General features: G+C 47.0%; 3 protein-coding genes across 5 annotated transcripts; 1 reads left to right on the top strand and 2 right to left on the bottom strand.

The window, feature by feature from the left end:
• Window positions 1-6248: 6248 nt before the first annotated feature.
• Window positions 6249-17428, bottom strand: LOC144166874 (iris-like). The gene is made up of 3 exons (XM_077696328.1): window positions 17223-17428; window positions 12295-12590; window positions 6249-7153 (listed from the first exon to the last, which is right to left on the bottom strand). The coding sequence occupies exons 1-3, from the start codon at window positions 17426-17428 to the stop codon at window positions 6249-6251; spliced, it is 1407 nt and encodes a 468-aa protein (XP_077552454.1).
• A 14701-nt stretch (window positions 17429-32129) lies between these two features.
• LOC144166876 (uncharacterized) lies at window positions 32130-59172 on the bottom strand. Its single transcript, XM_077696332.1, has 8 exons — window positions 59020-59172; window positions 51697-51746; window positions 49006-49090; window positions 45761-45789; window positions 43318-43372; window positions 39847-39890; window positions 37127-37217; window positions 32130-32295 (listed from the first exon to the last, which is right to left on the bottom strand). Exons 1-8 carry the CDS (start codon window positions 59063-59065, stop codon window positions 32183-32185), a joined length of 513 nt encoding a protein of 170 aa, XP_077552458.1. The 5' UTR covers window positions 59066-59172; the 3' UTR covers window positions 32130-32182.
• Window positions 59173-69685: 10513 nt separating this feature from the next.
• Window positions 69686-104358, top strand: LOC144166875 (uncharacterized). 3 transcript variants are annotated; one of them, XM_077696330.1, is made up of 9 exons: window positions 69686-69919; window positions 70864-70903; window positions 71549-71662; window positions 74490-74605; window positions 77413-77526; window positions 86095-86205; window positions 95554-95667; window positions 99469-99582; window positions 102118-104358. In XM_077696330.1, the coding sequence occupies exons 3-9, from the start codon at window positions 71586-71588 to the stop codon at window positions 102186-102188; spliced, it is 717 nt and encodes a 238-aa protein (XP_077552456.1). In that variant the 5' UTR covers window positions 69686-69919; window positions 70864-70903; window positions 71549-71585; the 3' UTR covers window positions 102189-104358. The 3 variants fall into 3 exon arrangements, with proteins under 3 accessions (XP_077552456.1, XP_077552457.1, XP_077552455.1); XM_077696331.1 differs by lacking the exon at window positions 70864-70903 and having other exon boundaries at window positions 69687-69919; XM_077696329.1 differs by lacking the exons at window positions 69686-69919; window positions 70864-70903; window positions 74490-74605.
• Window positions 104359-113741: the final 9383 nt, after the last annotated feature.

The raw sequence follows: 113741 nt of genomic DNA, 5'->3' as shown, positions 1-113741 counted from the left end.
CAGCTGGGATAAATCGTTTCAGTTGCGTGAGCAATACACCGTGCATGTCAGCAAAAAGTACGGCTTTCAATCCATGGAGAGCAACAGAAGAACAGGTAGGACAGAAGATTCAGTCTAAAAGGGGACAAGTCAGCCGAGTAGGTGGCGCCGCACGCTGTGTTGCCACATTCGCACCGCTGTCGGCGCAGAGTTTCTAAATAAAGTCAAGTCAAAGCATGCCAGATCCCCCCCCCCCCCCTCATTTCGCTCTGCTCTACGCACCCGTAAGAGCGACTGGACTTGTGTCGTCACCGCTTGTACGCGTTCTTCAATGAAGTGTGTAGCGAATACAGGGTCATGTGATAGGCAAAAACGTATGGAATAGGCACTTCAGCGACAAATTGTCGTGCTCGTAGGTGGCGATATTTCGTTTCAAGATACGTACAATGGGCGCACTTCCGGTGCGGTGCAAAACATCAATTAAACTTGCTGATATGGCGCCCCACCTTTAAACCAACCAGAAATATACCAATGAACGATTGTTTCTTGGATCTTTTCGGTGTGAGCCTCCGTCAGAGCACTGGTTCTTATGTTTCATGTCTTCAATTTACGTGAAGCAGTCAACCTCGAACCACGCAACTATATTGTCGTGACTTGAAACAAAACACTGTGTCCGGTTTTCCCCCCAGCCATGTAATGAAGGCCGTTTTGGCAGCGTTTTGTTTTTGTTTTTACAATTTTCAAGGAATAATTTTGAATTTCTGAGCCATAGTAGCTCGCACAGCGAGAAAGCTTGACAGCTGCACCTACGTTGGTCAAATTTAAAATACGCAGGTTTTAAATTGCAATTCAGGATAGCTTCGAATAATTTAGCGTTATGTGCAAGCAAACAGTTTTCTTTTAAAGAACAGAGCCAGCGAAATTTTAAATCAAAATTCGCATTGCGACAGGCTACATGCCTAGCCCCTTCCGCGAGCACCGCGTGGCCGCTGAACGGCTCGGCGGCGCCATCGCACCCGTTTTAAACCACCATTACTTATTACTGACTGAATTCCATGAGGCCAATTTTTTTAGAGATTGCAGAGTCATCTCTCCTGTCACTTGCTGTAGCATAAGTTTCCATATACGTGGAATAGGGCGTTAGTTGAAGCCGCTTTCATGCGCGATTATCCCCGCAACTACGAAGGCGCTCCGAAGCGGGAACCGGGGGAGCCGTCACTAGAATTCCTGTATATCGCGTAGCGCAAGAGTTGCGCGTCTGATTGCCACATGCCTTGGGTTCCAGTTCGACAGGCAAGCCCGCTTTCAGTGATGCGCAGAAGACCCCGTATTCAGTCAGTTCTGCTCAACTGAGCATCATTGGTTGCGGAAGCGGCGGCAGCCGCGGCCGCTCAGCTGTTAAGCAGCTGACCATCCATGCAGCCGACTATCGTGCGCCAGGTTTCATCCACGCCCCTCCTCGCCACTCATCCTCGCCGATGCCGCTGGCGCGGCGGCCCGGCGGCAGCTCCTACATGCGAGACGGGTGGCTTGCCCGCATGACCTGGAACTCAAGATGGCGGATGGACGTGCATCTCTGCTCCCCTAGGGGAGCTATTGAGCTATATACAGGAACTCTAGCCGTCACCGATGCGGGGCGCCACCACCGAAAGTGGCGGCCCTAACTGGAAACTCCGCTTTCACGCGCCCGCCCATTGACGCCGCCCGATTCGGCAGGCCGGACGTAGTTTCCATCGAGCGGCCGTGCCACAACTGTGCCTCTGGGACGCGAGGTTTGACAACCCTGTTACAGTATTACCAAGCACGCACTGCGTTTTCTTTTTCTCTACATCTTAGACTCTTCACCAGTGTGATTTGTTCCCTCTGTACCACTGTACCTTAGCTCCCAATTGTTCTTCAGTTTCTCTCTGTCTTGTGTGAGGATATTATTTTGGTTGCGGGTTGTATAAAGGTGGTCTCGTTCACAGAGTTTCTTTCTTGTAGGTATTATTGCTAAGAACTTGGAATAATTGGCGTCCACGGCAAGACGAGACTATTTGGTTGTGCATACCCTTAAATCCGACATTGACACAGCAGAGCTAATTGAATTGGGGAAACGCTTAGGTTTAAGTGGCGACGAGCTTACAGAGGAGTATTGGAGGAGCAACATCTCTGGCCCGAGGAAACAGCTCTAGTATTCGAGGCGGCCAAAGAGCTAGTGACATATAAAGGAACGTGCCGCAATAGAAGAGGTGCGAGCAGAAATTGAAAAACGAACATCGGTGCTTTGTCTACACCTTGCTGAAATTGAGACGACGCGAAAGGCGGCAAGTCAATCTTAGATAGTGGGGAAAGCTCTGATCAAGAACAAGTTTTCTCACTGTCGAACTTCAGCGCAAGCCCACCTCTGACCCCTTCTGAAGAGTCTCGAGATGCCGACGAACCGTGTGAGCATGACTTAAGCAGGAAACATCAGGAGGCCCTTCAATTAGAGGACGATCAAGAAACTTCACCTAAAATACAAGTAGCGGTATCGCACTTGACTGTTCCCAGAAAAAAGACCCCAATTGGAGGAAAAGAGATCGCGCGCCTCCATAATTGAGAACGAGGAGACCAGGTACTCTAAGAACGCACTACTCTATTCGGACAAAGGGCGAATTTCTATAGTTCATATCACAAGCTAGCTGCAGCACTGTGGAGGCTACATTGTTGTCCCCCTCAGGGCGCCTAACTCACCGCGAAGGAACCGACAAAAGGCGCCGGGGCCTTGCGGTGCCACTTGCCGAGAGGGGAGAAGGGAGTGTCCTTTCAGGACCCCCTTCACGGCGGATTAGGCGCCCTCAGTGGGCGCACTATTGATGACAATGTAGCCTCCACAGTGCTGCAGCTAGCTTGTGATATGAACTATAAGTCTAAGCAAAATCGCATTAGTATCGCAAAAAGCGCTAGGCCACAACTCCGCGGTTGGTCGCAAAATTCAAAACTACTAAAATAAATTTTTCTCGACATGTACCATGGTCACAGTCTGGCAGAGAGTTTGCATATCCACGCGAAGCGTGTGATGTAAGGAAAAAGCCTACTGAATATTCTGCTGGACGTTTGTACGCAAGAGGAAGATAGTGGCACCGCACCAGGTGTCGGAACAGGGAGAAATCATCTGCCTGATTGCCTTTTTAGTCGATTCCTCGTCCGTGATTTCAATTGAATGTCGTGTGTAAATATACTTGATCTCTTGACTCATTATGTAGTTTGGTCAGTTTTTTTGCGGACTCGTGTTCTCTCTTGAGGACAGCTCAAGTGCTTTTATGAGTACTAGCTATTCTGTGACTGTTCAGCTCACGGACTGGGTGCATGGTGTGGTGTACCGTGAGGAGACATTTTTCAGTTGAAAAATGCCTAAGCGTGGGGATATGTGATGCGAAGAAATCGCGTCAGGAAAAGGACCACCATAAAAAACTCTGGCCCTGGTATTTCTTTTTCTTGGAGAGCCTTTCAGTTTGATCATATGCAAATGTCGTTTCAAATCGCGCGCCATAAGCCGCAAAGGGTTCGCACAACATCCGACAGATGGCGATTAGTGTACTGGCCAGTAGGAAGACGCATTGAAACATCCCCCTCGCGAGGGCCACGATCAAATGCAGAACATTTCCGGGGGCGCACGACGTTAAGTAGTTTGCGTTACGTTATTGTTGTTGCACTTGTGGCAACTGCTGACGAGCGAGCGCTCGTCAGCAGTAATTTGAATGAGTCAAGGATATAAGGCGCGTCCGTAGCCTCTCATTCTATGTCGGCTTTGTGGCGCAGTGGTTAGAGCAACAGGTACATAGCGTTGCGCCCGCAGGGTCGAGGGATCGAAACCTGGCGCCGGACAGTATTTGTTTGTTTTATATATAGTAGGGAGGGGTGTGGTGTGGACTACGGACGCCAACGCGGGTGACATCGTGAGTTACTGAAATGCTCTGCATTTAAAAGACACGCCGGTTGAAGACAACGCCAACGAAGAATACGCAAGGCATGCAGCGCCAGGTTTTTCACCTGGCTGCCGCGCCGAGTGATCGAGACCACGGCACGAGCTCGCGCCGGCCACTCGGAAGCAGCCAGCGACGGCGGCAGGTGGCACAGGCGAGTCTGTGAAGAACACAAAGGAAGTCGGAATGTGGATGTGAACGGGATGCACGGTGGTCGGGCAGCCAGACCCGTGCTGTGCACAAAGAGATCCTCCACAGCCGAAATTCTCGGGACCTCTTCGCCACAAGCGAGGCGGGTCGTGAGACATCAGTAGAAGACCGCGACGCCCCCAGAGAGCTGCATCCGCTACTATCCGACGGCAGCTCGGAGCGCGCTCTACCACCGCGGCCCCGACACTTCACCTAAACATTCCAGCGCTACTTCGGATCTGTGCCCGCAACCACCACGTAGTGTCCTATTCCTTCGTTCTCCGACTGTGACTTTTCCGCCCGTTTGAACTAATTGCCGTTTTATATGTCGCATTGTCGCAGCTCCAAATTTTCCTTTACTTGGTCTCTGCCGTTTGAGTAATTTTGATTTAGGTTTCGGGCTACAGAAACATGGTCGCATTCCCTTGGTTTCTTGTGTTTATTATTGTCCCCGAGCCTGACCACTCAAACCGCAATACATTTCCATCACCCCGATTAGGCTTTTGTTACCGAAAACACGAGGTATGGCATAACCCCGCCGATTAATAAATTGCTATGTGCCTCAGGGCGTGAGAATCATGAAGAAAGACCTCGGTGCAAAAGCCAATAAAGGCCGCTATTCCTATGCGTGTTCGGTGTAAGCCAATATGCTTTATGGGTACGCGGGAGTATTATATTCCGACCTCTCTAAGTGCTTGTGATCTCATCATGGAGCAAGAGGGCTTCAAAAACAGATCGTTTCCACAGACAGAAAGCGAATTCACTCGACAATGTACGAAACAGCGTAGCGAGTACTTAGCTTGAGAGAATCCCTACTTCACCAACATGTACCAATACTTTATTTTCAGTACCTACCTTATGGATGTTGTATACGCTGCTGCATTGAAGTACGGTCGCATACAAGTACTCTAAGTAAAGTACAAATAGAGTACAATAGAGTAGAGTACAATACTCTGAGCTATAAATAACTGTCCTGTACAGGCGAAGATATAGGCACAGGCTTTGGAAGCTGACCGTTATTTGCCTGACAGTCTACGGAAACACAGCGGTCTCCCTTCGCTTCTTTTCCAGTGCGATTTGACGGAGTGCTAAAAACTAAGCACTATTGTGCACCGATAATTTCAAGCATCAGAACACAGCGCACTTTCTTGTCCCATCCGTAGAGCTGGGGCAAAAATCACCTCCCCATTAGAGCGCGTAGCAGCAGCATGTTGATTTCGGGCATCGCACGTACACGAGCAGGCTTCGGCTTCAAAGCACTTTTGAGAATGCAAACCGGTGCAGAGATCGCCTCCTTGAAAGTGCTGCAACTTTTAGGCGTACAGAATTTTCCTCTCGCGAATTTTTCAGCTGAAATCATATGATAAAGTATTTTGTTAAACAGATATGGTGGGTATGAATCAGTCGCCTTGGTCCGGGCAGCCGCCGATGGGCTTGATGGTGTCGGCCCCCACTTCTCGGGTTCTTTGAGACTGGCTAAAATACCTAGGCACTCTCATGTGTAACTTGGAACAGAAAGTTCGGCAAGTGTTTCCTCTTGCCTCCAGCATCAGTCAAATCTCTAGTAGTTTCTACAACCTCTTTTGATTACTTGCTTTGGAGTATAGTACACGAGGAACTCTCGGTGGTTAGCCATTAACACGTGGCTCATGGAAGGACGTGTACTATAAGAGCCAATGCTGAAAAAGGCAACGCTGCAGGGTATCAAGAGGGTATTCGTACTAATAGCATTCTGCAGAAGTTGCTACGGCTGCGCCATCCACACAGAAATAATTTTTCAGAGCAAACACATTTTTGCGACTGCAACGTATGTCGCAGTTAATCTGGAAAATTTGTTTCAAATGTTCGACTGTTCTATGACTGTACACCCACTGTATATACCAGAAAAATAATTTTTCACGATTAGAGCCTTCAGAGGCAATCTCAGAAATTGTTTTATATTCCCTCCTATTCCTGCTGGCATACATAGCAAGCTGGAAGGGAGACATTTTTTCCAATAACGGGGATGAAAATGTCATGAATGCGGTGTGTATCCCCGCATGGTATCTAAACGTAGCAACTTAATTTTATATCAGAATATTCACCCTGCATTGTTCTTAACCGCTAAATCGCAACAGAGGTCTTGGCTGCGCGTTAGTGAACATGCGTGATCGAACCGAGGAGGAGGACGGTGTCCGGATTGCGGCTGACGACGAGAAAGAGGAATGGTCTATCCACCGTGACCGTCTTCACGGGTGCCCCGGCAAAAGCTTTAACGACGTTCTCAGCGGCCTCTTGTGCTTCTGCAGTTTTCGCGCCCCTGTGTCCTACTCGAAAAACGGCTACGTGCTTGGCCGCCGACACCCTCAATCCCCTGAGTGGACCCACGCTGCTGAGGTCGGACGTATTGCTGAATACGCTCACAGCGCCAAGCCGCTGCAAGTGACGCTTGAGGTCAGTGACGCAATGCACGGTCACCCTGGGAAGGATCACCTCCACGAGCTTGTTGTGCTCCAGCCTCCTGAGGCAGGTGAGTATCTTGGCCGCCGTCAGCTTCTTCTCCAGGGCTGCCAGGCTCGACGTCGGCGCCGGCAGGAAGATGGCGAGGGAACGACGAGGGTCCTGGTACGGGATTTCCAGGACAGTCGCATTAAATCCCTCGAAATCCGCGAACTCGCCGACGCGAAAGGTGCCCGTCAGGCACACCGTGGGCACGATCTCTTCGACAGCAGTGGCCTCGGCAGATTCGTCGTGGAAGGGGCCCGTCGATCTGTGAGCGTTGCCTACAGAGAACCACCGGGATCCGAAAGCGAAAACACTGGCGAGGACGAGCATCGCATCGGCGTCGACGCAGTCTCCGCCGAAGACGTCTTCGTCGAAAGTGAAGCCGCTCAAGGCCCGCAGAAGACCGTTGAGTGCAAGGCGGCACTGAGAAGGGCTGCGAGCGAAGTCCCGCTTTTGAACCGAAACGTCGATACTCGACAGCGGTTCCAGGAAGTAGCCGGACAGTTTCACCCGCGAGTCGTAATACAGGCCGGAGTGGGCAGTCACGGTCAGGCCTGTGGGAGAGAATTAATATAAAGATTGCCTCAGAATGTCAGGAGTCGGCAACTCGTGTTTTACTGTATCCCTGGTGTTAACAAGTTAGACCGAAAATATCAAAATGAATCAAATTTTCAAATAAAAAATGAAGGAAGCTCACAGTAACGCGTAAGACGTGAAGGTTGCGAAGCTGTACGCAACCTTCACGGCCATCACGAAGGTTTGAGTCCATGATTGCAGCCGATTTGCTTCTTCTTCCCAGCCGCAACGACCTTCACTCCATAATTGTTGCTATTACTATGAGCTTTCATTTTTTTTTTTGGAAGTGATAATCAAGGGACATCAACTTCGAGGGGCTTAGTTACGAGTCGCGAGGGCCATGATTACGGCGAACGCTGAAGTTTTTTTGTTTTTTTTTGCCACTCTATTAAATATCTCACTGAGGTGGTATGCTTGGCTTGACAAGCGTGCGCAGATGACACGGGGCGGTTTGCGCGAGGCACGGACACGAGCGCTAGCCATTTTCCGGGCGGTCTCAGCGAGGCCCGCGCTAGCGTCCCCATGCTCGGCAATTTCTTGGTATTTCTAACTGCGGGCAGGCGAAATTACGATTTGCTAAATAGCGTCGCTGTTAAAAAAGCCTTCTTTTGTTCTGAACGGAAGCTTTAAAGTCGGTCACCAATAGATAGTGAAAAACGGGTTCCCTTCGGGATTTCTAGAGAGGCGCCTGTGTCTAACGCATATTTGTAACAGCGCTTAGCTCGGTGTCATTCTGATCTTCATCCGTACATCACGGAAAGTAAGACGCAATTTTCTTCTTAATCACCCAGTATGTTAGAAGCTTGACCTACATTATTGCGTGCTCCTTGTTTCTAAACTTATCAGGAGCGGATTGTCGAGCCCTGTCTAACACTTATCTGGTCATTATGACCGCTCCTTGGGTGATCACGTGCTAAGGATCACCGGCTTGACGGAATCCAATTTTTTATTGAACTATTCTTCCGCAAACTTTGTGGCACATCCATACCTGAACCTCACTGCCGCATTCGTGGAACCGACAAGATTGGCGGACAGCTTAACGGCAACTGTTCTTGTTGCAACGCCGTCTTCATCGATTCTTTTGCAATTCGAGTAAGACGAAGATTTTTTTGCATGTATGTCAAAGATACACTCTTTATACACCGAGAAAACTGAGCGCTCGCATATGGGTTCGCTGCCGGCCGGAGATAGCTTCAAACATATTTCGACACTTAACATAAATTTTTACTAGGCAATCTCACTGCTTTCGATTAACTTGAAACTGACTAGAGCTGTTGCCCTGCAAAGCCTTACCTGGTTCCGCGGGCTGCCGTGCCTGGTCGCAAACATTTACCACATGAAAAGGCGTCAAAACCATGTTTTAGTCGCAAACAACACGCAACATTAGTAGGTATACAACCTTTTTTGTACAGACGGGTCGTAGGCGGAATTCGGAAGGTCAAGCTGGCGCTATATATTTCTTATTCTGTGGCGTTTGCACCGTTTACTTTACCTCACACGTGCAAGCGTAGCTGTCAACGCCACAAGATGTGCGCAAACGTGTCCAGCTTTATTTGGTCTCGTAAAGCGCCGCTGTTTTGTGTAACGTAAACTATGGGCGTACGCGGCTTCCAATCTTTGATCCCGCCTTTCCAACCGGAATATGATTAAAAAAACACCTCACGAGGCGAAAATTCTACGAAAAAGTATAGTATACGCCCTAGAAAGTGCTCTACGCTAAATAAGAGAGTGTTTTCTTAGGAATACTTATCAAATAGTTCTTTACTGCTGCAGCATGTGCGACTGTCCTTCTTTGCTTTTCTTTCTTCGCATTCAACGGTTGCCAGACTGCCCAACATTCCAACAGAAGCTCCAGATCTGTTATGGTGGCTTGATGGAACCCACAGGATACGCGCGACGTCGCTGTAAAGCATCGAAACCGTAAGCCATAAATATTTAGCTTTCAAACCAGGCAAGCGGACGTAGTTGAAGCGGGATTTTATTATTAGGGGTAGTCTTCTTGGGCTAGCTAAGTTCGAAAAAATGTAGGGTGTATGTAAGTCTGTCTGTCTCTGTCCCTTGATTCCTCCGCCCGCCAAAAATTCAAATGAATTCTTGAACGAAAAGATTATGTAGGCAAAGCGTTTCTAAACTACTGAATCTGCGGTGGCTATGTTCATACTTCCCAGAATTGTTGAGCTAAATCAAACATTAGGCATATTGGAGGCAAAAAAGCAATACATGATTACTTTTATTGTTGTTTTAATTAAAAACACCTGGCTGCAGAAATCTAGTAATGGTAAATAAAAAATTGGCAATGACAAAAAATTGGCTGCAATCCACGCTGGGAAGGTGGTTGTACAACAAAGCTTTAAACAACACCCACAACAATTGCCCATGCGACGTCTCCTGGATTCACACACGTGGCTCTATGAAGAGTGGAACCAGAGATTCGTCTTGCCGTTACCTGGAATTCGCGGGCCGGAAATCCCGAACGCAGCAGCGTCGGCCACAGCCTAGCTCGAGCGGTGCCTTTCCAAGGAGCGCCTTGCGAAGGTTCAGGATGACGGGGTTCAGAGATGACGCTGCGGCGTCATCTCTCTCACTGCCTCCCCCTCACTCTTGTTTCATGTTTCGCCTCAAAAATGTGTCCTCTCCTTCCCCATCTGCTGAATCAAAACCAGCATCTCGACCGCTAGTTTCACGTACGTAGAAGCTCCACGTACCTTCACGGGTGACCAGTGCGCATGGTCAGAACTCAGAGGGCCTTCGTGAGTCTCACGGACGTGCGTAAGATACGAATTTTCACTTTGCGATGTTCAAGTTCTTTTCGTATGTACAGTTAACCAACATCGCGGCTCCCTGCCCTCCCGATTCCCAGCGAAAACTGCATCGTCGCTAATCCCTCAGTGAGATATCTTTTTCTAAGCCGTTGATTTCGCTTTCAATTTGCCCATTCTTAACCTCCCCTAAAGTTTAAATCATCGAACAGATTTTGTTTTTCAGATAGAAGGGCGATTTTTCAGCTGTTAAGCCTGACGAAGTAGCGTTTCTCATCGTCATAGCAGCGGGCTCGCGAGATCACGAGCAGCATCTGTGTCTGCTAGTAGATGTCGCTAGTAGTAGTGCGCGGCTTTATATAAACTGAAGCGCGTGCATCCAAAGGTCCTACGCGCGTAGTGCGTCGCGTGCGTGTAACTAAAAGGGTTTCAGAATACATGCGCGTGGGCTACGTATACTTTTGACGTTTGCGTACGTGAACTCTACACGTACGTGAAAAAACTTCTTCTATCTCCTCGTCTCCCCGTGTGCGCGTAGCTTAGTCGCAAAGACGACGGGCTGTCGCTCCGCTTCTCTTGAGGCAAAGGTTCCATCTTGGCGGTGCATGTAGTTTTATTTAGCCTGGTTGGGAGTTTCTTGTGGCGCACGCTACGACGAAACTGTTTGCTGGTAGATGTAAAAAGCTTTGCTTTGAAATAGTTTGACCTCAAAATGCCGACGCCGCGTGCGGCGACTCCTCGTGGCAATGTTCAAGGTTCAAGAGTACCAGAATGTTCCAGTAGATGGCGCGAGCAGACGAACGCAGCGAAATTGAATTGTCTTGAGCGATCCTCTTCTTGGTTTGTCGTGGGAGTAGCAAAACGCCAGGACAAGGGCATGAGAGGTGGGCGGGTGAGAGATTGCAGGAAGTTACGCAGTATGGGCGGCAGAAGGCTATCATCTTCCGGCCACATTTGCAGCGAAGGGAGGAGATACATGGGAAACTTTTAAAGTGAAGCTTTCAGCCTCTCACTGGTGTCAGTAGTCCCGACAAACCACACTGCAGGAAAGCCAGCATTTTGTGACGATGACAATGATTGAGGGCGAAGTGAACAAAAAAACGAATCCCGTGGTGGGAATCGAAGTTGCGCCCCTGGCGTTATTAAGCTGACGTCTATGCGATTACAACCATTCGGTCACGGTATAAGCGGTTTGGTTTTCGAGAGGGATGCATGGTCGTGGAAAATTAGAGTGAAAACTCTTTCCCCCTTCCATGTACGGTGGAGATGGTTGAACGCGAAGCTTTCTTTCGAAATGAAAAGCCTAAACTGCCTGCGACTGAGTTTTAAAAATAAACGAGTCAAAGTCCAAGCTGTCTGCGAGTCAAATTCCAAATTTACGCGGCAGCCGAGAAATCTCTAACGAGGAAGTTCGCGTTGCACCATCGTTGTTGTTAGACGGAAGGCTGAATGATTTTTGTTTACGCCTTGACACAACTTCGTAACTTTTATGTTGGTACCTTAAAAAACCCATGTTCCGCATATCCACGGGACATACTAGCGGATAACGTCACGCGCCGATCATCACAAGCAGTTGCGTTCGATTTCCCTCTTTGCAACGCCTTTTTTAGCTCACAACGTGCGTTTTTGGAATCCAACCACTGGTAACAAGTCCAGCTTTACTGCTTAAATAGAGCAGCCCTTGTTTACAAAAGCAAGGCTGCTTTCGTTCTGCACACGGGTATATTTAGAGCACGTTTAAATTACCGTTGTTGAAATGTGTGTAGCAGGTGGCACGGGGTTCCTTATCAGGCGGCGCTTCATAATCTTTTTGAAAGTTTCAACACCCTGTCCCTCGGAGAAGAAACTGTAGACGTAGACCTACTACTAAGCCCTTATTTATTACAATACTCTCAGGGCCTCGAGGGCGTTGAGGACCTCGAGGGACATATGTTGATGTTATGTAAAAAATAAAGCTCTATTACCAATTAATATTACAAATCCATAAAGTAGTTACCGTACGTCTCATTTCCTTCTGGTGAGTTATATCGGCCCTCAAAATGAACAAGATATTTGTACACATCCACATCATCTAAGTTAGAGCTTAGGGCCTGCTGAAAATGACTTTTTATTTATTTATTTATTTATTTATTTATTTATTTATTTATTTATTTATTTATTTATTTATTGGCTGATCGAATGATTGGTTGACTCAGTGGTTGATTCATTGATTGATTGACGGATTTATTTAATGATTGATTGATTGATTGATTGATTGATTGATTGATTGATTGATTGATTGATTGATTGATTGATTGATTGATTGATTGATTGATTGATTGATTGATTGATTGATTGATTGATTGATTGAGTTAGCTTACCCGAGTGCGTGTGGTGGGTCTTGCGGTAGTCCCGGCAGAACATGCGGCTGGCATGGTTGTCCAGTATGTGCACGATGGAGCCGTCATCGTCCGTGTGGATGACGTTGGCAATTTGCCGTCTTGTTTCTCCGGAGGCACCGTGGTACATGATGACCAGTGCGCAGGCCAGGTACCACGGGGAGAGAATCACGTTGCCCTTCTCCTCGTCTTGGCGCATTCTCAGGTACACGTCGATGGGGAACTGAAGCAAAGGTCCGGCCACGTGGGGAGCCATTACGAACGCGCTGCGGAGGTAGCTGCAGAGAGAGGGAGAGAGAGAAACTTCGCTTGGGTAATGCCCATTTACGCTACCGTTTCGAATGTGGCGGCTGGGCAGTCAGTATCTGGTTCCCGCTACGAGGAGACGAAGCTTTGGCCATTAAGGTTAAGGCTTGCCTGGGCATAGTCCAAACGTGTTTACGCACGTCGATTATTGTTATACGGCCGCTTTGGGTTTTCTTCGACGCCCTAGAACTCCATGTACCTGCCCTGTGTAAATTCCAAAAACTCGTTTTGGTTCCGCATCGCTTCGAATATTCAAGTAGCATGACCGTGAAAGGTATTTCATGTTATTTGGGTGTGACAGCTCATTTAGTTACTCCAGTAGGCGAGAGCGGCCTCAGAGCTCCGTCAACTATAAGAGTATATCTCCTGTCGCAGGTAAAAAAATCATGGTGTTGAACCATAACCGAATCGAACCGAAAACCGTAACTGAACCGGTCTTTTTGCGGAACTGCGCCCGAACCCGAATTGTTATTTTTTGAGCAAGCTGAACCCGAACCGGAACTAAACCGAAAAAAGAAATAAAGGTTACCGGTTCATGCCGAAACGGTTCGATCCTCCATTATTGATATTGCACAGTCAATGCAATTCAGGCCTTTTTTTTTCTTTCACGTACCATCAACTCCGTACTCACTCGCGCACGTTCCCCTCCAGAGAATTGAACACTATCACGCTCTATGCAAGAACAGGAGAAATGAATTGGCACCAATGTAGCAATGCTCTGTTGCTGCTGGAAGCGAGAGCGTACTGCAAGCTGACCAAATGAAATGTCATTCTCGGCAGCTTTGAGGGGATGTAAAACGATGCCCTTCCCTAGCTGCGACTTTATTGGAGCAGTCAGGCTACAGGAGTGTTTCACTGCGCAACAGCGAAGCCCACACCCGATGTGTGCAAACTTTTTGATTTCATAATTTGTTTAAAGGTTCGACACCTGCAAATTGTTAATACTTGACAAGCTTGACTGCAGGAGCTGCTGAGTGGCTAAGCCGTTTGCTGCTGACCACAAGTGGCCGCGATCTCCCTTCCCCACGACCGTTTTTCTGAAGTAGATGTGAATCGAGAACGTTAGTGTATCAAGATTTTGGGCCACTTTTAATATCACCAGCTGGTTAAAATAGGTCTGCCGGCGTGCAACGTAAGCTGCGCCTCGGAGTAGAGTATAGCACGGGGCATTAAATGCGCCAGTTTTTTAAATATGTTTACACGGAAACAACAAAAAAGAAAAGGCGAATCACGTTGTTTTAAAATATTATGCAAAAAGTAAGTAAAACCGATTACTTTTTGCATAATATTTTAAAACAACGTGATTCGCCTTTTCTTTTTTGTTTTCCGTGTAAACATGTTTAAAAAAAGGAAGTAAAACCGAATAACCCGCCGCGGTGGCTCAGTGGCTAAGGCGTTGCGCTGCTGAGAAAAAGGTCGCGGGTTCGATTCCCGGCCGCGGCGGCCGCTTTTCTGATGGAGGCGAGAAGCAAAAACGCCCGTGTGTACGAGATTTCGGGGCCCGTTAAAGATCCCCAGGTGGTCAAAATTAATCCGGAGCCCTCCACTACGGCGCGCCTCATCGCCTTCATTGCGTCGGCGTGTTAAACCCTACAATCAATCAATCCAAGTAAAACCAAGTAAGTAAAAAAACAAGCACCAAAACGTGGATATTGCTCTATACATTTCTTTGCCCTGCCTTTCGCAACCAAACGTGTCATCGAGGCGAAGCAAGTGAGTTCCGTGGTCAGTTTTGAGGACAGTACAGTGGACAAGTTCAGTTTTTTTACAGATACAAATAACCGCAGATATGTTAGGGGAAACTGTTAAGGTGCACACTTAACTCCTTGGCAAGAAACTGCAGCCCTCGACCTTAACTTGGAAGCGGAAACAGTAATAAAGCAGATGACACATGCAGAAAGGCAGGCTGGTACCTAACACTTCCCCATTCGCCCAGCGATCATCTTTTCTGCTTGTTATGCGGGTTTGTCTTATTGAGATCTGCTTTTTTTCGAAGATGCACTTGTACTGATAGCCCAACTCGCTACATTACTTCTACTGCTACTCGTTCCGTAGGGGAGTACCGCTGTGGATGAATTCGTCAAAAAAGTCCCATCTCATGCCCTGCGCGTCAAATTTCCCTTTCATTTTGTAACAGCGTAATCTGTTATAAGATTCTGCAATGTAGCACACGGAACGATGGCCGGGGGTCAAGCGGTACGATGACATACTAATTGCAATGCACACATCTGGTATAGCTATCCGGAAAGCAATTGCAGTGGTCAGAGCAATACTGCAGTGACTGAGCATTAACTAAAGCTTACTTTTATCAAAATTGTGGCCAACACATTCTCTAAGGTGACAGCTAACAAATTATTTAGGGTGACCAAATAATCTAATTCATTGGTAGTATGTATGTGCCCATTGTAGGATTTTTCTGTTTTGTTAGAAATATAAAAAGTGTGCGCCATTGGTATTAGGCGCTGGTATTTGAACGCGCCAGTGCGCAGGCCTAAATTAAAGGCTTAAAGGTTAGCGTGATAGACGATTCCATAGCGGCGATTGCGATTTAAACAAAAAAAAGGAAAGGGCAGAAAATATATCTCACCGTCATATCTCTTGGCGGTGGTTTTATGAATAGTCGCTAGGACAACATAAAGTCTGGGCGAGAATGTAGGTGGTAAATCGTCGCCACTTCATGTTTTTCTAATATCTCGTAATTGTTTAAAGGTTGCTTTGCAATTGCGCCACTGCTTTTGGGGAACAGCAGCATTTTGAATTTTTGTTTGTATTTTGATTTGACTGTCGTTTCAAACTACCACATGTTTTTTTTTTTTTTTAACTTGCGTGATAAGTCAACTCATCGAGCCGATTCGCGAACCGGCTCAAGCTCCCGAACCGCTTCGCGAACCGGTTTCGTACGGGATTTTGTCGAACCGGAACTGAACCGGAACGAAATGATTTCGCCTGAACCAAAGGCGTAACCGAACCGGTACTTTTTTCGGTTCGACACACGGGAAAAAATATCTCCTAATGCACGTCCCGCAATTCAACAATGAATCAATTATAGCCCTCTATATCGAAGGGACTTACGATAGCGTATACCGGCCCAGCCATATGAAAAATTGAATCCAAACCAATTGTGGCGAACATACGCATAGACACAAACGATTTTTCCTTTCTGAACTGGACCGCCGCCGGAGCAATCCACCCGCTATGATCCCAACTGCTGCCGAAACTGAACAAGAGAACGCCACAAGGCACAGTCTTACGGCATACGATATATTTAGCATGGCCCTAATGAAGGAGCCCAAAAAACAGCGGGATCTAAGACATCAGACACCCAGTAGAAAGACAGGATATCACCATCGCGAGCACAAGTTCTGAAGTGAAAATGAAAAAACCCCAGCTGAAACCAATCGACGTGGTATTGATACATAAACTGAACAAAAGCACTATTGAACCGACCAAATTTTGCCGCTCCCCCTCTCATCCCTTGGATGGATATCTTCTGTGGCAGTCACTGGCAGCGTGCTACAAATGTCCTCAAAGTACGTAGGGTCGATTTCAAACAACGATTTTGCTTAACAGAGAATCTTTCCCTGCGCGTCCTTACCGTAACTACAGATATTTTGCTGGTTATTAATCAGCTTGGAGGAGTAAAGCCTGGGAACTATTTCGTCTAGTTTTCAAGAAAAGTATTGGTATATGAAAACTATGAGAAAATTGTTATGTTGTTTTGACAAATTTGTGGCCTTTTCGAGTGCAAGAGATTTCGGAGTAGTCTTCGTTCTGTTAGGCAACCCTTATACGTCGGCGACTTTTGCCGGACATAAATCACTTTAAAATAGTTCGAAATAGCTTCACTTTAAGTTTCACTGTAAGCATAAATAACAAAATTCGACGAACGTTTTCTCATGTTTACGCTCCCTCAGTCATAGGCGCAGTCTGGACATGCGTCCTGAAAACTTTTAAATCCCAAATTTCGTTTGCTGCGACATAAAATTGACCACCACTTTTGCTCAGGCTATGTGTAGTTTTGACCCTATGATACTGTTGATGTGGCTTTTTCATAAGGTGCTTTGGGATTCCATGGTTAACCTCTCCGCTAGTGCCGGCAGTTCTACCACCATTATGTGGCAGGAAATCAAAAAGCCGTTAATTTGGGTAACAAGTATCCTGCAAGACGCCTCGCTATACTCTAAACGCACAGGACATAGTGCGCATTGGGTCGCGTAGCCATGCCCATACTTCGTACACAGCGATAGAAACGACTACGTCTCAACGTGATAGCAGACAGGTGGGCGAATGAGTACGACTGCAAACGATTACGGGCTCTCCTTCGGCGGGAGACGTCATTGTTAAAAAGCTCTTTAACAGTGGCCGGTGAAGGGAGAACTAGTGGTACCCGCTGACAAGACACGTAAAAATTCTCAGCGTTTTCGTCCACATCGGTACGCTTTTCTGGTGATTTTTTGCCTCGAATATATTACTGCATTTACACATGGCTTCATTCTGAATTCAGCGATGCATAGAATACCAGGACGGCCAATAAATGCGCTGATTATGGGTGACTCGCACAGTACTAGAGTAAGGATAATGTGTGCGCATATACGGAGACGCACCGTTCAATTTCGCTGATCGGCGTGGGTGGCGCGGTAACCATGATCTGCCGGAAGGAACTTGCAGAGCATGTCGAGTCCTGCTCCGAGCTGGACGTGTACCTGGCGCTTGCAGAGGAAGAGCTTGAGTTGTTGGGAAACCATTGCCGGCTGGGCTGGTCTTCTGGGTCCGAAGGCCTGCGGTCCGAAACGCTCGAGGCAAGGCTCATGGCGGGCTGCTCAGTCACCACTACGCGCTGCTTCTTCTTCGCAGCACGGGGCCCCAAGCACCGCGAGAGGCTTGGCGACGTTGATGATAGTCAGGATAAGAAGACGAGGAGAATGACGCTGTGTGTGCAGTGCGTGAACTAGGTTACTGCTGTGATGACCGACATTTTGTGAAGTGATCACTCTTTTTATTGCGGAAGTATCACTTCACCCGCAATTACGGTTCTTGTCATCTGTCCTGCCGCCTCCCAACAATAGTGGTGGAAGCAGATTACTGCTTCCGCCGTGTGGGACATAGTGTCTGGAATAGTGTCTCGAAAAATAGACAACCCCCGCGGGGTTTTTCTAGTAATATACTTTGAAGTTCCGCAAAAGCTTGAAAACTTGGCTCTCAACGTACCATAAGCGGCTAAGATCCCTGAACCTTGCCTACCTAACCTCACTTACCTCAAAGGGAACATGAAAGCCAAATATCTTTTCTTCGCTAATTACAATCCTTTCTATCAATGAGAATGAGACCTTTTTTACAAACTTGAACCAAATGATCCCGGTATTGGGAAACATATGAAGCAGTGGCCACCCACCGTGCACTTCCTGCAGGGCTCTTTTTGACGTCACAGGATCTTGTTTGGGGATTCGACTGCCGATGAACGAAGCCACCAATCACAAGCATCACTGCGCGATTGTAGTCGTACAACTATTTTTCTGGTCTATGCATGTAGCTTCACACATAACATGCAGTTAACAGTGGTAACCACGTATTTATCTTACCCATTACGTCGCTCGTCGTGTTGCTCAAAATTGGGATATTGTTAATTATACTTTTTTTATTCCAGTTGAAACATAGTCTTTTGTGGCGGTATCTTTACTGTTGTCTCTATTGCATCACTGCTGGCGTCCGGCAGCGCGAAATTTTAAATGTGGTTTAATATTTTTGCGTCTTCTTTTTTCGTGACGTTACAAACCACTTTTCATGGGGGGAATTAAGATGAGTGAGTCACCAAAGGCTTGTGTTCGCAATACAAAGTCAGTCTTTTTTTATGTCCGCCGGCCTTCGTTGCTACCCAGTGCGCTTAGGCCCACCTTTTTTTGTGAATTAGTTGCTACAATTTTCTTCTTTGCTTTTTATTTCGTCTCTTTTTCGTGTACCTTCGGAAAGGGCTCCCTTAGATGCGTTTCCACCTACTTTACGCAAATTCCGGAAATTTTGCGTCAGTTTAGGCTTGAATAATAGGCCTATCACCAGGTTTAATTAAATTTGTGCATCGCACCGGAACTGCCCGGCCTCCAGTAACTTAAAAATTAAATGCCGCGATCCCCACACGCCAAAGTTATCAGTCCGATACATCCTTACATACCCACTTTAGGAATTCACCGATAACTTTGTTCAGAGGTGCGATCCATGCATGCAGCCTCCTTGAGAGGCCGGTGCCTTCGTTGCATCGTTGCTCACGGATTAACTCGAATATCGTCCATTGCGATTAATTCGTACGGACCCCAGCGGTTTCCGGAGTGAGCTGTGGTGTGTGCGTGGGTGTGCGTGTGTGGCTTTATAAGTGTCAGTACACACACACGGTTAACCATCAAATACCATATTCTATTGCTATTAAAATCCAGTCACCTCCCTAATAGACCAAATATAGAGTTTCTTTGGAAAAATTAAGTAATGGTAAGTACGTAGTTTGCACAAATGGCTGCGTGCAACAATTTCTTGCTGCATCGTTACTAAAATTAAAAGTAAAAAGCAAAACAAAAAAAGGATTTGCGTTGCCAAGTGGGCTTCTCAGCATTTTTATTGTGGCTTCCTCTTCAGGCAAAAGAAGGTAAAGTGGTATCGAGAGGTGACTTGGCGATAACGCTGGAAAAACTATTTTTATCTCATCATTTGTAGTCTAATATAATAAATGAAAACTCTAATTCACCAAAATATACCGAAACCATTTTTTTTTGCGTCTGTCTGATCAGAAAACTTGTTCTGCACACAGGTGAATTGTAGAATGGGATGCTTGGCTGGCACGTATTCGTGCCTCCGATACTGACAGCAGCCGGCTTTGCAGCTCCATCCGGCTGGCATACGACTGCTTTATAGATGGTGTTCACTGAAGCGTTCGGGGGGCGAATTTCGCGCTTGGCAACACTGTACGCAGCCATGTCGGTGCCCATATGTCTTTACCGCTGTGCCTGTGAACGCACACTTCGTTCCCTTCTCGCAAAAAAGAAGAGACGCCCTGATGTCCGTCGTCTGCGCCGTCACCACCGATTCTCGGCCATGGAGCCTACAGATATGAATAATCGCAGTGACATTGTGCCATGATTGTGTGCTCGCCCTTGAGAAGTCCGCATGACCACGGGAGGATGGAGGCGCGGTAGCAAAAAAATTAGCCCGCATTTCCCCGAGGGGGAGAATGTGAAAGTGCGAATGCACGGTTGTCGGCCCGCTTGCGGCGCTTGCGCTCGGCCCCCGCAGCCCACCGCCTCGCCGCCTTCTCTTCCATCTCTTCCATCGGGTTTGTAGTATCACGTGTACACCACGCAGTTATCAAGCCGCTATAACGCCGCTGAGTCGCCAACGCACGCCGCTGACGACGTAGTTTGAATGCGTTAAAGATATAAGGCGCGTCTAACACTGATATCACCGTCGCGTCCGTAGCTTGGTCGGTAGAGCGTCGCGCTGCGGCCGCAAAGTCCTCGGATCGAAACCAGGCGCCGGATGCTGTTTCTTTTTCAAATATAGAGGAGCACTGCGGACGCCAACGCCGCCGCCGGCGGTGGATGGTTTGGGGTCGCTTATAAAGTGTATTCACTTAAAAAAAGCACGCACAGCGCACGAAATACCTGCGCTGCAGGATAGTTGCACAGGGTGCCTCGCTGCCAGCGCCGGACGCGCGTGAATCGAGGCACCCTTAGTTGCGCGAGAGACTAGCGGCATCTATCGGCCAGTAACCAAAGTGACGGCACTCGCCCAGACCTGAGCAATCTGTGGCCGGCAACAAATCACGGCAGCTTGAAATTAGCTGATCTGTGGCGACAACTTCACTCGTGTCCTGTGACAGGTATGCTGTAGGAGGCGCCGCTAAATAGTATTTGGCGTTGACGTAATGCTTTGGAGTTTGGTGAGACACAATGCTTCTGCTGCTGCACGCCCAGACGATGCCGCACAACTGCACTTACACGGCGCTCACCTTGCGGAGTCGCTCGTAGGAAAGTGGGGGTTGAATTGCACCACAAGTTTGTCACACTGGTGAACGGAACAGCTACTCTTTTCACGTGATACACGTTAACGCGGCACACCCAGGAGTCGCAGCCGCCAGGGCTGCGAACGGCACGGGCATGCGACCGTGCCTTGGCACCGGGGACGCGCGGGCACAAGCATGGAGGCGCACACACGTGGTTGCCGTTATTCGCGCCACGCCAGTGAATACAACCTACAGAGAACACCTAATAAGCCGTAGCAGTCAGTTTCTCATACAAATATGGTTTGCTACGGACTAATTGTAAATGCACATTTCAGGACAGTAGGTGCTCGCCATTTGTAGCTCTTCCCGTGCAGAGGCTTGTTTAGTGCGAAAGTAAATGGTAGATATCCGGTAGTAGTTGTCTCCTGCAGAGGGATCACGTGGGTACCGATGTAGAGGATGGGTTGTATTGTATCATGTTCTCACAACGCGCGGTGTCTATGCAATGTTTGGATAAGTCTTACTAACTTAGACCAGGCACTTAGAAGAACACTGGGGTTGTGGAACATTTTTTTGCGATTTTCATGCGGTAATTTTCATCTATTGAGGTTTGCGGTGCAGAAGAGGAAACGGCAGGTTAGGGTTAATGGTGCGAGTAAACACTTGTTGGCAGCATCATGTGCTTGCTAGTTCTATCATCACCGGCCATGTGCCCCGGTCCAGTGAAACCGAGAAATACGATAACAGTTCATCCAAAACTGGAACATCAGAAGCCTCCTGGCAAAGTAGCCATATTCACCGGTGCTTGCGTCGACGCAACCGAAACAGCGATTGTCTGGGCCTGGCCAGAGCTGCCGACTCTGAGTGGAGCGGGAAAGATCGCCGACACGTACGGGCTGGTGAAGGGAGACCAAATGTGTGACTCTTTAGCACCCTGCACATGCACGTTACTGCAATGTGAGCTGAAGCGCAAAACGAAATTCCCGCATGGACTAAAAAACGTAATCGTGCAGGTTTAAGAAAGGATGAAAGCAGTCAACTTATTTGAGGAACTACATGGGATCATAACTAGTGAAATATTTTTATTTACACGCAAGTCGGTAGGGACGGACTTCTTTCCATCAGATTAGGCTTTTCTAATGACGAGTCTTCTATAACCGCATTGTGAACCATCTAGCAAGCAAAGCTGTTTTAAAGGCGGCGATGTATCGGAATTCAACGGCGTTCAGTCACCCGTAAATGTTTCTCCGGCATCCTGTTACTTCAAAATTAAGTTTAATTTCAGCTTTACCCTCATTTTGGGTGAACTACGTGAAAATTCCTTCACATTTCAGTTCGAAGTGATCTTCCAACACATTGAACACGCGCCAAAGGATACATAAAGGTTCTTTTCCTTTAAATAGCTCCCTTCTCCCTCCCTCTCTCTTACCCATCGCTATCTCTCAAGTAGCTATAAGTTTGGTTCTGAAGACGCAACGTACATGCCCTGCAAATACGTGCCTCCTGTTTACTCCTATTTTTTCTTCTATTTCAGTTCACTAGACAGCCAGGTGGAGAAATAATCCGCATGTCCTAATATCATAAGCACTCAAGGCCAACTGCAACGAAATTCTCGTACCCTAAATGCACTGCCTTCCGCTAGCATTACTTCAAAAGGTGCTGCGCGCAAAATTTGGAGGTCCAAATTTGAGGCGATGCATCTTTATGGAAGTTTTAAAGTACAATTTCCAACAACTAAACTGGAAAAAAAGGTCGCCATTACGGCCGGCCAGAAGTGACGTTTCAGTCGGGCATCAAGTGGGCGCGGCCAGGGGATTCTCCTACGGCTGCCTGCGAGAAGACGGCGCCCATTCGATGTGTTTCAGGTCGTCCGTTTCTTCAAAAACTTAAACCTTGCGCGAAAAGGGGTTCAGACGTTCGTTCACATTATTTTTGCGCCGTGAGCGGCTGAGACGCGCCTATAGTTTTCCGATAAGAGGTTAAACGAGGTATCGCGAAGGGTGGTAGTGAAGCTGGGATCAAGGAAATCGGGACAGAAAAAGCAGTGATTAGCGCTAGATGGCACCGGCACAGGGCATATCGGCTATACTGCTGGAATCCTCCTCCGTTTGTTAGAGAAGAAAGAAAACAGCTATCGCCCTGCAGGAAAATGCCCAAACATGCCGCGCCTAGCGTGTAAGAAGTCGGTTTCAGCGCGCATTATCAATATTAAAACCCAAAATTTTATTTTTTTCTTTACACTGCCAGTTTTCTTCATTTTAGCAGGGTTCAGGCTTTGAATCTTGAGATCCTGATGCCCACGTATATAAACAGGCATGCAGCGACAAAAGCACTGCACTGGCTTTTCTGGCATCGTGAAACCGTGACCTTTCGCGAGACTCAATGCTTCTAACCTTGTTATTATCCATTCTGCCAAGTATGGCCATTTTTCTAATCTCTGAGTGAAATTTTACTGCGATGCAGTGTACCTCTATCCAGCCAAGGAAAGTATTGTGTCCGCATCAGTAGAAAACCCCGGGCCCAGGCTAGTACTTCCTACACTCAGGGTACACAAACAAACTACTGGCACAACCAGGGATCGAACATGGGCCCCAATGGAGAAGCAGAGTGACAGCCCGTCGTATTGCCGACTAAGCTAGGCCCACACGTGGAGATGAGGACGGTGGTTTGTATTACGCGTCTGGGAACGCGGAGGTCGTTTTTTGGAGGCGGCACACGAAACAAGATTAAGGGGGAAGCATTGAGAGACATGACGCCGTAGTCGTGCGTGCCGCCCTCCTACTGACCCGTCGAAAGACCCTTCTCTTCATTTTGTTCCAGCCGACGCTGCGGCGCTCGGGACGCCGCCACCGTGAAAGCCAGGTTATCGCTGGCAGAGTTTGTGGTTTAACTTTTTGTAGAGCCACGTGTGTGAACTGAAGTGACGCTGCATGGGTAATTGTTGGGGGTGTCGTTTATAGCTTCGCAGACTAACCACCAAGCGTAGACTGGAGCTAATATTTTTTATCTACTCTGTAAACCAGAATATAGGCGGTACGTTTTTCATGACAATATCAAACTAAATCACCCCTCGCCTCGTGTAGCGGTCTTTAGCCGAATGTGCGTCGTTCGCTGGGAACCTGTGGTGTGTATGTTTGTCAACTTGCATACGGCCGTATCCAAAGCCAATACCGGGCATTTCTTTGTTGTTGCTGTGTTCTTTTTGTGCTTAGGCATCCGACCCGTCCCAACATCTCCATTTGTATCAACGCCACGTCTGATTTGTTTGGTATTTGAATTTTTGCCTTCTTTAAGGATGATTAGCAGCAAGCGCGGGCACTTTCAGCTGCATTTAAGATAAAAGTTACTGACTTTGCTGATGCGCACAGCAGCGTGGCCGCTCAACGCCAGTTTGGCGTTTCCTAAAAATGCATGCGGCGCTGGAGGGCACAAAAAAGAAAGTTCCTCAAGTTCAAACTGTGCAAAACGCAGTTTTGTGGGCGTAGTGCGTTTATCCACAACTCGAGGACACTATCGCGGACTTCCTACGGGAACATCGTTCACGATAGCTACTGGTGGCCCTAAATGCTACATCAGTAATTCTCTCTACGGCACCGAAGGCGACGCACTCTGGGAGGCAGGCAGCGACAAGTGATCGTCTTCTGATTACAGCATACTTCCGCCGAATGAGACTGCGGCTCCGATGTTGGGTGAGTGGTGCCGTTCCGAGAATAAATGCATTTCGACAATTTTCGGTTGTTTACTTTTTAACCTTACCTTAAGGGATCTACCTATATTCTAAGCCGACCTATATTTCGATTCACACGGTTTTGGCGGAGTTGTTTGAGGTCAATCGATACCATGCAGTGCGCCGCGTGCTGTACTTGTTCGCGCGCCGACCCGCCGCGACAACACTTACAACAGCGTGTTGCCTCTCGACAGCCGTACTCGCCCCACTTGCGCTCTCGAAGACTCGACCAGCCGCGACTAAGCACTGCGCCGCACAGCTACCTGCCGTATTCGTCCGCCCCCCGACCGGCCTCAACAACGGCGAGTCGGCCGTTCTCACGTCAGCCGTTCTCGCTTCCGCAGTCAGAAGAGCCGGCCGGCCGCGAGCCTGGAGTGCATTGCACAGTTGCGTACTCGTTCACGCGCCCGACGCGCCGACCGACCGCGTCAAGAGCGTATATCGTTGTGATGAGTGGCTCGGAGGGGGCACGGTGAAAGTAGTGAAAGAAGATTTCACATCGCGGGAGACACCAAGTGGCCGCTGGCAAAAAGACGCCACGAAGAAGAAGAAGACGAGGGCGTGGTGCGAGCAAGCGCTGCGAACCCGGGAAGTGCAGGGCGACCGAGACAGGGCACGGTTGGACTGGGCATTCCCACGTCAGACGTCCGGTCGACGTGCCGTCCGCTACGAGACCGTCGCCATCGGTGACCAGGCGAGCTTCCGTCTGGGTGCGGCTCGGGCACGAGTGATCGCAAGGCTCTGCCACGTAATCACGTTCCGGCTCGAGCCGGGGTTCCTGCTGCTGCGAGGCCGACGTTCGTGGTGCGTCAGCGGCTCCATGCTCCTGCTCGGACCGCCGGGTTGCTAAGTCCTGGCCACGACTTCCGGGCCGGGTGTGCTTGGTCGCGGAGGTGTTCCGGAGCGTCCCACACCAGCTCGTTGGTGACCTGTCCGTGAAGCGGCCGGCCAAGTTTGCGAGCCTCACCCTCGACGACCACTTCGCCCCAACGAGACATACCTGTGAGCCGTGCTCAACGCAACTGTTTTGCGGGTCTAGCGACAGCCACTACCGTGGAAAGCTAACCGAACCCGTTTTGCGAACATTTCTTTTTTTTTAGTGACCTTCATCTCCTTGAGTAGCTAAATATGTTGTAAATACATTCCGTCCTGTGTGTGCGTCCGGCATTCTTCTCATTGGGTTCTGCACGATCCTAGCGTAACAAAAGTGGCGAGCCTGCCAGGATCCGCCCATTAACAACCGCAGAACTGAGTTGGATGCCGAGCGCATATTCGTGACGTGAGTGTACTAACAAGATGGATGTGGAGAAATTATTGGAGATAGGGACGCAGCTAGGACTCTCGGGGTCGGAACTACGGGCGTGGATCGACACGCAACGTGAAGAGCAGCGTGCTCAGAGGGCGGCTGAGAGAGAGAGGCTTAAGGAAGCTGCAGAACGAGAAAGAGAGGAAAGGCGAGAAGCCGACGAAAGAGCTAGAGAAGCCGCCGAGAGGGCAAAAGAAGCTGCTGAGAGGGAAAAAGAAGCTGCGGAGAATGAGATGCGAATCCTCGAGCTGAAGATCCGTCTTCAAGAAGGATCGCGAAACACCGCAAATGCCACTGCCGACAGTGAAACTAGCCCCAATGTATCAGTGATGAATCCGCAAAAGCTCCTACCCCTATTTGACGAAAGGCGCGATGATCTTCACGCGTATCTTCAGCGCTTCGAGCGCGTGGCAGCCGGACAGGGGTGGGTCCAGGACAAATAGGCCGTTGCACTCAGTATGTACTTGTCCGGAGAAGCACTCACCGTAATTGGGAGGATGACTGCGGAGGAATCACTGGACTACAGCAAAGTCAAAAAGGCATTACTGCAACGGTTCAGATTCACTGCCCAAGGATACCAAGGAAAGTTCCGCAAAGCCCGGGCAGAAGACGGCGAAACGGGAAAACAGTTTGCAGCCAGGCTGTCGAGCTACTTCGACCATTTGGTGGAATTGACCAACATTTCTAAAACCTACGAAGGTCTCCGCGATTTGGTACTGTCGGAGCAATTTTACAGTTCTTGCCACCCCAAACTCGTCGTTTTCCTCAAGGAACGCGAATGTGTCACCCTGAATGCCTTGGCAGACGTCACGGACCATTTCCTGGAGGCGCAAAACCTTGCGAACTTAGGGAAGGTTCCTGCTGTCGTGCGAGATGATCCCAAGGTGGCAACAAATACCCAAAAAAGGGCACCGCAGAAGTGCTTTCTATGTGATCGTCCCGGACACCGCGCACAGGACTGTCCTACTGTGGCCAGAGTAAAGACCACCTGCTCTGAGTGTGGCAGATCAGGTCACAGTGCCGATAACTGTCGAAGGGGATCAGGAGGTAAAGACACGGTAGCTGCGTGTGTCATTTACGAGCCTCCAAGGAGAGCCGCCAAAACCAAGTCCTACAAAGCCCAGTCGTCGGACGCGAGAGCAAGTGGTCCCAGCTCGCAGGACGCCAGCGACAGGGATTCGCCGTTCCTGGTGAAGGAGATGCGAGTCGTTTCAGGACGAGTGCTCGGTAAAGCCGCTAGAGTCCTCAGAGACACCGGGAGCAACACCGCCGTCGTCCGCCGTGATTTGGTCGACGACGACTGTTTCACCGGGAAGACACGCCGTGTTGTCCTTCTAGACGGGTCCACGAAGGAACTACCGGAGGCGAAAATCCAAGTGGAGACGCCGTATTTTGTAGGAGAGATTAGCGCTCTCTGCATGGCCTGTCCCCTTTACGACCTTGTTCTTGGCAACATTCCAGGCGTCAGGAACCCTCACGATCCACATCTTGACTGGGAGTACGGAGTTATTGGCGACAGTGAAACGGGTACGAGCAGCCTAGGGCGAACGCTGCCTTCGGAACCGCACTACCTGTTTTCCGCCGTGGCAAGCGCTGAAGCCCTGCAGGACATACGCTTAAGAGCGCCATTACTCCGGCACCGTAACCTCAACCGTGTAAAACTAGCCCAGGAACAGCGCGAAGACCCCACTTTGAGGTCTATTTACCGGAAAGTTGGAAAGGAGTCTCGCTCTGCAAGAGGCCACCACTACACTTTCCTCGAAAGTGAGGACCTCTTGTACCGGGTCTGTCGCCTTTCAAATGGAAATGAGTTCAAGCAAATAGTAATGCCCCAGAACTTCAGAGAGTCAGTCCTTCGAGCCGCGCATGAGCGCCTCATGCCTCGACACGCCGGCATCCGGAAGACGACTTATCGGATTTTAGAAGAATTCTACTGGCCGGATTTGGGACGAGATGTGAAGCGTTTCGTGCGATCATGCAACGTCTGCAACCGGAAAACGCCTGAACTGCAAGTTGCTGCGGCATTTCTGCTCAACGCTCCCAATGCCGCAACTTGCTTGCAGCACACTGGTATTGCAACGGAAACGCGTAATCAACTTCCCGACAACCCAGGAGGTGATGCAAGCAGGCAAGATACACGGTGTAGACTTCGACACCTGGATACGCAACCTTGTTTCTGGTGGCATAGTCTATGCACCTACCAGAGAAGCCGACGACACAAGGTTTCCCACAAGTGAACAGGAGTCCAGCAGTGTCGTGTTGTGCGGGCGCGTGTGTAACTTGACGGTGACATAACGTCGTTCATCGTAGTTTATTGTTAAGTGACGGCATCCTGCGAGTGATTCCATTGTTATCAGTGCCACTTTTTTTTGCCCTGCCTAGGGATTAGTAGAATAGTTGTTTGGTCCCCTAACAACTTTCTTAAGGTGGGGGTGATGTGATGAGTGGCTCGGAGGGGGCACGGTGAAAGTAGTCAAAGATGATTTCACATCGCGGGAGACACCAAGTGGCCGCTGGCAAAAAGACGCCACGAAGAAGAGGAAGACGAGGGCGTGGTGCGAGCAAGCGCTGCGAACCCGGGAAGTGCAGGGCCACCGAGACAGGGCACGGTTGGACTGGGCATTCCCACGTCAGACGTCCGGTCGACGTGCCGTCCGCTACGAGACCGTCGCCATCGGTGACCAGGCGAGCTTCCGTCTGGGTGCGGCTCGGGCACGAGTGATCGCAAGGCTCTGCCACGTCGTCACGTTCCGGCTCGAGCCGGGGTTCCTGCTGCTGCGAGGCCGACGTTCGTGGTGCGTCAGCGGCTCCATGCTCCTGCTCGGACCGCCGGGTTGCTAAGTCCTGGCCACGACTTCCGGGCCGGGTGTGCTTGGTCGCGGAGGTGTTCCGGAGCGTCCCACACCAGCTCGTTGGTGACCTGTCCGTGAAGCGGCCGGCCAAGTTTGCGAGCCTCACCCTCGACGACCACTTCGCCCCAACGAGACATACCTGTGAGCCGTGCTCAACGCAACTGTTTTGCGGGTCTAGCGACAGCCACTACCGTGGAAAGCTAACCGAACCGGTTTTGCGAACATTTCTTTTTTTTGAGTGACCTTCATCTCCTTGAGTGGCTAAATATGCTGTAAATACATTCCGTCCTGTGTGTGCGTGCGGCATTCTTCTCATTGGGTTCTGCACGATCCTAGCGTAACAATCGTCTTGCGTCGGCCGCACTCGCGTCTCGCGTGCTTGTAGAGTCGACAGAGAGCCTTCTGCAGCCATCGCAACCATGAAATCAGCTGGTATGCAAGTACATAATCGCTCGCCGAAGGCATATCACTTCGCCTCGACCGGGGGCCAGCCTCAGCACTTTTCAGGTTTTGGGAGAAGGGGGGAGGAGGAGGGGCTTTTTGTGTCGGCAACCCAGAGCGTCTTCCTCTTTTCGCATTTCGGAAGTACGGCAAACCAATTGTTCATGCAAGATGCACGAATGGCGGTACTCGCTCGCGTGGGGCCGCCCGTAAAAGTGCTACAGTTAAACCTGGATATAGCGATGTTTACAAAAGTTCACAATTTTTTGTTACAAGCAGGTTTCCAGTTCATACTAGATGGAACGAAGCACAAACGAAACCAAAATGGTAGACAACAGTGATGGTGAACTGATCTTAAAGGATTTATTCCACTGTGAAAAGCTCCGTTATAGGAGCGTGCAACTTTCTCGCGAACTTAGTAACTATACGGCACCGCAAAGAAGCAAGGTCACTTACACCCGTATTCACAAACGTAACTTAAGCATCACTTTTGCTTTTGACTCTTTTCGGTGTCTGAAAACCGTTTCGAGGACCACACGTATGCTGGAAGGGCAACTTGATGCTCTTTGCCGAAGTTAAAATTGTCGAGATGGTGATAGCGAGGATACTGTACCGGGCAGCGACGTTCTTATTTCTTCCAGGGGGAGATAGAATTTTCAAAATTGCGAGCTTGCCTGGAAAAAACAGAAGTTTTCGTTTTCTGCCTGCAGACCTCATAACCGACGAAAGGACTCCACAGATGGCAGTGGAGACGCGTGACTACATATACCGACAGGCAGGCAAAGCACCTAAACGACACCGAACTCGCATAGGAAGCGCGGCGCGGGCGAAGTTCGCTTAAAGGGGCCCTGAAAGGCGTTTTGAGCAACGTCATCTGTGCCCAGTATTACTCTTTTACGCGCAGCGGAAAGGTCACATTTTGGTTGCAAAGTTTGTCACTTTTTTCTCACCCTTCGTGTTTTTGGACGCCGCCATCTTCACATGTCTACGTCATTGATTCCCAGATGTTCGCCATGAGCTAGACATCCTCCTATTTGGCGGCTTTTTCACGCACTTCCGGCAAAGAGATCAGTCGTCTGCTCAGCGTCGGCTCATCGGCTGATCTGCCAGCGGAGTGCCGGACTACTTGGACATTTTACGACAAACGAAACAAGTGTAAACAAACGTTTAACCGCTTGTATTGAATGCAACACGGCGATAACACGACATGGATATTCTCTTACCTGAGTACGTTCCATAAAGAAAGCGTGGAAGCTCCGTGGCACTTCTTTCGTGCAATCCCAGAGAACGCCCTGAGCCGAATGCCCGGGTTTGACGCATACATTTTATTCAACTTCAAACAATCCAGTGATGCGTTTCGAACGAACGCAACGTCAGAACATGCGTTGCAAGTCAACCGCGATTGACAGACGATGGGTGGCCTCCTCCTGCCCGTCGTAAATTCGGCACTCACCTCGAGCGCGGTTTGCGGGGACGAACAGAAGCCACTTAACTCTGGCGCACAAGCCGAGATGGCGTTTAGCCACGCATACTGCACATACCCCATGCGAGGTTGAGTCGTACGTCGCTCGAGAAAGATAATCCGGACCATGGGAAGCACTATCCACCCCCAGAAGCACAACGTTGCATTGCATCGCGAAACAAAGGCGTCCACAACACACATACCATCGCCTCCTGTAATGTCAAACGCATCTCGCACTTCCCAATGGGAGTGAGTGGTACGCCTGCAGTACCCACATGTCGCGAGGTGGGGCCCCGAGCTGAACCGGGATCACGCAATCGTAACTGACTTCTGGAGCGGTTTGTGCCTTGTTGCCAAGGCAACCGATGTTTGAGATTGTCAAAGAAATGGCGGTCGCTCCAGGGCTAGAAAGCTAAGAGCCGCGGCGGAGCATGTTTTGCAATGTTTTGCCAACGTTGCTGCTCTCCACCACGCGTCGCCCAAAGCTGAACTGGTCACATGATTGAAGCGTTTTGTGCACGGGTTTTGTATCGGTTTAAAATATCTTTTTCGCATGCCGCCGGCAGGAATTACCACCGCCGCAAAATAAAACCCGGCACCAGCGGGGCCACATCTGATACGGCGCTTTTTGGATAAACAGTGCGCTGTGCATCAAAGGGAACGAGCGCGTGATCCTCCCCGTGCGGCTGCGAGTTCGCCGCCGATAAAAAAGTCACGAAAGGGCAAGGCCAGGTCGCTGCACACATGCGGCCAGATTTTTCGTTCGCTTTTCCAGCCTTGAGCGGAGTTCGGGATTCATGGTGTCAACAAAGCTTGCTCGTAGCAGACGGCAGTCGGAGGAGCGTAATAGCGGAAGTACGTCACCGCTGCGGAGCGCAGCATCATGGGAGGGAAGGCTCACGCGCCGTCAACAGCGGAGAGTAAGTGGAAAGGAGGAGGAAACGCGGCGCGACGATAATGCGTGGTTTTTCATTTACGATTTCTCAGCTAATACTCATCGCTTTAACAAAATTCTTGCGGGAGGAGATTGCTAATAGATTGCTTTATTTGGTTACATGTACATCCATGCATCGGCGGAAGGTATTTCAGGACCCCTTTAGTTGGTGCATTTCACCAGCCAATTTTTTAGAAAACGTGCAAAAAACAACAGCTCACCAGCGCAGTGAATTCGTTACATCAACGTTAACTGTAGCAACGACTTCGCCACATAGAGGTCGGGAACACATGGGTTTCAATGGGGAGGACAATGGGGAATTAAAAAAACTTCGTTAAATTCATGGATTCATTACATAGAGGTTGGTTCGTTATTCGTTGCATTCAGGTTTAACTGTACCAATGAGAGGCGACGGCCGCCCAGGAGTCGTGACTGGAAGATCACATCGGAAATTCGCCGCATTGGAGACCAATTGTGGCGATCCTACGTTAAGAGGTGCGCCAGGTGAAGTGACTGCTTTAGAACTGTTCTAATAAAAATACTGCGCGCGTGTGGAGGTTAAAGTTTGGTCACAAAAGAATTTAGTGGTGTATACCACACGTTGGTATAGAATTTGGGGGAGGTAAATTGGGGTTGCAGTCAGCCTTTAAGTTTGGAGGCACTCCATCGGTACGTCAACCTACGCGGTGTTTGGGATTATTCAGAGCTGCATAAGGCCCCGTTTAACCTTATTATCGCTAACGGAAAGGCGTGAGGTCACACTAGCGCCGCGGTGCGCGGATTCATCGAGAGAGGCAGTTCAGGCATTAAAAAAATTTTATTCAGTGGTTTGAAGCTTTTTTGGACTTTTCAATAGGTTCATGAAAAGAGGTCAACAATAGAAGCACAGCCGTGGCACGTGTAATTGGAGTTCGATATGATCCGAATGACGCTGTTGGGTCCACATTCGACATTCGGGTTTCTGATGACACCTGTAGAAAGCAACCCCAGGTATAGAAATTTTATATATTACGGTGCTCGTACACAGTCAAATAAGAGCAGAATCTGTGGCTTCGCGCAACACTTTAATTCGACCGCCAGCAAACCAAAAGAGGGGGGTTGAGGGGCGAAGATTGATTGATTGATTGATTGATTGATTGATTGATTGATTGATTGATTGATTGATTGATTGATTGATTGATTGATTGATTGATTGATTGATTGATTGATTGATTGTAGGGTTTAATGCGCCGACGCAACGCAGACGATGAGGCGGGCCGTAGTGGAGGACTCCGGATTAAGTTTGACCACCTGGGGATCTTTAAAGGGACACTGAAGTGATATGTAAACATTGCGGGATTACTTGCGCAAATTGTAGTCCGGAGTCCCCAGACCATGTTTCGACCACCCTGGGCGCGTTTACGCGATTTTATTTAGTAGAAAAATTAATTCGAAAATGCTGTCCTCCTCTCTTTACGCTCGCCCATTTTCTGCGGCGTTTTCGTGTGACGTCGAGAGGAGCCGAGCTCGCAATTGGCTGCGCTACTGCACGGCTCCCCTGCCTTCAGAAAGTCAGTCGGCCCACCGTTTCGTCCGCCGGCCGCCGACGGGTCGTCGCAATTCGTTCGCTCAGTTGAAACGAAGCCAGGACACGTTTGTGAATGGTAGAATCTGCCTTTCTTTACTTGGTTAGTTTGTACACTGTATCTAACTCCAAGTCAAGGTCGCTTCACACAAGCGCACATGCGACGCTTCGCTGACTGGTACGCCAGTAGGAAAATATAAGGCCTCTTGAAGGCGGGAGAAGAGTCAGCGAAGTCAATGTAGGTACTAAGGAAATAAAATCAACGGATATTTTTACTGTACAGCGTAAAACTAGGGTGCGGGAAGCACTTTTTTGCGCTGGGCGAACAAGCACAGCGGTCAGCAGCACGACTACGCATCTGCGAACGCTTTTCCGTCTACGAAATGCAATTGCTAGATGTGAGCTATTGTGGAAACTCGGGCGACGCTTACTGCACGAGCGCAATACAACAAATAGTCACCTAAGGTGCTTGAAATGCCAAAACTAAATAAAAGTGTAAACTGGTTGTACAATATATACCCTATATTACCAATACCAGCGGAGCCCGCTCCGTGGCCGAGTGGTTTTGGGCGCTAGATATGCCACCGCAAGTGTTTTGCAAGTCAGGAGTTCGAGTCCCCGTGGGTACATGCCTTTTTTTTTCTGTAAGTTAACGCTTTCGTTTTCCGCCGAAGTTTTCTATATTGACTTCACCTTTTTTTTTTGGCCGCAACGTTCATGGCTCCACGAACTAACTCACAAAGCGCGCGCAGGCTGGCACTGGCGCGCTAGCGAGTTCTCGTTGGCGTGCTGTTGCCATAAGCACCGACTGCTTGCAGGCAGTGGGCACAGGCCAGAATGAACAGACCCTTGGCCTGGTGCGAACACGCTTTTTACGATACAGGCATGAGGGAGGCAAGCTCCAAATATGGGGGAAAAGCGCATGACATTTGGGCGTCTGCGGGTACGCGGAGGGCGTTCATGCACTGCGTAGGTTTCGGCTAGTGAATGCTACGATTCCAATGCGTCCTAGGAGGCTTATCTTTATGCATTTTTACAACTCACAACATGGCAGAAGCGCCGTACGATGATTACTGAGTTATTGAGAATGCCCTTCCAACAACGCCAACGGTTGTGTTTTACAGAACCGAAACCGAAACCGAAACTTGTTTGGTTGCTCAACTTGGGCATCGTCCAATCACGGTGCCCGCTCCTCCTAACGTCACAGCTTTAGTTGGTGCGGCCGCCGCAAACCGCGCATGGTAGTTTTTCTTCTTTTGCGCTTTGTAAAATAATTACCGATTTGTCAATCGTAAAAACGATGAAAAGTGTGCTAATTTGAGCCAGTCTACGCAGTGCAAGCAAAAATGGGAGCTTGACAAATTCACTTCAGTGTCCCTTTAACGTGCGCCAAAATCTCGTGCACACGGGCGTTTTTGCCGCCTCCATCAGAAAAGCGGCTGCCGCGGCCGGGAATCGAACCCACATGCTAGTGCTGTCAGTAGCACAACGCCTTAGCTACTGAGCCACCACGGCGAGTGGGGGGGGAGGGGGGGGGGCATAGAGTTTCATACAAATAACTAGAGGGGAAACTGGCGCTAGTGTCAACGCGAACATGGCAGCGGCGCTTACGCTTCAATGGGAATGATGGGTAGTTTTGGAACCGGATTGCGTAGGATCAAAACGGGCTTATGGCTGCGCAAATTGTGTTTTTTGACAAAAAAGCTCTTACTGCCCGGTTTTCCGTTTACAAATTACATGGCGAACAAAAAAGTTAGTGACGAAAAACCGGTTTTGTACGAAATAAAACGGCGCGTTAAATAAAAAAACAGACGCGGAGTCGAGAAGGTTTGTGGAGCAGGTTTGCCATTTTCTGCCAACTACAGCAGGACGCGGACTTCTTTAAAAACTACTTGTAAAAGTTTCGGCGCTGGTGGTTTGTAATAGTAAGAGAATTTTTATGCTCATAAGAAAAAAGAAACCGATTACCTTTTGAGAAGTTATATAGTGACATACATCAAGCTGCGTTCCTATCAGCCGCCGGTGCTGCTGTTCTACGCAGTAGGAGCCGGCGTTCGCACGGAAGGTTTGGCTGTTCCAAGCGATTCGCAACCGTTGTCAGCTTCGACAATACATTGCTGTGCCGAATGAGAGCGCCGCAACTCCTAATTAGCAGACAACTTCGCCGCACAGAGCGTCGTCATTTGTGTTTTCGTGCTCGCTGTGCGGCAATGCATTGATAACCCACCCAATTCGCAACTATGGTTGTAAACATTCCACTCAGGGCGGCGTCAGTGCACGCGAGGCATGCAGTTCAAGCAGAAACGTATTTTTGATAGCTTCTTCCAACACACCGCATAGGCAAATGCGTTCATGCAAATCCAAAACGAAAACGAAACTGCCTGCAATCCATAGTAAGTTTCAGGAGCCATCAAGCGCCAATCCGAATCCACAATTACCCATCACGCCCATTGAGGCGTACGATCGCAGCGCCAGTTTCCCCTCTAGTTATATTGTAAGAAACTCTATGGGGGGGGGGGGGGCTGGCGAAGAGAACCTAACAAAGTTAGATGACCCCGAAGGCAAAATACAAAACCGGCTCAATAAAAAAAAACGGTTGGTCTCAATTACAAAATGCCCATTTTATGATAAACTACCAAGAAGTCAAAGTCTTTTTGTTGAGCGAGAGATAGTTAAACGCAAAGTTGTTGAGCGTGTCAAATGGCGCAATCGGATAGATGTAGCAGTTTTAACGCCAAGGACCCAGATTCGATTAGGATCACGGGAAATGGTCATTTCTTGATGCGCTTGATGTGCCTTCGGTTATCACCATCAACGTTTTGTATTATCATTTGTGTAACGTTGGCTTTCTTGCAGAGTGTTTTAATGCGGCATCGAACGCCACCCCTGAAGAATAGAAAGCGTCGCTTTAATAAATATATCAGTTATTAAAGAAAACATTTCAAACAGTGGTGACCTAAGCCACCGCCCAGAAAGATGAGTGGGAAATTATCATGAGTGGGTCCTTTAAGTTTCTTTCAGTGTTGGACCCTATTATGTCCCTCCTGCCGATATGATGTCATTATGGCCTGACGTTGGGCTGTATTTCGATATTTATTTCGTCTTTTGATAATACTACGTTTTTATTTGCTCCAGTTGAGCTTGGTGAGTTACCAGAGGCTATTTGAAAATGACGAACGCTGCATTTTGTCGTTATGGCCCCTTAACGTTTCTTAGCCCTAACGCTAAGACTAGCGGCGTTTCAAGCAGCGTATAACTCAGTGTACGTCAAGTGCAAATTCAGGTTGGCGAGTTTAGTTCTCCTGGCGTAACGTTAAACCGCGACCCTGAAGCCGGTCGTGCGTTAAACCGAACGTCAGGTCGGCTGAGAACACGCCGCTGTGCGCCCAATTTTACGCAACGCTCATTTTCCCGGTGTCGCGTTCGCGGCCACTCGAAGCATGACATTGCAGATCTTCCCATATCCATGTTTACGACCAATGGACACGCTCATTTTATTTATTTTTTGACGCATGGAATGTGGAACGTGTCTCAGCCAAGTTACATTTATAATCTTGGCAAACAAACTGCGCATAAAAATCAGGCTAAGGGAGAAGGTGACGAACACGGGCGCAGTCACAGTGACTCTTCGCCGCCCTCTTCAGTAGTGTGTGGGATGCGTGCGTGTGACAAGCATAGATCTAAGGAAGCAATGCGTTTTTTCTTAGTCCAAGTTTAAAGCTTTGTCTAAGTCCACAAGTCACGAAGAGGTTTTCTTCTGCGCGGTAAACCGTACATGAAAAGCCACAAAACGTATGTACTTAGCAAGGCTTCTTGGTGGGCAAGTTGTTACATTTTCGAATGAAGCAGCGTAAAGCACGGGACAGAGTGAAAATACGACGCTTGTGTACTCATTTCTTCCACTTTGTCCCGTGCTTCGCGCTCTTTCGGTTGAAGAATATGTACGTAGCTCCCTAGTCAAACTATACTACCTTACTATCCTCGAACTATCCTATCCTATTATCCTACCAGCAAAAAATTATAGCCGTCTGCTTAAGATGCCTGCTACAGATACTGTAGAGTATAGGTTCGGTATGCCAAGAACTTTCGAAAAAAAAACAGCATCCCCTTTTGGTTCTTTTGCTTCGATATGTGTTCATGCAAACACTCACATTCATGGGTACCCCAGCACTAGCTGAATAGAGCGGTACAAATAATACACATTCTGGTATACACCCCTCACACAGGGATAAACTTACATGCGGGGCGAAATCTTGCGCATGGACATTGCACGCATATCAGTCCCGTTGGCTTGTAGCCGCAAATTTCTTCTGTGGTGCAGTTTGGGCCCTTAAAAAGAATTAAGTGGTAGTAGTACAGAGCTTTATTTGTAGCTACAAAGGCTAGTTAGTTCGGGAGGTGGGGAGACTGGAGGTCGGGTCCTACCGATGACGAGAGTAGCTCTCTTAACTGAATTTCCCGGACTTAAGTGCGGTCAGAGCTGCCCAATACTCTCGCCGAATGCACTTCGCCAGTTAAAATGGGATGTAGTTTGAGCGGACATTACCCCCTGCAATGCACCTGGGTGTCTAGGACACCATAGGCATGGGCGAGGGGGACGAATATGAAGAGGGACACCCAAGGTGGACACTGTGGCTGCATGGAACATTGTTGGTCTAAACGAGACGCCATAGGAGTTCCTCAGCCTCAGAGAAGAGAGGTACGGCAGGGGAGAACCATGCGGTGGAAGAGCGGTAGTGGGATGTAATCTCTTGAACATAAAGGATCCGAACACAAGATGAGAGCCCCATGGGGAGGACCGAGGTCCGCACTGAATCCACCAGTGAACTTTCGAGTGGCCCGGTGCGCGATTTTGTTGCCCCCCACGCTTGTTTAGACTGCGGTCCAGATCAACTGAGAGCGACGTAAGAGCATTTTGTGGGACCATTTCGAGGGCTCGAGGGGATATGAATCCTATGGAGAAATTCCAAACAGCCGTTTCCGAATGCTACATACAAAAGAACGGGGATGACTTCAGAGTTTGTGCATGGGCTATAACCGCCTCTTCCGCTGCCGCCAGGAAGGTGGTCAGCAGAGTGAGAGTAGAAGGGGAAGTGTTGCTGCCGGGGATGGCCGAAACTGCGTAAGGCCCGTAAGGCCTACTTCAGTTTGCGTAGAGGCGGCTAGTTCGAAACAATAATGCTCGAGGTTAAATACTACTTTGAAATCAGTCCACACGCTTCTTCCTCACTCTTTTTGATAACATTTGCTGGTTATTATACATTATTATAGTATTTTAAGGATTTGATGGCCTAAGGCGTAAATTTCAATGGATATATGGCGCGAACAAGTTTTTGCTATCGTTGTGGTCATGCACACCTGTTGGGAAATAAAGAATAAGCAGGTTTATGTAGCATTCTGTAAACTACGTTCAATTGAGTTCATCTAAGTTCTATTTTCTTAAATGGTCCCAGCAGTGAGTATAACATCAGGGGTGGCTGAAGAAAAACCCGTTCGAGAAGGAGAATTGCTTCGAGGCCAGGGAATACATTTACTCGAAATAAAAGAAACAAATATCGTTTATCCACTGGTTTATCTCAATCCCTCAGATTGAATACAAACCTAGACATATCTTGCTTTCCCGCTAGCTTGACGTTGGTGTGAACCTGTTACAATCACGTGCATTTACGTTCAAGTGTCACGCGGCACGCTCTATAATAAATATTTTACGCTTGCAATGCACACTTTTGTGAATTTTCTGAAATGGGCACAGTGCCCCTCAAAACTTCTATTCCTGGCCAATCCCCGAAGTGGGGATGTGCAAGAAGAAAGGAACAAGATCGAGGACAAGTTTTGTCCTACACTCGCAACGTACGGATGTAGCACAGTTGGTAGGGCACTGGGCTGTGAATTGTACGGACCAGGGTTTAAACCCCATTAGATCGCACATGTGTGTTCATTTACTCTTTACAGCTTCCTACATTTTTTTCGCCGGTCAACTACAACGGAACGTTCTCGAAATCTGGGGCACTTAAGCCTTTTGACATGAAAACTTCGAAATTCTGAACACCTCACACAGTTTACTAGGTTCATTTTTAGTCAGCTAGAGTTATCAGCGGTCCCGTACTCATCTGCCACTCCGGAGAAGCCTGGTTCGATACATACGCGACACAAAAGTTCCCTAATTTCCTTTTTATCTCGATTGGTTGCATTGTTCATACGGGAACCGATGAAATACGTTACGTCATTGCAAGGATTTAGTTACTTGACTTTTATACTTTCCACAGCCCGTAATCTTGGGTGTCACGGACATTAAAATTTTGACCAAAATGGTTAACTAATGCATTCGAATTAAGCCACCACTGGTACTCATGAGATACGGAATGCATGCTGCTCTCGCTGCTTGTCTGCCACAAAAACCTCACTAAGAATTTCTTCAATGTATATTAGATAACCGATTACCAATGCATCCGGCAGGAAAATGTCTAAAGTCTGTCAGGCCGTTTAGTGATCCTTAGAACATTCCTAAATATCTTGCACAGATTGTTTTGCTTCAGCATTTTAATGAGACCGGACTCGGTTGAAGAAGTTAAATTTCCTGCAGATCATAAAAATTAGTATCGATCTCGCTATTATAACTGGTTATTCATAGAATCATGTGAACAATTTCACAGCACTTAGGAATCGATGAAGCTTCAGTCATAGACAGGCAAACTACAATTGCCCTGAGAGTTTTTGGTGGAGTGCCACAGTGCCACTATCAATAGGTTTACACTAATGAGCGATGTATTCTGGTGAGACCCCAATGGTCAAGGTCCATACAACTTTACTGTAATCAGTATCTTTCTTTCAAGCAAATCTGTACAACCCAATTTTTTATTTGCCTAAGCGGCAAGTGCCACAAAAAGAGCTTCAATTGAAAAACATGGGTTAGCAACGGAAGCGCGTGTTCAGTCATCGCAGATTCGTAGTTATTTACCTTATCTCCTCCACAGATGGCCGAAGCAACAACCGGTGGAATGCCTGAAAATGAGCATATGGCGGGTAAGCGGGAATGCAGTCGTTGACAAATATTTACCCAAATCCCGAAGACGCAGCCTATGAAACAGCGCTGGTATTAACGAGGGGAGGGTTTCCCAATTTCGATTGAGACCTCACCCCTCCGAATAGAATGAATACTTTATTCCCACCCGGCAGGCGCCTAGCCATCAGCGCCTGAAGCTCGTCTCATGCATGCACTACTCATGCACTACCCCAAAATACAGGAAAGCTTTGTTTTGTTTACTAGACAATGGTGGTTTCTGTTACAACAGTAACGTAACTCTCAAACAAGAGTTAAACGAGAAATATATCGTTTGAGCTTTGTTCTTACTGTTAGGCAAACAAGCCAATGACATTTTAATCATCGATGACGATCGTAGTGTAATACCTGGTCGTGGGTATGCTCCTGTCACCTCACCCAGGGGTTACCCCACCCTCAGCACGACAACCCCAAACTGATCCCAATTTTCCAACAAACCTTAAGATTCACACGAATCAAAACACAGCCTACCTCCTACAACCCTTCTCCATTTTAACGTCCGGCCCTCCTGCTCAACTAAATGTTTGTGTCTCGTCCTACTTTCCTTTAATGGGCCCCGGGGGAATGAATACGTAGCATTCGGTTGCGACAACTTTTTTCGCTTGGTAAGACCATCGTGTAGAGTTGAGGTGGCCGAGAATCAACTAACCACTAAGATGACCCGCTCAACATATAAGTATAAAGTGGAAATGATGCGCGCCAATATTCGAAGGAACCGTCATCACCGTCTGCTGCATTTTCCAGATTTACCGTCTATGAAACGGTAAACTTGCGAGTCATATGAAGGCGTGTTTTCTTTGTTTGTATTCTTTTGAAATAGCCGGCAAGAAAAGATGTGTATCTTTTTTAGGTCAGACATTTAAAGCCTTTAATGCTGCAGAGAAGCGAGCCCAGAGGAGCCAACAGATCAGCGACCTTGGTTTGGGAAGGAGGAAGACTGAAGGTAAGTGAAGGCACGTAATCGCACAAGAACGCGCAAGGACACTCAGTGTCACAGGAGCAATGCCACTAAAAGGCGCGGAAACGCACACACTACGCGCGAACGGAAATTTCTTTCAACGAAACTCCCATAGGTTATAATTGAAGCGGCAGTCAAGAATACAGGTCAGCAAGTCCAGTGTATACCGATGTAGCAGCGGAAGCCGAGTGCCATGGTCCGAGTACGTTGCTGAGTTTCAAACGTGTATAAGTACGCAGTCGCTAATATTTTAGAACGGGGATTACGCGCAAGCTTCCTTGGCATGCCTTGCTCGTACATTTCACATGGAGTTCTCCAGAAAAGTAGAAAACGCGTGAACTGGTCGGATTTTTTCTGTTTTGTTTCTAAGGTACGTACTTAGCGACCTTGAGGGCCTCGTTTTTCCTTGTTTTGCGTATAACGCCTCCTACCTCCAGCACCGCTTCGCGATTGCTTTTGCGTAACTTCCTGGGCGTGCGGTTTTCCTCGCTGTCTCAAAGCATCCTTCCACTCCGATGTTCGGTTCCCTCTCCCGTATCGACGGGAAACGACTTATTAAAGCGATTTTACACACGCCTTACGTACGCTTGCGCATGCATACTGATGAAGTTCTCGCATCTGCCGAATGCTCTCCAGTGCGTGCGCAAACCCCTGATGAGCTTCAACGCAAGTTAACAAAGATGGACGAAACATGAAGGGCGCCGCAGTAAGATGAAATCAGCCCAGAACTGATACAGGCATTCAGGTTGTGGAAACCCTGCTAACGTCAAGCACGTAGGTTAAACTTCGATCATATCGACCGTCGATGCAAACATACATTTCAATTTGCCTCATTCTACACCCGCGTGCACATAACCTAACATTCATTCTACCGTCACAACCTACCCGACCGGAACAATCTCCCTGCCGCCGCATTACATAGCACAACTTCTCTCTGTCGATTAATCGTGATGTAACATGAAACGTTCTTAGCTTAGCTGTGCATTATTTTGGGATCACGGAATGTCAAGTCTAAAAGGATGATGTCGCAAAACGACGTAAGCAGGATATGACAATAACGAAGCACTCTTCGTCGGCTCTTGATCGGCAGGATATGACAATAACAAGTAGAGATGGACAGGTGGAAAACATGACAACAAAGACAAGACGCCAGTGAGATCCAACCATATAAAATAGAGAGAATGTTTCACTTTCCACAGAAGTTTGCGGCAGCTGGGTAAACTTTTTTTTCTCAGGCTAACCTGTTTCCTTTTTTTTTCTTCGCCTGCTTATGTTTTTGTCACACTTAAGTTTTAGCTACTTTTTCTGTTCCTGTTTCGTTTCCGGGAATGTAGATTGCATAATATTGTCTGCACTGTCTGCATCGTACCATTTTCCGAACGCTGTTGGAGGCCAATTGAATCTGGCAATTAGGATAGACACCTCCTTTCCTACGTTTTTTTTTTTCTTTTTAAATTAAGATATTTCAACCAACTCGCCAGTTCAATTTGTTCCTAATTCTGGTAAACAGTACTTTGTAACTAATATAATTTAAAGTGCAATTTGTTTGTCCAAGTATGCTTTTAATTGTTCGGTTTAGTTGACTGAATGCTTTATAACCGTTGTAAATAATTTTGGGCAATCCCCCTTTTTAGGAATGTAGCTGGTGTGAAGGGAGCCACCACAGGACCCTGCTAATTACAATGTGGGGTTAGGTATTTTAATTGGTATTTTTATTTTTATGTCTTATTATCGATTGAGTGATTTATATCATATTAGTGAAGGCGTTATAAATTTGATCCGCTGTTTAATCACGCGTCGCCGATCACCTGTGTGGATATGTGGTACTTTCTCGTAAGGGCAACGGCACACCCCATTTTTCGCAAATAACATACATGCTAGATGTAGCAACGCGGGAATGGGAGTTCGCGTGTCAGAACAAAAACTTGGGATACTTACGGCAATAATAAATCAGTTATATAGTGAACAAAGCTATTGACTATTTCTAAAATTACCCGAATTGAAGTCAAGCCTATGAGAGTCTTTCTTTGCTATACGCCTTAAGCGATGAGAGGGGTAAATAAATTTTAAGTCATTATTTGCTATAAAGAGGGAACAAAACCACGAAGAAAAGCTCTATAAACCAAAGGTCCTTGTACTGCCTACTTCAATCAGGACTACCGCTAAATAATGCAATTTTATATTGAAAGACCACCTTCCCGGGAATCTTGCCTAAGTTTTATTCACACTTCGAAGCACCCCAAATACTTAAAAATTCAAGCATAAATTTTTTGTTTTTTCTTACGCTCTATGTATCTGATATCGCTCTGGAATTCTTTGGTATTTCGCAATCTAACATCTCTTTGGTGCTCGTACATAACGTAGTTCTGTTAAGAATACAAAAACGAACTTTTATAGGAGCTATAACTTACATTCAAAAGGCGACGCCGGGCAATCCTTCGGGCGGCATGTGAGGTTTTGTCGGCACTTTGGGAGCAAATACCAGCGAAGATACAAGGCCATCAGAGTGTTGGTACAATAGTGGTGTACACATCCAGATAAAATAGCTATTTTCTCACAGATGATAAATTCAGAAGCATTCAACGTACACAATATTAAACCCCCTTTTCATGAAACAAATCGTAGTTAACGTCAAATCGAGAAAATGAAACTCCGGCTTTTAATAAAATCAAGACAAGCGTATTGCCCTTGCTTGTCGGCTGAGTGTTATTGTTGTTGCGTATGACTTTGTGGGAATTACGTTCAGAGTGTAGCGTCTTGTATTTCAAAAAGAGTAAGAATGTACTGCCGCGTAAAAGTACCAAAACATCGGCAAGGTCTAAAGCAAGCCGGTTCGTTTGAATTATGTTTCAGCCCTCCGCGAGAGCATGCCCCATAGCTTACGTTGATTCCAATACCATTAGGTTCGTATGTTTTGTACCTACATTCTTTTTTTACATAAAACTGAATCAGCGCAACAGGGTTGCGTAACTTATATTCTTCTAAAGTCAAGTTGTTAGCGGGTGGCCTTACCGGCCAGCGACCGTGTGCACACCTCTTGCGTGTTGGACAGCATTCTAGGTGTTAAACAGTTTGTATGAGAACACATTAAACGATACCGGCATGAATAGATCCATCTGTTGGCTATGTAATTTAACTTATTTTAAGTTCAGAGAACTTTAGGCGTTCGCCTTGTTGTCGTAGATGGCTCGCTGGAACCAAGTAGAGCAACAAGGCGTTCCGTTGCTCTCGTGAACCGCTGGCGCTTGTCTTACATCTCCCCGTTAATTAGCGCAAAGAAATCCACAGGTACATTTTAGGCAGAATATGCATAATTAAACGGAAGCGCCCGCGTTCATTTAGTTAGGGACGCTCGTTGGTTTGGTTTTTACGATAGTAAACGAAAAAAAGCGGCCACGCACGAACAAAATGGCGCGTTCGAAATGACGCAGTGAGGCTCAACGGGCAAGAAGAAAATGTCGCGTTCGTAATGCCGTAGAAAGGCTCCAACCACGCAAGAAAAAAATGACGCGTTCGAAATGACTTAGAGATGCTCCAGCAGTGCATGAACAAAATTCGGCGTTAGAAATGACCCAAAACTGCTCCAGCATACCAAATTAAAGCAAGCACAAAAGGAACAGAACTCGCGCTGGCGCAGTTTCAGGCATGGGGCGCGCGAGCACTGCGATGGCCGGAAATTCGAATTGCATTCATGGGGTGGTAGCAGTGAGCGGATAACGGCTTTACAGCACATTATGGCGAATCACTGCTCTGCACTTCGGACAGCTTTCATATTGAGTGGAGCGGCTTTAATTTTTCTACACTGGCCAGCAATTCGCTTGTTTAGAGACAACTACATTCATTTCGGACTGACTAAAAATACAGATGTGCACCGCAAATACAACTGTAATGTAAACTAAGTTAGATCCAAGATGTTATCGCGAGTGAAGTACAGTTCAGAGTGGCCCGCAGTCAACGAGCTGCTGGTGAAGCCCCGTATTTCTACAAGAGGGTTCTCATCTTGAAGTCTGTGTGCACCACAAAAGTTGAAAATAAATGTTGCGACTTGGCGCGTCAACATGCGTCAGCACTCCCCCATTGCTGGCATCCAAAACACTTTTTGCGAGAAATTACGACTGAATAGATCGTTTATAGAAACATTAACTATGAACTGCACGTACACCTTGCTCGATTTCGATCTTCCCCGCAAACGCAGAAATACTTTCGCGCGTGCGAAATTTTCTGTAAATTGACGTAAGCTAGGGAACGACGAATGGTGCCTCAGAAATTAAAATGGCCATGAAGGCAAAATACAAGTTTCTTCAATTCAAAAGACTGCTATATAGAAATAATCATGACCGAAACTTGAAACAAATATTCCAGATAATAAACCAAACTTGCGCAGCAGTGCCTACTCCCTGCCACTTCCCCCATTTTTCGATGACATGACACAATCTTGTTTGCGCGGTTGGCAGCCACCGACCGCACACAGGAAGACAATCCCAGAACACAAGCCGAGAACCTTGACTGGATTATTGTAGTGAGGCCTCTAGTTCAATTTGACCGTTTATTAGGAACTAACGGACCATAGACACACTGATTGACGTCACTGTAGTTTATACTACATCACTTCAGCGCAAAGTTTGACATTTTTTCAATATTTCTCGAATTTTTTTCCTGTTAAAGGATCATCTTTTGTGGCTCAACTGGAGTGAGTGAGTTACCAAGGGCCAGTTCTGTCAAAATTAAACAAAGTTTATATTTTGTCTTCACGGTCGCTTAAACGTTGCATGATATATTTTCATGACAAAAGACTAAATATATTTTAATCCACACACCGTAATATTAAATAAAAAAAGTCTAGATGCCTCTTACCGAGCAGGAGTCTTCCATCACAGAAATGCCTGAAAACCGATCATACAAAAAGGAAACCGTGAATTTCAGCATGATTAGATGCAGTAATGCAGTTAGTTACATTATGATGCCAACACAGAAGTGGAGGGTCCATCTTTTTGGGTGTACGAAGCAGCGTAAGCAACCCCAACAAGAACAGTGCTTTTATTATCCTCGTATTCTACTACCGTACTTTTTTCTATTCTAATCTTAGCCTAAAACAGCCTCTTTCTCCTGTCCAATATCTTCTAACACAATTTCTATAGCGCTGCCGACTGCGCTCTGGCTCAGCGCTTCACGCAAAACTAGAATGCCGTCCGATGACATGCGAATAATTAACACTAGCCAGCACCGCCCGGACCGTCTGCCGTTATGGTGTAGGCGTACCTTAATAATGCCAAGGACAGTGGTTTGAGGGGGCTCTTTCCGCGATTATATTTGTCACCTGTAGTGTATTACAATTTCGATGCTTAGGTTAATTTGTGCTGTGTTAAATGATTTATTTGTGTTCGTTAGCTCATGTTATGTTAGGTTAAGTTAGTTAGGGGACCCTACTATACGTTAGGTAGAGCAACGTAGTGCCAGACGTGTTATGTTTTAACAAAACCCCGGGTTACGTCGATATAGATGAGTGCTTATAGCACCGTCGGACGGCACTCTAGACACATCTTTGTTCTAAGCAACATACTTGAAAAGCCCAATAATTGTGATCCATTAAGTTTACTCAAATTCCTCCTTTACCCACGGCTCCAGAGTTGTATTACAATTGCGCAGGAGGCAAATGCGTCAGATGGACCGATCTCGAAGAATCATATGCGAATACTGTAGCCCTACACTGTCTCATTCCTACATTCATATTTGTACGCAAAAGGCACGATGTGCAGTTAGTGAGAAGCTGTGTTGCAGTAGTTGATTCCACTCCCTCGTCATTTTTAGAATGATCTTCCGTAGCAGTCTGTCCGAAATCTGCCGTAGGCAGAACAGATAATGGGCAATCATGACACATCTTTCTGGCCATATTGCCTCTGCACACTACGTAGTATATGCAGTTTGAAAAGTTTTATTTTTTAACTCCCAGAGTAACAAAATTTTTAAATCAGTCAAATTATTACTAACTGCTGCATTGAAGCTATAAGTGACGTACCCAGTGGATATATCTCGTAAAGTTTCATAGGGCAATAACATTTTCGCACATCCAACGCTTTATATCGGTTTGACTGATTATCCTATACAATTGTCACATAACATCACTCGGCTAACAGTAACAATTGAAAAGTGATTAACAACTACTATTAATTTTTTACACTTAATAGCAACCCATGGCCCCCTATCACTTCGCGAAAGAAAAATAATTTGCATAAGAAAAAGGTGGTTGTTTTTAAACAGAGACTTGGATAAATTTCACACTGTTGCTTGGTTCCTTATCAGTGAAAGCGTCTACTTCTTTTGCTATGTTTCATTTTTTCTCCGTGTAACGCCGAGGAAAGATGCGCAGCTCAACCTTTCAGAGGGGCCTCCATGCTTACTACTATTACACATAGCGAACAATCCCTTCTGGAAAAAGTTGGCGTTAGAACTGAGAAATTTGCCCGAGGTGAGCACCATTGAAACCAACCAACATTACAAAATGTAAAACTAATAAACAGGCCTAATTCTTCGTAAGCACAGGCTGGCACTCCTTAGAAGTAGCGGGAAGCAGTGACTCGCCCCCAGCTGTGTTTTTCAAGCCACTCACTATGCTTGTTTCGATCTCGCGCAGGAGCGTTCGTTAAAAAGGCGCTGTAGGCTGCTCCCTCTACCCATCCAGCAGACATAAAACTTGTCAAGTAACCCTAAAGCAATTGAAAACAAAGGACAATGAATGTTGAAGAGTGAAGTACGCATCTAAAGCATCTATACCTTTCGACGTTTTATTTCTAATTTATCTCTTTTTCATCTTTAATAATCCTGAAAGAAACATCTTCCTGCATCTGAAATGTCTCCCTCCTGGACTGATTTTTTTCTGGGAGGCTGAAATTGTAAAGCCTTCATAAAATAAATGACATCATCGTATGACAAACACTGCCTCAGAATACATTCCGGATGGATAAAAAGAGGCAAAATTGCCGCCTAACCAACCGTTGTCGGGGCTGCATGGTTACGTCTCAGGCAGTTACGTTGCCGTTATGACATCTACATGTGAACTTGCATTCAAACTTCCGTTAACCGCAAATGAGAATCCTCGGAACTGATGTGTCATAGGAGGCTGTGTAAAATACCCGTAAACTCAAACCACATGTACACAAAAGACCGCAGCAATGTATACGCATGTGCGCTTAATATAAGTAAGCTCGGACTGAGTCTACAGCACTCAGTCCTTTAACGCGCCCATGCGCTGTGATTGAGCTTAGCTGTATGGAATAGGTTTTCGCTCAGATAGTCCTTCATCGGCTTACATTAGTACCTTGGACGGAAACCGTAAAGGCAATAACTCTACGAATCGCGTACCAACACATCACGCAAAAGGTGTTTATTGCACTTTCACCGCATAAACGCTTCTAGGTAGAAATGCCTCCTTGTGATCACGCCGCCATTGTTAATGTAAAATGACGGAGTCGCCTCGTGGAAACCCCGCGAATGCTCCCCATCCACTCTCCAGTTGGTCGCACACTTACTTTTCGTGTTGCTCCAAGCCTACAAAGGCCCCGCATGACCAGTAAATCAAAGCCACATAGCAACAATGTTGATCGGCTTATCCGGAGAGTATTAGTGTACGCTCTTGCATATTTAGCCACTCCCCCTGGACGTCGAAGTACGCGTTTACTGTACGCTGACCGCGACAAGGGGCAAAAATGCCCGTATCGAGATTGGGCGCACAGTTCGGTGAAGCCCAGGCAGCCAAACTTAAATCTGGAACCCTCGACTACGGCGCGCCGTATTGCCTAAGTGTTGCTTCGGCGTATTAAACCTTAAAAGTTGTGGACTCATTTGGTCAAACAAACAATTTTCGTGTTTTTGATACACAAACCCACTTCACAACGCGGCGCACTGAAGCACACCAAAACTGTATCTTGCCCCATTCTGTCTACCACAGCCCCGTACACAAACAGCTAACAAGAAACTCGTGCAGCTTTTGTGTGGACGCCCTTTCAAACGGAGTATTCAGTCGCAATGCCCGTAACGTTGTTGACTTCTCGTCGCGATGCGTGCGGTACTGTCTAGGTGCACAAGGGTTCATCTAAGCTCACAGTATTTTTTTCCTCCATCACAGTTGGCGATTGATGACAGGTTGTAATGGGGCACGCAGCGTTGTCCATTCGAGCAGTCCGCGTCCTGCAGGGAAGGATGGTGTCAAACTTTTTGCGGAATTTCATGAAGGAGTAACTCAAACAAATTAAAATTACCCGCAACAAAACCCTTAGTGTCGCTTACTATTAAAAGAACAAGACGTGTATTTAACAAAACCGGATTGGGGGCATTATTCAAGCATTTAAACTGTCTAGCATCGATTCACCGTCTTCTGATCGCGCAAACGTTTTCCCGTCCAGGTCACGCTGAGACGGTGGGTGTGACCAGTTCTGTACTTTCTGCAAAATGCGCTCTAAAAAATCATGATCCATTGGACTCTGAGAAAATGCATTACCAGCTTTAGATGCAAAGCAAATCATGCTAGGGGCTGTGTCCCTCCATCCCTTGTTGTCGTTGTTCGCCTTTAGCACGCTACTGCGCATGCGCGTCTCTTCAGCCCCGTCAAAGTTTGGGCTAACGTCAGGGCAGTCCAATATAAAAAGAAATAGTTAGGCGGCGCCCGGTTTCGACCCCACGACTCTCTAGCCGCAACGGGAGGTACGTGGCGCTCTTCCCACTGCGCTACAAACCGAGACGGGAGCATGTGCTACCAACGCGCCGGATGTCCTTCACTCATTCAACCTACGTCAAGAAGCTAATGATACAACGAAGGCACGCGAAGCTGAACGTCAAGGGAAACGACGAACAGAAAAATAATGGGAACTTCAGTCGACCCCATGGCTGCTTCGCATACTACTCAGGGTTCCCCTACGGGAAGATGGTGTAATTTTTTTTGTACACATCTTGCGGGTGGTAGTGGTTGGGTGCAAGACAGCAAATTTTAATAGCAGAGCTGTGGCACGTCGACCCTTTTCGTAAGTCGCCTGATTATCGTGTGTCACGCAGAGGTACAGGAGCAGGTTCCCAGACGTGCTGGTGGCCTTAAAGAAACCGGTTCCCAGACCCCCCCATAGAAGGCGCAGTGGTGATATCGCCGCACTGCCGATGGCTCTGGGTTCTTCTACCAGAGCGAACGTGACGAACAGGCCATCCACGACCCTTCAGAGACGGAATCAAGTGTCTCAGGGACAAAGCTGTGTCAGCGAAATTGGGCACTGTTCTGCACAAACGCGTCAAGGCGTCAGCTTAACAGTACACTCCAGTGAGCGTGGACTGTGGTCATTGTGCAGTGGCACCCTCCTGTGTGACACTCTTGCGTGAGTGTTTAACTGCGTTGTGCGATAACTGTGAACACTTGGAAGCGTACCCACTTATATGCGTTTGTCTTTAACTGCTTTGTTTTGTTTTATTTGGCCAGAGCACTCGCAGTGCCAACCTGTGGCAAACGGCATGACCAATCAATCATCATCATCAACAAAGAATCATTGGGGGGTTCCTCTCCTTCCCGCTTGAGGAGGGAGAGCAAGGGAGCCTTCCACCGCTGACGTTTAGATGCCGATTCATTAGCGCGAACGGTGCAATTTGCGAGCCGACGACGGTGCCGTTCCCGGTAGAGCGCCCCTTCATGTTCTGATCTTCACAAGTGAACCACAGGAGTATAACTTATACTTCTTTTGAGCATTGATAACGGACATCTCTATGACAGTCAGACACATATTTTCGGCACGGTCTTCGCCGGTGGTGTCTGCCGCCCGCCGCCGCCGATTAAAATCAAGTCTGAGTTCTCATCATCCCTCTGGGTAGGCACGCTGATCCCCAGTACGACGAAAGCAGAGTGGTCAATTTAATAAGGCAGAGTGCCTATTTGCCTGGTTTAGGCAAGCGCAGAGCCGGAAGTCAAAGCATGGACTTGAACAAACAAGGAAACACAAAAAAACGCACACACAGAAACGCCTCCAGGTTTGAACGTCTCCCCAATCATGTTTATAACGGCTTGCGACTTTGGCAGTGACCGCATGCTAGTAAAAAACACACACAGAGACACACACAATAAACTCAATGTTAAAATAAAGTGGTACTTCCTACCACCGCGTGTAGGCAGAACTACCTACCATATGTTCCATTTCTGCGTGGCTACACCCACTGACTGGCTACACCAAAATTCTCGCGCATTACAGGAAAACTCAGCATCGTCTCCCACCACCACACTGGCGCCTCTGCAGAAAGGACGCTACAACTTGGCGGCGGCTGCAAACGAATACCTACCCACATCCCACCCGCCTCCACGTCATCTTCCCCACCCAACACCCTTCCCTCTGTGCTCACTGTCCCCAGCCAGGCACCCTCTACCATATACTATGCTGCCGTAACAGTTATTGTAGTGGACGCGAACACTATATTGAAAACAAAATCAGAGATGCAATTTAATGCCTTATAACATAAACACTGGTTTGTTTACTATCAAAACCTGTGCTGGTTTATAATATTCATATGCTTTTAATACCCTCGATATTTATTCACACATCTATTCACTACATAGGTGATGTGTGAGGCGCTTAAACTTCGGAAAATCGCAACAGGGTCCAGGAAGACAACAAAACAGGACCTTGCGCTCCGTCCTGTCTTGTTGTGTTCTTAGTCCCTATTACTACAGTCCCAAGTTTAACCGAATCACACATCAGTGATGCAGCAGCAACTAGCCACCCCTTCTACTGATGCCCTCTTTACCTACTTCAGTTTTATACACTTACCTTCGAGCAGAGCAGAGGTCCGCTTTGGCCTAAAGACCCATGGTTGTAGGCTGGATGTAAAACACGAGAAAACGTCTTAATGAACACCAGAAATAGTAGGCAAATTTGCTACTATTGTTCACGTTGATTTACAGTGCAACTGCATCTCCACAACGCAAAACTTGTAGAGATTTTTGTACCAGCCCAGAAACACTTAGGAAACCATTTTTCACAGAGCAACATGAGGCCGCGCTCAAAAATCCAAACGTTCCCCTCTTGCATCTCCCTATATAATGAAGTGAAACAGCTAGTGTAAAGATGGAATTTTTATGGCTCTTGTTCGGGCTTTTCCTACCCCTTAATGTTTCCGGAGAAGCAGCTTTCGGTTTCGTAGCAACAATTGACACTTATATTTCAAATTCTTTGGTGAAGCCCGGTACCTTTCTGTCTAATTTTTTGTGTGTGTTTCTATCTCCGCAGCACGGTGTAAGAATATTCTTACACCGTGGTTCGCAGCAATGCCTGCATGAATATTTGCTTTGTCATAGCCAGTCTTTGGAAGGCTTAAAACGATTCAGTAAATTTAATTTTGTTCGTTTCTGTCCGTTAGTTTTCCTGTTATTTTCTTTTTCTCACATGTCCTTGATTCAAATTTGGAAACGTCCCACGCGATGACGTTGCAACATACTCCTCAGGATGGTTGTCTGGACCACGGAGAAACACGTAGAATATCTTTAAAAGACTCATTCCGGGTCGACGTCTGCCCCAAACCCGACAACTATATTCTCGAATTCTGCTCGGTTTATGGTCTTCGCAATCCCACTCCTTTCCAATCTTGCACCCCACGCTGCGCCATCTGTGGCCTTACCACAAGACAGGCGACAAAACATGCAAGCAGCAGTATCGCACCCCATACCTTCTGCAGTGACGCCGCTGGGATCAAGAACGTTCTACCAACACAGCCCCGGACGATCCTTTCACGGCAAGGATAGGGATACCCGTGGCATTCTGCAGCCCACGGAACCGTTCCACCTCCTCCTCGCGTCTCACGGGCCCCACCGCATCCCAAGGAACTCAGCGCCGCTCCCGCTCCAAACGACGATCAACAACCAAGTGGGGCCTCGGACCGCTCGAAGGCTCTCCGACGCCTAAGCCTACTGGACGCCAACGCAGCCCCACTACAGAACGGCGGCAAAGCCTGTCTAAGCCTCGCCATCTCAGCGCCTCTTCCGCTCGCCAGCAGAGCCGGTCCGGTCGACGCCAGTTCACGTCTCCGGCATCAGGCACTACAAGCTCCGGTGCGCCTCCTTAGTTATCAAGCTCCTTAGTGCCCCTCCTTAGTTATCAAGATATCCTGACTCACTACGAGGACACTAGACGCGCCACGCCCGCACGTCTCACTCACTCGACACCAAGCGACCGTATTACGGGTAATTCAGACGAACACCCTCCCTTCCCCAGCACTCTATAGCAGAATGTACCCAACCTTATACAGCCCGCTCTGTCCTTGCTGCGGAAACTGCGACAACATGCAGCACATGCTATGTCAGTGGCCCACTATGCAGGCCAACAACTTTATTTGCGACGAATCAGGCTGGGAGGCCGCGCTGCTCAGCCCCAACAAAGACATCCAGACGGCTCTTGTGGCTCTGGCGGTCCGTGCGGGTCCTCCGGTGCTTCAGCGAGACACGATACCGCATTCACTTCATTCATAAACGGCCCGGCCACAGACGCCGCCGTCGGGTCCAAGCTGGACTTGGCTGTTGACAGCCTGAGAAATTATCGGGCCACTAAATAAAATCCCCCCCTCTCTCTCTCTCCCGTCGGCAACATTTGCCGCTTCAAATAACCAACATTGTGAAGGGATAATTCCATTTTAATGAAAACTTTGTTTACGTAGTAAACCCTTTCCTATGGAAAGCCTAGTTCAAGTGGAATGCGTCAAAAAGGTGACGGTGTCCACCACGACAGAAACGGCGATCAATTTGACAGAAGAATAAAATCAAGCCCCTCCATTCCAAATGAAAATCGATTCCCATTCAGGTGTCTCTTGAACTACCGGGCTTACTACTCTGCACAGTGGGCCACTGTCCCTTCTGGCAATACTGGGCCCTCTCTCTGAACAAGATTACTTCGAAATCGCCAGCTGTTGCAGGATTTTGTGTACTTACAACCAGACTATTTGGCTACCACCAACAAAAAATCCTACGGCAGAGCTTGAATCTTCAGGTGCGACAATGCGATATAGCGTTTATTTTAAATATGGTGGTGGTATTTGTGGTAGTTGTTTTTGTTGTGAGTGATCAGCCGAGGTTAGCCTGGCTGGATATTCCGGCAATTCACCCGCCCGAGCTCATCCTTATTTTAGGGTCCTTTCACCAGGGTGTGCCAGTTCTGTCTCCCGTAGAAAGTTTAGTAGGAAGCGCCACACATCTCTACGAAGACGATGTGGTCAAGAAAGTTGTGTGGAGAACGAGGTCGCGGGTTCGATTCCCGACCGCGGCGGCCGCTTTTCTGATGGAGGCGAAAAGCAAAAACTCCCGTGTGTACGAGATTTCGGCGCACGTTAAAGATCCCCAGGTGGTCAAAATTAATCCGGAGCCCTCCACTGCGGCGCGCCTCATCGCCTGCGTTGCGTCGGCGCGTTAAACCCCACAATCAATCAAGAAAGTTGTGTGGGACTGGAAACTTTTGAATTCCTGAGAGCATTGCGGTCCGTTCGACATCATGCTCGTAGGAACACATTGCATAGTGGTGTGCCTTCCCTATCACTGCACGTGACGAACATAGAGGCGATCGCACGAAGCTCGCCTTGAATAGCCATGTTGTCGTGTTCGCTGAGCCCGTTTGGATGCGGTACGGTAGAGTGGCCCCCGATCTCGTAAGTCCCGTTGCGATGCAAGGCTGATGATAGGGAGCTCCCAATGACTGTAATTCGACTACTGCTCGCCTGAAGTCGTTCCAGTGATCGCCGGAGACTTTAACATTCGGTGAAATGACAGCGCACTTCGTGCCCCCTGATCAGCGGTCTCATTGCCCTTGACGCCAACATGGGATGCGATCCATTGAAACCGAATATTAAAACGCTTCCTGATGACTTCTTGCATCAGCCGTAACGAACGCTGACAGACCGTTTTCGTTGGGACCCCCGTGGGGACTCCCGTTGTAGATGTACAACTTCCTGTGCTTCCTTGGATTAAGTTTGCTCAAAACAGCCGTGATGGCAATGTACTCGGATTCTGTGGAGGACACTACATGATCCAGGCGTGCCGCCCAGGCAACCTGGGCATCAGGAATGACCTACGTCGCTGCACTATCCCAACTGTGCGGATTGAGTGAGCCGTACGCAACATGTGAAGGGGGTTTGCGTAAGGGTTTTCTAGGTGTTCAAACACCAAAAATCTGGCTGCTTCCTCTGGCGTCGGGTTTCTCTTGACTCTCAAGTGAGGAACCTATAGCTGACACTGAAGGCTCCAATATCACCATGGCGGCATTAAGGTGTGAATTTTCCCCGGCCACTGATGACACAGTATACTCAGAGTGTTAGGAGCAGTGTGCGCAGGAGAGGCCGTCCAGCACTGGTTTATTCTAGACGCATTATCTGCGTCAGTAACCTCTGCGACACTATTAAGCGGAGTCTAGCAGGCTGTATCTCCCGTATGGCCTTCTCGTTCGACGCTCCCTGAGGAACTCTAATTTCTGTCCTCAGCCCTTTCCTGCGAAACGTTTGGTGGCGCTCATACTGGGATTCTGAACGGGAGGTCAGAGGCAACTGGTATAGAATATGACTGAAAATCAGTGCTGAGTGCAGCCTAATCATGGACGCCCAGTGATTCCCCCCTTAGCTCCAGCCATCCTCCTCAAAATGTTCACATGGGGAAGCAGAGCCGTAATATTCATTTCCACCGCCCGTAACCGATAGAATATGCTCTGTAAGGTGACACCAAGGAACCGCACACGAGTAGCTTGAAGAATAGACAGGCTGCCCAACAGACAGGTAAAAGGAGGTAACAGGACTTCTCTGCCGAGAGCATCAGTCCGACCGATGACCGGTATTTCTGAATGGTGTGAAAACTATGTTGAGCCAGCACTACCAGACGCTTATGCCGATATCCGGACAACCCGATGTAAGAAACGTCAGCGTACACAGACACATTAGCTCGTTGTCGAACGTATTCTAGTGCCTCAGGTAGCCCACCCGTGGCCACATTGAAAATAACAGGGAACAGAACACTACCATGGGTACCCCACGTTATACGCTGCTTTTTTCCCTTAGCGCACTCCCCCACGGTACTTGCCTGTACATGTCAGTGAGAAAGCCGTGAACGAAGCGAAGGAGGTTTCATTGCATGCAGCCTGTCTACTATCGCTGGTCTCAGGACGCAAGCAGAAGCCTTCGAAACGTCGAAAAACAGAGCTATATCGAGAGTCCATGCACTTGGGTGTGTTCCACATGGCTGATAAAGTCCAGAACGCCATCCTGAGCGCTTACGCGTCACCGAAAACCAGTTATCCAGGATTTTAGTTGTTTGTAATCAGGTCCTGGTTGTCAGGACCTGGTGGTAGTCAGAAGCTTCTGCACATTGTCTACGTAAGGTACTTAACGCGCTCCGGAATTCGCGGAGCGTGCATGGGTCATCTAACGCTGAGGAAGACAAAGAGGGTAACGGCGAAAGGCGAAGAGAGTCCCCCATACATGGTCGAAGTGTATGCATCCGCTAATTCCCCAGCCAACTGGGAGATTGTCGCATTCTTCCGTATTGCAATGCAGCAAATGACCTTACAGGACGTGACTTTCCATACAACAAATTCACGATGCTCCAAATTCGAGGCACTGATTTAAATACGCTTAATGAAGAGCAAAGCGCAGCCCATCGGGAATGCCTTAATATGATCGTATAGCGCCACATAGCGGAGTTTACTCTCTTGAAGGTGGTCTTCACTGTTGTATAATTCTGTCTTTGGTTAAGCTGCCGGTCGGATCTTCGCTTACGACCGAAGAGGTTCTTCAACTTCAAATCTAGTGCTGGAAAGTGGAATAGCAGCCGACATATTGTTGTTGCCTTCCCTTTACTCTCTGACATATCCTTGAACAGGTCGTCTCATAGGACACTCAGCTCTTCTGTATACCGGTCTCAATTGACAACACGGGCAATTTTCACTTCGCTATGGTGAAAGCCAGCAGCAATAATGAAGATAGGAAAGGGGTCGCCGCCCATACGGTGGGGCACTGGACAACACTGCATCTGTGTATCACTGGTATGGAGAGGGGTATCAACAGTGCTTGCCATCGCAGGCGATCGGAAAAATGTAGAAGCCCCATCACTCGCCTATTCGCCACACACAGGTTCAAACAGTCAATGACGTCGACAAGATGTTTTCCCTTGCATCCGTATTTTCTGCCGTCCTACAAACAGTGATGGGCATTAAAATCCCCAGTAATGATCCTAGGGGCGGGTGAGCGATTCCACAGCTGTTCCAAGAGAATTATGTAGTCGATTTTTCTTCCTGGGGACACATAAACTGATGCAAAGTTAAGCCTGTGCTTTCCCATTTGAATTCTCGCAGCAACCACTTCCGCTACGTCCGATCAAAGATCCCTAACCGGCAAAGATACATGAGTGACTTCGACCCGGTGTACAGTGCGACACTGCCACGCGGAAATGTTTGGAGACTCGGGTTTTTATGACCAACCTTGCCAGGTATTAATCTTCTACCCTGTAAGCCAGTTTCTGACAAAGCCATGATAGGCATCAGGGTGTCCGTAACAAATACATCAATTTCGGCCAGATGAAATGCTATACCAGCACAGTTTTACTAAAGATTAGGGGCACTTTTCTTCGTAGTTTATCTTCAGCTACGGCTTAAGGACGCCATATTGTTGTAGCAGGAACGAAACCAACGATCCTACAATGAATGTCTATAGGCCGAGTGCTGTCTCAAGGTTGATTTTGGTCGTGCCGGGGCATGGACGCAAGATACGACCGCCAGGCTGCGAAAAGGGAGCGTGTATATTCAACTATGTCTGAGGTTTTTGCCTCTTCCTGTGTATTATGGCGCTCTTTCAAGGCTTCAGAGTACTGAGTTCTTCTACGCTGCCTTGTTTCTACATTCTGAGGTAGCCCTTTGGCAGATACAGACTCACTGGGCGGAACTAGTGGCGTCGGTAATCCTGAGCATGTTGAATCTCGTCCACGGTACCTTGCATTTGCAGGTTCTAAAGGTGGTAACTTGGGGAATTTTTCATCCGGCGGCTTCGCAGCTTCTGGAGGGAGTTCCAGCTCAGAAATGAACGCTTTCTGTCGATGTAATGCACTCACTCTAAACGGGGATCCACTATACCTTGCCGCATGGTCACAACCACAATTTTAACACGAAACCTTTTCTTTGAAGTTTACAAAATCTTGTGTACCTCCACCACGCTTGCAGCACTCTTCACCTCTGCAGAATTGGACAATGTCACCGTAGCGCTGGCACTTAAAGCTGCGCGAGGGGGACTCCGTATATTCGGCAACTTCGTGCCTCGTGAAGGCGAGGTTGATCTACGGACTTTCGGAGTTCGGACTCAGCACAATCGCGTTGGTCAGGAAACTTTCCACTTATCGGGAAAAGAATGGTCTCGACGCACGACGCGCCTCACAATGCACAATGCGCCTGCGGCCTTAGGTAGGTTAGGAGCTCTTCTTCCGTGGGCTACTTGAGGACGCCTCTAAAAGCGCACGTGGTCTGCTCGAAAGAGTGCGGTAGCCGGGCACATACAGCAACACCACCAAAACGGTCGCATCACAAAACGGCGTTCGCTTCTTCTTCAAAGGTCACGTCAAGTAGTAAGGCGTCTTCAGCGGTGAACCGACTGTGGTTGCGTGCTTTGCCCAGCAAAGCTAGCAGCAGAGAAAAGGTCAATTAAGCTTTCACGCCTCAGGCGCAGTGGCTAGGACGTTGCGGCCTTCCGCCCAATATCGGGCGTTCGATCCCAGCCGTAGAACCTGTTTTTTAGATGGTGGCGAGAAGCAAAAACGCCCGTGTGTCGCGCTTTCGGCGCAAGTCAAAGATCCACGGTGGTCAAAATTAACCGGCGCCTTCCCCAACGGTACTCCTCACAGTCCAAACCCCCTTCGGCGTGCTTATACCCCCCGAAGTTGACGAAGAAATAAGCAAGGCATGATCACCTTTTACGTCAATTAAGGCGGTCATAATTTCAGCACTAACAACCAAAAAAGTGATGCTGTCTCTTTGGGCTATTGTTGCTTTTTTTCCTTGTCCACTCGGTTTGCGGCGGTAGTATGAACATGCTTAGATAATTTTCAACATGAGCAACTTCATTTCAATGAAAATATATCTCACCTAAGGGGATGATTATTGCCAGTCCGAATGTCCAAAAAAGAGCCATCTCTAGGCGACAAGAATTACCGTCTTTGTGTCACGTCGCTTTTGCGAGAAGTTCTATAAGTACTACCTGCGCATTTGCGCCATTTCCTATTACTTGCAACAGGAAGCGAAGCCGTTCCATTTATAAAACAGTAGCATCCGCTCGAAAGAGGAAAGAACTGCACGAAAACATTTATCCGAACTGTGCACGTGCCATAAAATGAATACTGGGACAAAAATATCCTTCATTCTAAAAGCGAAGTAGAAAAAGCGGCCTGAAAATATGTTTAGGCACAGGAATAGAACGGCTCACTGCGAAAAAGCGATCCGGGTGGCGTTTTCGCAAGCAGGGTCTTCAGTCGTTTGGTATTTTTGTACCAAATGATGGCGCACGTGTACTGACAAGTTTTTGGAAACCCGGAAGTTACTTTGTATTAAGGATAGCAAGTGTATTTCAGTATGTTGCTGCAATTACCGGAGCCAGCAGAAATTAGCAGGTAGCGGAAGATTTCACGAATGTGAAGACGTCTTGCTAGTACACATATACGCTAGCAACGTTTTGCCTTTAATTTACTGAATCATTAAGTATGTTTGAAAGAAGTGCAGTAGTCACCTATTATTCTGAAACACAAGTGCGAATGGTGAAAAATTTTGCGAAACTTGTGTAAGGCAGGGACCACCTTCAGCCTGTTTATATAGGACGCATAAACAATCACACACGCAACTGTAAACTGCGCCTGCACTATAAGCGCATATCTAGTTAAAGACAGGTTTTACATACAGAAAAATCTTCCAATGATCGGAATTTAAAAGAACGCTGTGAAAACAGCGACTCCGCTATTTGCACGCATAGAAGAGATGGTGGCTTAGTCGACCTTGACGTCTCACGAAGGCTTAGAAAATTATGGTATTGTCTCAATTAATCCTAACTGAGGAACGCTAAGATGGGGGATAGTTGGTTTTTGTTTATGTTTACTCGCTGCTTATTCGCATGCGACGATGCACACAGGGACCATGCATAAGCGCAGCACAAACAGTTAGACATCCATTCAGGAAAATGAACTAAGCCAATGATTCTTACGTTAATTTTATCAGATGAATACCGATAGGTTTTTAAATAATTCCAGCTACTGTTCGAGGTAGCTACCTTCAGAATATTTCTTTCAATTTCAGTCTTGTCATGCTTTGATGAGACGCACCTTCAGGTGCTCCGAAGAGGGGCTGTCGGGGAGCGGGGGGGGGGGGGGGAGGAGTGATGCCCCATTCTTCCTGTTCTCCAAACAGGAGCTTAGACCTCCTCAAGCAACTCCATTCTGCTCACGTCCGCTGCCAAGGATGAGTAGCGCCAGAGTCTATTGATGCTTTAATAGTCGCGAAACTACGGTAGAAGGTTGATATATGGACAAAAGCTTCCGCTAGGGGTGTCACCATCTGTAAGGGGGCCACCAGCCACCGAATTATATGCCCACCGCTGCTCTAGTTTCGACGCTATTATGTGCGCGGTTCTTCCTCTTACTTGTCTTAATCGTCATAGAAGGCATCAATGCCACCAAGTAAAATAAGTCCAAACGGGATCGGGGTCGACGATGAATGAGCTTGAGAGCTGTTTACTTAGGAGCGCAAGCATACTGTTTAGTTAAGAGTGAGAGCAAGCCTTATAAACGGAAGCACGTTTAAAATGTTCTCACAGCTCGCGATAACACATTCCGTTATTACCTACCTCACAGTCGAATCATTTGCATCCATACGAGGGCGTGTAAGTGGTAGCTCGCAGGTATTGGAAGACGATGGTCATCACGCTCCACGCTTCCTGGCTCACCGATGCGGGCAGCTTCTGCCAGACCGACTCGAGAACTTGTTTGTGTTTGCGCCGGGCCAAAGAACTACTATGCTTAGGAGATACAACCCTTAAAGAACTCTGGCGATAGGCAAGCTTTTTGTCCTTGTAGTGTGGAAAATATGGCGAGATGCCTCAACGAGATAAATCACTTCTGTCCTTGTAGTGTGAAAAATATGGCGAGATGCCTCAACGGGATAAATCACTTGTATACAGGAAAAGGGCGGCCACATTGGTTGTTGTTGTTGTTCCTCTTCTAGAGGGACATACCCACGTTGGGGATTGGCCAAAAAACGGGGTGGCTTTCTGGGGCTAAAACGCCCTCCTCATAGCCCTATATAACCAGCCTGTAGGAATTGGGCAAACGGTTACCGAATTATATATTATATCTAGAGAAGAATCAGTGAATGATGCCATTTTTGGGAGAAAATGCTAAAATATTTGACCGGGTTAGCAGGAGATGCGTCTGGTCTACGATATATACGCGTGAATGGCCGCAATAATCCCTCTATGGCAAAACCCCAGGGATGTGGTCCCGAACAAAAGGAGCACAGGCATCGACCGAGGAAGGCCAATGCGTTGAAGTGGTGCGGCTAGATACGGTTTCCGAATGAAAGAAAAACCCGGCAGTGCAGGAAAAAGTGTTAAATTGTTTCAATTTCACCGCAAGTAGAACAAAGACCGGAGGAGAGGAGACCAGCGCGATGCAAATAAAAATTAAGCTGCGCTATTCTGCATCTGATGCTGGTTAAAGTGACCTCACACTGGCGGGACTCGCAAAATCTCGCATTGAAAGTGTGGGCAAGATGGGCATAGTCGTCCAAGCCTATGATAGTACCTTCCTGTGTCATCCCTAGCCGTAGATATCTGCGGAACCTTGCTCGAACCAGGAGAAATAGGGTAGGGCTGAGGTCCACCGTAGCGCCATCTAAAGCTGAACCGGCCAAAGAGTCAGCCGTTTCATTGATCCATAGCCCTCTGTGCCCTGGGACCCAGATGAGTCGGATGTCGCGTAAATGGGGAGGCCGAAGGCAGTTGAAGTTACGAATAAGTAATGAATTTTTAGGAGATGTTAGCGCGGTACAAACCGACAGGCAATCAGAAATAATAGCAACATTTAAATATCATGGAGGTAATATTTTTCAGGCCATAACTACTGCAAAAATCTAAGCTTCGAATATGGGAGTAAAATCAGTAGACGATAAGAAAATGACTAATTGAGTTGCGGGCTGGAAATTTCCCACGTCCGCCCTCTCCGCACGTTGCGATGCATCCGTTGCCCCTACCACATGTGAGCGCATGTTCCCCAGATGCTCGTCCAGCAAACCCATTAGTATCCGTGTGGATAGCAGTATGGCGTTATGGGGAAATACGTTATCGAGGGACATAGGAGCAGGTACGACTTCAGGTAACATCGGAAGAATTTTCTATTGTGCTCGTACATCGTCATCTGCACCCCAAGTATTCAAGTCAAGTGAATAGTGGATAAGGAAGTTTCATTCGAAACATTAGGATTGAATGATCACCCAGATATGCAGTTGTAGCGGATTCAGGCTTGTGCGCGCCCCTCGCTTGTTTAACGGAACGGGGGGGGGTTCCGATGCGCAGTGGTCTGTTTACGCAGCTGAGCGCTTTCTCGCCCGCACGCTATGGTATTAAGAGAGCTTGCTAAGTAAACACGACATTCACATGCCCAACATTGGATCGATCACTTTTTTCTCGTTATTTTCGCGGTGCACCAGTCTCGCTACACGTTTCCCAGTGTTTAACGTTCGGAATATTAGCAATTACATAATTATTTTTCAGGTACTTCAGGGCGGCTTCGAAAATACTCGGAACGGCACCGTGCAGGAGCTTCACTTTGTCTCGCTGAAGCGACGAGACGTTCCCGCTCACGACGTGTTCATAGTGTCTAACGGCATCGAAATGCTTTTGACGAACACGCACATTGTTGCAGTTAAGGCTCAAACCGCCAGCTTACAACTTCGGCAAAGCCCATTTTCACTTCTCTCGAAGCTCGGCGTTAGTCGCTAAACAAGAGCGACCCCTTTTTGTTTGTGCTTCTGTATGCGGAGCGGCTGCACGTCACACAGCACGGCGTCGGCATTGTTGATATGAAGTTCCATGTCGGCGACCTTGTGCACGGTGCAGTGGCACATGAAATTCGGGTGACACGGCGGACAGACACTGTTGCGGGGAATGCCACGCGCACGACACACAGTCTTCGGGCTGCCGCAGCAGACGTGGCGGCTGTGGTGGACCAAGCGGCAGCAATAGCCCTCTTACGACAGCCTGCACCACGTAGCAGGCATTTATGGCAGTATAAGCTCTCCATAGAGTGACGACGAAGATTTAGGGACTCTTGTAGCGCCACCCTGCCCTTCCCACTTCTTTGTCCGGGCTACGTAAGCGGAAGTGCCGCCATGTTGCGGACTGCCGGCGTGCCCTCCGCTACACCGCCGCAGACTCCGCGATGGCGCGAAGCGCGCTGCCGCAGCCCGCCAGCTTACGCATTAGATTGAGCTGCGCGGTCATTTTTATTAGCAAGCTATGCGTGTCCTCTAGGAGCAGAAAGACGAGGCGTATGAGGGTTGCTAAAAATACATGTAGGGCGTGGAAGGGCAGTAATATGAGAGTAGAGCCGGTGGAGCGATTTTTTTTAGGGCACAGGGTAAGCCCTAAATTTCCCATGCATTTTTAGCCATTTTTTGGTGTCTATTCCCTGGCATCTAACACAAATATCAGCATGATGAATAGACCGCTTTCCTGAAATTCTTGCTCTCTTTTAACTGCGCCATAACTATTAAAATTCGACTAAAAGTGCCTTTTTATTGATTTTTTTTTCCGCCAGTATTTAATCTTGGTTTTATTTGCTTATTAAAATTAGGTAACAAACACCGTTACGTGCATGTTTTCAATCCTGACAGAGTAGTTCTGACAACTAATGAATACGACAGGAAAAAAAAAGAACTAGTTATCCTGAAAGATGTAGTAAAAAATGGCAGCCATGTTACAGAAAGATTGAAGATAATTGAGTTTAAAGCAACGAAAGAGTTTCACGTGGAAAACGATATTTTTGGCCACAAACACTATTCAGATCATTTATTTAGTAAGAACCAGCCTCGCCATCACCGTCGATGTCATTTTTTCGATTTCCGCCTGTCGTTCCTCTTGTCTTGCCTCTCTTGTGAGCAGCAGTGCAGCTCTGACGGCCAATTACCTTCGCTTATGGTCAACCTTCTTCAACCCTTTCATGGTGGTGTTGCGCCCAGGGTTCAATTCGAATGATTTCAAAATGTTGGCTCGTGGGATGCTACAGTCATTGAATGAAAGAACAGCGCCAATTTAAATAGAGTAATTTTTTGTCAGCTCGACTCCAAAGCACAATTGTGGAAAAAAACGAGCACAGCGTCTTCGGATTGCCTTAGCTAAAAAATTAGCAATGCAACGGTTGCCAGACAATTTCTTAATATAGCTGATTTCAGACAAGCATTTTGTTCTGGAGAAGGAAATTTCTTGAAGGTCGTCAACGTTCAGCCCTGATTTGAGGAGCACCCACAGGGGAGGAACCCTTGTCGTGCACACCTTGTACGGGCCAGCGTTCCGAAGTTACGTTACTGACTTAGCCATATGCCGGAAACGCCGCCCGAACGCCTTTCTGCGCAACACCGTACAACAGACCGTGAAGTTTCAATTTCACCTCTTGGTCCTGCGAATCGATGAACAGGCAGCTTAGTCCCTTATTTTGCGGTTCTCCGGTTGCAAGCATCTTTTTCGTCGCTTCGGGGCTTTTAAACATAACCGCCCAACTGCGGTTTATCTGCTATGCCCTCACGACAACTTCCTCGGAAAACATACCAGACATGACCATCGTATCTCTCAAATCTTCGACTCGAAAAAATCAAGCTCGCACGTCCCCATGTAGAAAAACTGTATTCGAAACGATCCGTCTGGTTTGAAGAGAGGTCAAAATAATTCTTGTACTCTTGTTTATCGCTAACTTCTATCCTGTTTCCCAGGCTAGGCTGCGCCAGAACTGCCGCCCCCTAGGGATCTCATGATCCTACATCCTTTCACTGTGGTAGCCGGAAGTACAATCGACCGGATTGAGCTATCATCGTATTCCGGGCGCACAGCATCACCTTTGGGATCGTAGAGCGGGCGTTGGCTTCAGACTTGTCCGTGGATTCTAGAGCGTGATAATGCGGTCTGCTTTGGAAAAAATGGGAAAGCCTGCGGATGAAATGATCCGGACTTGCCAGTCATGGAGAACTTTCAGCGGCATGTTCAGAAATAAATGTGAGGTGATGACATATGGAGCGGAAGCGTGGCGCCTTACTGAACTATTTAAAACCAAACTTAGGTCGTCTTAGGGGCCATCGAACGAATAATGACCGCAGTAACAGTTACAGACAGGCAACCAGCTTCGGAGACCAGAGAATAAACTAGAGTAGAAGATAGATCCGGGCCAGGCATTACGGCAAACTCAATACGAGAAGCACTGCACACATTGGCCATTTAAAGAAAATTTTATCCCTTCGCCTTTCCAAACCCTTTTCTACCCTCTCAGCTCACCTAAAATAAACTAGGCCCCGTGGTAGACGGACGTCTAGCGCTCTAGCAGAAGGTTGCACATTCAAAATCGAGGCAGATGATTTAACAGATCGCCCAAAGTATTCCGAGCACTGCTAGAACATTGGTTCCACTTTACATTGTGGTCCCTTCTCCTCCACTTCGGACATGGGCTATCTCCAGAATAAACATTATTTACTTTAATGATACACATGACCAACACCATGTCTTGTGAACCGTCAGGACCTGGAGTTCACACTCTGTTATCAAGCACTGCTATCGCAAGAACTGGGGAAACTTTACTACACACACTAATATTAACCGAAGTCTCCGTGGGCAAAAATCTGTCAATAAAGGCTGATTAGGTGGAGCAAGCGGAGAGTGGGGTTTTAATCGCGTGCGTAGGAACTAGAAAGGAAATGGTTCGCCCGCCCCATGCAAAATAAATATAAAAATCCCAGGCCATCTCCACTAGAAAACTGGGGAGGGGCGAAGCATACAGTGTAAAAGTCTGTTCGAAGATCGTAACTCTCTCTCTTGCCACATGGCGGTCGCTTACTTCTGCTACAACACAATTACGGACACGGAGGGAAGTGAAATTCGAAACGGAGATCTGCAAATTTTAAAGTTAAACGATTACGGAGTGAAATAGAAGCAAGCAAGCAAGCAAGCAAGCGCGAGCGAAAAACGAGAGTCCCGGTGGGTTCTTTTAGTAAGCATTGTTTCCCATGAAGAGGAAACGTTCTAGCGTGAGGCGTTTGAAAACATCTGTCCCGTGTTTTGGTTCCGTGAGTGCATGAGAGTACGACGACGAGCAACAACGACGACATGACGACATGAGACGCCGACAGTCCAAGTCCCTAAGGTGCTTCACCCATAAAAGAGGAATACCAATTATTTTGTCCTTGGAAGGACAAAATAAGGAAACTCGCAGGCAAAGACTGGACTCGAGCGGCTCGTGCAGGAGCGGTTAGAGATCGACGGGAGATGCCATCGTCCTGCAGTGGTCTAGTGGACTAGCTACTGCTGCGGATGATGATGCCACATCCGGGTCTCCAAAGAAAGGAGGGGTGCCATCAGCTCTGCTCTTTCAGTAGCCTTGCACTACTAGTGGAAGCTGCGCCATTTTTTTTTTAAACTACACTCCAGTACACTGCCTGTGAAGGCGTGCATGCAGGAGAAAGGGTTGTTTGTCGCTGTTTCTACAACTGCAGTTTTTGCCAAAAACGGGACACTCTTGTGCATGCTTTCAATGAGTATTTGGAGGCCATCTTTTTGGCGCCATGCGTTTCAGAGAACCTTTTCGAAAGATCTGCCCGTTTCACCGCAAATCATGTGATATCTTTTTGTACCTAGCGGCGACAGTGTCCTCTGTGTTCTAATCGGGGCTCTAGGACTACATTCTATTTGCCGGTCGAGGATGCCGGTGCGCCACGCTCACCCTCATGCCCTTACTCTGAACAAATACTTCGGACAGCGTATCAGTTCGCTCTCTGAAGTCCATAACTTGTAAGGACCTGATTGTAAAAGGTTACCAGTGCTGGAAGGCCTATGTACGTTTCATGTTTACTTTATGTTTTTCCGTCTGCCGAAGCTGGGACGACCCTGTTGTATATGCCATTGACGTGACATGTCTTTATGTAAATAAAGTAATAAAAAAGCTGTTTCTTGCTGTCATTGGAACACTTGGCTGCTGCTGTGGCTACCGGGATAAAATGCCGCACGAACATAATTTATTTTTTCTTTACAGCGGCTGCCATTTTGATATCATCCTGCTCCCGCTAACGTCTACGACTACGGTTGCATTTTGCGTTGGATATGGGGCACCTAAAAGTTTCGTTCTTACACTAAAGGTCGGCCAGACCTCAGGACATGATCAATACGAAGTGTACGAAGTGCTACACACGCTGGTCATTTTAATAAACGTTTTTCTACTATATACCTTTTCTACAATGTTAGCGCCCATAGACTAAAGGAGGCCTCTGATAGACCGAAACCGAGGCGAAAATTGCTAACGCATAAAATCCAGACTAATCCCACCCCACAAAGCATCCCCAGCACTGTCTTGAACGTATGTATGTACTCTAAATTACGCTCTCCTCTCCTGTATGGCCAATGGGCCACCTTCGTTATCAGTATATTTAATGCGCACACGCACACACTCACAGACACAGCCAGTTTTACTCATCGTTACGGCCCGGAGATTATACTACAAATTGTTTTCTCTTTCAAGCAACACCCATTACACATTGTCTCCACGTGCAAAAACAGCTGGATGAGTGCCGAAAGCGGTAACATTTCTAACGTTGTGCGCGTGCGAACTATAACAAAATATTGTTTACAAGTTGTGTGCGCACAAACAAATATTATTTCGAACTCGGCGTGGCAACTAAAAAAGAAAGTGCTAGCATACAGCATGCGAATACGAACATCTTGCCATAGTTTAGAAAAGAAAATTAAGTTTCTAAAAAATTAGGTTACGAAATAAAAAATTACTGGTAGATAGACCTGCTAAGGCTCGAACCCAAGCTGTCACCGATAGTGTTCAGTACTCTAAATTGAGGCCACAGAGCCCGAACGGAAAGCGCGTTTTAGCAGGCGCTCAAAAAAATAACGCGTGCAGTGACATCACACATGTCACGTGGGTGCTCTGTGCAGCGAAGTTTTGTGTATGGCCGGTAAATGCACGGAGGAAGAAAAATGTTAGGACGGAGCTTGACGTCAGGCGGCCCAGCTTTGGCAAGCCAACCTCCTCTGACGCCGCATTCTCCTCTCCTCGGGCTCCTCCCGCGCAATTCATTATGGAAGATGCACCACTCTCCGGCTCCGGCTGGCTACCGGTAGAGGTGGAGGCGAGTGGCGTCGCCGAAGGCGCCGTACGAGATTTTTCGCCAGCGTTGCGCTCCCCCCCCCCCCCCCCCCCCCTCGTATCGTGCAGGTACTGTCGCTGTTCAAAGCGACACGATACGTAGATCCCACGCTCAGGGAGCACCTTCACGAGCCGCGAGCCGAATTTGACGCTTACCGCTGGAACCACGACCGGATTTGCTCGAACGCGCCGCTGTAAACATTCACAAGCACGGAGCGGCCTACGGGTGCGTGGTGTTTGCCAGGTGTGCTTTGACGAATGCGTTTCGAATTTTGCTGGGAGTTATCGCGCCACCTTCCCTTTACATCATAGCGCTGTAACGAGTGTCCCGTCAGCTGAGAGGTGGTGCGAAAAGCTTTGGTTTCGCTCGCGTGTGCATTTGCATACATTCGCCTTATCGGTGCTCCAACATGGTGGCACGTTGTACGTGCCACAATTGTCGTGACGACGTCTGTTTTGCTTTGCTGTCTCGTTAAGTGCATTAGAAAACAAAAGGTGCAGAACCACTGATGTTGGGTGCGGCCCGCGGGCGCGGGAAGAGAAATTCATTTTCCGCCTCGCGTCACAAGCAGAACGCGGGCTGGTTGTCGGAGCACTGCTCAATCCGTGCGATAGTTATATGGGTAACGAACGCTAAATTACGCTTGGGCGGTGAAAAGATAAAATGACCAGAACCAAGGAAGTGAGCTATGTTTTGTGAAATAAAATGTGAGGCACTGATGTCGTACTCTGACATTTCCTCTTTTGCACTGCGGCGGAACACGCAGTGGAACACTTGCGGCGGAACACTTTTGACTGCGGCGCACTTCAAGGGATCCCAGAGCTCAATAAATAAATATGTTGTCTGGCTCTCCCGTCCGAACACTTTGCCTGCACGATTAGCCCGCTGCGCGATAGGGTTGCAGGCAGCGCTGCGCGCAACGCCCGGACGGGGACTCGTCGCCGAAACCCGAATACCCGGACGGCCCGGCAACCAAACGGAACGACGCAGCATAGCACGTGTAGGCGGGCGGCCGCGTGAGGCGCAAAGAACTACCGCTTGCCTATCACGTGAGGTGGGGCATCTCCCATCAGTTTTTCCTTTTTATTATTTATGATTAGGTTTCGCGATAGTCACGCGATGCTCCCTCCTAAACTTTTCTTTCCTCCATGGGTAAATGAAAGGCGCACTCACGTGCGCTCTCATCCAGCGGCCGTGACCTTGCATACGGAAGCTGGCGGCGGTGTCGAAGGTTGGGAGGCCAGAAAAGAGCCCCCCGGGCTTGTTGCTGCCTGCGAAGGCTTCGGACGACAACCGCGCCTCGTGGTTGTTGTATGTGCATGGAATACGGAATTTATGTGCGCGTTGGTGACGCCGCGACGACGATGTTCTGCTGCTGCCGCCGACGGCCGTCATTTCGGTCTCCGTTGCGGAAATAACGTCTTGAATAGTGGTGCACTGTTTGTTCGGGAAGCGCGGTCGAGCCGTAGCCGGATAACGCTGTTGTCGGCTACTAGCGCTACCAGCGACAATTCTTTCTCGTGTTTTTGCCGGAGACCTGGAGTAGACCATAACGGCTGCGAAGCGACCAGGGACGAGCGACAGCAAAACTCCAGGGGTGAGTGTTTTCGTGTGATGAGGCCGGGTAGAGGGGTTTTCGGAGGCAGGTTTTCGGAGGCCTTCCCCAGTGCGTGCACCCGGTGCCGCACAGATGGGATGCCGCTTCGAACACAGCACCTTTTCTAGAAAGGAACAACTAGTGCGGGCGCTACGATATTGGATAAAGCGTGGTGATTTCTGGATGAGTTATGATGGCCCAAGCGTATATATTAGGTAGCGCGTGGAGGCTTGGAGTAGCGTTGGCCGATAATATTTTATGCGCTCGGGTTGGCTAACGGTACCTTTGTGGTGCAGATAAATGCGTTTGAATTGCTTTCGGGCTGTGCCGTAGTGTCGCTAGCATTCGGTCAATTAAATAGGGGCGCAGTTGGCGGCAATGCCTGTACCCATGGAGGAAAGGAAAGGTTACGAGAGGCCCTGATGTCAAATTTGTGAAGCCGAGTCCCGCCATGACTTGAGCCCACTGAGCCCAGCACCCTCTCCCATCATAATTTGCTGTATCCGGTTTGATTTGACTAACATGGCGTCGCCCTGCCCTTCCGCTTCGAAGCGAAAACAGCTTCGTCGCTAATTCCTCGGTGCGATTTCATGTTCTAAGCTGCTGATTTCGCCTTCAATTTGCCCATTCTAACCCTCTCCCAATGTTTCAATCGAAAAACTGCCTTCGTTTTTGAGATAGAAGGACGATTTTTCAGCTCTTAAGCCTGGCAAAGTAGCGTTTGTCGTCATCATAGCAACAGGCTCGTGGGATGGCGAACGCAGACCACGGGAGCATTGTTTGGGGTCGTACAGCACTGCGGTCTTTGCGCGCTACGTCTCAGCAGCGATAAATTTCACTTCACTTCACAACGAAGAAACACAAAGTGAGCAAAGAACGAACTGTGGCTCTCGCCAACGCTGATCGAAGGGGACTAATACTTTTCCGTGCCATGACTCATGCAGGGACGGCTGCGCACACCGCGTGTGAATGGTGACGATACTGGTGAGTGCGAGAGAATGCGAGTGGTGACAGCGAGGGGTAAGCGTGACAACGAGTGAGTACGAGTGCGTGAAGAAAAAAAATACACCATCTTCCAGTAGGGGAACCCTGAGTATTATGCGAAATCCCACTCGGGCCAGGCAGGATGAGGCCCAATGTACGAAACCTGTATTATAGGCAAGTGTTTTACCGACCTTGCGTTGACGCATAGCTAAAGCCGATTGTGGACTAATCAGTAACATAGAAACTGGCGGGTAACCGTCATAACGTTTTGGTATGGCCGGCATGTTGTATGCCAGCAGTCGCAGATCGCATCGCGAGCAAAGCGGTGGTGATTAATTTTGCGATTTAATTCAGTGCTACCTGACCACGTACTGTGCATGTCCTGAATTTTTGGCCTGCTGACTGCTGTAGGCTCTGGCTTTATGGTCAGGTTACTGTCCATAACGTAGGTTGAGAGCTGCGTTCCCGAGTAAACATTACTATAATAGCAAGACAAACCATATGCACACTCGTGTTTTTGCGGCAGTGTCCGCTTTTCTCCTTCCAAGTATGCCGTAAGGCACATTTAAACTAGGCCATGCAACTGAGAAAAATCTGCAGTAAGAGTTTTGCTCAAAAATCTTTAAATTTCTCCCAACTGTCCAGTTGAAGAAAGAAACGACGACGGCAACTGGAGACAACCATGCTTCATGTACTCACCATCTCTGTTTTTGGCTTGGTCTACCTCACTTCGACGGCCCACTGCACTGAAGTTAAACGGTAAGCATTTTTATACTTACGCGTGCATTTGAGGTAAACGGCCGGGATTACTTCCCTGGAGGCTTTCCTCACCTCTTCTGGATCAAAGTGAGCCGGGATGACAGTAACCCGTTATTGAAAAACTGATCTTTCCCGCCATTTGTTATTCCCAAAATCGGCATGCAATAACTTTCTCGCCTATACACAAGGGTTTCTTCCTTCATACTGTAGCATATTTAACAAAACGAAAGCCATCCTTCCCGAGGTGAAAATTCAGCCCGTGGGGTAATAGTAGGTTAACACTGTCCGTTCATATGTCATTTGGTAATGCTCTTGTGTCCTTGCAGAACGCTATGTAGTCCTTCTCGTATCGTAATACAGGCTTCTCTGCTTCGTGGTGTGCCGCACCGGTCGTTGGGCTCCCCATCATGGTACCCCAGTGTTCCCAGAAGCACTCTGTTAACTTCAATTCACTACATTGCACCCACTTTCTCTAGCAACACTGCTTTGGCTGTGTGCACGTTGGAGTTACACACTAGACATTTTGATTTCGAGGTATTTTAGCGACCAGGTTTCACATGCTGTCTTTGCCGGCATTCTCTCTAATACTTATTTTCTTCTACCATTTTTTTTTCACTATGCAACAGCAATGATGTGCCCTCTGTTCCGTTCCCCATTCGGAGTTAGGAGCGCCTTTGGTGTTGACATCGAAGCGCCCACAATTTGTATGCCACTCGGAAACTTCCTTTCAATTCCGACCAGCTTTGCTGCAGAGTTTACATTGGGGCCCTTTCATCATTATCCCCATCAACTGGTTGCTTATGCCCACAGCAGGGCCAAGGCCTCTGCTACTGACATCCATCCGTTCTTGCTTTCCGCCGCTCTAGTCCAGTGTTGGCCACAGAATTTTCATATTTCGTTCCTCCATCGTGTTATGGGCCTTACCCTTCTTCTAGTCCCCTCTCTTGGCATCCACTCTGTTGCTCTAATTGACCACCGATTGTCGGTTTTTCTCACTACATGGCAATCCTGGCCCTTTGTTTTTTCTTTACTTGCACTATTCTATTTTCTACTCGAGTTTTTTCCCTGATCCAGGAAGCTCGCTTCCTGTCTCTAAGTGTTACTCCTATTATTATTTTTTCCATTGTCAGTTGAGCTCATCTATGTTAACAAATGACATTCGTGCATACAAAAAGGCAGTGATCGAGAGAAGCAAGCTTGAAAACAAGTAAGAGGAAGCTAGCGATTGCCAAAAGCAGAATGTACGCACTTAGAGACCATCAGGGCAACATTACGCACAACATGGACAATATAATAATTGCAGCGCAACCATTCTACACCAGACCGTATGCCAGCGACGTCAGACTAGGAGAAACTACTGTGAATACAAGGTTAACTCGCGGAGTCCCACTAGTAAATAAAGAGGAAGTAGAAAAGGCTTTCAAGAGAATTAAAAGAGGAAAAGCAGCTGGTGACGACGGCGTAACCGTGTATTTTCCGAACGAGGGACTGTATATTGCACTTTGAAAGCTTGTTGCGCTATTTTCGGAAAGCATAAAGACTCAAAAAGTGCCCATAGCCCCCGAAAAACGCCAACATTATTCTGCTTCATAAAAAGGATGGAAGAATTACAAATCTATCAGCCTACTCTCAGTTGTTCACAAGCTGTTTACAAAAGTTTTAGTTAGCCGCATAGGTGACTGCCTGGATTGCCAACCACCAAGAGAGCAGGCTGGGTTTAGGAAAGGGCATTTAACCATGGATCACACGATGTCGTCAATTAGGGATAAAAAAAAATCCGCAGAATAAACTAAACCCATTTACATGGCATTTACACGCCACTTCCGCGTTAAAATATTTAAACAACCAGCGAATATAAGAGATCTGCATAAACAATCTGGGCGGCGTGTACAAGGTATGCACGGGGAAGATAACAGTTCATAAGCAAAGCGATAAATTCCCGATCTGAAAGGGAGTACGACAGGGAGATATCAGTTCGACAAAACTGTTCACAGCATGTCTGAAGGGAGTATTAGAAAGCTCGAGAGGGAAAACACAGGATTAAGAATAAACGGAGAATACTTGAGTCATTTCAGGTTTGCAGATGACATTGTCTTGCTAAGTAAGACTGCAGAACACCTGCAAAAATGCTTGACGAACTACAATCAAAAAGTACGGCCGTGGGGGTAAAAATAAATATAAATAAAACTAAAGTAATAACAAATATGTATGCCGAAAGCGCACTATTCAGCTTAGAAAACGAAACGTTTTATTACTACCACGGACAGATGGTTAGTGCTGACCCTACCAACGAGAGACAAATCCGGAGCAGAATAGGTATGGGCTGGGGAAAATTGGCAACCTCTTCCAAAGAATGCAACGTAAGCCACATCTATCTCTTAATCGCTCCAAAAAATATACAACCCGTGCATACTACCGGCGATGAAATTTGTAGCTGAAACTTGGAACCTTACTAAACGAAAGGCGCCTTTACTTGCATAGATAGTTTGGAGCGCTGCGTAATCTGGTTTACTATATGGTTCAGCTTTTCCTTTAGGCTGCCTAACTGAGACCCGATCTTGACCATTGGAGTTCAGAACATCACCTCCCGCGTCCTTCAACGACGCAAAGCTACTTCCATGTCCTTGTATGATCTGATGGCACCCTTTGATTGGGAAATCCGCAGTTCTTGGGCCCCTGCCCCAGTGCTCTAGCTACATACACTCTCACTGTACGCATTAAGCACACAAAAGAGTACCACGGGAATATCGCACACTACACGTTACCTCACGTTGTTTAACTTTGGCGGCTCTTAAGGCATTCCTCCGTTTACCCCTCACTGGTTTAGGAGTGCCCCCTCCTGCACATCCGACGTTGCAAATGAGTACTGCAAGTACATCAAAAGCTCAAGAAATAGGAAAGCCGAATGTGAAGATGGTGCAGTTGTGTGCCACATGACCTCCAGTAAGTATACTTATATAAATATACTCCGACGATAGCAGCACCCTACAAGATTAACTTTATACAATCGCAATATGGTGGAATAATGCGTTATGCCCCTTACCTTATTGAAATGCAAACTAATCGCATTTTCTCGTAAACGTACCATCACCCACCACACTTACATTAATAATTATGTTCCCAGAAGCCGCGTGACACCGTACGAATACTTAGGCGTTCACATATGAAACCATCATTCTCATGGGTACTACATATTGACACTACCTGTTACAAAACACCGAGGTCTTTTTGGTACCTACGGCTCAACCTGAAATCCACGGCCACAGAAAAATAAAACTTGCTTCTCCAACATTATTCTGGAAAAAACGTAAATACGCTTCATCAATCTTGCATTCATCACAAGAATATTTGACCACTAACTTGGAAGCTTTACAAAAACGGGCGGCGGCCTTTCTCACCTACCGAAACTCCCCCGGTACCCGAGTCCCAGATCAAAAACTCTTACTTTCCCTTCCGTCGAATCGCGCCGTCATATCGCCCGTTTATATCTCCTTCATCACCCGAAGTCAAGCAACAAATTATTAAAACGACCCCGCCGTACTTCAGAGTGACTAAATCACACCCACCCAATAGCAACCATACCCGGTCGAACATCACCATTTTCAAGTTCATTTTCCCCCTGATGCAATACAGCCCTTTGGAATTCGCTACCCGATAAATAGCATCATTCACCCACTGCGCATGGTTTCGAGAAAAAAACTGAACGCCAATTATCACAACTACTGACATCAATGCTGATTCATGGGCTTGCTAGTTTGAATTTCTGCAATTCGTCTTATCTCTCACTCTTTTTTCCAGCTCCTTTGTTTCTTTTTATGTGTGTATGCGGTATTGCTGTTCTCTTATTTCCCTTTTTTGTTAATTGTGTTAACCGTTGCATGTGAGCCATTGCTATGTTCTTGACGCACAGTTGCATTTCTCTTGTGCTGATTCATTGTTTCCACAAATTATTTGCACCCCACCTCAAATAAAGCCTACTGCCCCTTGAGAAACAAATAAAATAAGTGCAAAGAATAACTTGCTTTGCAGAAAAGACACTGCTGTACTGCACCATGGGTAGTCGGGGACAAGGCCGACTTAGGGTGTTTATCTCACACCGTGGTGGAAGAAATTTTAAAATAAATTATGCAAGTTTTAGCCTTAGGGAATTTAAAGTCTACATTGAAGGGGATATTCTTCCCGAAATTGATTTTATTTGAAACATGTCAGGGACATGAACTGTTTTACCGTTTTCCGAGAGTTGATAGCTGTAATTGGTTCCTAAGATCAGCAATATTCTGGTCTGCAACTTTACTAATGCGAAAATAATATAGGAACCCGAATCTGCAAAAAATCATCATTGGTGTACTTGTTGCAGCTGTCCCGCCAAGAAAGTTTCGGAGCTGGAAAGAGTAGTTAAAATGACATGTTTGGTCCAAAGAGAATTCCAACCCTACTTTGCGGAGTAGCAGCCTGGTCCTCTACCGAGTGTGGTATATACAGCGTGGTGCGACGATAATTGGAACAATTTGAAACTTTTCCTGAGTGAACCGCCGCTGTGTTCGCGCTCACACTTCACACGAAGGACGAATTTTGTGGCCTATTTTGTTTCGCACCGGGAACAACCACGGTACTTCCCTGTTCACCCTGAAAATAAATAAATAACGATTTTCGCCTATGGGAAAATGGCGGCTGTTTCGGACGTGCGAGCCAGCGCAAGCTGATCTTGAAATGACGGCACCCCCTGGGGTATTCAGAGCAGAAACGCACGTTTGGGATTCAGGGTAGGAAGGAGCCAAATGGTGCAGCAGACGATCAGAAAATGCACCTAAGAAGGAGCCAAGCGAGTTATCAGACGATCAGAAAACCCGATTTAACATTTTTTGATCGCCTGCCACACCATTTGGCTCCTTCCTACCGTGAATCCCAAACGTGCGTTTCGCTCCGGATACCCCAGGTGGCGCCGTCGTTCCAAGATAAACTTGCGCTGGGTCGCACGTCCGAATCAGCCGCCATTTTCCCATAGGCGAAAATCGTTTTCATTTATTTTCACAATAGCCAGGTAAGTACCGTCGTTGTTCCCGGTGTCATACAAAATAGACCACAATATGCGACCTTCGTGTGAAGTTTGCGCTCGAATAGAGCGGCGGTTTGTTCAGGCAAAAATTTTAAATTGTTACAATTAACGTAGCACCACCCTGTACACGCGTTACCAGCATAGAACAAAATTTGTTGTTCCCTTCTTTGAGGCTATACACACTTGAAGGATTGGTCAGCAATCTGGACGCTTAAGGGGCAATGCGGCCGCTGCACAAAATTCACAACATTTTGATTTGGAAACGTAAATATACGTTGTAAGTTAGTGCGCGACGTATCAGACCTGAACGTTACTTCACATGAGTAGAACAGGTGCACACTAGCAGCGCAGAATTCTGATTGACCTGTGCTATGCTAGAGAGGCCTTTCTGACGACGTTCTCGCTGTAAGACGAAGAAACAAAAGCGATGAAAGAAACGCGTACACAGTGTAGCAGATAATCCAGTCGAAGTAATTTACGTCAAAAGACAAAGAAAGGAAAGCGAAGTAATAGATGCAAATAGATTGCAGCAGTAATAGAGCTGTTAATACGTATCTCCATGCTTTTGCCTTCAAAGCATCCAAGCAGAATAACGGGCCCCGAGGAATTTTGTTTATCTTTCATTAGCTCATTCTGTGCCCAAATTCGAATTCCTAATGCTGATCCTCTATTTTTCGCCTCCCTCGCTGTGCAGCAACGTGCAGTAACGCGGCAGATTGTGAAGACGCGTGTCGCCCCTGGGCCAACACAGACATCTACGTTCAGCCACAATGTGTCAGCAGCTCCTGTCGCTGTGGGGTGTCCGATCGTAAGTCTGAACTTCACGCGCTCATATTACTGTACGCCTGGCTACAAGCACAGGTGTAGGGCAAACTGAGCCTACGTAAAAAATTGTAGCATTGTGTACTTCCGCTACCCTCATGTCATCTCCTCCGCGTTCTGCAAGTGCCCATGAAGACAACATACAAGTATGGTTCATTAAAAGACTGCTCTTCCCAGATTACAATTGTACAATTTCCTTCTCCTCCATCATCAAACGGCCGTCAGGTAAAAATAAAAGTTTGGTTGATCAAAAACACTCCCGTGTACCGATAACAATGACGCTAATTTTATCGCAAACTTAAATGGAAGAAAGGAGATATTAAGATATTAAATGAAAAAGACTGAGCAATGGCGAGTCCCTAGTGTCTTTCAAGGTACATCTTTATGTTGTCTCAGAATCTCGTTTGTGCGATCGCCAGCCGCCGACTAAAGCCGCTGCTATGAAACTTGACTGGCAATTGTAGTGGGGCCCTTTGGTTCGTTTGATTGCGTCAGTTGTATGGAAACATGCAATATAACACACTGATTGCTTCCAGTGCTGGTCTTTATTACGTCAGTGATGCCTATATTCTGTCAATGTTGCGCGAAGTTTAAATTTCTCGATATTTCCGGCCATTTTTCACCTGAAAGAGTTCGTGGATGGCGTAGACCTGAGTAAGTTAGCAAAGGCTAGTTCTTTCGAACGGAACCAGGTTGTATTTTCTCTTCATGGCCCCTTTCAAAAACTTGGTCATGAACTCACGTCTCAATAGCAGCTGGTTGTCACCTGTTACCCATCGGCAATGACCAATCAGTTTTACACTCATCAGGGTGATACGTGTGTGATTATTCACCATCGATGGCTTACCGGTCGCCGTTACTGCAGAGTGATGCACTGCGACAAAGTATGCACCCCATAAATAACAGTCGGGTGGGTGTCTATCAGCTGACGGGAGAGTGAAGTTATTCATGCGTGATGACTGTGCTGTGTGTTTACGCCGAGACGCAAGGGAAACCCGAGCCGACGGCGCGCAGCCGGCGGCTCGGCCCGACGCAGGAAATACGAGGGCGCGACCCGGGGAGGGGAAGCGAAAAATAAAGACACTCTCAGACTGAACGCCAGACGTGTCGGCTGTATGTTTCTCACGCTCCGCGAACACTACATGGTGGCAGCGTACGTTCGAACCTGCTACGAAGGCACCGATGGAGGGGTCGCAAGCCCAGGAAGGAAAAATGGCCATGTCCAGTTTTCAATGCAAGCCTCCGGAGGAATTTACTTTCGCAAGCCCAAGTGAGTGGCCGCAATGGAAGCGGCGTTTTGAACGTTTTCGCATCGTGAGTGGCCTCGCCTCGAAATGCGCGGTGGAACAAGTCTACGCATTGGTCTACTTTATGGGCGACAAGGCTGAAGACATCTTTGCCTCATTCAAGTTGACAGAGGAACAGAAGAACAGCTACAACGATGTTTTGCAGGCGTTCGAGAACCACTTCGTAGTTCGAAGAAATGTCGTGTACGAAAGAGCGACATTCTTCAGAAGAGAACAGCGGGAAGGAGAAGGTGTCGAAGAGTTCGTCACTGAGCTACACCGACTGGCCAAGTTGTGCAGTTTCGGAGAACTGCATGACGAGATGATCCGGGACCGGATAGTAGTGGGCATCAGGGACCGCAAGCTGTCTGAACGAATGCAGCTGGATGCGGAGCTGACCCTCGAAAAGGCCACCAACATGGCGCGACAGTCTGAAGTCGTAAAAGAACAAGCTGCTACGCTCCACCGAGACAAGGAAGGAAACGTGGACAGAGTCGGCCAGACTCGTAAAATGGCTGTACCTCCAAGAAATCGGAAGGGGTCTGCAACACGAGACAAGAAGCCGCCTGAATCCGAAGCAAAGCAGTGTATGTTCTGTGGCTACTCGCAGCACACTACAGGGAAGTGCCCTGCACAAACCGCGACGTGCAACAAGTGCCGCAAAAAGGGACATTTTGCCCGTGTCTGCAAAGGAGGAGCATCAGTCCGCGAGATCGTTAGTAGCAACGATGCATTTCTCGGAGCCGTCTCATCCAGCTGCGACGACAAGTGGATGGCTACTGTGGACATCAATGGGTCGCCCGTCACCTTCAAAGTTGACACTGGAGCTGATGTGACTGTGATTCCTGTGAAAACGTACCGGAGATATTTCAGGGATCTTCATCTCCAGAAGCCAGACAAGGTTTTGAAGGGACCCAATGAGCGACAACTTCCTGTTTCCGGCATGATAACGGCAGACATGTCATACCGCGACACGTCGATGAAAGGAAGCATCTACGTTGTGGATGGTCTTCAGATGCCTCTCCTGTCAAGGAAAGCTAGCGAAGAACTAGGCATTGTAAAACGTCTTGATCAAGTCATCATTCAGAAAAGCGAAGCTGTCAACCCACAGGGTGAGTTTCCCAAGCTGTTCTCCGGTCTTGGTAAAATTAAGCTCGCATACAAGATCAAGCTTAAAGAAGATGCTGTACCGTTAGCGTTGACCACTCCTCGAAAAGTTGCCATACCATTAATGTCGAAGGCCAAAGCAAAACTTCAAGAGATGGTTCAGCTTGATGTTATCGAGCCAGTTGAGGAGCCAACAGAATGGTGTTCTGGAATGGTCATTGTTCAGAAACCTGACGGAGATGTACGCATATGCGTAGACCTGACTGAGCTAAACAAGTTTGTAGAGCGAGAAGTTCACCCTCTGCCTGTCAGTGAACATGTCCTTGCGCAACTTGCCGGAGCCCAGTACTTCTCCAAAGTCGACGCCAATTCAGGATTTTGGCAGTTTGAGCTTGCGGAAGAGTCTCGAAGCATGACCACGTTCATAACGCCATTTGGCAGGTACCGGTTCAAGAGACTACCGTTCGGAATCAGTTCAGCGCCTGAATTCTTCCAAAGGAAGATGTCACAGTTTTTGGATAACCTGGAAGGCGTCGTGTGTAACATGGATGATATCCTGATCTACGGCAGGACACAAGCAGAGCATAACGCCCGTCTCAGAGCGGTTCTGGAAAGGTTACAGAAACATGGCGTCACGTTGAACCGTGAAAAGTGCGAGTTCAATGTTCAAAGGGTAAAGTTCTTGGGACACATCGTTGATAACCAAGGAATTCATGCCGACCCGTCAAAAGTACAGGCTATCATTGACATGAGACCACCATCAAACACTCAGGAGCTGAGAAGGTTTCTCGGAATGGCAAACTACCTGATGAAGTTTGTCCCGAACATGTCAGAAATAGCTCACCCCATGAACGCTCTTCTAAACGCGAAAAGCGAGTGGGTATGGACCTCAGCCCAACAGAAAAGCTTCGAAATGCTGAAGAAAAAGCTGTCTGAAAGTCCAGTTCTATCAGTATTCGACCCAGAGAACATGACTGTAGTTTCAGCAGATGCCTCATCGTTCGGGTTAGGTGCAGTTCTGCGACAGAAGCAGAAAGATGGAGTCTATCGACCTGTAGCGTACGCATCCCGTAGCCTGTCAGAGACAGAAAGGAGGTACGCTCAGATTGAGAAAGAAGGCCTTGCTGTGACCTGGGCATGTGAGAAGTTTCAGGAGTATGTCACTGGATTACAGTTTACCATTGAAACTGACCATAAGCCGTTAGTTCCGATTTTCATGTCGAAACATTTGTCGGATATCACTCCCAGGCTACAAAGGCTAAAAATGCGCATGATGCGTTTTTCCTATAAAATGACACATGTGCCGGGCAAGGACCTTGTTGCTGCTGACGCTCTGTCTCGACAGCCGCTACCTCACCGAGATAGCACTGAGCTTGAAGAAGAAGTTGCATGCTACGTTAGAAGCGTAATTGCCAATCTTCCGTCAACTGACAAGAGACTTGCGGAAATTCGACGAGAGCAAGCGGCAGATCCAATTTGCAGCAAGTTGAGCAGCTACTGCAATGATGGATGGCCAGACCGCAAAGAGCTCCCTTTCGAATGTAAAGATTATTGGCAGCACAGGTCAGACATAGCTGTTCAAGATGGCCTTCTCATGAAAGGATCAAGGATTATAATTCCTGGGCCCATGCGCAAAGAAATACTCGCGAAGATACACCAGGGACATCAAGGAATTGTTAAGTGTCGAGCAAGAGCCCGAGAGTCGGTATGGTGGCCGGGTGTATCGACAGAAATCGAAGAGCTTGTTCGCCGATGTACACAGTGCGTTAAAGAACAGGGATACAGACATGAGCCGTTGATGCCATCTGATTTTCCCGATCGACCATGGCAGAAAGTTGCCATGGACATGTTTCACTGTGGAGGGAAGAACTACTTGCTTGTGACCGATTATTATTCAAGGTATCCCGAGATCGCCCTGCTTCCGAGTATGACAGCGCAAGAAGTTATCAAGCACGTGAAGTCTATTTTCGCAAGGCATGGCACGCCTGAGACAGTTTTCAGCGACAATGGACCTCAGTTCAAAAAACTTGATGGCTCTGCTTTCCGCCAGTTCGCGGAAGAATGGGGCTTCGAACACGTAACATCAAGCCCCAGGTTTCCGCAAAGCAATGGCTTCGTTGAGGCAGCCGTGCGGATCATAAAGAAGAGCCTACAGAAAACGGGGGACAGTTATGTTGCTCTTCAGGCGTACAGAGCCACGCCACTTGCAAATGGCTTTAGCCCTGCGGAGTTGTTAATGGGACGGCGTCTGAGAACGTCTGTTCCGGCAGTGTCTAGTTCGCTAGATCCCGCTGTTGTCGACAATACAGCGCTCCGGGCGTGGGAACTGCGCCGAGCAGCCCAGCAGAAGAGAAACCACGACAGAAGGCACGGGGCTCGGATCCTCCGTGATTTAGAGCCGGGAGAAACTGTGTGGATAAAAAACCAGAACAAGACTGGAACGGTGCTTTCATCGGCGGGGTCTCCGAGGTCTTACATCGTGGAGACAGACACAGACCAACTGAGAAGGAACCGAATCCACTTAGCCCCAGTCCCTGAAGTTGAGGTTCCAGACTCATCGAATGAATCAACGCCTGGGAGAAACCCGCCAGCTTCGCAAGATGCAAGGAGACGTGAGGTGGGAGAAGCGTCGGTTTACGACGACCAAAAGCCGCCAGAAACAAATGAACCCCAGGAGAGCTCATCCACCCCACAAGGATACAAGACACGGAGTGGACGTGTAGTCAAGCCTGTCCAACGCTTGTGAAAGGGAAGGCTGAGAGGGGAAGATGTGCTGTGTGTTTACGCCGAGACGCAAGGGAAACCCGAGCCGACGGCGCGCAGCCGGCGGCTCGGCCCGACGCAGGAAATACGAGGGCGCGACCCGGGGAGGGGAAGCGAAAAATAAAGACACTCTCAGACTGAACGCCAGACGTGTCGGCTGTATGTTTCTCACGCTCCGCGAACACTACAATGACTAACATACGCTCGGGAAACAGAAGTTAGGGGGAGGAGAATGTACCATAGCGGGTTGGGTAGAGAATCGGAAAAGGAGAAAGAAGAGCAAGACAAGAGATAGGGGAAAGGGAGGAACTGGGTGGACATGGGGGTGGAAATGCGGAGAATTGGGTGGACGATCAGGGTAGTTGCCAAATGCTACCGAGGGGTGGAACTAAATGTTGGAGCAGTGACTGCACGGAGGGGTGAAATCAGAAAATTTTGCGGAAAAGAACCTACCCGGACCCTGGAGAATAGGAGCAGTGAGAATTGTCTTGGGAGAGCTCTTCGTCCTAAGGTGGCCCTAAAGAGACCGATGATACAGTTAAACCTGTATGTAGGGAACCTCTATGTAACGAAGTTCTGGATTTAACGAAATTTTCAATTCCCCATCGCCAGCCCCATTGAAACATGTGTTCGCGACCTTTGTGGAACGAAGGCGTTGCGACGGTTATCGCGGATGTAAAGCATTCGCTACGCTGATCAGTCATTGCTTCTTTCCCCTTTTCTCAAAAATCGGCTCGAGGAATTAATTAATACAGCTAATTTCGCGCGCACCGGAAAGTATGATGCTTTTCCTCGTGTGAGTACGAGGTCGGTTAGGTGATAAGCCAGCCTTCGGGGTGTAGTCGCGCGTCTCCACACGTATCTGTGCAGTTGGTTCGTCAGTTATAAGTTCTGATGCAAGAAAATTGAAAGTTTTGCTGTTCAAGACAAGCTCGCAATTTTCAAATTTTCAATGTCGTCTCCACTGGCGACGACGAAGAACATGGCTGTCAAGTACAGTATCCAAGCTAGTACACTCTCGACAATTTTGACTACAGAAAGAGCATCACGTTTGCGAAAAGGCGCGCTTTCTGCACAGGGTTCGTTCTTGAAACGTATTTGGCGCCGAAGGTGTCGAAAGGCAAAACTTATAACAAAGTTACATTTGTAAATACGGGGGTAAGTTGTCTTGCTTCTTCGGAGCGCCGTGTAGTGCCAAGTTCACCCGAAAGCAGCAGAATTGAAATCACGCAGTTTTTTACTGTCAAATAAATCCTTGTGAAATCACTTATTTCTACCATTTTGGTTTCGTTTCTGCTTCATTCACGCGAGCCCTAACTCGAGACCTGCATGTAACAAAAACCTGCGTGTAAGAAAAAATTACGAATTTTTGTCGACTTCGTTATATTCAGGTTTAACTGTACATACATAATAATCACTATAATCTTCAGGCTTCACTCATACACTACTTATGTAATGGAGTTAGTTTTCACGCGTTCGGTACGTCATTCTAAGCACGACAGTACTAATGCGCTCGGGATGAGGGAGGACAGGTGTTTCTCACGTATTTTATTTTCTTTAGTTAAAGGGACACTGATGTGATTAGTAAAGATTGCGGGTTTACTAGCGCAAATTGTAGTCCGGTATCCATAGACCATGTTTAGACCACTCTGAGTGCGTTTACGCGAATTTGTTTAGTAGAAAAATCAATTAAAACTCCTGTCCTCCTCTCTGCATCCTTGCCCATTTCTTTGGCGTTTTCGTGTGACGTCAGGAGCAGATGACTTGGCTTGAATGCGCTACTGCACGGCTCGCCGACCTTCCGACAGAGTCAGTCGGCCCAGCGGCCGCCTCACTCTGACTCCGCCGGCCGCCGACGAGTCGTCGCAATTTGTTCGCTCAGTTGAAACTGAGCCACCGCACGTTTGTGAATGGAAGAATGTGCCTTTGTTTACTATGTTACTTTGTACACTGTATCAAGCTCCGAGTCCGGGTCGCTCCACACAAGCGCACATGCGACACTTCGCTGACTGGTACGCTAGTAGGAAAATCTAAGGCCACTTGAAGGCAGGAGAAGTAAGCGAAGTCAATATAGGTACCAAGGAAATAAAATGAACTGAAACTTTTACCGTACAGCGCAATACTAGGGAGCAGGAAGTCCTTTTTTGCGCTGGGTGAGCAAGCACAGCGGTCAGCAGCACGACCACACATCTGCGAACGCTTTTCCGTCTAAGAAATGCAATTGCTAGACGTGAGATATTGTGGACGTTTGAGGGACGCTTACTGCACTAGCGCTATACAACAAATAGTCACCTAAGCTGCTTGAAATGCTAAAACTAAATAAAAGGGTAAACTGGTTATACATTATATATCCTATCTAACCAACAGCGGCAGTGCTCGCCCGTGGCCGAGTATTCTGGATTGCTAGGCATGTTATTTTGCAAGTCAGAAGTTGGAATCCCCGGGGGTACATTTTTTTGTTTTTGTAAGTTAACTTCTTCGTTTTCGACCGATGTTTTCTATACTGAGTTCACCATTTTTTGGCCGTAACGTTCACTGATCCACGAACTAGTTCGCAGAACGCGCGCAGACTGACACTAACGCGCTAGCGAGTTCTTGTTGGCGTGCTGTTGCCATACGCACCGACTGCTTGCGGGCAGTGGGCAAAGGCCAGAATCAACAGGCCCTTGGCCTGGTGCGAACACGCTTTTTACGATACAGGCATGAGCTTGGCAAGCTCCTAGCTTGCCTAGCTCATGCTAGGAAATTTTGGTATTTGAGCGTCTCTGCATGGTATTTCGAGCGTCTCTGGTGAGGCGGAGGGCGTTGATTCACTGCGTAGGCCTCGGCTAGTGATAGCTATGATTATAATCCGTCCTGGGAGGCTTATCTTAGGCATTTTACAGCCGACAACACGGCATAAGCGTGGTACGACGATTACTGAGATATTGAGAATGACCATCAAACAATGCAATGGGATGGCAAGTGTGTTGTTTTACAGAAGTGAAACCGAAACTTGTTTGAATGCTAATCTTGGACATTGTCCAATCACGGTGCATCTCCTCCCGTCGTCACAGCCTTTAGTTGCTGCGGCCGCCTCAGACCGCGCATGGTAGTTTTTCTTCTTTTGCGCTATATAAAATAATTGCAGACTTATTATTAACCGGATAAATGATGAAAATTGTGTTAATCTGAGCCAGTCTACGAAGCGCAAGCAAAAAGGGGAGCTTGACAAATTCACTTCAGTGTCCCTTTAAGGATTTGGGCGTTTTGCTGAACAGCTTTACAGTTTGTGTTAAACTGTCACACCCGTGGTTGTCACACAATGGGTGTTGACGTAAGCTATGGTTTATTGCTGTGTAGTTCTGGTGGGGCAGATTGGGACATTTCTTATTTTCTGCTTCTCTCAATTTACTCAGTATGTACGCAGTCGAACTGCCAAGCGAGGTGTGGGATGGAGAACCAAGGAAACGGTATTGAATCGTGGGAATGTATGCCGAACAACACGTGCATCTGCTTTTATTCCAATCGTAAGTACATACTTCTTTTGCTTTTTTTCTTTGCTCTACGCATGCCACTGTGACCAAGGGGTTGGCAGTAACTGCGAAAGGCCTTTGGAAGCTGCCCCACGTCCCATGAGCGGTCAGTGGTTAAGGGTCTGCTTGCTTTGACGGGAGGTTTTCTGCGGGCGTCGGTTCCGAACATTATATTTCCGCAGAACCATGCCTTCCATTTCGCTTGTACTTATTTTTTCCGTAACCAGCACTTGTACGCGCCCTACCAAGCAGTAAAAATTGCTAACCCCAAGCATAAAAAATCAACAGTGGCCAATGTGTCCGTGCTTGGCAATGCCTGAGCCGCCATTATTGGCTGGTGTTTGGCAAAGGTGACAATCCAACAAGGGCCCAAACTCTGGAACGCCAATATTGCACAATGCTTGTCAAAGCATGTTGTCGTGGTAATGGCCATGCATGAAAGAAATGCTATTTCCGTGCATATTTCTGGCTGTCTGGCCAGTTCTCATGGCCAATGCGTATTCTATGTGTGACCCGGCTTAAGTTTTGTACATGCCTTTATAAATAAAATTATTTGATGAGTACGTATTAAAACATTTTCTATCAATGACATGCATAAAACATATTTCAGGCTGCAAGGCAGCACATCGAATAGGCGCTGACCATCATGATTTTGTATGCACTAACAAGTTCCTCAAAAAATTCAAGGATTTGAGGTGAAGGCGTTGAAGGAGCACGATACCACACCCGTTCACTTTCCTTACACGTTTATAATGAACATATTACAGATTTATTTACCACAGAAGCACGGCTGAAAATGCTATGAATCGAAAACAATTTTGTTCAGTAAAAACTCCAACATAAGAGAAAGTAAGAAACAGAGAATAACAACTTTAATCATCGAAAAAAGCAAGCAAAATAATACACAAACATAGAAAAAGTTTCATAACGAATGTTAAAAAGTATGCTTACGAACCCCGATCAATAAGGGAAATGTAAACAAGACCCGTTTGCTCGATAAAAGGCCAACCTGCCATGAGCACAGATTTAGTTCAACAGCACTATTGTAGAACAGTCCGTCTGCTGCATCCTCCACTTGTCCAGGGGAAAGACCTTTACGTTGCAGCGCCTATATAACGTAAAAATCTTCATTGCAATGCTAAATGCACGCTGATTGCTAAATACGATGCGTAGCACCCTCGTGAACACATGTACCTGCGAAAATATTCAGGGCAATCTTTCAGCCTGTTAACAATCGCCCTCAAACATGAAACGGGCTGCACTCACTGTAATTTATTTTTCTACACCACCTTTTACTACAGCAGTTATTTGGCCAGTTCTTGAGAAAACACGCCGGAATTTTACCGAAAATGGGCTTCACACAGTGGCAATCGCAGAAGGTTAACAGCGAAACAGAACGAAACAGAACGGCAATGAAACAGGACAACATCTGTCTGAATTTGTATCGTCGGTTTGAAAAGGAGCATGCTTGCTGGACGTATGCGCTACGATCTGTCAAGCCTTTGATGAGTTCCTCATCGGACCATACTAAGCATATTAAGAAGGCCATTGCCTTATCGTGTTTTCGTTCAGCGGTTTCGAAGTCATGCCGACACTTCGTGATAACTTCAGTAAAATGTGCTGTTGGGCTAAATGGTGCATTATGTATTACGAAAATTGCGCTGAATAGACAAACAGAGGAAGAAAGACAGACAATGCGCAACTCACAACTATTTATTTGCAGGGAAAGAAGTAGCCTTATATAAGCTTCTACATGACAAAAATATAAAAGCAGATAGTAAAATCGATGACAACACCACAATATTCAGTGCCCGCCTACAGCTTGCTGTCTAAAAACGAAATTAATTGCTAATTCATTGGGCGGCAGCTTGAAGTTTACGCACGAAATGCAAAAAGGGCACAACCTTAGGTTTTTAGACATTGACTTCTGCGTACCAGAAAAACGTGTGTTGGATGTTTTGTCCCCGTGCGGCCAAAGGGCTCCTGCCATTAGAATCAGCTCACTCAAAAACTGTAAAACGTGCGATTGCCTTGATGTGCTTGGAGTCCTCTATTCAAAAGTCTTGTACTCATTGTATGCAAACCAGTTTTGACGGCCAGGTCTCTCGACTATCGAATGCCGGGTACCCTCGCTCCCTACTGTCGGCTGTATCAGAGGCGCTGCTTCAAAAACTAAAGCATAAGCGGGTCAAACCTCAGGTCATTCCCCAAAATAAAACGAGGCTTGAGGTGCTGCCATATTCCCATAAGTGGCTCACAACCTTACGCGGGTTGCCACGCAATATTGGGTACCCATTGTGTTTTCTGCACCACGCAAGCTAGGTGGGTTGTGCAGTCGTATCAGCGGAAAAAAGAAGCCTGATCCATGCGGTAAGAAGCACGCCATGAAGTACGTGGGATGCAAAGTTGGCACGGTGTACCAGATACCGCTCACATTTCACAAGGTATGTGTTGGGCAAAGTGGACGTTGCATGAATGATCGCCTCAGGGGACACGATTTATCTATCAAGAACGGCCTGAATCACACTTGCCCATTCATGGCCGTGATTGTGGTTGTATGCCGCGCCTCAAAGAAACTATTATCATGGACAGAAGCCGGGACACTGTGGCGCGTGAGCTTTTAGAAGCGTACTTCATTAAAAAAAATTGCCAGGGGTGCATCAGTGAACCGTCATTATCAATCTTTATCAATGAATTTCGTTTTTTAGACAGCAAACGGTAGGTGGGCTCTGAGTATTGTGGTGGATTTTACTATCTGCTTTTATGTTTTTATGTCCTGTAGAACCCTATATAAGGCTACTTCTTTCTCTGCAAATAAATAGTTGTGAGTTGCGCATTGTCTGTCTTTCTTCCTCTGTTTGTCTACTGAACGCTATTTTCGTAATTCATACTTGGTGATAAACAGATTCAATGGAGAAGTAAAAAGGTAAGGTACGCATGATTTCCACAGGACCCCTTGTCATGGAGATGGAAAAAACTTCTGAAAATTTTAAAAACAAAATCCGGCTGTAGGGATGTTACACAGTACACACAAAAGCTAAAAAAATGGCCGCGTGTCTGCTCTTTTCGTTGCAAATGTCGTCGAAATACGATAGTCCACCGGCGCCCCTGGCAAGTAACTGCCTCCCTTCTCTTTCCCGCTAACCTCTCATGCGGTTCCTTTCCCGTTTTGCCCCTCCCACACGCTAGAGATTTCCTCAAGTTAATTCAAATTTACCGCCTTCCACTTATCCAAGTCGTGGGTCTCAATGAAAGCCCTGCAGTACGGCGGAGACGCACGTCAATCGTCCGAATCGCCAGCTCGTACGAGTCTTAAAAGTCACACAGAAACCTCCAATCAACAAGGTGTCGGGAAACTAAGCTCCATAATTCCATTTTTTGCGGAGGCCATGCGTAGATTCCGGGCTTCGTTTTCTTCGCCGGAAGCTGCCGCACTTATGACACTCATCGACTCCGTAGTTCGCTTCCAAACTCAATGGACTCCGTCAGGTATTCCTAAAATGCAACAAATTCGCAATACAGCCACAATTTTTCAGTGCGACGCGGGTGGCCTGCATTCACCTCTACCAGATTTCCGCAGATTTGTAGACCAGCATCCCTTCCCTGTTATAGCAACCTCGGAATCACCTCTATCTCAAGACGTATGACTTTCAGGATTCACAGTGTTGTGTTCCAAAGCTGATTTGCCATCAACCAGCGTACTTTTAGCTTTGAGAAGTGGCCTCACCGTGATACACCTAACGTGACGCCCAGTGCGGCAAACGAATATGTAGCAGCCACTGTGCAAATCGAAGGCCTCTCTTTCCCCGTCATGGCCGCCTATACAGCACCCCGAAAGGCGTTAGATAGCGACCGTTTGGAGGGTATGCTTCGTGCTACGCCGCCACCGCATATACTCACTGGTGATTTCAATGCGCTTCCCCCGTCATGGGGTAGTCGTAAAATAGCAATCAAAGCACAGCGCTTATAAGATATTGCTTACCAGCACGGTATGGCTGTACGTAATACCGGGGGACCAACTTTTTTCCCCAAAGAAGTTTCAAATGCTCTCGACAACACTGTAGTTTCCTCCGTACTGCTTTCCAGAATAAGCTGGTCTGTGGACATTGAATCCCATGGCAGCGACCACCTCCCTACTTCATAACACTCCATGGTGTTTCAGGAGGTCATCTAAAACATCAGGTCTGATTCTCCAACTGGGATGTTTTCACCTCAGCAATCCAAGAGGACATGGGTTCAGTGTTGTGTTACGATGACTTCGTAAGCACGATGGCTAGAGCGCGCAAAACGAGCAGGAAGACTTTCATATTACCCAAGTCATACATTGTCACCGACGCAGACTTTTAAAGGCTTCGGGCCATGCGCCGTCGGGCAGAAAGAAGAGCACGCAAAACTTTGGTACCTGAGGACATTCGAGCATCCAGACGCCTACAGAAGCGCATTCAGCGCCACATGTGCAAATTGGCTAAGCTTGAGTGGACATCCTTCTGTTAAAAGTTGTACCCCAGGAAGCCGCTTACCAGAATATGGAGCGCGGTCAAAAGACTTCTCTCACCACCGACGTGTCTCCACCCATTTAGTTCGCTTTCAATGCGCAATAAGTTTATAATCTTAGGCATCGCAGAGGTGTTCTGTAGAAAAATTGCGGCCGCATCAAGTCGCCTACGATACTTCCGCTCCCGGATATTGGACGCCCATCCAATAAAAAGCCCCTTATTGATGACCTATTCACGCTGGGAGAACTCGTCATGGCTTTATCATCGCTTAACAAGACTTCTTCCCCTGGCTCAAATGGCATAACCTACACTGCACTCGCTCATCTACGGGACACCGAGAAGAGATTTCTCCTGGACATTTTTAACCAATTCTGGATGACTGGTCGTCTTCAGCCGACCTGGAAGACTGCTTTTATTGTGCCAATATTAAAACCAGGCAAAGATCCAACAGACCTTCAGTCGTACCGACCTATTGCACTTTTGAGCTATGTAGGCAAGCTCATGGAAAAAATGGTGCTGCTTCGACTGGATTGGGACCTCACCAACAGAAATGTTTACCCGCCACAGTTGTCCGGGTTCTGAAGGGGCAAGAGCAAGAATGATAATGTTATTGCCCTTGCAAATTGGGTCAAGCGCGAGAAAGCACAGCGTAACACCGTCATAGCGGTATTTTTGGACGTCAAGGCTGCGTATGACTCGATCACGCATGACGCTATCCGCTTTCAAATGAATTTGTTAGGTATTTGAGGCCATATGTATGACTAGCTGTCGAATTATCTCAGCGACAGGACCATCTTTATGACCAACTCTGACGGTGACACACAGAAGCACAGCGTAACTCGTGGCGTTCCGCAAGGTGGAGTATTCAGTCCAGCACTTTTTAATATCTTCCTCATCGGAACCGAAAAGTGTTTGCCACGACCTGTCGCGATTTCCCGATACGGAGATGATATTTTCATATGCTGCTCCTGGCGCAATCGGCGTGTGCTCAGTGCAAGACTGCAGCGGAGATTAGATTCCATCTCAGCGGTCCTTGCGGCGCACGGACTCGAAATCTTCGCTACAAAATCAGCGGCAATCGTCTTCACTAAGCGAGGCGTTACACGGTATGAGCTTACTGTAATGGGAATCCCAATGCCGCACGTCGCAAATTACAAATTTCTGCGCGTTACATTTGATAGATTAATGACATGGACACCACAGATTGGAAGTTTGAAGTAATTTTTCAACATCATTTTTCAAGATCTTCCGAATGCTTTCTAGCAAATCTGGCGGCTGCACCGTATACTCGCTTCTTCGTCTATACGACACTCTCTGCGAAGGTCTACTGCGCTACAGCCTTCCTGCCTTATCTCCCCTTTCAGCAGGAAATCTAAAGGCTTTAGAAAGAATTCAGGCGCGCATACTGCGTGTGTGTATCGGTGTCCCAAAAACGACATCCACATTGGATACTATCATCGAATGTCGACGTTTGATGCTGATGGCGTTGCCTAAACAAGACCTGCTGCGTGCGGGTTTACATTTTGTGACAAGACAACCAAACTACCTTTTGGCTGAGTCCCATGCTACAGATGTGGAAGACCTCTTGCCGCAAAAATACCAGGCGCCATCTCTGCCTTCGTACCCGTTATGGTTGGTCCCACCCATGAGTATTCACACAACCGTGCCAGGAATCAGGTGAAGAGCAGATTTTTCCGCTCCAGATCTTACGTTTTTTACTCTGCAACTGCTACACAGTAAATACGCCTGCAATACCCTCATATATACTGATGGATCACTCACGGGAGGTTCCTCAACGATTGCTGTTTATATTCCGGCGTCGTAAACCTCGATCACCAAAAAAACTCAGCCACAACACCATCTAGAGCGACTGAGCTCGCCGCAATGAGTGCGGCTCTTTAATACTGCACCACCCAGCCAGCCAGTCAATGGGCAATTTTTACAGATTCCCGCGCGGCCCTTCAATGCCTTCAGTCTTTTCCTAATCAACAGCTACGCTGGGCCATTCGCGTTTTACACTACCAAACCGTCAGTGCTGACCACCTCAAGAAACTCCCGTGGATTCCGGCTCATTGCGGTGTATCAGAAAATTCAACAGTAGACACTACAGCTTCCCAGGCTCACAATCACGAGGTTCCTATTGCGGCAGTACCCTTCTCCAGTAAAGATGCTGCCGCACTGGCGTCTTGTATTGCGCGGCAGGTACAGCTTTCTATATAGGCTGCTCCATTACGGTGCTATGCACCATTCTACTCCCTTGACCCAGAATGTACTTTCAAGTTACCGCTTGGTCTCAACAAGCACGACGTAGCTGTAATACACCGCATACGTTTGAACGTCGCCTACACACGCCTTTTCCGTTTTAAGCTTCAGCAGACCAGCTCACCCTTGTGTGAAGACTGCCATCGTCCAGAAGACGTTCACCTTGTCATCTGTGTGTGTAGACGATACGATACACCCAGAATCTCCTTGAGAGTGACTTTGGGCAAACTACCCACATCACGTCTTACGCGGCATGATGTGCTTGGCCCCTGGTCATGTGCTAAAAGAGCCTCACGTGTACGAAGCCTTACTCAGCTTCCTCCGTTGTTCAGGTATAGTCAACAATCTTTAACAGTGGTGAACTTCGGTGATACGTGTGATATAGAACTGCGTTCCTCATCTTTAAACTCTTAACCTCTGCGGAATGTCAAAGCGAACATTCGCATGTGTACGTCTTCAGCAGGGCTGCTTTAGTAACGCTGAATGTGCCGCGTTCTCGGGAGGCTAATCCAATAGCTGAGAACTCTGTTGAACTTGAAGCGGACATTTTATCGAGTATACTTCAACACTTCCTTTTATACCGAACTACTGAACTTGCTTGCGACTCCAATTCTCATCATACTTTTTTCCTTTCCTGATTTTTCCTTCTTTCTATATTCCCTTCTTCCTTTTATTTTCCTTTCCTTTTTTTCCTTTCTCCCTCGTTTTATTTTTCACCTGACGTAGCATGTCAGGCTCTTTCCTGGACAAACCTCGTCAGTATCATTAAACAATTCTCTCTCTCTCTCTCTCTCTCTCTCTCTCTCTCTCTCTCTCTCTCTCTCTCTCTCTCTCTCTCACGTGAATAGAGCCACCCGACTGGAACTTTTATAGAACCACATTGCCATACTCCACGAGCATTAAGCGGAACGTTGAACCTGCCTAGTGGAATCTTCCGTTGCTGTTCCCGTTTGATTTTTTAAATACTGTCAGGTAGCGCTGGCAACAGCAGGCGACGGCTTTCTGCATGGACTGCTTTCTGCATTAATCTATGGTACCGAAATTTATGGCAATGGAGGCCTAAAATATGTTGTTCTTGCTTTCCTATTTGCGGCGCCTACATACGGGCTTTACTGATGCCTAAAACTCTGTCTTGAAGTTATTAGTACCTTAACTGCACGTTATCCTTCCAAAGATACAATCAGGGCTAACTATTGTTCCAACTTAAATCACCCAGTCATGCTTCTTGCGTGTGATTTATGTCAGCGGCCGCCAATAGCACACATCTGTTTTTGTGGCATCATGAAGATGCCGCCGGAAAGCGGCTTCGGGTCACCACTGATATGTTTGATATATTTTTTTTAATCTCTTCAGCATTCACTTGAAGTCTGCGGTAAAATATACATTTTAGTTATCCAGGAAAAGTAGTTCTTTAATGAACGAAACTCGTATTTTGTCTTCATGGCCACTTAAAACATTCCCATTCCTTTTAAATGAACCGACCTTTTAATGCAGAAGACAAAACTACAAAATACACATCCACTGTCAATGCTGGTATGTTGAGAGACTTGATCGCGGTGCAACATAATTCTTTTTTCTCTCGCACGATCCTGATCCACTGTTACCACTGCCCAAAAATGCACGGGTGAAACGAAAAACTGAAATGTCTCGCCGGGGAGGGCATAGCATATACTGCCTACTAGTACTGTGACCATGCAGCGATTCATTATGACTATAAAATAATATTAGCGATGAAATACAGTGTCGAAACATGCATATTGGCGGTGGCAACTTTTTCTTGGTTCCCGCTTTTTCCGGTAGCCACGGGATGGCGTGCCAGTTACGACGCATAGAGCTTATATAGTGGTCAGTCCTAATAAGGTTTACGCGTCATGCGTAGGACGACAACACTGGACACGTTTTGGTCGAGTGCGAAGCGGCAACGCCCATTTTTGTGTTTTCTTGTTCTTTCAAAAGCGACAGAAACAAAATACAAGTTTGTTTGAAAACAAAGACAACTGCATCCCTATAACAGTAGTACCTAGTTTTTCGCAAACCTGAGACAAATAACCGAGATATTTAAAAAAAATCATATGAAGAAGCGCCGAATTTCCAGCCACTTTCCGGTAATCTTCTATGACGTTACAGAATTTTGTCTATGTGATTGGGGGCTTCGGACATAAACCACCGCCTAGAAATATGACTTGGCGGTTACATTAGGGCCTCTACTAATGTTTTATCCCATAGGTTCGATGCTAACGTGAAGCTAACACATTTATAGGATATGTTTAGTGCTGCTCCACAGTACGTCACGACTGCATTGTGCGACATTTGAACGTTTTACAATAAATCTTGCATTTTTTCACCTAATAAACGTCTTTCACGGCTAGAATACAGCTTTAAACAAAATAAAGCTGTATTTTATATTTATTGCCCCTTAAAGGTTTTATACTTATGACTGAACACTGTCCTAATTGATACTACCTTGACGATGCACCAGTGGCTGTGGCAGTATCTGTGTATCCGTAACCTCCTTGCTTCATGCCATAGACATCCACCTCGGAGTCTACATCTTGCTGCTTCGTCTTCTTTTCAAATGTCTCAGCATGCACAGGGGAAGCCGACTGCAGATCTTTATGTGAGCAGAGGTATCCAGGAAAAAACTTTACAGCGACGCAGTGTGGGAGCGACCACAAATGTCTCTGCGAGTATGGAGAAGGTAAGTCTCTATTTCCATTCTTTGGCCTACGCTTCAATTTCACCTTTTGACATAGATGTTCACACCTATTTGTTGTACTCTCCAGAAAGCGCTTTGTATAAGAAGTGGAGCTTAGCCTTTTTTTATGGGGCATATCTTATGCCTCACTTCTATGCAATGGCTGTCCCACTTGCTGAGAAGAACTTCTTGCTGGGCTAGTTGGGGAATAGATGCCATTATTTGAAGCACAACAAAAGCACACGGGCTAAGAACAGAGTATACGAGAGAGGCGCTACCGAGTAGACGAGATAGCACCTGTCTCGTCTACTCTGTTCTTTGTCCGTGCGTTTTTGTTGGGCTTCAAATCATGGCATATGTCACACTTGCACCTGGCTGGGTCATGAACTTGAACGTAATGAACTTCCAAATGAATGCATGCAATAACCACACCATTACCTTGTCAACCTTAACGCTCCTATATAAACAATATCTCCAAACATTAAAAGTCAACCTAAACAGTACCTTTTATGGAGTGTGTTTACACCTTCGACACATACCTAAACCAATAACTTGGGTAGTGTGGAGTCAAAAACGCATGAAATCGTTCATTCACATGCGCTTGATAAGGAAAGGTTCCAAATAAATATAAATAAAGGTTAAGACAAGATGTCGGAGCACTGCAACAAAATTTGGCATGCATCGCCACTCGGCAATGGACGTTCTTAGACATGTGTGAATACAGGAAATATATTAAAGGCGATAGCCTTTCTGAGGCTACTTAAACACGGAAATTTTGGTATATGTGTCTGTCTGTCTGTCTGTCTGTCTTTCTGTGACTCAATTCAGCCACCCAGCCAAAGTGGAACAGATACTGCGCAATAGTCTTATATAGCCACAGCCAAATCTAAACGTCTAAGTCTGGTGAAATGTTCATACTTGTCAATATTGTTGAGCAAGAACAGGGCAGTACGCAAATTTAAGGCAGAAAATAAATACATGACTGATATTTGCAGTGTTCCTTTATTAAAAAATTCAAGGATGCTTGGTTTTTGCAGTAGCAAATGAAATACTACATCAACTGCAGAAAACCGTCGCCGGCTGCTGCCCGCGCTACCTGGCGGCATTTAAAAAAACAAACGGTAATAGCAATGAAGGGGTCCACTGTAGTGGAACCTATAGTGGGACGTATCCACTATAGGGGGTAGGTTCCACGTTCCGCTTGGAACGCTCGTGGAGTAGAGCAACGTGGTTCTCTAACCGTTGTTGTAGGGTGTCTGGATTAACGCGCGTCTCCGCAATGCGACAGCGGTAGTATTTCGGTACATTACTTGGAGCAGTGGAACGCGGTAAATTTAAATTGACTTGAGCAAATGCCTAGCTTGCTATCTTTGGAGGAACGAGAAGATAAAAGAACAGCGTGAGAGGTCATCGGAAAGAGAAGGGAGGCATTTACTTGCCAGGGGCACCAGTCGACTATCGTCCTTCGTCAACATTTCACCGAAAAGACCAGATAAGCGCAATTTTTTGACTGAGTGTAGATCCCTCCAGCCATTCATTCACTTTTGCAGGTATGACACTGGGTCGCATGAGCAGTGCCTTACTGCAAGCATTGCCAACAAGCAATCACTCCTTATTATGCACGCATGCCAGTATACATTATTACGTGATAAGCAGAGAAGCAGCGTATTGTCAATATTGTCCGGTGACAATATTGACAATACACTTCTTTCTGCATGTAAATTATACAAAAATGGCTTCCCTGGTATATTTGCAAATCGTAATGTATGTACCGCACATATTGAATATTTGAACAATTCGATTTTTATCGTGGAGAAAGTGCGCTGAAAATCGACACAAATAACAAGCACTATTCGTGTAGTATTCTAAGCTTCTAATATTTTCACAAAACCATTACTTCGCTTTTTGAAGGGCACGGGCATATCTCAATGATTGTAGGGACATTACTACCGTGAAGCGTCCTAAGATTGCCAATTTTGTCTCTGTATCGCCTGATTTCTGTGCATATTCAATTCACTTGTGCGTGATTTGCACTTTATTTCTAGTTACCGTGACCGCGCCTTGTGTTATTTTATTTTCTCCCTATTCTCCTCTTTTATTATTCACCGCTGCCCTTCCTTTCTCATTCAAGTCTTGTATTCCCCATCCCCATGTGTAGGGTAGCCTACTGGACAGTACCCTGGTTACCCTGCCCTTCCAGTACTGTTCCTTAGTTCCTTATATGCAAATATACTTAATTGATTGACTGTTTGATTGATTGATTGATTGATTGATTGATTGATTGATTGATTGATTGATTGATTGATTGATTGATTGATTGATTGATTGAGTGATTGATTATTTGATTGATTGATTGGTTGATTTATTGATTGATTGATTGATTGATTGATTGATTGATTGATTGATTGATTGATTGATTGATTGATTGATTGATTGATTGATTGATTGATTGATTGATTGATTGATTGATTGATTGTAGGGTTTAACGCGCCCACGCACCGCAGGTGGTGAGCGGCGCCGTAGTTGAGGGCTACGGATTAATTTTGACAACCTGGGGATTTTTAACGTGCGCCGAAATCTCGTACACACGGGTGTTTCTGCTTTTCGCCTCCATCAGAAAATCGGCCGCCGCGGCCTGGAATCAATCCCGCGACCTCATGCTCAGCAGCGCAACGCCTTAGCCACTGAACCACCGTGGTGGGTGCAAATATATTTAAGGCAGTAATTCTTGAAATATTACTAGAATATTTCGAGAAGTATTTTCGCGCTATGCTGTGATGCATAGCTGCTGCTACTATCAATGGGTTTTGCACGTCATACCTTGAACGACAGTAGAAACATGTTTTGGCAGGGTACGGAACTTCTATGTGCATTATTGTTAATCTTGTTCCGAAGGTAAGACATGTCTTTCAGCGAGTTTTTTTATATTACGGAAATAACATTTTGAAAAGGGAGAAGGAAGGAAGGAAGTAAACTATTTTCCTGAACACCCTTAGTCCAGGGCGCCGTCTTGGGAAGCCATGGCCATGGTTCTGGACGTCAGCAGGAGCTGCGTCGCAGCGCTGGGGTCAGCCAGACTTGCCTCCCAGGATGCTAGAGTTAGATTCTGGATGGGGTCAACTTTGGATGTCGATCACACGCCCATATTGTGTGGAATATGTTTGGGTAACCTCCGCAGAACGAGCAAGTAGGGGTGCGGGGTAAATTTCGAAAGCGATGTGGGAGATGTTCAGTGGGTAATGTGTTTGTCTGAATCTTTCGGAGGAGGAGGGACTGCCGCCTTGTGAGTGTACGATGGGGGGAGGGGTGTACCTTGCGCTGCGCGCAAAAAGACTCGAGGTATTCGCGCGGGCTGAAAGACGGCTGTGCATCACTTAAGGATGGCTGTGTGTGTGTGGAGAGGGAGAAACAGGAGATGATTGCGTGAGTGTGCCATCGCTCTCAATGTACACAAAGAAGTGTGCCTGTTTTGATAATTTTCCTTAAGGTGTTAATATGTGCTTTCACTTGAAGCCTGTTTGAATTTTTGTAAACATTTGCGGTTACACTGAAAGCATATATGCATGCCGTTCTTCCAATATAATCCAGTTGTGAGTTAGCGCCCGTCCTATCCGTTCGCCGTCATTTGCCTTCGCTGCGCTTTTGCTTGTTCCTAAAGTTTTATGGTTACAATTGAACATACTGCGTTGATCAAACGCCATTGGTATTCGCAGTATCGGTGTCTTTATAAACCTCTGCCTCCATGGCACAGACATTCAGCTCGGAGGCTATTTTAAGTTTTTTTCTGGTTCCTTTTTTACCCAGAATGTACGAGCGAAGCCCATTGCAAATCTGTCTGTGAGAAGACGTACCCTGGGAAACAAATGCTCTCGACAAACTGTCGGAGCGACAAGCAATGCCTGTGCACGTATTTGGATGGTAAGCTTATATTTTTTCTTCTGTATTTCAAATGTGCGCCTCCGATGCAGATGTTTACAGTCACTGCTTTGGTTCTGGAGAAACTGCTCTTCACCTCAAGCTTAAACCGGTTGCTCAAACAGGGAGCTTTATGAAGGTCTCTCTTTGTGATCGCGCGCATATACGTATGGCCTTACGTAATACGTAATGCGTATAAGTAATGGCTTACTTTAATCCACAGAGCAAGAATAATAGGAGGTGAAACGGCCCATTGCGGCTTAAGCGTGGGCGAGCGACCAGATAATGTCGCAATGAAAACCAAGGCAGACTGCAAAGCTTCGTAGCTGCGATGGTGAAGGAGAGGGTAACGGCCCCTTATGCACTAAATGATAGCGGCCTCAATTTGTCCCGGGCCTGCGCAGTGAATTGCCGTTCGCTGTAGCCGCGCAGTTTGTTCATCCGCGGCAGATGCCGCTAGCGTAACGTACGACGAGCGCTGGTGGCATTATCAGGCCGCGCTAGGAAGCCTAGTTTCTCCTGCTGTCTTATTCTTGCTCCTTGCTTTAATCCCACCACATTGACATTTGCGCTTGACTGTATCTTCAAGTCTACTGAATAAGCATTTGAAATTGAATGCGTGCAACTATGCTTGTACAGGATACAGGAAATTTTGCATCGAAACGCGACACGATGATTTATTCCTGCCTATACAGAGCTGTTGTTTGAGTGCAATTTAATTGCGTATATGTTGCCATTTCATGTAACTGGCTAATTTAATTTAGCAATTGCGTTTTACTCCTGTACGGATTAACTAGGGGTTACGGCATGATGTTGATAATGATTGGTTACTGACTTTACATTTGCCTTTTATATAGTACAAAGGAAGTGCTTCCTTTCGTAGAACGCATTGATGGCTAAAACGTATTGACGCAAATAGGGGCAGCCGTGAGGACGCTGAGATGGGCTGAATCCGCCGCGGTAGCTCAGTGGCGTTGTGCTGCTGAGCCCAAGGACGAGCGCTCGATTCCTGGACGGGGCGTCCGTTTTCCTGATGAAGGCGATAGGTGACACCGCCGGTCTATTCTAGATTTCAGCCCACGTTAAATACTTCCAGGGGGTCAAATATAATCCGGAGCCCACCACTTCGACGTGCCTCATTGCCTTTGGCGTCGACATGTTAGACCTCATAATCAAACAGAAACGGCTGATATATGAAAACCAAAGTGCTTGCAATTGCGCTGCCGTATATTGCAGAAGTTTTGATACAAACTTGTGCGAAATGCACCTGAAGACGCACGTGTTTGCTATAGCGAAATATTTCTCAATGCACTTAGATCTCTCAACTCTCTTTGAAAGCAAACGTGTCCCTTTAGGGGTACTTATCAAAGACTTCTTTACTGCTACATCGTGTTTGCGTCTCTCTTAATGCAACACTTTCTTTGCTTCTCGTTCCGAATTTGCAGCCACTGCTGTGGTATTGACCGCATGCGCTGGATTTCCTAAATCACCACCAGACAGCGCTCGCCTTCGCGCATATTCATACAGCCTAACTATAAATCCTATCGTAATACACTGTACAGAAGACATACGATCGCCGCGGGACGATGGGGAAACGACGTTGACGGAGGCTTTGGGGTTTGATGTGAGGGCAATCATCAATATCACTGCCATAGATGTGGTGAAGAGGCGGAAGTAGGGATGGCGGTAGATAACTAGGAAAGAGAGAAGGACGTACGCGAATCAAACGAATGATAATTTAGAGCAGCGGGGAAGGGAAAAACAGGTGTGCATGGGCAGGAATAGTGGGGAGGGAGAGATGGTAGTCTAAAACCGGGGAGAAAGGGCAAGGGAAAATAGGAGGAGGCGATTTCACTCGGTTAGTTAAGGGTAGGGTAAATAAGTGGAATAAAACAGGCAAGTCGGTGGTTGACGATGACGTCCCGATACAAAGGAAGGGCCTATATTCATCATCATCATCACCATCTGGTGTTTCTTTGTGCTTATGAGTAACACGTGTCCAACATGTTGTTCTGTAGCTGACCAGACGGCACTCCAAACATGGGGAGGGTATTCAATCCTGAGTGCTCGACAGGGGTACTCTTTATCCTATGAAAACACGCCATACTTTCACTTACAAACCTAAACGTTGGTGTGCACATCACAAGAACAATTTGTTCTATGCGTCCTTGCTTCACCGCCACCTGTGGGAAAATACATAGAGCATATATATTGAGTGAACGGCTTCTGCGACGGGACAATACTTTGGTATGAAAGGCATTGCAGTTGTCTACACACTGTTTTCCAGAGAAATGGCAATAGCGTATTTCTTTGTTCCTTAGCCCCGGTCCCTAATTCTCGGGTACGCTGCTGGCTTCAATGTGGTCTCTCGTCTGGCTGCTGCGAGAAAACACAAGCATATAATCTAAATGTGCAAGAAACAGCACCTTTAACATGAAAAGAGGCTGTCATGGAAGAAATCATTATAACTTGCTATCTTTTTCACGAAAAACCTGAGATATTTCTTTCTTTCCGCTCATGCCACAACTTTCTTTTCAGGTGGCGCTGGGACAGCTGTACCGGCCTGCATGCTCACCATCGCTACCATCTTGCTGACAAACTTGGCATAATGCCTGGGCGAGCTGAGGGCAAACTTGGAGCGCTGCTCATACCACCCACCATGTTGGGCTTGTGCGTCGCTCAGCTGTCATATGGCTAGACATCACAGGTGTCCAGGTTGCTTCGCTGTCCGCATATTTTGCTCCCTTGTTGGCTTGGAGTTCAGCACCAGAGCGCCAACCACGGCATCAGTGTCAAGAAGATCCACTACATGTTTCTCTTTTTTTGTTTTTTTTTGCGAGTTTAACACACCGAAGCAAGAACTTCGCTACTGCATGAAGCACACTGTATTGGAAAGATCACAATTTGTTATGCTGAACTGAAGATCCTTAATGTGCGCCAGAACATCGACATGGGGTGTTTCTGGCGTTCGTTTCCGCCTGAAAAGCGGCCACCTAGGCAGGGATCGAAATCGAACCCCTGTCCTTGAGCTGACAACTACAACATTTTAGCCATGGTGTCACCGTAGCGGGAGATACTGCTTGTTTCATTTGGCCCCATAAAAATACAATGAATTCCACACATTAGAATTTGGAGGTAAGAAATTCTAGGTTCATCAATCTAAAAGCCATGAGCGTATTAGATTTCACCGTCGTAAGGGACCAGGGCCCTTGTCAAAACCCTCTGGCATAAATAAGATGATTTTGGCTAAGATTACACCATGTATCAGTAAAAAAAACAACTAAATACATTCATGAGATTTTTTTAATTTACTCCCCCTCTCTTCATGCCAGATCACTTTCACACTGTTGCGTGACGCCAAGAAATGAAGTAAAAAAAGTGACATCTGGCCGTTGCCAGAGTTCGTCTTGGTATCCCATGATTAGTGTTCTACACCCGCAGCGCTTCCAGAAAAACAAAGCAGGAAAAGTTTCCAGCTGTAGCTCGTGCGCTCTATGTTTAGATCAATGTTACATATCATTTCTTAATCACAGGTCAGGAAGGGCAAGCACTACCTTTCCCAATGCCTTCCGAATGCCACGAAAGATCCAAATCTCAGACAGCAGCAGTTTTATACCAAGCCGGTGCCTTTACCAACCGCTCAACACCCATCTACGCCGAGAAAGGCTATGAACCATAAACCTTGGGCAATAAACCATGGCATGGAAACCTGAAAGTCCATGAACTGCCTGTTTGGTGACTCCTATACCAACACATTTGTCTGGGAGCAGCCAATGTTGTATGCTGGACAGTTGGAGTAGGTCTAGAAGCTGACCAAAGACATCGTAGGTACGAATAGTCCAGGACGACAATCCGGAGATGAGCTCCAGAGATGGACGTTGACGTGGTAAACAGCCCAAAAAGACAGAGATGCCAGAACTAACACCTACACAGGACGGGTGCTAGACGTCAACCGGGGCTTTATTTCTGGAAAAGGAGCAAAATACATATAATAGCATACATAAATATCAAATTGCAACTAAAAGTGCGCCATCCGCCCATGTTTGCGCGCAATTATCAGAATGTTTCTCTTTTTTCGTCAATAAAGCCCCACTTAATGTCTAGCGCCTATCTAGTGTGAGTGTTCTTTTTGTATCGTCGTCTTTTCCCTCATTTTACCACGTCGAAGTTCTATCACCAATTACCCCAAATTTCTTCGTTGCCCACAGTGAGGCCAGCATCTTAAAATCGAGCCCTGGGGTCAAAGCACATAGCATCGTATTTCTGTAGACGTGGTTAAGAAGGATTTGTTGCTGCTGCATTCTTTTGGAAGAAAGGCAAGTCGGTGAATCTTAACAAAACAACCGATGAGATACCAGGACAGAAGGATTGGCTCGTATTCATAACTCAACGCTCGCTTCCTGTAAGCATTGGCTTTGTCGAGGGAATGTGGATGGTGGGACTTGGAGAAAGGCTGCCAGAAATATTAATCTTGAGCGTCATTTTAGGGCTTTTCCTTGTCGCCGTGCAGTGTGCGTTGTAGTGTCACCTGCGTGGAGCAAGCTTGTCCTGGACTTAAGCGCAAAAGACAGGCGAGCATTTTTCGTCCATGCATCCGGCCTTCTGTACAGTTTTGTATTTGTCCACCTTGCTCATTTTTCACGTTGCCTGTGTGGGTGATACTTTGCTCGTTAAACCAAGATTGTATTTTCGCTATTGCAGAAAACAGTGTTTACGACCTTGTTGGCGGCGTGTCGATGGTTGCTTGGAAATAAAGGCTGCCTCAGTTTTTGTTCAGTAGTTCAGCGAACCGAAATGTTTTCTGACGCTCTTCGAAATGACGAGTATTTCAAGCCACGGAAAGAAGTTGAGTTTGCTTGGCGGCCTGCACACTGACATGTCGCGCTGATTACAATTGCACTCCTGACTCACTGCCTTTTTGTCGCGGGCTGCTGACAAGGCGGCTTTCAAAACAGGTTAGCTCGCTTTGCCTTGCAGTTGTCCGACCTATAAAGTTCTCTTTTGTGGACATTGTCAAGGATAAGGGTGGGATCTTGTCATTTGGGTGCACGCACACCATTGGGCAAACTCACCCAGCGCTCCACGTCAACATTGTCAATGGCACATAAAGTCCTGCGCTCTCTGTGCTGCGACACCATCACTTGCGGGGTAAAAGCGCTCATTCGCTCAGAACGCGGATACGAAAAAATATAGCCAGAGAGGGAGAGTAAATGTTTGTTGAAAAGTAGAACAGGTCGCCCTGATAAACTGATCTTGGGCCTGCTACTTCGCACTGGAGGGAGGCAACTGGGGACAAAAAGAAAAAAGAATGAATATGGAATGTATGAGAAATGACAATGAAATAATCATCTGAACTGTGTACAAGTAGTAAAACCAATAAACGTGTCACATACAACGAACCGCTGAATAAGATTATTACGGTCAAGTTTTCATCTCATGATTATCGTCCATAAAAAATTTTGCGGTGTTATTCCACAGCCTGTTAAAGTTTGTCGCAACCTAGAGCCGAGAACCCATGGAGGAGTCACCAAAAATATAAGCAGGGCTCTAACGGCTGGGCTTTGTTTCCTGTAGTCAGTCCACGTGCCAAAAATCTTGGTTCGGACAGAGGGCGAGTGCCCAAGCGTTGTAATGCTACCTCAAGGTTATTTCGCTCACTCGAGTACTTTGAACAAGCGCTAAGCAAATGTTCGATAGTCTCAGGACAACCGCATAGAGGGATGTCCCGGCTGTCCTCGCGTCCGATTGTGTGGAGACGCTTTCAGGTAAATGCTACTCCAAGGCGCAGCCTGTGTAGCAAGGTGTCGACATCTGGAAAGCCGAGGAGCATAAATGAGCCAGATCGAGCTTTTTAACCCGTTCATGTCAATTCTGTGTGTCAGACGAATGCAGGGCTGCAGCTTGTTTACGTGCTCGCTAGAGTATCGCGCCAGTATCTTTCTTTGTGATGGAAGCAGCCAAGAAGAGTTCCATGCGCGTGTGCCTGCTGTGGTGCTGCATCGGCCAAATTAATTTCTAGCGCTGCCATAGGGACTTGGCATCCACTGAAGCAACACCGTGTGGCCCTTTTCACTGAACTCACCAAACAGAATGGCGGAATTAGGGGTCCGCTGATCATATACGGCATGACTACTTTTAGGCCTTAGTACCTCCAGCACTGGTTTGAATCGCAAAAGATAGTCAACTGCTCTGCTGTGGCCTTTCACAAAAAATGGTGCGGTGTGCTTCGCGTAAACCGACCAGTTCTGCTGCGGTAGACGACATCCCGTGAGAAATCTTGAAGCGTTGGATGAGTTCCTTCCCAGGCAGTACCAATACGAAATACCAGGCAGTTCCACCGCGAAAACATGGGACGCTTTCCCGTACATTTCACTAATGTAAAATACGGAAAGTTGTCTTAAGGCCGAAGACGACAAGTGGGATTTTTACGGATTCCAGGAATATCCGCACCTGTAGATCACGCACAACATATAGAGGCACTTGTAAGATTTTGGCTACCGCAAAGCTGGAGGGCATCAAGCGTTGTGGCGCCAAAATACTTCGGCACTAGTGTGAGTTCGGACAGTCTCGACACTCAACAGTCGACACTCGACAGTGGATGACACTCATGTCTTGTCGCATGTCGGAGGGGCACACGAAGAGGTTTTTGCTCGGCTGGTGGCTCAGAGAAGGCAGATCCTAGGCAAATTCGTCATTTTCACTTTCGATGTGTCTGTGACCACGGCTTGCTTGGGAGCATGACTGGTGGACGTGGCAAGACTGAAAAACTGGAGGCAGGACGGGGTTGACGCAGCCCCCTTCACCAAATAGTAAAAAGCAGAACTTGTTTTATTTCCTATAAGTTTTCACAGATTACTGTGTTCGTGATATTCAAACAGGAAGAGAGCATCGTCCTTCCTTTCAAAGGATTCTATATGTGCCCAGGGGTTTCCTGAAGAAGCCAAACACTGCATTTCTTTCATATAACGGAGCTTGTTGTTGTCACTGTACCAGCACCGCTTAGAGGTGCGTTCACATGACGCAAGTGATTATCATGCAGCCCTGAGCCTAAGATGCACAGTTATGTGCTTACGTTTCCGGGCCATGGGAGCAGGGACCAAAACTAAAAGCTGCGCCGTATTCTTGCCGCGGTTCCTGCTGCCGAGACCGCGTACACGGCAGGCGTAGCCCATGTGTATATCTCCCATACCTCACGCTCCGATGAATAGGCGCCAGGTGAACCTCGATGACCTAAATTTTCAGGCTGCTGGTCAACACTCCCTCTGTGGAAACAGCATGTTCGCGTAATCGGAGGCAAGGTGTCGGACAGAGCGCGATAGGGCTTGTCTTGCGCTTACAGTTTTTTGTTACCTTGTCCGCAACATATATTGATGGAGACAAAAATCGCTTGCAGAGATAGGACGGTGGAAGGCACACATGCCCCCCCCCCCCCCCCCACCGGCGTGGTTCTTTTGGCGATTATGGGTCGAAGCAAGAGGCTGTAGCGAAGAAGCGATTGATAGGGACATGCATGCAATACTAATTAACCGCGGGTCTTCACAGCAGGTCTTCACAGCAGGCACCGCGCAACCACACGGTGCAGGGGATATTTTCGCCACCGCTCACGTGGTCTGTAAACTCAAGCTCATTGCTGTACCTGTAAACTCAAGCTCATTGCTGCTCACGGCATAGCACCGTGTAAATCGAAACATCTGTGAACAAATTGTTAAAAAAGGTTAACAAGAACAAAATAAATGGTTCACAAGAGGTTAGAGAGAGAGAGAGAGAGAGAGAGAGAGACGAACAGCACCGTGTAAATCGAAGCATCTCTGAATAAAAAGTTCACAAAAGGTTAACAAAAACAAAACAAAAGGTTCACAAAAGGTTAGAGAGAGAGAGAGAGTTCCTGGAGAGCCATGCTGCGCATGCGCCACGAGCATTGCATTGGATTGAAATGAATTGGATTGGGTTGGATTAAACTGAATTGGATTGGATTGGATGGGGAATCGTTTTAGCAGCAGTAAGCACTCTCACGGGTGATTTACGATAAGAAAGATCCGCAGTGCTTCGCCCACTTGTCATGGTTCACTTCATGAAGATGGGTGAATTTTTTTCGTGAGGCGCGCACTCCCTGCACCTGCTCGTCGGCTCCTTCTCAATTCGCAACTTCCTTTCACACTTCTTGGCCCAACCATTTTCTCCTCTGCACTTTGCTGCGCTGAGTTTTGAGCGGCGCCACGCATGGATGAAGCTTACGCTTAAGCAGCACCGCTACTAAGGAGAGCTGGCTGGGGCGGTCCAAAGCGCGAAACTCAATACAACTGAGCCATTTTGACAGTAAAGAAAAAGAAAACCTGTCGTACGCATCAATGATTTTTTTCTCGACGGTGGCCGTTTCTCAGCAGCTAAACAACTGCTTTTGAAGGACCAATTTGAGCGTTTGGGGTTGACTTTATCGATTCCACATATATTGTCTATTGGTTGTCTACTGGCGCAACAAATTTGGGGTATGGAAAAAGGGATATATAGAATTGCATTCAAGACTTTCTTTCTGCTTCAGGTCGTTTGAAGTGCTGAAGGGTGCTAATTAATGGGTTATTCGGGTTTTAGTCATAAAGAAGTTTCCTTTTACGGCCTCTTTCCAAAAATAAATTAGTATTTTCAGGTCCTCACTTATTTCAACAGATTTCTCCCTGGCCAATCCCCTCTTCTGGGTACGTGCAAAAATCTTTGAGGGCATCATCATCATCATCATCACCCGTATCAGAAAGAGGAGTGTTACTCGAGGTGTGTACACAACATTTACTTTAGATTGAAGAAGTTTCGTTATATGGGTGTAATTATAGGTTTGTTTTCTATTTATATGGCTTAGTTTAGGCAGTGCTTTAATTATATACTATACCGAATAAACTTATCAATACGATGGAAAAAATGAAAACCACTTTAACAAGGACTTCAACCACGGTCAGGTCGCCTATGCGGTTCTTTGCAGCGTGCTGACAAATGTTTCTTGCCCTGAAGAAAGCCCCTCCAAGTACCCCCATTGTGCACACAGTCATCACAACACATTAAATATGCGCTTTTTTTCTTTTTATTCATAAGGTTTATGTAAATCATCATATACACTAACCATTTCTACTAAATATAACCGCCAATTTGCGATTGCCCCGGCTATTTTTTACACGATGGTGTTCGGCCAATTTGACCTACTAGCATCAAAAAATAATCACATCACGGGGCCACCTAATCCCACCTTACGTTGTAGTTAGAGATTACAAAATCATATTTGTCTGATGGCAGAGCGCGCACATGTCCTCGAATTACTGTCCCGATCCTTTAACTTTTGTACCTTTTGTTATGTTCGGCTGCTATCAGAATTGGCACACACCGCATCGGCATAGTGAAGTACGTGGGCCATTTGTCACTGGCATAGATTGCTATTCGCTTTATTGTAGCTGCGTAGTCAAAATACTCCTGGATTTTGCTTCACGCGACAGGCCACACACTGAGTTTTATCCAGCATCCCTGCATTTACATTGGAATGTTGTATGGTTCATACAGTTATGCATTGAAAGTTGTTTTACTCTGCTCATTTATTTTATATGGGCGGTAGGGACGAGTAAACAAACGAATCACTTGTTGAAATAGGACACTCACCTTTATATGCAGTGATCGCTACATATAAATCTAACACCGAATCTAAATTCTTGTCCTTTACGACGAAGTAGCACATTGTGGCACTAAACGCAAGCTTGCAAATGCAGATATTTCTTTATGTGAGGACTTCTACCCACCTACTCGGCATTGTAGAAAAAAGCATATTGAATTCGAAAAAGCCCGTTGGCAAGCTTTTTCACTGTGCTACACAAAAGTCGTGATTAATAGGAAACAGTATGGATACTGCCCAACAACCGACAGTGTTCACGCCCTTGACGATTCCCGTCGGACACGCGCTCCTCATGGTGCGCAGGCTTCTGATAGTTACCGTGCTTCCGCTAGCAATCCCTCCCCGGAATCATCCCAGCAACCTCTTCCCAAATCGCATCTAAGTAATGTATCGTTTCTGTTTACCAACATTCCAAACGACATGAATAAGCTTTCCACACTTCCTTCAGCCATCAGTTCATGCTCTGCCGTTATCATCGTTTTAACAATAACGTGGCTCTCGGCAAAAATAAAAACTAGAGAAATATTTGACTGATATAAGGCATACACAAATATCGTTCAGACCGCGACGTCTCTGCCGGTGGAGGCCGGGCTCGTTGCTGTCAATGAAGCGTTTAATTCCTCTGCCGTGCCGTTCAGGTCATCCCTGGAAATTGTTTGCGTAAAAATAATATTTACCGGTCGCGACTATATTTCTTGCGCAGGTTATCGATCCCAGCTCCTTCCACTCATTTTGTTCTGAGCTCCATGATGTTCTTAATCTGCTCATTGTACGCTAATCCCACTCCCCCTTGATCCTTAAGGGTGATTGCACTTATACAAGTATTGTATGGAATGTTGACTCTGTTAGCATGAACCAAAACTTACCAGAAACTGTAGAACTTTTGAATTTGTGTACCGACTTCAACCTCACCCAGCTTTTTATTCAGCCCACACGGTCAACTTCAACCTATTCTAACACTCTAGATATCGTACTGACATCACCTAATCTCGCTTCTTCGATCACATATCTCAATGGACTAAGTGATCACATCTTGCTACATTTTACCGTGCAAGCACGCCCACGCTCGAGGTCTCAGAAGAATTTGCACTAATCCCCACTCTCCTTGGTTTAGTTTCACTTACGCCGACTCCGCAACAAAACAAAAAGCATCTGTTCTGGAGCGCTAAATGTTATAACCTTCCCTGCCGTTCGTTCACGTACTATAGTATGAACGAGAGATGTAACCGCGCTTTTGCAACGCAAAAGCAACATTTTTTAAATTTCACACTGCATGCACTTCTTCAGACAAATCTCCGCAAATTTGCAGCATAACAAAAGCGAATTGAAATCGATTATTCAATTAACAAGTACTGACCTGCTTGTACTACCGGATCAATGCCGCACCGTTCAATATATATATTTTTTTTTCAGTATTTCAAAAAACAACCCCTTCATTTTATCCCCATGTACCCAATGCCGGTTGGAACCAAATTTTGTAGACTGAGTGGTCTTAACCAAGGCAAATCAGAGTTTCTAAATCCCTTCTTCGGCAGGCCCTGATGGAATTTCCTCTAAGATGCTGAAATTAACAGAAGTGTGCACATCCGTAGTCCTCGCTCTACTTTTTCATAAGTCATTACAGTGCTGATTGCTACCCGCTAATTGGAATTCTGGAACGGTGGTTCCCGTCTATAAGTGAGATAACCGGCACCTTGCAAATAATTATGGACCCATATCCCTCACAAGCATTTTCTGTATGCTACTGGAACACAACATTTTCTCTCATGTGATGGGCTTTCTTGAAACAAATTTCTCGTTGCATTCTTTCCAACATGGCTCTAGGATAACATTTTCATCTGAAACCCAACTAGTATATTTCACTAACGACGTGTTTGCCAAATCTGATGGAAGTTACGACACTGAATGCATTTTTCTGGATTTTAATTAGTCGTGCGATACCGCTTCTCATGAACTTCTTAAAATAAATCAGTTGAAACTTGCCCTTGATGTTCTTGGTTGGATTAAATCCTTTCTTTCTAACAGGTCGCAATATGTCTCTGCGAACAATGCTTCTTCCGGTACCTCTGCCATTAATTTTTCAACCATTAATTCTTTGCTGACGATTGTGTGCTGTATTCTAAAATCACATACTCAACTGATTTTATCGGACTTCAGAATAACCTTAGGCAACGTGTCTATTTGGTGTCATGAGTCATGACTTACCAATTAAACTCAAATTCACAAAATGTAAAAGCATGCGTGTATCTAGAAATCCTTAAGATTCGAACACTGGCATGTATCTTCTTAGTGACACCGGTTTATTCTCAGTGCACTAATATATGCACCTTGGGTTTAACATTAATAACCACCTGTCTTGGCTGAAACACGTCGAACACGTTACTAATAATGCCAACCGCATGCTCGGCTATTTGCGACGGAAGTTTTCTTCTGTACCCCTGTCAATAAACCTAAACCTTTACAAAACGTTCGTACGCTCTAAAGTGGACTACGCATGTGGCATCATGGACCCCGGTCGAGTAACGCTTTTTGTCACTCTTGAAGCTGTTCGAAATTACGCAACCCGCTTCATTTTTTGTAATTATTCGCGCTATTCCAGCGTCACGGCCATGAAAAGAACCCTGAACCTAACCGACTTATCGTTCCGTCGAAAATACTCTCACTTTTCTCTTATAAAGCGAAGCTTTTAACCTCTAGTCCCCAAGCGTTCTGTGGCGATCGTTGGTGTGAGGAGAAAACTCTCGCGAACAAATACAAGAAGTTACTGGCACCGCTAGGAATAGAACTTGGAACAAATAGAGAAACGGAGCGAGAGGCCTTCGTCTTACCGATTGAGCTACGAGCCCACCCGAGGACGGGGGGGACAAGCGGGGCACTCACCGTGCACATCTGCGGGTTTACTCCATGCGTTCTCGCTGAATTCCACGTGATAGCGTCGCGCGACCTCTGGCGCTCCTGTGCGCTCCCCCCACGGCACGTGTAGCGGTCACGTTCGCGCTTTGCACATGCGCGAAAAGTTATAAAAATTAAAGGAAGCTCACGCCAACGCATGGCTTCTCAATTTTCTCCGTCTCTTCCGCCGATCTTGTCGCCTCCTTCGGCGGCGGAAGTTGAGAGGAAAAGTCGAATTTTTTAACGCCGGGTTTGAGCTTCCTTTATTTTATAAAAAAGAGTTTGCACTCATTTGCTTCACCAATACAACTCAACCAACCACCGTAAATGAATATTGCATTCAGTTAACCTTGGCAAGGACGCAGGTTCGATTCCTGGCCGCGGCGGCCGCTTTTATGATGGAGGGAAAAAGCAAAAACGCGTGTGTGCACGGGATTTTCACGTACGTTAAACATCCCCGGGTGGTAATAGTTAATCCAGAGCCCTTCGTAACGGCGCCCCTCATCGCTTGCGTTGTGTCGGCGCGTTAACCCCTGCAATCAATCCATCCATCCATCCATCCATCCATCCATCCATCCATCAATCAATCAATCAATCAATCAATCAATCAATCTATCAATCTAACAAATCAATCAATCAATATCAATCAATCAGTCAATTTCACCTTAGCTAAGAATTGATCTTTGAATTAATAAAGGATGTGGTTCAGTGCATTTCACTTATCTCTGGCTTCAATCTTTGTACAGCCACGTGTCTGAATTCCAGTGACGTCGCACGGATAATAGTTGTGGGTGTAGTTAACAGCTTCGCTTTTCAACCACTTTCACAGGGTGGATTACAAACATTTTTTCATAAAATTTATCATTGTAATTTATCTTTCAAAGAAGAGCTTCTCTCTTCGCCCTGCTACATTTCACCCTTGTTTGAATCAGCTATTTACAGTAGATGTTCCAGTTTGCCGAACGAACGACTACAATGATTCCTTCATCCCCATAACAAGCAGAGTGGAACTGCCTTTCCGCTGCCACCGTATCCCTCACCGACGCTGCAAAGTTGGAACTCTCCATTTATCAAAAATTGTGACATTTCGTTCACCCTTTGTCTACCGCACACATTACTCATTTCATTCATGCATGAACTAATGAAGAAATGATTTTGGACATATACCTTAGCACAATCAATATTGTAACTTCAGCGATGAAAAGTTTTGGCTTCAACAACAATTGTTGATAGAAATGTCCTTTGGTCACCTAAAAATATGGCAGTCAGCGTCAAATTTGCAGCAGTTTTTTTCAAAAAATTGCATGTAGCATTGCCTGAACCAGCACAACACATGCAATTACACGTAAAATTTAATTAAGATTGTTCTATTTATTGAAAGTCGCTGTGTATGTATTTATAAATATATACATATATATTGCATGTAAGCGTTAAAGGTTGGGATTGTCCCAGTAAATACGGAAACAGTCTCAGTGTTGCATCATGGCCCAACCCGCAAACCTGCTTTCGCCAACTGAATAAATACCCCTAGTCACTGTTACTCATTGATAGTGATTCGTGCCAGTCAGTGTGCGCAAGCGGTTTGACCGTTTGGGCGAAAATGAAGACAGACTGCTCCCATCCT

Source organism: Haemaphysalis longicornis, unplaced genomic scaffold, assembly GCF_048455015.1.
Source record: "Haemaphysalis longicornis isolate Haplotype H1 unplaced genomic scaffold, Haemaphysalis longicornis Haplotype H1 scaffold_194, whole genome shotgun sequence".
In the NCBI taxonomy this organism is placed as follows: Eukaryota; Metazoa; Arthropoda; class Arachnida; order Ixodida; family Ixodidae; genus Haemaphysalis; species Haemaphysalis longicornis.
The sequence above is the reverse complement of the archived record's forward strand: the minus strand, read 5'-3'. Positions and strand labels throughout refer to the sequence as shown.

Excerpts from the sequence above, each read along its gene's own strand:
- LOC144166875 (XM_077696330.1), top strand. The coding sequence starts at position 71,586 with ATGCTTCATGTACTCACCATCTCTGTTTTTGGCTTGGTCTACCTCACT. Across the intron at positions 77,527-86,094 it reads TCGCTGTGGGGTGTCCGATC|TATGTACGCAGTCGAACTGC; the intron begins GTAAGTCTGAAC and ends CAATTTACTCAG. Across the intron at positions 95,668-99,468 it reads TCTCTGCGAGTATGGAGAAG|AATGTACGAGCGAAGCCCAT; the intron begins GTAAGTCTCTAT and ends TTTTTTACCCAG.
- LOC144166874 (XM_077696328.1), bottom strand. The coding sequence starts at position 17,428 with ATGAGCCTTGCCTCGAGCGTTTCGGACCGCAGGCCTTCGGACCCAGAA. Across the intron at positions 12,591-17,222 it reads CCGATCAGCGAAATTGAACG|CTACCTCCGCAGCGCGTTCG; the intron begins GTGCGTCTCCGT and ends CTCTCTCTGCAG. Across the intron at positions 7,154-12,294 it reads GACCCACCACACGCACTCGG|GCCTGACCGTGACTGCCCAC; the intron begins GTAAGCTAACTC and ends TCTCTCCCACAG.
- LOC144166876 (XM_077696332.1), bottom strand. The coding sequence starts at position 59,065 with ATGGCTCTTTTTTGGACATTCGGACTGGCAATAATCATCCCCTTAG. Across the intron at positions 51,747-59,019 it reads GGCAATAATCATCCCCTTAG|CCTACAACCATGGGTCTTTA; the intron begins GTGAGATATATT and ends TTTTACATCCAG. Across the intron at positions 49,091-51,696 it reads GACCTCTGCTCTGCTCGAAG|GACGCGGACTGCTCGAATGG; the intron begins GTAAGTGTATAA and ends CCTTCCCTGCAG.